This window comes from Peromyscus californicus, unplaced genomic scaffold (genome assembly GCF_007827085.1).
Source record: "Peromyscus californicus insignis strain IS unplaced genomic scaffold, ASM782708v3 Scaffold_1__1_contigs__length_55948999, whole genome shotgun sequence".
Taxonomy (NCBI): domain Eukaryota; kingdom Metazoa; phylum Chordata; class Mammalia; order Rodentia; family Cricetidae; genus Peromyscus; species Peromyscus californicus.
Genome location: NW_026294492.1, coordinates 33,661,408 through 33,804,975, shown reverse-complemented (window position 1 = coordinate 33,804,975; position 143,568 = coordinate 33,661,408). Strand labels below are relative to the sequence as shown.

At 49.1% G+C, this 143,568-nt stretch overlaps 1 protein-coding gene, 2 long non-coding RNA genes and 1 other non-coding gene across 7 annotated transcripts in view; 1 reads left to right on the top strand and 3 right to left on the bottom strand.

Annotated features, from left to right (window-relative positions):
- Positions 1-44,827: 44,827 nt before the first annotated feature.
- Positions 44,828-100,341, bottom strand: LOC128115581 (uncharacterized). 3 transcript variants are annotated; one of them, XR_008220213.1, is made up of 5 exons: positions 100,227-100,341; positions 98,622-98,772; positions 68,620-68,790; positions 68,318-68,419; positions 65,388-66,688 (listed from the first exon to the last, which is right to left on the bottom strand). It is a non-coding gene; the product is annotated as an uncharacterized LOC128115581 (long non-coding RNA). The 3 variants fall into 3 exon arrangements; XR_008220212.1 differs by lacking the exons at positions 65,388-66,688; positions 98,622-98,772 and adding an exon at positions 44,828-64,755; XR_008220211.1 differs by lacking the exon at positions 98,622-98,772.
- LOC128115582 (uncharacterized) lies at positions 98,786-108,134 on the top strand. 2 transcript variants are annotated; one of them, XR_008220215.1, is made up of 5 exons: positions 98,786-100,284; positions 100,648-100,746; positions 100,858-100,951; positions 104,556-104,682; positions 105,166-108,134. It is a non-coding gene; the product is annotated as an uncharacterized LOC128115582 (long non-coding RNA). The 2 variants fall into 2 exon arrangements; XR_008220214.1 differs by having other exon boundaries at positions 100,858-100,973.
- Positions 108,135-123,504: 15,370 nt separating this feature from the next.
- On the bottom strand, positions 123,505-123,597 carry Trnai-uau (transfer RNA isoleucine (anticodon UAU)). The gene is given in 2 exon segments: positions 123,505-123,540; positions 123,560-123,597. It is a non-coding gene; the product is annotated as a tRNA-Ile (tRNA).
- Positions 123,598-140,493: 16,896 nt separating this feature from the next.
- The window catches only part of LOC128115579 (uncharacterized protein C2orf16-like), a 4,657-nt gene continuing 1,582 nt past the window's right edge, over positions 140,494-143,568 (bottom strand). The window contains exon 2 of the mRNA XM_052746437.1: positions 140,494-143,568. This exon is cut by the window's right edge and continues 262 nt beyond it. The gene's annotated coding sequence lies outside the window, so the exon portion shown is untranslated.

Genomic DNA, 143,568 nt, shown 5'->3' with positions numbered 1-143,568 from the left:
CCCGGTTCCTGTCCCTGCCCTGCTGGGAAGCACATTTCTCGTAGGGTTAATTAACAGCCTTCACATAGCCACATTTAGCCACAAACACAAAGCCACACACATAAATAACGTCTAGGGCGGAAGGAGAAGGTGCAGATGGTTTCTGACTTTGCCATATAGTTTTGTGAACCGGCGTGAACCACGTCCTGTACAGAGCCAGGGCGGTGAGTCAGGGTCAGGGTCAGGCTTCGAGGTGGGCCAGGCCAGAGACACGGGTGTCTAACTCTGCTCTGTTGAATGTCTCAGAAGAGAATGCATTGCTTGGGGGGGAGTTGGGGGGAAGGGGGCTGGGGGAGAGGGAGTGGCAGATGGAAGAGAATGAGCCTGCTACCCTACCAGGAGCCAAAGAAACTAGCTGAATGAACCAAACAGGCCACTGGGCCCAGCTGTACGATATTGTTGAATATATCGTGGGGCTCTACCAGATTCAGACTTGGGCCCTGGGGTTCCACCCCAGCCCTGCAGAACGTGAGGCTAAGACACTCCTCATCTAGGGGAAAAGATTGCTAAAGAAGCCTGGAACATTCTAGAAAGGGCACCAAAGTGTTTGGCAGTGTAGTGTTCTGGTTCCTCTGTGGATAAGGTCCCGTATGGGGTCTCAGCCCCACCTGGGACTCGAACACTCCCTTTCCCACAGACAAGGCAACACACCTAAACGTTGTCCTGGGTGATGAAGGGAACGTGGGGCTCACGTTACAGAAGTCAGGACAACCGGAGGTGTCCGGATCCACAGAGAAAACCAGAGCCGCCATGCAAACACATTCCAGTCATCGGGAACAAGAAGACGAGAGGGGGTGGGAAAGCAAGCTCTGGGCAGCCAGCCTTCACACTCCACCTCTGTGTTCATCCACATTTGGCCTCTGAACCCCTAAGAGTGTCCCCGTTTGGAGAGTTCAGTCCTTACTCAGACCTCCTGGAATCCAGGATCGGGGACCTGAGTAGAGCAGGGTGGACCCCTGAGCCTGAGCGGAGTCCACCCCGCGAGAGGGCGCCCCCTGGTGGCAGGGATGGGCAGCCTCCGCATAATCTAGGCTTCCCAGGAAACAGATTAGGCACTCAGTCCGAGGACCATCTCCCTATGCCGAACTGGGTGTCTAGGGGTAAGGATTCAAAGAAAAATGGGGTCCGAATATCTAACAGCAGGACTCTGTATCCGGGGCAGCAGTTTTTCCTTGGGTAATTTTCCACAATTTGGCTTTTGCTCCACACACTGGCTTGCTCCGAGTTCAGACGGCGGCTGATGTCCCACAGAGGGTTACTCTGGGCCAGTCACCTGCCCAGTGACCCCTGATGTTTTGATTTCTGACACCCCTCCCCTTCACCTAGCTCCCTTTAGGCTATTTTATCTGAGCACCCGACCCACCTGAGGCATATGGTCAGTCTCTCTGGACCCCAGACCTCATCCCACCCCAACAGGGTCTACGACATCTCGTGGCTGCCAGGCTGGGGCCAACCTTTCTATTTTCTCAGAAGGATCAAAGCTTCTTCCCAGCTCTGCAGGGAGGAAGCAGTTCTGACTCGTGCAAATATCTGTAGTCCATTTGGGATTTTACTTTGGTGAGAAATAAATACACAGCCATCTGCAGATGATGGAAATATGACTTAAGTAACTTTTTTTGTTGGCGCTCTTGGGCCAGAGCCCAGATGGAAATAAGACTTTGTATCTCAGTCTCTCTTGCACGCTTTCGGAAAGAAAAAAAAAAAAAAAAAAAAGGAAAGAAAAAGCAGGGGGAGATGGGGAGCTGATAGAAACAGAAGTTCAAAATGGAAGTGTGCTATATTTCTTGGCCCAGGAAAGGAAAAATAAACACCAAACAGCGTCTCCATTCAAGTGTGCGTTATCTGGCTCATCCTGGCCAAGAACTCACTCCCCTCCCTCCTCTGACCGGGAATTACTGTGCCTCCGACAGCCCCCACACCCACCCTAGCCAGGGCAGGCAAACAATGGTCCGGCAAACCCCCGCTCCGCCAAGGCCTCTCCCTGCAGCCCCCAGAGGCCGTAAGATTGGGAAACACGGGCTATTTTTAATGTGTTATTTGTCTACCAACTGTGGCTCCATGGCCTGAGAAACAGTGTCGTCTGTGGGAGGTGGCATGGATTTTTTTTTTTATTTTATTTTTGATTTTTTTTTTTTAACTTGCTCAGACAAAGCCAATATTTTCGCAACTTTCAAGAACCGCCAACAGCACTGTGCTGTCCAAGGGTAAACTCTTCCCTGGCTGGTCCTTCTGCCCTACAGGGGATTCTCCCCGGGTGTGTCTGGGAAGCAGCCCCCTGCCGCAATGTGCTGGTCAGCACTGACCACAGGCCTCAGATCTGGGGCCTGGGAAAGGAGAGGCAGGGATGCAGAGGAGGGCAGGAGTCGGGGAACCCAGCGGCCAAGGGAGGCTCAGACCTGCTCTGGTGGCCTCAGTGTGACACATTTGGGTCCATGGGAGGTCATCCCTACAGGAAAGATCTGAGGTCACACACAGGGGCAATGGCTTTGTCCTCATGGGTGGAGTGGTGTATCTGGGGGGACTGAGATGGGTCTTCATAAATGCTCACGGGACCCCCGGGGCTGGAACAATAGGGCTAGTTTAACAGAAGCCTTTCTGTTTCTGGGCTTTCTTAGGGCTTCAGCTTGATAGGATCATGTACCATGGCTCCAGGAGCTTCCCCTAGTCCACCTGGATGGAGGATGAGATAAAGAAGGATGAAGGAGGATGGAGAAGCAGAGGCTTCGTAGGAGGTGAGGGAGGCAGGCAGGCATGGGAAACGATGGAGACCAGACGTCAGGCACGCTGAGTGAGAGGGGACTTCCTCCTGTGACAATCCTGCCCTGTTTAGGAGGTCAAGGCAGGGAGCCGGCTCAAGAAGACCAGCAGAGAGGGAATTTTCTCTCTCTCTTGGCAATGTGACTCACAAGCCAGGGCTGAGAGCTTGTAGGTCCTCCATCCACAGGTGCCTCCCTTCTCTCCAGCTGAGGGTGTGTGTGTGTGTGTGTGTGTGTGTGTGTGTGTGTGTGTGTGTGTGTGTAGACTTTGGAAGTTCCTGGCCTACACAGGGCTTCATCAATAGCAGCTCTGATGTGTGTGTGTGTGTGTGTGTGTGTGTGTGTGTGTGTGTGGTGCCGTCCCTAAGTGGTAGCTGTGATAGCCATCGCTGGCCAGGGTAGGTAGCCAAGAGGAGAGTGGGGTGGGGGGTGGGGCAGGCAGAGGAGCCTGGCAAGATGGGCTTCAGGAGGACAGTGCAGAGCTGGTGGAATCACGTGACTCAAACACACATGGCCTTTGAGACTGTCTTAATCCACCCACAGTACCACTGCTACACACTGCCCGAGGAGACCCTGAAGGCTGTACAGACCTCACCCTGCCCTGCACATATACTGATACCACCAGAGTCCCTAGTCTCCTGCTGTGTCCTAGGCTTTCCCACCTATAAGAAACTCGGGGATCACTCCAATCCCCCAACATACTTACAAGGACAGACGGGAAACACGGGTAGGTCTATCATCTTGGCTGCCCCAGAAGACCGTTTCAGCCAGGCGGTGGTGGCGGTGCACGCCTTTAATCCCAGCACTCGGGAGGCAGAGGCAGGTGGATCTCTGTGAGTTCGAGGCCATCCTGGGCTACTGAGTGAGTTCCAGGAAAGGCACCAAAGCTACACAGAGAAACCCTGTCTTGGGAAAAAAAAAAAAAAAAAAAAGAAACCAGTTTCTGGTGAGAGAGGGATCTTAGAAGCTATGGGAACTTCCACAGCATCACTGTGCAGGCCCTAGGAGGTCCCAGGTAAGGGAGGGGACGTAAGTCACCCTTCCCCACCAGCTACTCTCCACAGTGGCCAACCGGGGACCCAGGCCAGTCCTCCTCAGGAGTCATGGTGGAGACTTAAGGGTAAAATGGCAATTCCACCGAGTCTGTCTGATTCAAAAGGGATTTATTCTGGGTTAACTCACAATATGTATAAGGGAGTTGGTCGCAGGATCCAGGAGGGGTGGGACGTGGTCCAACACAGTTCTCTGGAGAACTCTGCCTTGGTCCTCAGAACCAACATCCAGCATCCAAGACCACGAGGTAGCCAAGAGAGGGGGCACTTATGCATCCCAGGTCTTAAGGAATCCCCCCTCGGCCACGCCCGGGGCGGGGGCGGGGGCAGGTACCTAGCAGTCACCTGCTGCCTACTGGGGTGGTGCTTCAGGGTAAGCACAGACAGCTACCCCTACATAAGGGTGTTACGTTTGAATCTGAACTCCCCTCCTGTGAGTTCATATGCTTTGAAGATCTGGTCCTCAGCTGGCCGGCGCTGTTCTGGGAGGTTGTAGAAACTTTGGGACTGTGGCAAAAGTGGGTTGCTGGGGTTGGGGGATGGGTGGGGCCTTGGTCGTATCCATTTTGGATGCTAGTCTAAGATCTCTGCTTCCTGGTGCAGACCCCACGTGAAGAGATCTAATATCTGCTTCCTGTGCCACGATGGGCTGAGACCGTGAACCCAGACAAGCATCTTCTGCCTAAAGTTTCTTCCTTCAGAGTCTTGTCACAGCGTCAAGACAAGTAACTCACACGAAGGAGAATGGATGGGCTGGAGAAATGGCTCAGTGGTTAAAAGCACTGACTGTTCTTCCAGAGGACCGGGGTTCAATTCCCAGCACCCACATGGCAGCTCACAATTGTCTCTAACTCCAAGACCAGACATCCTCATGCAGACATATTGCCAATACAAATGAAATAAAAGTAAATGAGTTATGAAAAAATAAACAAAGGAGAATGGAACCACTCAGACTGCTGAGAAAAAGCCCCAAGACCTGAACTGTAACCGGTCTCCCTGCAACTCTACAAATGTTGTGCCCCCTCCCCCAAACCCCCTCTCCCTAGAGCCTCAAGTCCCCATTCAGAAAAGGGTGTGATTGCTTCTAGCCGTCAGGCGTGAAACATTGGTGTATGTACTGGATCATTTAACCTCGTTCTGACTGGTTCTGCTTGTGGATGCTGAAATAGTGGGGTGGGGGTGGGGATGCTAACTGGCAGTGTGGAGTTGCTTTTGCTATTTCAGCCTCTAGCAGAACCCAAAGAAGGTACGCTGTCAAGTCACTCACTGTGGGTGGGAGGAAACATCTGGAACTTCAAGGAATAACCCATGGAGGCACCGTTTCCAGAATCAGCTGCATGTAGTCTGGATGAGGCTGACCACTCACCTGCCTGCACCTTGAGGAAAATGGCACCCCAGGCTTTGAGGTTGGGGCAGTGGTGGATGAGGTGGCCCACGTGGACCCTTCAGCACAGTGTCCGGCCTTAGCAAGTGCTCAGAGCAAGTCAGCATTCAAACAAGAATGAGGGGCTCTCGATGAACCGTTGGGGAGAAGTTCTGACATTCATGGAGAGGGAAAAAGCTTGAAGAAATGGTGTGTACCACACCCTCCCTTCTGGGCAGGAAGTAGAGAAATCTGACAGCATGGCTCTGTTGGTTCGAATTTCTATCAGCACATTGTGGAAGGATCTGTACGATCCTAAGCTAGCAAGTGGTGGTACCTTGTGGGACTGGGGAGGGCGAGGGAGGGTGGGGTGGGAGTGAGACTTTGACACTATACCTTTACGTATAGTTCAGATTCGCTATCCACGTGAGGGTATAGCCAGTTCCACCCCTGAATTCTACATTGGAAACAGTGTGCTAACATCTCCTCTGAGCACCTCCTCCTCCTCCTCTTCCTCCTCCTCCTCCTCCTCCTCTTCCTCTTCCTCCTCCTCCTCCTCCTCGAAATGAGTACGCAAGTATCCACATACATACTCACTCACTTCTCTGAGTTCCTATCAAGAATACTTAAACATGTGGACGAGTGCTACCACCTCATCTTAAGTATGCCTGGTAGGAACTCAGAGACGGGAGTCTTAGGATGTGGGATAGAGGAAACCCTTGGAAGACAAAGGCCCAGCAAAGGTAATGGGTGACCAGATGACACCCAGGATGTAGCAAGGGTCCCAGGCTCAGGGAAAAGAGACAGGGGGCCTATCTTGTGACTCTCTGTAACAATTCTGTTGTTCAGAAGGGGAAACTGAAGCTTAGAGTCTGGGGGCCTTGGACAGCCACCTAGTAAGTAACTGGACCCCAGGCCCAGGTACGATGACCCCACCTGACCACCACCCCATTCTACCTCCTTCCTTGGCGCAGGGCTGGCCACCTCTCTGTTCCCAGCAGCTAACTGGGAATGGCTGTGACTTGGCCCACACCTCCCCGCTGCTGATGCTGTTGCAGGCTGGCCACTCCAGGTTTCTACACTAATTAGATGCCTAGAGGCTGTGGGTAGACCCAGAGGGCTGGGCTTGGGAATCCCCCTGGACTCCACACCCCACAAACTCCAGGGGCACACAGCTGGAAGAATGAAAGGGCTTTTCATGGAATTCCAACAGGAAACCCACGAGAACATTCCTGCCCAGATGATTCCAACAGGAAAACCACGAGAACATTCCTGCTAGCGGGTTCCAGCTGGGAGCTGGAGGCCATATTCCCTGCAAAGGAGGCCGGCCAGTGGCAGAGGAGTTGGAGAGAGGGCTTATTCCATCCTCCAGGGCGATCCAAAGATTCCCTGACCTATGACCTCTCTGGAGTTTAGCCTCCTGTTAGGGGTGGGTTGTTTCAGAGCCAGAAAGCCCACTTGCCAGTCTTCTGTCTTTGCTCGCAGTTAGCTTCCCTGCCTTCCAGGCCGGTGCACATTCCCTTTGGATCCTTGCCTTTTAGTGACCCCATCTCTTCTCTGCCATGGGTCTTGCTAATAAGCATGAGGACATGGAGCCCGTGAATGACTTGCTCTTGAGGGCTGCCCAGATGGCTCAGTGGTAAAGTGCCTGCCATACAAGCATGATATCCTGAGTTTGGATCCCCAGTACCTGAGTAAAAGGCCAAATACATCTGTCTGAGTCTGTGGTCCCCGTGGTAGGGAGATGATAGTAGATCCCTGGGGCTCACTGGCCAGCCAGGCTAGCCGAATAGGTAAGCTCCAGTTCCAGCGAGAGACCCTGTCTCAAAAAAAATAATGTGGAGTGATTGAGGAAGGCACACAAATCTGATGCTGACCTCCAGTCTTACACACACACACACACACACACACACACACACACGCACACACACACACACACATGCACACGCTCACTGCACACGATCACGGCTTCACATACCCACAAAAGAACTTGCTTTTGAACTTCGTTGCCTCTTGAAACAAATGTCTTCAGCAGTCATGACCGAAGAAACACACCACACGCCTGTATCCTGGACTGCCATGGGGTCTCTGCCTGTGTCTGGCTGAAGGACACGCACAACCCTGGTCTCAGAAAATGTCCTCGGCAGTAGAGGAGCCTAGAGGTCTCTAACCAGGAAGTACCGTGACAGTAGGACTGTGCTGAGAGAGAAATGCCCTCTGGCTCCAGGAGTCATCAGAGCCGCTCACCTTAATGTCGGGATCCAGTCCCAACCAGGGTGGGCAAGAATAGACAAGGACACCTGGCCAGCACAGGTGTGCTAGAGGGGCCCGTGCTGGGAGTACAGAGGACTTGGGCTGGGAGTTGTGTGGGCCTCTGGGTGGTTGGGATTCCGGGTGGTGGAAATGTGATAAGCCCTTGATAAAGGCAGGGCAGGGTAGGGCACAGGTGTGAACCCAGGGGCACCAGAAGGAGCAGTGTTCTGAAACAGAGGCTGTGAAGGACAGGTGTGTTGGAAAGGCTGTGGGTGAAGTGGGTGTTTGTTCGTGCTCTGAGGTTCGGGAGCAAATCAAGGCAGCGGAGAGTGCTCACCAAGAGGGACACAGTCTTCCTTGGGGTGTCTCTGAGCTCGTGGGAGGGGCAGGGTGAAAGGAACCCAGGACATTTTCTTCTATAACCTCCCAGAATCCCACTCCCAGGTCACAGGCAAGCCATCAGGGCCACTCCAGGCTGGCGATGGCGAGGGACAGGCATGGTTGATGTGGTAAGGAATGCCGGTCACAAGAAGTCATCTGACAGGTCACCAACAGAGACTTGCAACAGGAATTTAGGGGACAGGACTAGGGAGAAGCCAAGACAATATAAGTCAAAAACAAAGTTAAGGATACATGCGGACCAAGCTGTGGGGACAAGAACTGTCACCAGAAAGAGGACCTGAGGGCCTTAATGGAGTAGATGGGAGAGAGGGGACTCCAGGTCATGACTGGCAGGTCTTAAGCGTGCCAGGGAAGCTAGTATGGGCTCCACAAGCCAGTCATTCACTGCCAGCAAGTTTGTGAGAAAGTTGTTAAAATGTTGGTAATGTCAGCCTTGGTGGTAACATCCACTGAGGAATTAGCAAATGTCACCCATTGTTGCCCAGGGTGCTACCTGAGAAGAAGACTCACACTCCTCGGCTGAGTAGCTCGGTACTGTTGTTTCTGTCTGCCCATGAATGGCCTCAGGAGACTCCTGGTGGCGCACATTTAGCCCTGGATGGGGGCAAATCAAAAACTAGTTGGATGTGCCTGGGTAAGACAAAGCCTTGCAGGGCGAGAGACCATCCTTAGCCGTTTCCTAGCGTCTTCCTGGATGTGTGATCTAAATTAAGGTCCTTATAGTCCAAGCTGGGTCTCTGCCACAGCCTTTCCTTCCTTCCTGCGGGCTCTCTGTAGTCCAGCCACAGGAAGCCCCTGCTGGAAGGCACTCTGTTCTTTGTTATTCCATCTGCCGGTCTGCCTCCATGCTTTCGGGCTAAAGCCCCACCCCCACCCCAAGGGGGGTGGGCTTCCCTGTTCTCTCTCTCCCATACTGAGAATCTTGCAGTGGCTTCCTTTCCTCTCCTGGTGTTCCAGACAGCAACCCCACCCCCCATCCCCGCCTGCCCGCTGCCCCCAGGTCATCAATTGTCTCATCCATAGTCATGCTCCGCCACTGCCTGGGATAATAACTTCTTTCATACCAAGACACCTCAGGCAAACCTCTCTAGATCTCATCTGTGCTCCAAGGATGCTGCCCTCTGACCAACTTCCATAGGTCTATGATGCTGCCCTCTGACCAACTCCATAGGTCTGGGATGCTGCCCTCTGACCAACTCCATAGGTCTGGGATGCTGCCCTCTGTCTGACCAACCCCCATGGTCCTGTAGCAGCCAGCACCCATGTGTCTTTCTGTAAGTAACAGAAACTCTAACTAACAAGAACTTGAACCACTGAAGAAGTTTCTGATTCCTTCTGAAGAAATCTTGAGGGAGGCAGATCTCTGTCGTGTTGAGCATGACTCTGAGAGGCCAGTGACTGGATAGTCTCTAAATCTTCTCCTCACAGCTGAACAATGGCTGCCACCCCTCCAGATGCCACACAGTAAGACTTCCCTCAAAGTGAGGATGTAGATTGGCGATGATGGAGGAGAAACCTCTCCTCCTATGCTCTTCTTCTCTGATCAGAGACTTGAAAACCAACAAACCAGAACACTGTCCCAGAAGCCCTCCGTCCCGTTCCCCATGACTCGGCGCTAACTTCAATGAGGTCATTCACCGCAATTTTGGAGAAGCACATTAATCCGATCCCAAGTCCGGTGCTCATCTGTAAAATGGGAGTTGATGATTCTTGTCCCTTGAGGCCGGATGAGGGGTTGAACAAGATGGCCTAGGTTGGATATTGCCGTGCTCAGTCCTCTTGGGCAGCTGATTGGTTCGCGAATGGACAGGTGACCTGATGGCACCAATCAGAGTCCTACTTAAGATGTGTGCGCTTTCCTCCTCTGGGAAAATGAACAATAAGGATCAAGAGGGCCTGAAACTTTGACTCAAGACTTGGTGCTTCTTTGCGCTTGCCCTGATGGAAAGCTGACTGCAGCCCTACAGGGTGAGTGCCACTCACAGGCAGCAGGAAACAAAGGCTAGACTCCACTCTCAACAAGGACACCGAGACCCTGCCTCAACAAAACATCAAAGCAAAATAAAACAAATAAATACGTAAACAACTCACTCCAGGAAGCAAGATTCCCAACTCTCCATTTAACCTCCTCTGATGGCATCCAGGAGTGTCCTCAAAACCCCACAGAGAAAAAGAAAGACCATTTACTCCACCTGAAATGATTGGACCCTCTCATAAGAACCCACAGGGCTCTGAAATCTCGCTTCATAATTTATATCAAGGAGAAATTAAATATATTAGCATTTAAAAATTGTTGTGAGCCAGGGAGAGGGTTCCACAAGGAAAAGTGTTTGTCCCACAGGCCTGACATCCTGAGCGGAGTCCCCAGGACCCATGTAAAAAGCAGGGTGTGATGGCTCACATCTGTAATCCCAGCACTACTACAGTGAGATGGGAGACAGGCAGACACAGACACACACACACACACACACACACACACACACGGGGTGGGGCAGGGGGTCATTGGATAGAAGCCCCTGTTCTGGAGCATTTTGCTCAGCAGTGGAAATGAGAAAGACCCCGTCTTAAACAAGATGGAAGAGGGCTAGACAGAGTCTCAAAAATTGTCCTCAGCCCTCCATTTACATGCAAGCATTCTCTCTCTGTTTGTCTTTGTCTCTCCTCTCTAAGTTTAAAAATAAGTGTTACATTTCTTAAAATTTCCAAGTTATGACATCTAGTAAAACTCTTATTTATCAAGATGATGGAAAGTTGCCGGGCAAAGATTATACATGGCATCAGGGTTTAGCGACAGTGGAAACAGACAACGGGCACTTAATTGTCAATCTACAGTTAGCCCGAGAGCTATCCATGAGATTCATACCGAGGGGCCTGGGCTACTTTGAGAGAGATGTGAACTGGGGACTTTCTTCAACGTTCCTGAGCCGTGGTACCCAGGCCCACCTCTTGAAGGCACAGGGTAGCCCTACTACTGTCTAGGATCTGGCCAGCTCAAGGTCTATGGGGACAGATTCCTGGTTCAACAGACTCTCCAGCACTTCTGTTCAGTCCCAAAGGTCTCAGAGCTCAGAAGGCCGTGCCTCTCCCATGGCCCTGTCCATAGACACCTGCTCACCCTCCAGTGGTTACAGCCATCCAAATCACAGGGGCCACCCCACCCTGACAACTTCTCCATTCAGCCGGAAACACAGACCAAAGACTTCCTTCCTTCCCTCCTCATGATAAGGAAAGTTCAAACCTCAAGAACTCAAAAGCCAAGAACGGCGAAGGAAACGCCATTTCCTCCTTCTTGCTGATAAGCTCCAACCCTGAGAAAGGGGACAAATGTGACCTAGCTCCTCACTGGGCTGTTCGTCAGTACAGTTATCCGGGGGTCAACGCTCCACCGCAAACATTTGCACATAGAGGATTGGGGAACAAGGGCTAGGGTCTAACTAGCTCACTGTTTTATTCCATTTTATTTTATTTATTCCATTTTATTTTATTCCTGAGCTTAGACTGTGAGTAGGAGGGCATAGTATGGTAGGTAGTTCAACAACTATTATGCTAAACTCTGTTCTAAAAGACATACTCGAACAATAACCCACCAGTCTCTTTGTCAATGGGGAAGCTGACCCTAGGTCTAGAGTTGTGTGAGCTCTGAATGGTGTAGGAGAGTGTGATTTCTTTGCTTGTTTGGTCTATTTCCTGTGCGTGCTAGCTTCATCCTGCCGGAGACTCCTTCCTTGGGTCTTGGACGTTGGTTCCAGAACCTCTGTGCTCTCCTAGTCCACATCAGAGTATTGGAGAAACAGACTCTTTGGAACCTGCAGCTTGAATCAGAAGCATGACTTTGCATTGTCTCTAATCTCAGAGCTAATCTCTCAGCAAAGGGAGAATGTTCTCAGGCTATCAGTACACGGAAGGTCAAAGCAGGATTCCAAGGTCAAGGCCAGCCTGGGCTACATTGTGAGTGTTCGTCTTAAAAGACAAATAGCTTCACTAAAGAGAGGGTCTCTAACAGCAGCACTCTGAGCAGGGATCGCGTCTATACACACACTGCTCCCCCTCCTCGTCGTGTTCAAACTGCTAGGATTTTAATGTCCTCTCCCGGGCACTTACTGAAATGTAACTGCCGCTGTGATGATACAAGAAGGGAGACCTTTAAGAAGTGAACAGGTCGTGGGACCCTACTGTTATGAATGGATTAATTCATTGAGGGAGTAGACTAGTTCTCCCTGCCTGGATAGTGGATTTATGATAACACAGAAGCTTGTTCTCTTCACGATAAACCACCTGACTGTGGCATTCTGTTCCAGCAGCAGGAACTAGACTAAGACAGACAGTCACTCACCCACCTCCACGGAGCCTTCAGGGACCCGGACACCCTCTGCCTGGGGACTGCCTTGTTCGCTGGAACTCTGGAGTCCCACACTTCCTCTAGTTTCACAGATAGAAAAAGGGAGAGCACATGAAAGATGGGAGGCAGGGGAGCTGATATACCTTGCTCCTGATCAATATTTTATTGCCAAGAACTCAATAACTACAAATAACTGAAGGTTGATCAAAAAAAAAATGTAAAAAGAAAAGAAAAGCAGGCAGGATTTGATATGTCTGTTGCCCTGTCAAATGGAGGGGATGTGGTCCCAGGATAGGCTAGGAGAAACTTCCGGGGCCCCCCAGATTTAGATTTCTCAAGTTGGATAATCTCCTCACCCGACAAGTGTGATTGTGGCGGTTCATCTTGCCTGTTTGCTTGAGATTCACCATGGAAACCAATCTCTGCATGTCGGCGAGGGCTGGTCTAGATTAATTGGGATGGGAAGACCGACCCTAATGTGGGTGGTACCATTTCATGGGCTGAGGTCGGAAACTGAAGGAAAAAGGAGCCGGCAAGCTGAGCCGCTGGGCATCTGTAGTCTTTGCTTCCTGATTGTGGATGCCGTGAGACCAGCCGCCTCAGACTCTTTCCTGCCACCACACTTCCCCACCACAGCCGACTGCACCCTCAAGCTGTGAGCCAGCAGGAACCCTTCCTCCCTTAAGTTCTTTCTCTCTGGGACATTTTATCACAGCGACAAGACAAGTAACGAATATAGTAACAAACGCACGCTACAAGCCTCCCCCCACCCCCACCCTCCAAATCCTCCTCCGGCTCCAGCCTCGGCCGCAACCCTACCCCTCCTCCATCGCTGCTTTTATCATCTCTGATGTCTGCTTTATAACTTCACACGCCCAGCTTTCTCCTCCGAGGCTCTGTTCTCTTTCACTCTTCCACAAACCAGGTCTGATTCCCCCTTCCTGGCTCACAGTCTTCCTGCTTAAGGGGGGAAGCGCCCAGAGGGCACGGTGGTTTGGGGGTTTTGGGGGTTGTTTTTTGCTTTTTCTGTGTTGAATTCAATATTGTATCCCAAGAATCTAGACATGTTTTCAGCACGTAAACACTCAATAAATACTTGCGGGGATGAATGAACGGATGAATGAGTTTCCAAGCTTCTCTACGATCGATCTTTAATTCAGGACAGAGTAGCGCTGCCCTCTGGTGCCAGAAACTTGAATTGCAAATACAAATTCCAGGGTGAGAAGATGCAAGACGCCAAGGGACCGACCAGTCTTGTCAGTGGAATCCTATGTCATGTTGCAAGCACCACCACCTGACTTTAAACATCTCAAAGACCCACAGGCTGTGACTTTTTTTCCTTGCCTGTGGTGTGTCCCTTTTCTGCAGACCACCAGGTGACACCTGGCCAACCCGGCCGGCTAGGAGTTTGCTCTTCTTGGATGCTGGTGTCCTGAGTTGAGGGGTTCCGCATTTCAGGGCAAATGTTCCAGGACTGTGGGGGCCTCTCCATGAAGGCTGGCTTTTATTTCTTCTCGAAGCCTCACCCCTGCCTGCTTGGGCTCAGCCTTCATCTCATCGTGTGGCTCAGGGCCCTCAGTACCACGACAACCAGGATTCTCCCCGGCCCCGACACATACCTGTTATATTTAACTACCTAATGGCTGATGTAAGCTGATCTCTGACTTTCTTTGGCTCTCCGTGGTCTACACCAGCAAGGTGTGATGGCCCAGCCCCTCTGTTCCATTGATCTAAGATTGCATGTGATTTAGAAGACATGTTGAGGCTCTAACTCCCAAAAGGTCAGAATATCTGGCGTTCCAGCTCTGGAGGAATGTCATTGAGATGCAGGCCAGGCCACCTTGTGACGCTGGAGCACTGACTGGCTGAGCACTTTAAGGAGCCCCTAGAGTCCTCCCTGTCTCCTCCTTCTCTCTGCCCCTTCTTTGTGTCTACTCCTACAGAGGCTTCTCTGTTGGGGTGCTCGGGGTCCCCTGCCCTGCTTCCCAGCCTCTCTCCCTTTGCACACGGTGCTGCTCCTCCAACCCCGGCTGCTGTCTCTGCTCACTCCTAGGCGTGCTCCTCCAACGGAACAATGGGCTCTGTTGTTCCTCTGTCGACTCAGCATGGACACCATTACTTTCCCAGGACTCCTCTGTGAACTCACAGATGCTGCGCGCTTAACTCCCAGAATGCCCTGGCTTGTCGGGCTCCATCTTGGAGCCTGTCAAAGGGACACTCAGGTGGAGAAGACAGACGTCGTCATTAAGCCTAAACACGGATGAGTTTTCTGTGAAAACTTAGCAGTCAAATTCACATGTGCTGGTAAGAACAACATAATGCTTATCAGAATTTGGCCAAGAAGTAAAATAATTTGTATAATGATTCGATATGAAAGTTACATGTTTATACATTGAGCTAAATAAAATAGATTGCTGAAATTAAGGTTTCTTGGGTTTATTTGCACTTTAAAAATGGGACGAATAGAAAATTCTATCTTACATATACGTTTCACTTTAACTTCTGTTGGATAGCACTGCTTTAACGTGTGCTTGGGTTGGATATGGTGGCATGCATGCGGCAGAGGCAGGCAGATTTCTGTGAGTTCAAGGCCAGGTTGGTCTACATAGTGAGACCCTATCTCAAAAAAAAAAAAAAAAAAAGGAAAAAAGTGTGTTTATAAGCAGGGCCTGGTCCCTCATACCGGTAATCCTAATACTGGGAAGGTAGATAAAGGAGGGTTGCCTTAAGTTCAAGGCTAGCCTAGGTTACAGGAGTAAGACTGTATCTTTAAGAGAGGGGTGGAGGGAGAATAAGCCAGGTGATAGTGGCGGCGCACACCTTTGATGTCAGCACTGGGAAGGCAGAGGTAGGCAAATCTCTGAATTTGAGGCCAGTCTGGTTAACAGTGAATTCCAGGACAGCCAGGGCTACACAGAGAAACCCTGTCTTGAAGGGAAAAAAAAAAGTGTCTGGGAACAGAAGATGTACATATTATCAAATAAAAGTTAAAGAAGGCCATTGGCTTTTTTTTTTTAATGCTACATTATGTCCAATACCCTAGACCAAAAATCAAAATGGAGTTGCTTGTACTGAAAGTCAAACCGAAATTGTTATCTGACCTTCCAAGAAACCAGGAGAGATGATAAATTTCCCAAACAAGTGGCATAAAAATGAAGTTTCCCTCTGCCTGAATTCTTATTTGGGAAAAAAAAAAAAAGACACCCCAGACGGCCCAGTTTCTATTGCTCTGTCTTGCTGTCCCCACCTTTCAGGATAAGAATCTTTGAAATCACCAATCACCCCTGGTGGGGTGGTACACAACTCTAATCCTGCACTGGGGATGCTGATGCAGGAGGCTCAAGGTGAGAAACCCTGTCTCAAGGTCAAAGAAGTGGCCGGTCTACATTGTGTTCTTGTCTTTGCTTTCTCCAGCCCTTCCCTGTTTGTGAGACATCTTCTTTATCTTATAGAATGAAGTGCTGTTGGTTCTAGGATGGACAATAAAGCAGTTAAGAGTTCTAAATTGTAATTTTGTCAAATGACACTTTATTTTTAATTTTTTTTTTTTTTTTGGTTTTTCGAGACAGGGTTTCTCTGTGTAGCTTTGCGCCTCTCCTGGAACTCACTTGGTAGCCCAGGCAGGCCTCGAACTCACAGAGATCCGCCTGGCTCTGCCTCCCGAGTGCTGGGATTAAAGGCGTGCGCCACCACCGCCCGGCGACACTTTATTTTTTTAATTTTGGTTTTTTGAGATAGGGTTTCTCTGTGTAGCTCTGGCTGTCCTGGAACTCACTCTGTAGATCAGGCAGGCTCGAACTCACAGAGATCCACCTGCCTCTGCCTCCCAAGTGCTGGGATTAAAGGCATGCGCCACCGCCGCTAGGCTTAAATGACACTTTATAAACTCATGAAACAATAGACAGTGTCACACAATGTTGAATGTGGATTGATTCTACATTATAGTTCAGTCACCAAGAGTCAAGAGCTCAAAAAGAGCTGTGGGTCCTCCAGGACAAGGAGGGAAGGGAAGACAGAGGAACCATGTTGTGTAGGGGGAGGATGTGGTTGGGGTAAGGTCAGGGAGGCCTGTCCTGGTGATGGACTCAATGTGCTAAGGGAGAAATAACTATGTCTGGCAAGATGCAAAAGTTTAGGGGGGGGGGGTCTCATGAGAATAACTTAGGGGAGTTATTGTTTCCACCCACATGTCCGGTCACACCCCCATCATTTTATCCTGTGGCTCAAAGCATAAAGGAGAAAGAGGAAGGCTCACAGGAAGTCCCTGAGGTGAATGCTGGGAATATGGATGCTATCTCCTTCCAGACCGAAGAGCTTTGGAACCCCCAGACCACAATGCAGATTCAAATCTAGGCCAAATGTTCCCCCTAGATTTATCTAGGATGAGGCTCCTGAACAAGCCACATTTTCTAGGAGTCCTGGGATTAAAGGTTCAGGCTCCATGGTTAGAATGCTCTGCTCTGGCTCTGGTCTCAAATGCTCTGCTTCCCTGCGCTAGTCTGGTTCCAGGCAGTTTCTTTGCGGCTGTTGACCTGGGTCCTGGGAGAAGTCACAGAGGGAAACACATGTTCCCGCTGAGATGAATTTTTTCCATCTGGACATTACTGCCTTGGGCGGAAAGCGGCCGTGGGGACTGAAAACACGAAGCTGCAGCTTGAAAGTGCTTGCGTTTGCATTTTGCAGAATTTCTGGTCTGGCAATCCTAGGTCAACAATGACTCTTCCTTAGAAGAGCTGGGACCTTTGTGGTCCTAGGGACTGGCAGCCCCGAGCTGGGGAGGGGCTGGGGTTGAGTCCAAGCTGGATGTTGAGTCAGTTTATGAAGGCCTAGCTGTGTTTTCCAGCCCAAACCAGGAGACTGCCCTAAGACTGGACCAAGAGGAATACAAAGCCGGCCAGGCCAGAGCAGGCCCTAAAGGGTCCATTCTAGCTAACCAAAACAGGTTAGCCTAGAAAATAGTGATTCTGGGCTAAAGAGATGGCTCAGAGGCTAAGAGCACTTGCTGCTCTTCCAGGGGACCTGAGTTCCTTTCCCAGAAGCTACAAAGGAGGATCACAACTCTTGGTTAACTCCAGTTCCAGGACTTCTGACACCGTCTTCTGGCTTCCTCTGGAACCTGCACACACAAGACAAATATTCACATAAAACATATACATAGATAAATAAAATAACAAATCTAAAAGAAGGAAGGGAGGGAGGAAGAAAGGAAAATACTGATGTCTGAGTCTCTGAAAGTCCCTTGCTTCTTTGTGGGAAGGTCTTGGACGACAAGGGCATTGTCACCAGGCTCTCAGTGACCATGCCTGTTTGATTCCAGAGGGAGGAAGTGGCACAGTAAACCCTTTATGAGAATCTACCTTGTACCCAACACTTAAATAGGTCCCCAGGCAGGAAGGAGAGGATGGTCCAAGACTCGGTTCATCTCAGAACAGAAAGACCTTTAAGAACCCACAGAAGGACTGGAGAGACTGTTCAGTGGCCAAGAGCACTGGCTGCTTTTCCAGAGGATCTGGGTTCAGTTCCCAGCACCCAGTTCACAATTGTCTCTAAGTCGAGTTTCAGGTGATTGGACACCCTCTTCAGGCCTCTGCAGATATCAGGCATGTATATGTACACAGACATATATGTAGGCAAAACACTCGTATGTATAAAATAGTAATAATAATAATAATTAAAAAAAAAACCCACAGAGGCCAAAATGCCTTTTCAAAGTAGACAGTGGTTCTTGTCCTGGTTAGTTTTTTATTGTTAACTTAAACACAACTCAGAATCACCTGGAATGAGTCAATCCCAGTTCAAGAATTGCCTCTATCAGATTGGCCCGTGGGCATGCTTGAGAGCATTTTCTTGGATGCTCATTCATGAATAATGTGGGAGAGACTAGCACACTGGTCAGTCCCATCCCTAGGCTGGTGGTCGTGGGCTGTATAAAAAGCTAGCTGAGCATGAGCCAGGGAACAAGCTAATAAGCAGCATCCCTCCGTGGTTCCTGCATCCAGGTCCTGGCTTGAGTTCTTGCTCTGACTTTCCTCCATGATGGACTGTGATCTGGAAGTATAAGCCAAATAAACCCTTTCCTCCCCAAGTTGCCTTTGGTTTGCATGCTTTATTTTTATTTTTTTTTTTATTTTATTTATTTACTGGTTTTTTGAGACAGGGTTTCTCTGTGCAGTTTTGGTGCCTGTCCTGGATCTCGTTCTATAGACCAGGCTGGCCTCGAACTCATAGAGATCCACCTGGCTCTGCCTCCCAAGTGCTGAGATTAAAGGCGTGCGCCACCACTGCCCCGCAGGTCGGCGTGCTTTATTACAGGAACAGAAAGGCAAACTAGCAACAACATCTCTGGACGTTCAATGCAGGCTTTGACCTCTGGACACAAGCAATTTAAAGACACAACCAAGACATGCATGGGAAGACAGGTGGAGGACTCACAGCGGCACTAAACCATGCTGCTATGCAAAGGCCGCGGGAGTCCCGAGCTGGGAAGACAGGAGGGACATGAGTGACCAGTATGGCTGGGACTAGGCAGGGAAGACCCTTTGGTTAAGGGGACTGAAGTAAACCATATGAGACCTGGAGTCAGAAAGAAGGAATGCGGGTATGGTATGTGACATGACAGTAATAAATTAAAAAAAAAATAAACATCCCTCATCCTGGCTACTCATGAGACTGAGGCAGGAGGACCAAAAGTTCAAGGCCACCTTTGGCTACAGAGCAAATTCAAGGCTAGCCTGGGCACCTTAATAAGACCTTGTTAAAAAATAAAATAAAATAAAAAAGGAGGAGGCATCGGCTGGGGAATATAACTAAGAAGTAAAGTGCTTGTCTAGCAATCCTGAGATCCTAGGCTCAATGTCCAGTGCCACAGAAAGAAAGAGAGGGAAGGAAGGAAGGAAGGAAGGAAGGAAGGAAGGAAGGAAGGAAGGCCGGCAAATGTCCCAACCTGTATTCTAAAATACTAAAATCTGATGTCTAAAATTCCCGCCACTCATTTTCATCTGGAAGGATTAAGATCTGTGTTTTTGTAGTTCCAGTTTTCAGAATGGAGCATTGCTTTTTGAGATAAAATGCGTGAGCCGGGCATAGGATACAAGATTTGGAAAAATCGCACAACAGGCAGATAAATAGGGGAGGAATCGAGACAAAACTCTACCCAGTGCCAAAATTTGGCAAAACGTAGCCAGTCCAACCAGCCACTGCTCATGTCAACAGGAATGTGACGATGGGAACATGGAGGAGAGAGGTTGGTTTGGCCTAGGTGTCAGGACGAATCTTGATCTCGTCGATCTCAGGAAAGTCCTGACACTTCCTCTTCAGCTCCCCTGAAGCCCAGCCTTCGGAACAGTTCTCCAAAGTCTACAGAGGAGCAAGGTCGTGCTTCCCAGGCTGTGGTCTGGCTGGCTCGGGCACCGGGGAGTTAGTGATCCCACTCTTCCTTCCAAAGACCTCATAAGAGAAAAGCCCTTGAGGATGTTTAAAGGTACCAGACTGGAGGCAAACTGCCTAATCCAGAATCTGGCTGGATCTATGGCCTCCATCACTCTGAAGCCTGGTTTCCTGATTCACAAAGTGGGACTGATGACATACATCTATGTCACAGTATGCTGTGAGGATCACACGCTATGACACGTGGAGTCCTTGGACCAGACAGACATGAGTCTTGATGAGTGTTCGTTCTTATATAATAGATTTGCTTTATTTTTAAATTTTGTGCATGTGCATGTTTGTGCGTGTGTGTGTGTGTGTGTGTGTGTGTGTGTGTGTGTGTGTGTGTGAGAGAGAGAGAGAGAGAGAGAGAGAGAGAGAGAGAGAGAGAGAGAGAGAGAGAGAGAGAGAGAGTTCCTGAGGAGGTCAGGGGTGTGAGCCTGGAGCTGGGGTTACAGGTGGTTGTGAGCTGCCCGAAGCCAGTGTTAACAACAAAACTGGAATCCTCTGCAAGGGTGAACATTTACCCTCTGAGCCTTCTCCCCAGCCCCTGAAAAAGGTATTCTTATCATTGCTAACTTTCTGCCACCAGCTGAAGAAACAGTTGTCTATCTCACAAGAACAATTTGAACAGCATTCCTCTATTCATGCAATAGTTCCTCAGGCCTATGCCAGGACTAGGATTTTCTAAGGAGTGTAAAACCACAAAGATAGCTTGGAGAACCTTCCCATAAGAATAAGGAGACATAGCCACGAGGGACTGCCACACAGTAAAGTGGACAAACATACGTGACACATCTCCAAGGTCAATATATAATGTATGATTAAATTCAGTCACAAGCAACTGACCAAGATGATGGCTTAATTAAGACTGAAGATTTCCCCCCCTCCTATAAATCTCAGGTAAACATTCAAGAGATGGTCATTAAGGGCTCATCCATGGTTAAGGGTCCAGGCCATTCACAATACACCGCTTCTCCCAAATCATCCAATGGGGTTTTAACTCCAGCCTTGCCATCCACAGCTCCTTCACCATCTTTATCATAGCCACACCCAATAAAGCATGTGCCAGGGACCATTCTAACTGCTTTTCACCTATTAACTCTTGTGCTCCTCATAAGAGTCCTACTGCATAGACATCCCTTGATCCCCGGACAACTGTGGCATTAAAGGATATCCAAATACCGGGAACCTAGGACTAAGGAAGGCTGGAAACAGATATTGGGGGCTAACCTATGGTCTTTGGTGTGGATGTCTTTAAACACACCCTCAAAATGTATTTATTTGTGTGGGGTGGGTGGGTGGGTGTGGGTGTGGGTATGGGTGTGCAGAGAATAACCTTGTAAAGCTGATTCTCTCCTTCCACTTGTATGTGAGTCCTGAGGTCTACCTCAGCTCACCAGGCATGCACAGAAAGTGTCTTTACCTACCGAGCCATCTTGCCAGCCCCTAAACACAGCCTTTCGCCAAAATTAGGGTACCTCAGGAATCATTCTGTATCACATGACTCCTGTTCCTGTGTCTGGAAAGGCTAGCGAGAGTGTTTGAACTAGAATTAGGAAGTGGGAGGCATAGGGCATGGGGCATGGGGCAGGGGTGGGGGTGGGGGGAGAGCATCTTTCCATACTGGACTGTAGCATGTACCCATAAGTTTCATGGGCAGTGAGTTTCAGCTAAGCCTACATCTGCAAAGTAAAAGCAGGATGCTTGGAATGAGAACACTGCCCAAGTAGTATTACTGGATGCTGAGGCCCATGTCCCAAGAGCCTGTTACATCCCTGGGCTTGGAAACTGTAAGGCTTGCCAGGGTACACGTGATGCAACCTCCTTGTATGATCCAGGGCATTTCTTACCATTATCCAGTTGCCTTCAAAGATTTTTACTATAAGAACCAGGTAGATATGGAAGGGCTGCTGGGGGGAAAATGCTATGGAAATGGGGATGAGGGAGAGACTGGTGCAGCTCAGGGAATTAGTGGAGGCATCATCTGGAACCTTCAGGCTGGCACATGAAGTGCCCGCCACATGCCAGCCTCCATCCCAAGTGCTTTCCACAATCTCACTTTCCCTGCACAACATCTGGTGGGCCAAGGCTACTGTTTCCCCATTTTACAGGTGGGTAAAACAAGGCACAAGGGCTGAGGAATGAACTAGCTCATAAACTTACAGAGAGGGATTAGTGAGAGCTGTGCCGGGTTAGTCTGGTGGTAGATACCATGCTCCTAACCAACCTTTGGGTTGGGTGTGTGATGTCTGGCTGGGCCTTGGACAAAGGGAAGGAATGGGATGGCCAGAGACAGCTGTGTCTAGAGCAGCGGTTCTCGACTTTCCTAATGCCGCGACCCTTTAATACAGTTCCTCAGGCTGTGCTGACCCCAACCAGAATACTGTTTTTGCTGCTTCTTCATAACCGAAATTTTGCTACGGCTGTGCATCATAATGCAAACATCTGATCCGTGACCCATGTAAAAGGGTCGCTCCACAACCCCCTCAGGGGGTCACAACCCATAGGTTGAGAAATGCTGGTCTAGAGTAACTGTAATGTGAGTTCTAAGAAGCGAGGGAGAACAAGCAGACTTGGGAGCCAGGTCCAGGGAGGGCCGTGGAGTGTTGGTGAGGCTCTGGAGCGCTTAAGGAGCCACTCAGAGTGTTGACATTGGGAAACAGCACACTCTGAGCCCAGCTTTTGGGATCAGCACTCAAGACCGCATGTTGCACCGCCTGGAAGGGGCTAATAGGAAGATCTTGCCATAAATGCCCCAATACTTGGATTTCACGGAGGACAGACAGGGGGAAAAAAATGGAGACGTGACCTCTGCGAGGTCAGGACCTGGACCCACCCGGTGGGTAAGAGATGAAGGAGCCAAAGGTAATTTCAAAGAGGCCTTTGGGCCTACTGGTGAGGCGGGGCTAGAAGAGTTGAGTTCAAGTTGGACAGCGCGGACTCGAGATTCCTGCGGAGCCGCCTGGTGGAGAAGCTTACAGAGGGATGATGGGGAAAAAAATCAGTACTTAACAGCCACAACTGGGAAGTCATACATAGGGAGACCTCGGAATCCCTGGGTGCAAATGACACCCTCAGGAGAAAGCCCGTTGAGCAGACCCATGAGGAGGTAACAAAATGAGTCTTGAGAGAGAGGGAGCAACCGGAGAAACGGTCCAGGCGTTCAGACTGGAGGCAGTTCACACAAGGAACTTGGGGCTACGCATGGTAGGGGTAAGAGGGCAGGAGACGACGCTGAGTGCTTGTGGCTTCTGTTGGGGCTGGCCCTAGCACCCCAACGGCCCCCTAAGCCGTCCTGTTGTCCCAGCGATGGCTTTAGTGCTGGGAATCTGCAAAGTCAAATGGTTTAGATTTATGATGGAAACTGGCCCTGGGGACTGGGGCAATTTACTGCTCACAAACGGATTCCGACTTGTCCATTAAAGCAGCCTCATTCCAGCCCAACACCCAGGCATGTTCACACCTCTGGTGAGGAGTCAGGCCTGCCCAGATGATTAGCCTCTGGGCTCGGCTCTCAGAGGAACGGCTGCTGCTCGCCGGCAGGAAGCATGACAGCCTTCAGAGCCAGGGTCACAACAGCCCGCACTGCCGCAGAGAGAGGCCAGGCCTGGCGACAGCACGTCTGCCCCGGCCTGCCCTGGACAGGGACTCTGAGCGGGCAGGCCCTGCCCCCTGGAGCGAATCATGGCCGGGTTGGGTAACAAAGGACTTTGATGCCAATTCCCAGCTCTGCCATTTAAGAAGCCTGTGGTTTGAACAGCCCGCCCTGGCCTGAGATCTTTTCCTCTTCTGTAAATGAGGAAGGATAATTCCCACTTTAAAAGGGTTCTGTGTGGGGGAATGAGGTATGAGTGGCGGGGCTAAGCTCAGGGTCTGGGGCCTGGTGCTCCCTCCAGAGACCAGATGAGTTCTTATGACCGACTGACCAGCACTCTGGCCTCTTCCCCAAACTGTGAGCTTAGGAGACTGTCTCCCCGGGTAGGGAGCATATGGTGAGGGGATGAGCACAGGACAGAGCAAGGAGAGAATTCTCTGTATCATTCCTCTACTCCTGACCCTTTGTCTCCTTTTTTGGAGGGATGGACTCCATGACAGGGATGAGGTTATATCCTGGAGGCTGCGAAGAAGAGAGACAAGAGAATTCCCTCCCTTGAGCTGCTGGCCTTGCGGGCTTGGGGGCTGCCATCATATTTTCCCAGGCTTGTGTGCATGTGGCTTAAGCTTCGCTCCCAACTCCTTGACCACGTGGTTTTCAGGAATCTATATAAATATGGAAATAATTGACCAGCTTTGAAACAATGCAGAATTCTTCATTCTGTTGCTTCATTTTTCACCCCCCTGGGCCACCCAACTCCTCTTGTCTGTACCCACCGCCATCCCCACGTACCATCTCTGGCACTCACACCGTCACAGTTATTATTTTCTTTGCTGCTACTTCTTACCTTAAAAATTGAGCACCAGGTACGCAGTGGTGGCGCACGCCTTTAATCCCAGCACTCAGGAGGCAGAAGCAGGCGGATCTCTGTGAGTTCGAGGCCAGACTGGTCTACAGAGCGAGTTCCGGGACAGTCAGGGCTGTTACACAGAGGAACCCTGTCTCAAAAAAAACAAAAAACATAGCCGGGCGGTGGTGGCGCACGCCTTTAATCCCAGCACTCGGGAGGCAGAGCCAGGCAGATCTCTGTGAGTTCGAGGCCAGCCTGGTCTCCAAAGCGAGTTCCAGGAAAGGCGCAAAGCTACACAGAGAAACCCTGTCTCGAAAAAAAAAAAAAAAAAAAAAAAAAAAAGCAAACAAAAAATTGAGCAAGGAGCTGGGAAAGAGAAACAGGTGGGGGAGGGGTGGGTTATAGGGTCTATGTATTCCCACCCTACACTCCATTTGCTGGGTTACCTCCCACCCCACTGATCACTGAGCAACATGAGAAGAAGTACCCAAGGGGGACATCTCCCACCTCCCAGGCCCTTAACCCTCATGTCCCATCCTCAGGCAGATGGGAGGTGGGGTTCCAATGCAGCCACTGAGGCAGGGAAAAAGTGCTCAGCTGTGTTCCAGGGTCCCCTCCTCCTTCTCTGACATACACCCCTGGAATAAGGATCATCAGCCAAAAAAAAAAAAAAAAAACGGTCAAAGCCCAAACCACTCATCAGCCACAAGGGAGACCCAGGTGGGTCATGGTGGGAGGGGCTTGTGATTGGCAGGAGACTTGGTTCCTCCCCTAGGAAGTTTTCATCCTGCGTGTTACCAGGGAGACGAGGTTGACAAGTATGAGTCACGCAGAGACAGAGTAAGACGTATGACTTTAAAATCGAAGATTCTGGAAGCACATCCTATGCGTGTAAGAGAGACCTGCAAATGGATTGCTCTGTTCCAGAAGGGAGGAAGCAGAGTGGTCAGCCCCCAGTAACAGTCAGAAGACTAGTCTCCATCAAGTGGCTAACCTTGACCGGCTGGGGCCAGGGTGGCCCCGCTCTGCTCACAGCTGTAGGGTTGGGCCTTGGGCAGGGGCTGGAGGGTGTGTGTGGGGGGGTGGTATGCTTGAATTTGTTTTTTCTCTGCAAGTCCATCTGGCTACTCAGCACGAGGCCAAGGCAGGCTTGCCCTCAGCCGACCGCTGCCCTTCCTTTTGGTGAAGCTCTGGCTGTTGCTCTTTCCAGTCCTGTCTTCTTTTCCTCACAGCCCACGGGCCCCTCTTGAGAGGTCCCTGTGGCCTCCATTTTGGTGGGGTGACTGAGCCAATGTTTAGTCAACAGAAACAACTTCTCAGAATGGATCTTTTCAACTCCCTGGTGTTTGTTTTGTTGGCTTTGGTTGGGAGTTTGTGGGAGTGGGGTGACCAGAAGGCTATTGTCTTTGATTCCCACCCACCCTCCCCCAACCATAATCCCCAGTGGGCGTTGAAATCCTGGGGCCTCAGGCCTCTCCTGCTATGAGAGCCGCTTCAAATTCAAGTAACTGTAATCAAATAGCTTCCTTATCTACCCGTGAACTCCTCCATGTGGTGGAGGCCCCAGGAAGCCCAGACTGAAGGAGAAATTAGGTACTGGGAATGTTGGGGGGCTGGTGGGTGTGAGTTTGCCCATATCTTGGTTGGAGGCAGGAAGGAAGATCCCTGGAAGAGAGAAGATGGTTCCACCATTACTGATCTTATAGTCAATTTCAGAAGCAGCTCCACACTCACCTCCAGGGACTCCAGAGGTTTTAGGGTCCCTGATGAAAAAGCTTGGGGCCCTTCCCAGTACCCCCATTCCCACCCTGTCCCCAACACCAAGGGCAGCTAAGAAGACTTGGCCCTATACACCTGATTGATCTCCTGGAGGCAGAGAGAAGGCCAGAGCCGCTAGTGCCCTCCCCAGACCCACGCTGCCCACCACAGCCCCACTCCACAGCCCTGCCAAGGCAGGGGAGGGAACCAAGACTCTGTCACCCAAGATAAAGGTTTCCGTCGGATTTTGTGGTTCAGCTGAAGCCGTGTTCTTAATTGTCCAAATAAACAGTTTTCAACCTGGAGGCCAGGATATGCCAAAACATGCCACTTTCATTTCTAGCACCAACTGGGTGCTGGGTGGGGGGTACACACCCATTTTTCCAAGTCACAGCTGGCTCTAGATGGTGCCCAACGGGCCATGGCAGCCAGCAGGAAGAGCTGGTGTCAGAACTCTACCACCTCAAGTTGTGTGAGACCTTTATTTTCAGTTCTACAGCCTAGTTCCGGTGACCCCACTGAACTGAACGATCCCCCGTTTCCACAACACCCCTGGGCCTTGGTTTCGGCACCTTTAAAGAGACGGTTTGATACATTACACTGTCTTCTCTCCCGTTTTTTGATTGTGAGCTTAGCCTGTCACAGATGAGCCATCTCTCCAGCCCACAGCTGCACTTCCCAAAGCACGCCCCCTTCAGCATCATTCGAGAACTTCCTGGAAATTCAAATCCTCAGGTCTCATTCCCACCAAATCAGAGCACCCCAGGTGATTCTCACGGACCAGTGTTAGGAGATATACAGATTTCTGTCCAGACTTGGCATTCCGTTTTGTTTTGCAGTGTTGGGGATTGAACCCGTGGCCTTGTGAACACTAGGTAAGTGCTCTACCCACAGCCCTAGCTCAGATAGTTAATGATATCCTGTACCTGTGATAACTATTGTACTCTTCAAAGAGGCTAACACCAGTGGAGCTTTCGGATGACCTGAACTCAGCCTGTCAGTCTGTTGTATTCTGGAATCTGCTCCGGGCTCAGGCTTCTGGTTTCTGTAAATGGTCTGGGATCTCACAGCTCAGGGGAACCTGGCCAGGCAGTCTGCAGGGCCTGCCACATGGCTACACTGGCAGGATCTTATCTCCATCCGTTCCCTAGGTCAGATCCTAGGGAATTTCTGAGATGGCAAATGTCTAAGAAGACCATGCTGGCTGTAAGGGTCCCGGGCATTATTGAAAGAATGATTTATTTAAAATTCATTTCCCTGCCACCAGCTTCTGCAAGAAGGTCCCCTGCAGAGACACCAGCTGTGAGGATGTGGCTTCTCCACAGGGAACTTCTGTGTGCAGGAGGGCTGCTGGGAATTCTGGAACACGTCTTCCTGGGTTAGAGCCAAACCCTGGGTCTAGCCACAGTGACATCCTCAGACTGTCCCAGCACAGCAGCCAGGGCCGTGTGGCTGGTGTTTAGGGTTTTGCTTTCTACAAAATACAGGCTCGCTTGTATGCTGGAGCTGCAGGACAGATCCAGGTGACGGAGGGCCACAAGGAAGCTGGGTCCGGGATCTGGCTCGCAAGAGAGACTACCGGAAGGGGCCAGAGCGGCTAAGGCCTATGAGGGCCTCCCGCCATTCTTCCAATGGCTGCAAGAGCTACTCTTGGTGGGATGAGAAGAGCTGCCCGAAGCAGACCCAGAGCCCCAGGACATGCTACGTTCCCCACCAAGCCAGAGAGCCATTAGAACAGCGGCAGGCTTATCTTCCCTGACAAAGGTGTCCCTGGAAATCTCAGTGACCTGAATGAAGGTGGCAGCGAGCTACTGATGCAGGATAGGGAAGGAAGAGGGTGAGCTGGGCTGACATCTGTCACAAATCACCGGGGAAAGGCTCACACAAAAGCTCGTTTTAGACCCAAGCCTTCAGGTCTGTTTTGGGAAAGTTGAATAATTGTGTAATCCTGCCCACCAGGAGAATTTTTTTTCCTGCCTGGTTCCAAGTGGGAGTGAGAAAGACTCAATACTTTCTTAAAGGGGAAAAGCCACCTTGGTTCGACGTCCTTTGGCTCACTAGGGGCTCAGGTTAAGAGCTATGGGCACTTGAAACTGGGGCAAGAAAGAGCAGAGGCAGTTTTGCCCCCTTAAGGGGAGCAGCAGGAACAACTCTCCCAGACTTCACTCCTGGGATCATGGTCTTGTCCTGGAGCAGCCAATGGGCTTGCAGAATCTGAGCAAGCGGCCTGTGCAGGATCCCCAGGAGACTCCCAAGACCTGGCCTGTCGCCTGTCCCATTCTCTGGGAATAGAATGAACCAGCCTGCCCTCTATAGGCTGCCAATTTCCCATTCAGATGACTTGGGTAGGGGTGAGGAGTGCACACACTTGGTCTATGAAGGGTCCTTGTTTGGGGTAGAGGCTTCTCAATGCAGTGGCCCAGCACACAAGCAAACGCGCGCGCACACACACACGCACACACACACACTCACACTGACCCCCATGGTGACTTCAGTCACTATACCTGCAACATAGAAACAGTTGCAGATGAAGTCCAGAAGCCCAGAGGTCCTACAGTTCACAGCTGGGGGAATGGGGTGTGACTGCTCTGGGACCGAGATGTCGTTATCTTTAATCCTCTATCATTTCATAGACGTGTTCACTTGGTCCGGTGGCAGGGGAGGAGGGAGATATAAAAATACATTTTACAAGTCATACTACAAAAGAAGAAATCTGACCACAGGGAGAAAAGAAACAACCGTCTAGATGTTCAAATCGGAACAGTCGGTCCCTCTCAGAGGAGTCTGCTACTGCGATCCCCCGGCAGTAGTCCCTTCCTGGTCCCTCATTTCCAAGAGGTATGGTAAATGGCAGGTAGATCCTAGGGCAATTTTCTGGACTGCTTTAGGCTAGCTTCTCCTTTCTCCCAGTCTCCTAAGTGATGGACCACCTCCTAATCCCCCCCCCCCCCCCCACTCATCCTTTGCAGCCCTGAGCGGCAACAGCCATGAGCTATCTCTTTAAGAGAGTGGCCTGACAGTTTGTTTACCAGATTTGTTTGGGTCTCAGTAGGAGGGAAGAAGAAAGGTAAAAGCTGATTGGGATGCTGGAAGGAAAGAGGTCGGGAGCGGGGAGATCAGAACACAGAAAAAGGGAGATTAAGAAAAGCTGGTCCAGAGGGAGAATTTCTTTTGGCAGCAAGGATTCCAGTTTCCCAAGGGACAGTTTCCATTGAGTAAGTTAATCAGCAAACGCGTAGGTTGGATCAGACACAATTCCCTGAGTCCAGCTGAAGGAGACCAGGGCTGTGCTGCCAGCGCCCTGATGCTTCAGGCTGAGGCAGCTTTGGAAGAGAGGGGCCTAGTGTAGCGTGATAACACTGGTCTTGGAAGGCAGCCAGGGTTACCCAGTCGTTGCATTGCAGGAGGAGATGAAAACTTCCCCCATGGGCTCTAGGCATGGGCTTCAGGGCATCCAAGCACCCTGGAATGGTTTGCCTTTTTTTGTAGTTGACACCTGTGAGAGCACAGGTCTGCAGGAGCCCTGTGTTCTTGGGACCCAGAAGATGTTTCGGGGGTGAGGTCATGCCCTACTCAAGCCCGCCATGTGAGGTGGGTTTCAGGATCCTCTCCTTTAGGTCCGCCAGTGAGTCTGTTCCCTGGCGGGGGGACAGGGGTGCTATGGCTGCTGATCAGACAGAGAAATGACAGAATGGGATCTGCCCTTCTGGAGGCCCTAACTGGTCTGGGCAGATCAAGGAAGAGGGGTGTTTGATGATGGCTTTACTAGAGTTCAGAGTCCAAAGACAGGGCTGTTGACACTGAGCTCACAACATAAGGAGTTCCACACCCAGCCCCCAGCACAACCCCCCCCCCCCCCCACTTGCTCAGTCCTTCCTGGATGGATGGCTCCACTGTAGACACGGATCTACCCACGCGGGCTCTGTGCAGGTAATCTTACGAGGGGTAGCAGGCCTGGATCAGGCTAAGGATGCTACTGTCCAGCTTGGCCCTGGGACAGGCAGAGGTAGCCAGGCCCTTGTTAGGGAACAAGGGAGCTAGGGTACTCTTGGAACTGTCTTGTCATGTTCCGGGGACCTGGGGAGCTTCCTGGCTCTCAAGCATCCCCTAGCAGAGGAGACCCCAGACTCTTGGTCTGGGTGTTAATATCTCCTGGTCACATCTCCCATTCCTCAAAGCCCCTTCCCCCTGGAGGAGGCTGCCTTGGTCTCCACTGCCACACCTCACTAGAGAAGCCCCCCATCTAGGGAGAAGTTTCAACTGTGCCATTCAGCATCATGCATCAGAAACTCTAGAACTCAAAAGGAAACACATGCTTGGTTTGGGGGCTAGGACCAAAGGACTGCTGCTGGATTTTGCCCATTTGGCAGGAAGCCTGGGCCACATACACACCCTCTGTCACTGGTCAAGTGTTTTTGTCAGGCACATGGGCTTGTACAAAAGGCCAATGGAAGAGCTGTCTGCCGGGCTGCAGCCGGGGAAGATGGGAAGATGGTAGCCAAGACCGACCAACCTCCCTGGTGAGCTCTCCACCCAATCCAAGTCAGAGGGAAGAGTTGACAGGGGACGGGGCGGTCAGAGGCAGGCCAAGGGCCTGTGGGTCACCGCCCCAGGAAGAGCAATGGCGAAGCGTCCCAGGCAGAGCCAGAGCCATGCCTAAAGACTCGCGCTCCAGAGGCTGAGGCGTGAGGATAAGGAGCTGAAGGCCAGGCCGACCTTGATGACATGGGAAGTTCGAAGCCAGTCTACTCAGGGAGACCCGGCTTCATTAAAACAAAAACAAAAAAAAGCAAAATAACACACCAACAAAGGAAAACCCCACCACGGTCAAACCCAAGTTCCAAGGGCTCCAGAAACCGTCCCACTGTGCTTGGCAGGAGGCAGGCTAAAAGTGTCCTTAGGTTCCCTCCTTCCTGCCTGATTTTCAAGGTGGTCCTGTTAGATTGTCCCTAGCTCCATAAACCAGCCTGTGAGTGTGTGTGTATATGAGTGTGTGTGTGTGTGTGTGTGTGTACATGCACACAGGAGGAGAGCAGGCTGGTGGGGGGCAGGGGGAGCATCCATTTGTCCAAACAGACCTCCTGAACGCTTTTAAGGGCCTGCAGTTAGATGAGTAAATATTTTTCCTTTCAGATGAAAGGGTGCAATCACACTCCTCCCCCTCCCCCCCGTTTTTTAATTACTTTAATTAGAAAAGATTGCCTTAATCTTTTACTTATCTGCACTATTGTGGGAACTGCCAGAAAATGAAGTGCAAGGAAAACAGGTGGAGTTTGACCTTTGCCCTAGGCATCTTGAATTTCTTCTCCACTGGTAATTAAGAAGAATCAGGGGAAGTTCCTTGCAGACTCTAGGAAACAAAAACACACAGAGAATGGTAGATACAGGGCACGCTTGCTACACACACACACACACACACACACACACACACACACACACACACCTCTCCTGCCCACATATGTGTCTGAATGGAAAGAAAAGGGGACTCTAATACAGCAAACTAGAATGTTCTAACTTTGAGGGCAGCGTTCCGGCTTGCAGCCTGAGGTGGTTTAATGAGTTTCCCAGGGTGGCCCAAAATGATTAATTAAGCAGACAGCCCCCTCCTGTCCACCCCACCCCACCCCCGCCAGCCCCCTCCCCAAACAACGGAAACCATAACGGTCTGTTTGGGGAGAGAACAACAGGCCCCCTGACTCCAGAGGCCGTTGAGGACGTGGTGTAAGAACAAGGAGCCCCAGATAAGGACAATAGCAACGGCCTGTAACAGCCACCAAGGTTCCTTCTGCCCCAGCCCTGGCTGAAAGGTCTTGATCTGGCCACTGGCTTCCCCATATCTCACTCTGTCCTGGTCCCAGAGCACTCTTGACAAGATGTTGGAGCAGGCAAGCTCGTCTCTGGTCCCCATCCCTCTCAGAGACCCTAGCTGTGACCATTCCTGGACTCACTGGTGGACACTAGGAAGAGGTTCTGGTGTCCACCTGGGGTGGACAGGCATGGACTATGCATGGCAGGGACACAGCCAAGGACTGGGGGATTCCACCCCTGTCTGTGTATTCACTCTTAGCGGCTGGGCCCAGCATTGACTGTTCAGTGTTATAGCAAAGGCATCACATGTTCCCACGGCAGAGGGGAACAGTAGTGTGAAGACAGGCTAGACACCAGGCCCGCTCTGGAATCCCCACAGCCTGCTCTGGGAGACCAGCTGGAAGGTAGGCAGTCCTGTGCTGAGGGAAGCTTGCTCCCTGGAGGCTTCTTTCCAGAGGCACCTCAGGGCTCTGCCTCTGCGATTTAGACAACGGGGCTGCTTCTCAGACCACTGTGGGTATGTCACTAGGAAGGTGCCTCAAGATTTCAGCTGGGGTGCAGAAGGCTGACTCCTCTTCCCCGCAGAGGCTCGGTGGTCCTTTCTAGACGGTTGAGCCTCCCTGAGACTGTAACACAAGCAGAAACACCCAGCTGGGAGCTGACTGCACTTTGGCTAGGGCCCTGTGAGTAGGCCTTGGGAAGGCCGCAGAGGCCTAGAGGGATGGGAGAGGCCAAGGTGAGGAGTGGGCGGAGCCACCAACCGTGTTTTCCTTTCTGACGCTTCCAGGTGCTTGGGAGGGATTTCCAGCTTGGCGTTCACCCCACTGTCTGTACTGTGTGTTTCTCCACAGGTGTTTGTCTACTCGAATGTTCCACCCATGTGTCTGATCATGCCTGCAGGCCTCTCTCTGTCTCTAAACTCATGCCCGTTCCTCCCAGAAACATGACTTCAGTCCCTGCTTTGTGTGAGCATTCTCACCTCAAAGCACTTACTAAAATAAACCTGCTCCCAACGCTTTAACAGCCGTCCCCCCCCTCCCCACCCCACCCCCTTTCTGTCCACAGCACAGGCACTAACACCAGCGGGTCTCCACGGTCAATTTAGGAAGCTTGGGAAAATATTGCTTATAATTGAAAGTCTAAAAGCGCCTCAATTAGGGCAGTGTTAGCCCTGCCAGGCCTGGTCCCAAATCCCACTCGGCAGCATTCCTGTCCTGGCTGGAAAAGGCCTTTGATTTGCACCAAATGTTCGGTGGCCAGGCTGGAACGGCGTCTTGGCTCTGTTGGCCTTGCCAGCTGCTCAGGGCACCTACTAGCCAGCATGAACCCTAAGGCCTGAGACCCAACCCAAGACATGGTCTTTGTCAGCGTAGGCCCCCACCTCCCAGGCTCGACCATGGTTCTCAGCGCCTCTTTTTGAAGGCCAGGCCTTCCCATCTTCAGGCAAGATGGGGGCCCGAGTCCACTCTAGCGTCCCTCCTTGGCCAGAGGCCAGGCCTACTGAGGAAGAGACGTAAGCAGTTCATGCTCCAAGGGAGGGTGGATTGGAGGGCGCAACAATCAGCACCCAGTTCTCCTTCTTACACCCACACCCGCCTCAGAGAATGCAGCAGGAGGTCTCCAGCTTGGAGCAGAAGGGCTGGCTGGGGCGGGAACGGGATGGGGTGAGGTGGGCATGGGTTCAGCACCTGACCTCGTACCCTCTGGGACTGCAAATGCACAGCTTAGCTAACGCCAAGCTTGGGTACTCTGTTCTGCCCTTGTGTTTGTGAGGGGAGGCTGCTGAGGGCAGAAACAGGGGGCAGAGGGTGCTGCCTCCTCCTGGAGTGAAGGCTCAAAGGGATGCTGGCACGGGTAGGTGGATAGAGAGGTTCTAAGTTAACCCCAGAGCAGTACTGTTCCTCCCAGTACACTGACATGCGCGCATGATCGCAGCACCCATGGACACACTTAGACACACACAAGAGAGTTCCCCCACCCTCTATTCTATCGTTGACTCAGAGTGATTCCATTCCCAGTCACAAAGGAGCTGCTTTAAGATGTACAGACCCTGCCACAAACACTCTTGGGCCCCTCTGGGTCTACCCCGTCTTTTGTAGGGTCTACCCCGTCTTTTGTAGGGTCTACCCCGTCTTTTGTAGTTCTCCAGCCCGGGTCCCCTCTAGTGCCTGGCTGAGTAGGGGAAGAATACTGCAGGCCACAGTTTGTCCTCAAACCCGCTGGTGACATCTGGACAAGTGGGACAGAGTTGGAGATGCCTCAGGGAGTTGGCCTAGGGGTTCATCCATCCCCGTGGACCTCTGAGGAAGGCTGAGGCAGAGCCAGGCCCCAGCAGCTGGGGAGCTGGGAGCGGCAGGGGAAGGGTTACAGGCAGGCGAACTAGAAAAAACAATTACTAACGGGAAAGGCAGTGCATTCCAGCCCTGCTTAGCTGGGCCGCCAGGGCCGTGGGTGGTTCTTGGATTATGCATTTCCTTGAAAACAAAAAAAGGCGAGTTCAGGGCAGTTCAGCTGTGCCCTGGATCTCACTCTGGACCTTTGTTTCCAACCCCCTCAGAGCTCCTCAGTGCCAGCACACACGCACACAGAGTCCCTCTGGCTCCACCAAGCATCCACTGGGACAGTGACAGCATTGGAGCCTCCGAAAGCCGGCAAGCGGAGTGGGAGAAGGGATACTGAAGAAAACCCAGGATGCAGAAGGGGCCAGGGGACCATGCGTGCAGGGGCCGACCAGCTTGGTCCGCAGTGAAGCTATGGAGACTATTTTTTTTTTTTGGTCCATTCTCTTCCCACAGCTATGTGGAGTCTCTCCTTTTGCCAGGCCCAAAGCTAACCCCTTGAGGGACTCACTGTCAGGGAACCCTAGTTTCTGTACTTTCCTTTGGTTACCATAAGGGACAAAGAGACTCCCTAAGCCTTCCTGACAAGCCTGACTTTACCCAAAACAACTTAAACTTTTTTTTTTTAAAGGGCCAGTGAGATGGCTTATCAGGAAATGGAGATTGCTGTGTAAACCTGGCAACCCGAGACCAATCTCTGGAACCCATGAGAAGAAGGTGGAGGAGAGATCCAGCAACACAGCTTTGTCCTCTGACTGACCACCATGAAATGTTGTGGCATGTGCACCTAGCCACACCCAAAAATAAATGAATGAAAAAACAACAACAACAATAACCCAAACTCACGACTGGGTTGTGTGTTACAAAGGGCCAGAAGCCTGGCAACAAGGCTTGCCAGAGAACGACACTGAATGGGACCACAGAAGAAGTCTTTAGGGCGCGGCTGATGGCAAGGGCTGGGAAGCATCCATTGCCTCCTTTGTCGGATGGACAAAGGCCCTCCCTCACAGAGAGCTAACCTTTTGAGAGGAAGTTAAAGAAGCGATGTAGCGGAAGAGTGTTCAGGGCTAATGCAGAGTGTGACCCTCCAGGTGTTGGGGATGTCAGGGACACCCTAGGCCTGGTCTAGAGAGGGGTTGGCCAGGATGGGTGGAGGCTGGGGGTGGGGGGGACAGGGGGACCAGCATATGCAAAGGCACAGAGGTAGTGAGAATGGAAATACCAGGCTTATAAGAAGTTCCCTGGGCCCGAATCAGTGGGTGGGGGCAGGGTAGGCCCAGAGAGGAGGCTAGAAGAAGCATGGGACCAGCTCACAGAAGTCAAGTTCTGCCTCAGAAGCCAGGGATACACAGGATAGGCAAGGCCTGCCAGGGCCTTGAGGGAAAGGCAGAGAGGCCTTGAGTTTTAGACAGCCTACTCTCCTGGAAAGAGCAGCAAAAGCTGGTGGGAAGGAAGACATGACCGAAGTCATTCAGGCATGGTGGTACAGGCCTGTAATCCCAGCTACCAGGGAGTCCCGGGCAGGAGTATCACACGTTCAAGACCCATGTGGGCTACAGAGTGAATTCAAGGCCAGTCTGAGCAACTTAGTTGAGAATCTGAATCAAAAAAAATAAATAAATAAATAAAAAGTGAGAGCCAGGAAGACAGCTTTGTTGGAAAAGCGCTTATGGCATAGGAATGAATTGCTGAGTTTAACCCCTGGGCACCCACGCCAAAGCTAGCCATGGTAATCCCATCCCTGGGGTTCTCTGGCCAGCCAGTCAAGACGGATGAGGAAGCTCCAGGTTCAGTGGCAGGCTGTAATCCAAAATACATAAGTAAATGAACAATAAGGCAAAGTTGGTGAAAATACCTGCTATTGATCTTTGGCTGCCACACACGCTTGCACACGTACACACATACACATATACATATAAATTTCAAAAATAAAAAGAGAGCTAGGGAAGTAGTTCAGTGGTAGAGCAGATGGCCTAGCATGCATGAGGCCCTGGATTCCACTTCTAGTATTAAAAAAAGAAAGAAAGAGAAAAGACTGGGTAAAGTTAGGGCCTGTGAGCCAGGCAGTGGTGGCTTTGATCCCAGCACTCGGGAGGCAGAGGCAGGCGGATGTCTGTGAGTTCAAGGCCAGCCTGGGCTACAGAGCGAGATCCAGGACAGCCAGGGCTACACAGAGAAACCCTGTCTCAAACAAACAAACAAACAAACAAACAAACAAACAAGTTAGGGATTGTGGGAAGGTGCAGGGACAGATTGTAGAGGGAATAGAGGAGGCTTAGGATGAACTCACTGAGGGAATGAGGACCGAGTCCACGTCAAGGATAGATCCTAGGATTATGATCCTTTCGACTCAGTGGCAAACGACAGACAGGAATCAAGAGGAAGAGGAGGATTCATCAGCTTTGGCTCCCCATCCCATTGGACGTTAGGGATGTGGTTTGGGAGAAGTCTGACACCAGACATCACTGTGCTGGGGAGAGGTGGGAAAAGGGGCAGGGCACGGAATGCACCCCTGCTAAATTTGAGCTTTGCGTGACCCCCAGACTCCCCCACCCCAACACGTCGCTGTGGGAGAACGCAATTAGCCCTTGCTGTCAGAAGTGGGGAGCTTGCACCAAGCTTCAGAGGGGATGGCTTTGTTTGGTATGTGGTGGTGTGGCTTAGATGTCAGAGCAGAGGCAGGGCTGGAGGGCCATCCCAGATCTGGAGAGGGCCAGACCCAGCCTCGGCTCAGAGACACATCCGGGAGCCCCTGGGAACAGGCTCGGGCACCCTAACCAAGCAGCCATGTGTACAGAGGTAGCTCTTTCTCCGGGGCTGTCATTCCAGGGTCTGTCTAGTCCAAGTCAGGCCCTTGTTTCCTTGCCATGGTAGGATCTCCAGAAGTGAGTGCTGACTGACAGGGAGAGGCGACCTGAGGTGGGCACCGTGCTTCCTGTCCCCTCCCTGTCATTGTGTGAAGAGGACACTTGTAAGTCCCTGACTGTTGTTTTCCTCTGCACTTATTATTTTTTTTAAATGCCACACGCCAGCTCGTGCAGGCAAAGGGGCCACGCACGGTCCCCAGGAATCACTCACCAACTCTCAGCCCTTCTCTGAGGCACCCGATAGCATTTTAGGTGTCCCCTTGTTTGCACGCCACCCAGATCCCAGAGAACACCCTGCCCCAGTCCATCTTTTACCAGTCCTCCTCATCCCATTCAGGTGTGAGGCTTGTCACCAGAATTCCCTGAAGAAAGTGCAGGGAGAGGGCTGTAAAGACTCTATAGAGTGAGCAGACGTGGCTGGTTTATCTCCCTTGAATCTCCTAATGTCTCCCCTAAGGCCAGTGGCCACCTACTAGTAGCCTGCTCTGTCACACAGGTCTGTGCTACCCAACATCCCCTTTGAGTCCTTGCCCAGTACACCCTCACCTCAGTTTCTCAGCATAGCCCCTCCCTTTGCTTCCCTCCTCAGACTGTGCCGTGACGGTGAAGCGCGGACAGAGACTCAAACCCGCCCATCTAGATAGAATCATCACACGCCAATTCTGAATGACAGAGGAGCACTTGAGGCATACCTAATGGGACAGCAGGGGAGCTGTGAGGCCCTTCGGGAGAGCTGTCTGGGGGCCTGGACTGCATTAGGTGACCCGGTGTTGAGAGAGAAATGGGCATTGCAAGTTTGGCATGTTCTTTGATGGACGGAGCAGAGGCTCAGAGGTCCAGGGAGAAGGGCAAATCCCAGCCCACCGTTGAGTTTAGCCAGGGAGATGGGGTAGCCAAGGACAGATCCAGGGCTGACTGAGATCTATGTTCCTCCCTTCCAGGACGGTCATCTCTCATCTTCTCCCTCTAGGCAGCTAACCCAGAGTTTTTCTGTCCTCAGGCCCAGGCCTCCAGGTGTGCCTCACCTCCTCCTCTGGGCTCCAGGGACAGAGTTCAAAAGGCAGAGTGCCCTGCTCCCAACCCAACTACCACCCCCACAAACCGCAAGACAGGAGCTCTTTGCCCAAAATGAAGTCTGAAGCCCCCCTGGCCGGCATCCCCACCAGACTGACTAGCAATCCCATGGACTCTGCCGCGTCTCCCAAGGCAAGATTTGGTGCTGGGACGGAGGACGGAGCGGATGCAGCAAACCAGAGTGGGTTTGGATTGAGTCACACCACGCTGGTGTGCGAGACAGTTCTCCTTGAGATTCCAGACACACCTTTGTTCCTCCTGCCTCGGGCTTCCGTAGAACTGGGATTTAAGGTGAAAACTGTGACTTCTGAACTCGGCTCTCAGAGCCTACCTGTCTTATGGGGAAAGCAGAGGCACGGCAGCAGACCCCTTTGTATACCCATGTACACAGTTGCTCCTCGGTGCCCCCATCCACGCACCCTAGAGGAGTTACCAGGCCTCTCCACACTCAAGCCTGCCGGCTCCCACGGACCTCCTCTGTAGACTCTTCAAGGTGACCTCTGTCTGGAGATGAGGACAATGTGCCTGTCTGTTTTTCAAATATTTGGAGCCTGCTAAAAGACCAACACATTTTTTAAAGTGTGTATAATTTGAGGGCAATTTGATCCATATGTTTCTGATTCCCTTGCACTCAAATCATCAAAATATTGATTTTTAAGAGCCATTTGATGTCTAAGGAACCTTTTTAATAAGCTTTTAAAGCTCTTTAAACCCGGAGCCTGGAGCCGGTGCCAGGGCCCCAGCTGTCCCAGGGCCAGAGCACGCCACCCCCCTCCCCCAGGTCAGAGACATTTGGACCTGAGTCTCCCTTCTCTTCTGCATGCCCAACCTCTGCCTGACCTCCCTGTCTCCCCTAGAACTACCCAGGGGCCCCAGTGACTTCCCTCCACCCCCGCCTTTCTCTTCATAGACTTCTCTCACGCTTCGTCAACGCAACTGTAGACACAGACCAAGAGGGACCGCCGTGGTATTTATTTACTTTTGAAACTACATAGCATTTTATTGTAGAATGTGCTAGGATGGATCCAACCAACCCTAGTGAGGGGTGTTCAGGCCATGTTCCATTGTATACCTCTGTGCGTGTTCCTGATTATGTCTTTTGGATACAATTCCTAGAAATAAAAACACTGGGTCAAAGAGGACACACCTTCATGTCTCTTTATCCACAGCATTTTTTCCCTTGAGAGACCGGTTTATACTTCCATGGATCTCCCAACCCCCTAGTAGACATTCAGTGTGTGTGTGTGTGTGTGTGTGTGGGTGTCTCCATATGCTTGGTTTCCTTTACGCTTTTCCTTAACCCACAATGTCTTCTTCCTCCTCTTCCCTTGTCCATCTGACTAACTCTGGCCCGCACCTCAGGGTGCGGTATGTGTTCAACAGTGCCGGTCTTCCTTCCCATTCATGTTATTTAGCGCCTGTCTTTCCTGCTAAGACCGCAGCTCCAAGAAGGCAGAGATGGGATTGATCTGCCTCCCAGAGCCTCTGGCAGGCCTCACATGCCGCCGATGGCCACGAATATTGCTGAATCAGGAGGAAGAGGAGCGAGCAGCCTGCGTCGATTAGGGATGGGCGCGAGTCGATCCTTGTCACCCTCAGAGGGCACACCTGTGCCCTTGAGGATAATCCAAAGGATACTGAGGTTCAAAAGGATAAGTCCTCTGAACGAGTCCTGAAGTTTAAAGATGACAGTGTCACTGTGGTACCCCTGTGTCCACGCTGGTGTGTGTGACTACTCTGGTGGGGACGTCCTATGGCCACCAATCACAGTCAGCCAAGCCATTCGCTGATGCTCGTGCCACTAGCTATGATTTGTTCTTTTGCCTTCAGATCTTGTCGCCTTAGGTCTTCAACCAGGGGACCCAGGGCCCAGAGACAGAAGCAATGTTCCTCCTCCCAGCACAGAAACCTTGAAGAGCCACGATTCCACAGGTGACGGGAAGGGCCTCCTCAGGGCTCTGCCTTAGGGAAACCCAACCCTGGACACACAGCCCTCCACTCCTGGCACAGCCTGGAGACTGGTGATAGTTACAGATCACAGATCCTCCAGAAGTGTCCCATAACCTGAAACCCCGGGAGGAAGAACAGCCCCCGGGCTCTAGATGGCTTGACTTCTTGAAGACCAGGAAGAGGTGGTGGCATCTCTGTTCTCTCCTCCAGGCCTGCTTCAAGTTAAACCTATTGACTTCAATCCCCAGATGACTAGTATCATGCAAGTCCAGGCTGGGGGATCTGGGCAGACAGCACCCTAAAAAGACCATCGTTGGAGCTCAGGGTGAGAAGTTGGCTGAGATGCTAGGCAGGAAGTGCTTTGAGAAACACAACACTTGACCCCTACGCACCCACCCAGTACACACCCGTTCCTCAACTTTAGTCACTTGTGACACTTCCTACCCTCACGGTTCATTATGGGAGGGACTCCACAGCTCTATCAGAATGGAACCGTTTCTGGTTATGTGTCTGCATGTATGTATGTATGCATGTGTTCATGTACGCTGGGTTGTGTGCACGTGTACATTTGTGTGCATGCAATGGCATTTAGAATTTAAGTTCCTGGAGTACAATAATCAGATAGTGTGTTTCTCCTGAGTTTCCCACAGTTCTTACACAGGCCTACAGCTGCTATTCAGTAAACACGTGAATGAACGAATGAATGAATAAATAATGAATGAATCACAAACCTTCATACCTCACCTCTGCCAGACTGTATTCTCTGAGAAGAGGGTTAGTCTGGACTCTGGGAGTTGTACCCCTGAAATGTCCCAGCTGTGTCTGACGTGGGTGGGTCTTATCACTCTGTTTCCCAGTGCTCATTATTATATGGAGAAGGGATCAGGTCAAATGAATTGTTTTCTTTTTCCCTTCGACTCTAGAGACAGGATGGTCGTGATTCCCTCACAAGGCCTGTTCCTCATTGCGGCCTGCTCAGTCCCTTCAGATGCAGAGCTCACCAGACTTCTGAAGTCCCCCATCCGTTTGTAGTGGGACCTTCTGCCCTCCTCCCTCCTAGGGCTCGGGGCTGTTTTGTCAAAATTCTCCAGGAACAGAGGAAAAGCACAGTGGCTTTGGCTAAAGCCTGGTGGGCAGGTCTCTGTGAGGACAGGGATTATGTTTGTCTCTGTTGATCTACCCTGCAGTCCAGGCTGTCTGGGAACGGGCTTCAAGTTCTCTGGGGTTGATCCTCCAGCATCTGTTTCCATTACCATCGCATTACCCGGGTGCCACGTTTAGCATCCCCTCTGGGGTACCTTTGCAAAGCAGAGCAGACCCAGAAAGAACAAAGCAAATGTTGGTCCAGGCCGATTCTAAGTAAATTAGCTTTTTCCTCCAACAGACCCAGTGTGCAAAGGAAAAGAGAGCCCTGTGACTCAGGCCGGGCCCCCCTACCAGACTGCTCCACACCAGGGCTGGAAGATCATTCTGAACAGTGGACGGGGAATCAGGCGAAAGCCGCCCAGCCTCCCTCCCTCCCAGCCCTGGAGCCTGTCAGGCTTTGACGGGCTGATGGTGATGGGTGCGTGGATTGATCTTCAGAGGATTATCTGGATTTAGAAGAGTTACTTAGGGGTCAATAAGTCTGAGAGTACCAAAGCTAATTCCCCACAGCAGAGGTGGGCGAGGGGACTCTGTTGGTGAGTGACCCTTCTCTCTTAGAACTGCTTGATGACCTGGGACACCCAATGACTCTCAACAGAGTCTTATTCTGGACTCCAAAATCAACTTTGGGCTTCTGGATACCATTTCTTTTGAACACCACAGTAGCAAGAATTCTGATCTTATGTAGAGAGTAGACAATGCCTTTTCAAGCAACTTATGTGATATTTGTACAGTATTTTTTAACCCCTTACATCCTAAAACAGAAGAAAGACTGTTTCCACATTCTGACAAAACAATATTTTATTTAAAAATATAAGTCAAGCTGGATATGGAGGTGCATAACCTTTAATCCATTGGAGGCAGAAGAAGGCAAATCTCTGTGAGTTTGAGGCCAGCCTGGTCTACACAATGAGTTCTAGGACAACCAGGCTTACACAGAGAGATCCTGTTTCAACACACACACACACACACACACACACACACACACACACACAGAGAGAGAGAGAGAGAGAGAGAGAGAGAGAGAGAGAGAGAGAGAGAGAGAGTGCATTCATCACCAATCAAAGGCTAGGAATTGATGAAAATGTTGGAAATAAGACTGGCCTGTAGGTTGAATACTTCGAAGTATTTGGGTATATCTGCTTCTAACAAGGCAGATCCTAGCATCCCGAGATGATAGCCTGAGAACTAGGTAGGCTGGGTACCAATTCATAGAGAGAGACAGACCTCTGGAGGGGAGTTTATCTTACTGCTCCAAGGTCGAGGGCAGGGCTTGGGGCCAGAGATACTGAAGCACATATGAAAGTTCCGCCAACCTTACTAGGGAATAGTTTGTTCTTTCTCCATTGCCTCGAACTTGGGAGGTGGGTGGGCGGAGGACACACTGAGCAGGCATCAGTGTCTTGTGGAGTGACCATGTCTGCAAAAGAAACAGATGAGTCACTGGAGCGGCAACCAGAGCTTTCCTAGTAGGAAACATGAAGCCGAATGGCTCTCTTATGATTTCAAACAAAAAAGCATCTTCAGCAAATCTGAAATAAACATGCAAACAAAAACAAAAATAAGAGAGCGTGGTCATGTCATAGCGGACAACTGTATGGAATGAAGTGGAGGTTTGCAGCTGGCCTTGAGGTCTTGACATCTGTCCATACCTCACCTTGGCTGTTTTGGCAAGGTGATGTCATTGTCGTCGTCATCATCACCATCATCGTCAGGTGAGGTGTGTTCTAGCGCAGGGTTCCATTAGCATCAGCCTCCAGGTCAATCCTGGCTCAGGTCCTCTTCAGTAAATAAGGCTCACTGGCCCGCAAGCATCAGGCCTATTTTCTTAGAACTGCATGTTGATACTTCACACCAGGGTGGCAGAGTTCAATGTTAGGAAGAGAGCATGCGGTCCACAATGCCTAAACTATTGAAAATCTGGCCCTTCACTGAAAAAGTCTGGTGACCCCGGGTCCAAGGTCTCTCCAGATGGACACTGTCAGTCCATCTGGACTTATTGAAAGTCCTCACAAAGGAAGTACTTGTAATTCTAGACTATTCTTTGTGGAACGGTGCTGGTTTGTGAGATGTGTAGAAGACTCATGTTGTAGGGCTGGGGAGACGGCTCCCTCAGTAAAACAACTGCTGTGTAAGCGCAAGGCTCTAAGTTCAGATCCCCAGAACCCATGTAAAAAGCCAAGCAAGGCAATGCATGCCTGTAATCCTGGTGCTGGGAAGGCAGAGGGTGGAGGGAAGGTAAAAACAAAACAAAACAAAACAAAAAAAACCCCACAGATTCCCCCAAAGTTCATTGGCCAGCCAGCCTAGCCCAGTCCATGATATTCAGGCTCAACGAGAGACCCTGTCTCAAGAAACAAAGGTAGGCAGTGATCTAGGAAAGACTGGCAACATCTACTTCAAGCCTCCCCATGCACAGGTGCACACAAGAATATACACAACTCAACACACGTACCCCACACATAGCACACGACACATACCGATAAACAGTCAAATAAATAAGAGAATATTACTGTGAGGACAACTCTATAGAGGGACGTGTGACCTCTGGTGAAGCTTCCCCTGAAGTTTCTTCCTCCCTCCTACTTCCTGGCCATCTCCACTCCAGTCCTCAGCAACATGGGTGTGTGTTCGCCTGTCTGTCTTCTGTGGTGGTTTGAATAGGAATGGCCCCCATAGGCTCATAGATTTGAATGCTTGGTCATTAGGGAGTGGCATTACTTAGAAGGATTAGGAGGCGTGGCCTTGTTGGAGGAAGTGTGTCACTAGGGGTGGGCTTTGAAGTTTCAGAAGCTCAAGCCAGTCCCATTGGCTCTCTCTCGTCTCTGTCTCTCTCTCCCTGCTGCCTGCAGATCTGAATCCAAAGGTAGAACTCTCAGCTACCTCTCTAGGTCCATGCCTACGTTCACTCTCCCATGCTCCCTACCATGATGACAGTGGATTAAACCTCTGAAACTGTAAGCCAGCTCCAGTTAAATGTTGTCCTTTATAGGAGTTGCTGTGGTCATGGTGTCTCTTCACAGCACTAGGACACTGATTAAGAGACCTCCCAAACCAGCTCTTAGGAGCTCAACGCCAGGATGGAGGAAAACTTGTAATATTTCCAGATGGTGATCTGCAGCTAAAGTGCATCTTCTGAAGACCACCAGATGAGCAGGACCTTTACTTGTCATTCTTTGTGACTGGCTTTGACCACAGCCTTAATTAATGGTCAGCGTGCCTCCTTCTATGGACAAACACAGATCACAAAACAGAAGCCAGACATGGCGACACACATTTGGATTCCTAGCACTCCGGAGGGTCCTCCTGAGGGCAGGAGGATTTAGAGTTGGAGGCCAGCCTGGACTGCACAGTAAGACCCTGTCCTAAAAAACAGAAACAAACAAACAAAAAAAAAGAAAGGAGAGAATGAAGTTGAATGAAGGTGAATCCCATGCAAACTGTGGCAAGCCCTTGCTCATTTGGAGAAAGCTGCCACGGCCGTCATCAAACTGACTTTTCCTGCTGCACTGTGCAGCGGGGAAAGAAGATTAAACTCACAATTCATTCTCCCTCCCTCCCTCCCTCCCTCCCTCTCTTCCTCTTTCCTTCCTGATACTGAAAATAAAGCCAAGGCTCCCACATGCTAGGCAAGCACTCTATCACTGAGATACATGTCTAGCATGATCAGTTTTTACTTAGCATCCTTTGGGGGGATTCTTCTCCCCCTCCTTCTTCCTTTTCTTCTTATTCTTCCTCTTCCCCCTCCTCCTCCTCCTCCTCCTCCTCCTCCTCCTTCCTCTTCCTTTTTCTCCTCCTCCTCCTTTTTCTTTCTTCCCATTCCTGAGGATGAAACTCAAGACCTCATAGACACCAGACAAGCACCCTACCACCGAGCTGTATCCCAACTCTCTTTTTACCTCTTGATTTGGAGGTAAGCTGAGACTGCCTGGAACTCACTCTGTAGACCTGTCAAACCTTACATTTGTGATGCTTCTGCCTCAGCCTCACAAGGAGCTGGAACTACAGGCCTGGGCCATCAGGCCTAACTTGAAACTGGCTATTTCTTTTCTGTTCTATTTTGCTTTTGGAGACAGGGTGTTGGTATGTAGCCCTGGCGGGCCTGAAACTCATTATACAGACCAGGCTACCCTTGATCCTGTGTTACTCCTCCTACCTCTGCCTACCGAACGCTAGGATCACGGGCAGGCAGGTGCTACCTCACCAGTGAGACTCATCATTTCTCAAGACAATGTTCCCAGCATGAAAATGACACACCAGTCACAGGGCATTCTGCTGTTGTGTCTGCTTGATTGACGGGCCTTGTTCTGCTTCCCCTCCCCCACCGCTGTCAGCTGTCAGTCATCGGGCCCAGCGGTGTGGAGGACTGATCTCTGCATACCTCTGGCCCAGACACTGTTCACACTCCCTGCCACTTAGTGAACCCTCATTGTGTCCTCATTATTGTTTCCACTTGCCGCGGGTAGAAGTTGACGTCCCTGCCCAGAGTGCTGTGGAAACTAGAAAGGATCAGAACCAAGGCCCACGCCTCCCCTGGGCTGACAACCCACGGCCTCTCTGCAGATGTGGCCCAGGATCATGGCAGCCCTCACTCCCAGGCCCCCTCCTTCTGTTTGGCCTTCAAGCAGCAAAGTGGCACATCCCCAGCGTTCTTAGATCCAGAAGCCACACCCCTTCACGGAGACCTCTGACCCTTTCTCTGCCTTCCTGGAGGTGGCAGTTCAAAGGTCAACAGTCCTGTGAAGGAAGTACAAGTGAAAACCAAGCCATGATGAGCTACCCTTTCACAACTACTAAACTGAGTGACTAAATAAAAGCACCGACAATACCAAGTGTCCACAGGAATCTGGAACAACTAGAGTCCTTACATACTGCTGGGACATAAGTTAGTGCAACTGCCTTAGAAACTTCCTACCTTATTTTACATTATTTATTTTTGTGTGCGCTGGTATTTTGCCCGCATATATATCAGATCTTGGAGTTACAGACAGTTGTGAGCTGCCATATGGGGGCTGGGAATTAAACCCGGGTCCTCTGGAAGAACAGTCAGCGCTCTTAACTGCTGAGCCATCTCTCCAGCCCCGAAACTTCTTACCTTTATCTACCAAAACTAAATAGATTCCTTCCCCGTTAGTGTTATTCCATTCCCAACACAAATATCTTACAAACGTTCATGGCAGCACCATTTGTCATAGCTAAGAACTAGAAAAAAATTCAAATGCCCATCAGAGTAAAATAGGGAAATTGCAACATATCCATAAAGTGAAACACTATACAACAATAAGAATGTAGGAACCACAACTCACACAAGGACATGGAAGAATCTCACCCACACAGTTTTGAACAGTTACAAGCAAGACTATAGCATATGGTTTCATTTGGGTAAAGCACCCGGCAGCCAAAACTGTTGTGTGCAAGGTAATGGTTCCCCTAGGCAGAGAGATACAAGGACTGGAAGGACTCAGGAAGGGGGCTTCTGGGGCTCTGGCAACATCCTGTTTCTTGAGCTGGATGTAAGATGCAAATTCGTTCCTTTTATGAAACTTAATTCAACTACATCTACTCTTATAGTTGGTGCATCATACTAAATGCATGCTATATTAAAAAAAAATAAAAGTTTCAAAAATACAGAGGCATGCGGCCAGCCATTTCTTTCCATCCCACCCCATCCTTACCCAGTAAAGTTCATTTTTAAGGGAAATGAGTTACAGATGCTGAGGGCTACATCTGCAATGCCTCCAAGAGGAGGTTAGCTCCCTCCCAGCATTCCCAGATCCAGAAATCACACCCTCTTCTCAGAGGCCTCTTGCCTATTTCTCTGTCTTAGGGGAGGTAGCAATGGAGAGATAAAACCATGTAACGACTGAGAATCCTCCAGAAGGGGCTCACTGGTCCCTGGGATGGTCTCCTACTATATGGATCATCTCTGGGTGTGCACACACTGCAACTCGCGTGTTGGACTTGGGCCGTGAAGATGATAGAATGTGAAACCACAGGACTTTAGCATCAAGCAGACCCACTGTTCATTTCCCACATCCGACTCCTTCCTACCCCTGCTTCCTTCCGTGGCCGGGCTGCTAGGAGTGTAGCGCCCCGGCCTCTCTTGTTTCTAGAGCGTGGTAGTCGACCCTTTGAAACGCTGACAATGGGGGAATAGAGCACATCGTGAGAGCACGAGAGTTCTTGGTGACATGGTTGCGACAAGCCTGGAATCCCGATCTCTAGAGAGTGAGAGGACTGGGTGGCCTCTGAGAAATGTGAGGATCTGTGAGTTAGGACTAAGGGAAGAGTTCCTTCCAGACCGTGGTACAGGGTCTGGGGGAGGGCAAGAGGTCAGATTGCGGTCATAGTGAGATGTTCCAGGGTGCTGTCCAATGTCATCTTCAACAAGTGGGTTTTGTTTGTTTGTTTGTTTGTTTTTTTCAGTCCCTGCAGGTCCCAAGATGCTTTACTGTCGGAGGACATTGTGGTGGACAGCACAGCAAATCCATCGTGGAGGAGCAGGTCGTCTACCGGCCAGTGAGGTTCAATATTGACCTTGAATTTTTCAAATCATAGCAAGCAAATTCCCAAGTCTGTATTTTGAAATCTGTTGATATTTCCAGGGCACTCCCACAGCACCTAGACGGCGATTGCCAGAGTGGCGTGGCACGTACCCAGCATCTTCCCTGCGTGTAAGACATGAGTGTACAGATGCAAGGGTGTGCCGTCAGCCTGCAGGGACCTTTCATTGTGAAGTGATTGACACGTGACAAATGATGAGTTTGAGTGGGACAAGTTGAAAGCCTAGAGCAGTGAAGGTCCAGAACAGCGGAGTCATCTTGGGGAACGAGATGTCCCCAAAGATGATGACAGTTTCTACCAGCAGAAGAATCAGAGATATTCTAACTCGGAGGGTGCACACAGAGGATGAATCAGAGCAGATGTGCTTTGCAACCTCATCTGGGAGGCAGGATACGAGGGCATCAGCCTGCATCTTTCACACTCGGGGAGATTCTGGCAAGAAACTCACGCTGTAGCGCAGGCATGATGGTTGACTGTTGAGGGGTCTGTGGGAGGAGAAGGTGACCCAGAGCAGCCTCTGGATGTTCGGAGAAGGAAGCCATACTCACTGGGCTTACTCCTGCCTTGTATGCCTTGCTGATGCCAATCCTGTCATGGAAGACCATTCCTTCTTTCCAGTATGCATTTCTCCCCTCTCTCATCTCTTAATAAAACCCTCTGCAAAATTGCTCTGCCTAATCCCCCCCCCCCCCAATTCTAGCCAAGACACAACCTATTTCTGACCAGTCAGGAGTACAAAGAATTTTATGGCGGGACTCTTGGAAAGGTCATGTTTTCTTGATAAAAGTACAGATTTGGCTGATGTAAACTGTTCTCCCTTCTCCCATTCTTCAGGCCTGGAACTCAAATGTGATGCCTGACAGTGATGAGGCCATTTATGGTCATGAGAACAAAGTCAAGGACAGCAGGAGTCTTAATTGTTAGTGACTCGTAAGAGCAGTTACATCTAACCAGATCACCTACGTCCAGGCTTCTACAACGTGAGCTTAATTAACCAAACATGACTTCCAAATCATTACATGGTAGCCCTGAATGCCTATTTCTTCTTGGCACAAGCACAGCTTGGCACAGCCATAAAACCCAAGGCAAGGCAGGTAGACAAAATTAACCAAAACAAACAGACAACACACAAACAAACAAAATCAAGAGCCAGTGATTTAAATAAGGAGATGGATGATGAGAAGTAACCAGAGGTCCAGAGACATGTCCATCCTAGGGCCTGCCTAGTTAGCTGTTCTCAGGGTCAGCAGGCACTCTGTAGTCCTCCAGGGTCAGCTTTTGTCTTCCTCCTTGCTCTCTTAGGAAGCACAGGATCCCAGGCAGGAGAGGATCCATGGCTCTTGTGGACCAGAGAAGGCAGGCAGGCAGGGGAGTCTCCTGTTCAAGGGAATTGCATGGGTTCATGGTCTAAAGCAGGAAAAGAAGACCTCTTGGACAGAAGGCAGGCATGGAGCACAGGCTGAAGTTTCTCAGGGTGCCAGAGTTTCTCAGAGAGGCAGTCCCAAGTCTGAAGGTCCAGGGGCCTGATCTTAAAGGAAGGGAGCTCCCTGTCCCTGTGACCCCCGGGTCTCTGCTCCTGAGATGAGTGGCATGGGCAGAATGAGGTCAGTGAGAAACAGACAGCTGATCAGGCCTGTGAGGTCGACTGAAGACAGGGCTCGTCCCGTCCAAGGTGAGGAAGCTTTCGGGGATCACTCTGTACTCCACACCCACATTAACAGCAACACACATTTGTATGTGTTTCCTGTTTGCAGAACTCTCTGGACAGAAGTGATAGTACCCAGGCAGTGGAGTAAACCCATAAAAGGTGTCAGGCCCAGACAGCACAGACAAAGGCATTCGCTCCAGAAGGCTGGGGCCTGCCGAGTCCTGTTTGGACCATTGGTTGCCAGTTCAGTGACATTCAGGAGGTTATTCCATTTACCTGTGCTTTCCACCAAGCTTTGCTGGCCAGATAACAGGATTCTCAGTTCTTCAACCTTACTCCTCTTTCTGGACAGTGAGGTGCTTAGAATATACCCCTTTGGGGTTCCTGGGATGACTCAGGGGAACTGGGAAGCCCAACCCCTCCGTTCTGTTTCAGAGAACAATTGAGGTCATCTCAGTGAATGCTGCTGACGCTTATGGAGGGCAAACTGTTCCCATCTCCAGACTATACCTGAAGGAAGCCTGGGCCCCTGCACAGGCTGCCACCCAGTACCTGGCCACCGCTGCCTCACTGAGTGGAAGTCCAGGCTGGGACCCAGGCCAGGCGCCTCCCCTACTCCCTGGAGGCAGGCGGCTGCTAATGGCTCTCCCCACAAGCTGGTTCATTAAAGATTTGTTCTGTGGAGTTGCAATCAAAATAAACAGACGGCCTGAAAGCCAGGGAACTAAAAACCAATTAAGAAGGAATAGAGATGGAAGGGGGGTTGGGGGGAAGAGGAAAAAGAGGCCTGGGCCTTCCAAAGACTCAGTTCCCATGGCAGCCAGCTTCCAAAATAGTCTGGGAATGAAAAATAATGAAAACCACCGGGGAGAGCAAAGCTGTCCTGGCAAGAGAGTCCCGACCTCGGGGTTGGCTAAATCTCCCAGCCCACAGCTCCCAGAGGGCACCTGGTGACCCGGTGACCTGCCCCACCCCCACTCCATCTCCGTCTTTTCCAAAGTTGTAAATAGCGCTGCCCCTCTGATGGACCCTCTGCCTAGGTGCTAATGCAAAGAAGCCATACTTAACATCCACCTTGTGGGTGGTAGGAGAAACCAGAGAGATGTGAGGGACTAGGGATGCGGCTGTCTGAACTCCGACGGTCAGGACACCAGGAGTGGAACAGGAAAGGGCCCTGGTCTGGCTGTGGAAGTGCCTGATTCAAAACTGAGATCTGAGGTCTGAGCAGGGGCTGGCCCAGAGGCAATCAGGAGTCCCCTCCAGGGGGGATCAGTGTAGCAAAGGCTCCCCGGAAGCAGGAAAGTGGGAAAGTTGGGGAGCAGGAGAAAGAAAACCTTGGTGGTCAGTCAAGCATGGTGGTGTAGGCTTGTAATCCCAACATGGCTTAGGAAAGAGGATAATGTGTTCCAGGCCAGCCTGGGCTACGCAGTGAGATCCTGTCTTAATACATACATAAATAAAAAGGCAAAACAATAATAATAACAACAATAAAAATCAAAACCACCAAACCAACAGTTTAGTGGGGCTAACAAAGATTGATCTGGCCATGCTTCCTGCCAAGCTTCACGCTTACTTAGCACTAAGAGGCCAGAGCTCCAGGAGGCAGAGAGTCAAGAGCCCCGCATTGACCTGTGGACCAGCTACATCCCTTTGTCCAGGGCCAGACACACAAAAAAGTGGGAGCACCAAGCATGACACCCACCACGAGATCAGCAGCCCCACCGAGGCCTGCTCCAGAGAGACCCAGCCTCCCAAGTAAGTGACAGAGCCAAGGGCGCCTACAGGAGCATCCGCTGTGCCCGTCTGGAGCAGCGGAGGATAGCAGAGGCGGTGTGAGGGTTGATGCACTCAGTTGATGGGAGCTGTTCCCTGGGGGCCACAGCCATTGTCCCCCAATTCAGTGTCCTCTGATGCCATTGAGCAGAACAAAGGGTGTATGGGCCAAAGCACCCTGGTCCTGGGAGTCCAGAAACAAACAGGCCACACTGGTCCTGTCCCCAGGTGGAACAGAACTACAGTAAGGTTGTTTTTGATTTTTACTTTCCAATTCATTAATTTCTAGGGAGAGAGATACCACAGTGCACACGTGGAGGTCAGGTTCTCTCCTTCCCACCACATGGGTCCGGGAATTGAACTCAGACCGTCGGGCTTGGTGGCAAGCACCTTTACTCAGTCAGTGAGAGGTCCCACAACTTCCAGACGGTGGGGCTGAGACAGACACACCTGACCACAAAAATCTGCTCTGTGTGGCCTCATGCTAACGACTCTTTGTCTGAGCCCCAGGCCCCCTTAGCAGCCAGTGAGTATAACAACACAGCCCCCGTGGGGTGTATCCACCAGCACCCAGGGCAGACGGAGCACCCACTCCTGCCCCTTCCCCGAGGCTTCAGCTCCCTTACCTGGAAGACTGGCCGGGGCCATCTTGGGTTAAGTGTACAGAACAGTGAAAACGGAAAGGGCTGAAGGTGTATTCACAAACATCCGGTTGGAGAACATGCTAGAAGCCACACACACACCCCGCTTCTAGCCCCTTTGTCCTGTGCTTTTGTCTCAGCCCTCCCCTCCCCTGCACAGTCTCTCCCTGGTGGCCGCACAGATGAAGGATGCTCTGGAGGCTTGCTGACTCACAGGAGGCCTGAGAAACTAAGACCACAGGGATGGTGGTGGGGATGACCAGGGGCTTTGGGGGAGGGGTGTCTTGTTTTGATTTCATTTTTTGTTTGTTTGTTTGTTTGTGGCAAGGCCTCACTCTGCATTTTAGGCTCCTCTGAGATTCACCCTGTAGCACAGGCTAGTCTCAAACTTGTAGCAATTCTCCTGCCTCAGCCTCTCAGCCTTCCAAGTGCCGTGCTTGTTAATATTCTGATCCTGCCCCTTGGCGCCACCCTATGTCCTGTTCTTAAGGGAAACTCAGCCCCTTCCCTTCTTCTCTTTAGCTTTTCTCCCACAGGTGTGCACCTCTCGAACCCCTTGCCTCTGTCTCTGTCTCTCTCTCTCCTTCTTCATCTCTCTACTATAATAAATCATTTCCACACGGATGCAGCGTCTGGGTTGTGTATCTCCACCTGCCGCCCCCACTGTCATGCCGGCATGGACTGGGCCGCCCGCCACCCCATTGCCGCTTTTGGGGGTCCCGCCACGTACAATTCCTACACCACTTATATGATTGAGCACCACGCCCAGCTCAGAAATCAAGACTATCATTCCTCTTGTGGCTGCCCCCGCCCCTTTTATAACTGAAGGAAATGTGGATCACAAGCAGAGGACTTAATCTGGAGTTCCCCGGGGTGCTCTTTTTCCAAGGCCATTGCTCCTGCCCTGTCCCCAATCACCAGCAGGATGACTTTCAGGCCTTGAGACCTGTCTAGAGCCAGTGTGAGGAACCATCTGGGACCTGAGTGCAGTCAAACTGTTAGGGCCATCCTGGAGTATGAAGAGAGTAAGCAGACATGTCAAACCATGGCCAGCTTTGTTAGTTGCCCAGGGCCACCCGGAATGAGTGGGCAAGGCACTCAACGGCAGTCCTGCTCAGGAGGAGGGGATTCTCACTGGGCAGTGAGCATGAGTGTAAAGTTGGATACTTCCCCGAACGTCCTCCATTCCTGCTTACCTCCCTAAGATTCGGGACAGGAAGAACGCTTGTCTTATCTCACAGGCCTTGGAGAGATTCCAAAGCTGACTGACAAGTGTTCAAAGCCTGTAAACCTCTCCTCGTTAGTCATTAACACACTCATTATTTGTTTGTGTTTCCAGGCAGCAGATCTGCTGTTCAGGTTAAACCTCTTCACTCTCTTCTCTCCTAGACAGAGCTCTTGATGGGAATCTTGTCTGTTCCCAGACCTAGAAGTGAATCCAAGCCCGGGGCGGAGCAATCCACATTTTGTCTTGGTGAGATTGCTGTTTACCTCTCAGGCAGGGTGTGGGCCCCGAGACCAGCCAAGCTAGGGGAAGCCGGTGTGGCAGGCGGGTTTCCTGCTCCCGCTAGGAAACGAACAGGCAGGTCAGATCGGTGGGCACAGGACACACATTGTGTGGCACACTCACTGTGGGCCTGGCGTGTGCTGGCCCTCACAGAAACAGACGTGGTAGCCCTGGGAAGGACTGGCGGCTTTCCTCCCTTTCTTTTTCTCCTTCTTACTCTTCTGCTCCCCCCCCTCTTTCCCTCCTGTCTCCCTTCCTTCTCCGCCTTTCATCTATCTTCTTATTTTTCTCCGGTCTCTCTCCCTCCACCTTCCTGCCCTTTCTATCTTTGACGCCAGGGCAGAGGCAGGAGAGGGAGAGTGTTGGCCTCCATGTACCTGTTTCCGTTAAGGAGGGAGGATCCCTGGGAGGTCAGGAGTACGGCTCGGCCATCTTAAAGGAACCAGGGAATGGAGAGGGACAGGCAGATCAGCAAGGGAGACCAGGTTGGACAACTGCAGAAATACTGGCCTAAGGGAAGTGGCCTGGCGACTCAGGGTACCAGTCTGACTGGGGGAGGCCCTTTCAGGAAGGCCTGTTTCCTGATATTCGGCCTCTGAACACAGCTAAACCTAATGCTAACAACCACTATGTCAGGATCAGGCACACAGGCCTGCTGTCAGGGAGCATCACACCACACAGCTGCAGGGAAATGGAGGTCTCCCTGATACCCAAGGGAAAACAAGGGACCTCGGTGCCACCACAGACACAGCTGGAGAAGGAGCGGATGACGGAAGGGTCCAGAGCAGCGCAGAGGAGAACCCGGTACCAGCAGACTTGGATTCTGACCAACAAGGAGTCCAAGTTCTGGGGGTTGGGATGGGGGAGTAAAAGCGTGTCCATCTCAGGGAAGTGGAGGCAGGAGGATCAGAGTTCAAAGTTCAAAGTCATCCTTAACTACATAGTGAATTTAAAGCCAGCCTAGGCCACATGAAATGTCATCTTTTTTTTTAAGGTAGAGGCAGATCCCTCTCCACCTGTCAGTCAGAAGAAAAGAAACACACACTCTCCATGAAAGTCTCACATGCCCCCAAGGATCCCAAACTCCAAGATCCTTCCAGGCCTCCTATATGAACTAAGGAGTGGGGCTTTTACCTAGGGTCCTGGGCAATTGTGGACACTTTCACTTGTGCCCAGTGTGAATATACTTGCTTCCTGGGGACAGATGACAGGTTGCCACTAAGTGGGCGAAATAGATGTGTCTGCCTAGGGAGGTACACACTGGCTCCTAACCCCATGTTCAGTTGATAGGTCCACAGATTGCTTCTGTCTGGACGTAGTTATACACTGACTCCTAACCCCACGTTCAGTTGATAGGCCCATGGATTGCTTCTGTCTGGACAGAATGTGCCTCCCTGCAGGGCTATAGATAATGGGGAGCCCATGAAACTGTCAGGCAAGCTGGTCTGGACAACCTAAGGCCAGGCCACAGTGAATTCCTGCTCGTCACAGAGCTTTTGGAGAAAGGCAGCTTTATTACTTTCAGGCAGATACAGTAATAGGGACCAGGTGTGAGCAAGAGAGGCACCATGAAAACTGCCTCAGAGACCAGCTAAGAACAAGCTACAAACTGCAAAGGCGTTGATGTGTGGATGGGTGTGCCTCCCAGGAGCTTTTCGGTGTCTTCTTTGAATATCTTCTTTTTAAAACTTATTTTCTGTATTCATTTTGTGTGTATGAGTATCTTTTGTACTTTCACAAAGAAAAGGCCAAATTCTCCACTGCCTCTGTCCAAACTATCACAAATCTCAGATGATCACTTCCCACAAAAATGCCTACCCGAAGCCTAGCATATGACACGTGCCTTTAATCCCAGCACTCAGTCAGAGGCAAGCAGATCTCTGTGAGTTTGAGGCTAGCCTGGTCTACATAGAGAGTTGCAGAACAGCCTGGGCTATGAAAAGAAACTTTGTCTCATTCTCCTACCCCATCCCCCCCTAAAATATCTGCCGGACTCAGCAGCCCTGAAGGAAGTTTGTGCTTCAGAGCAAGGAGAGGTTTACCGTAATTCCACACAGAAACAGCCTTGATCCCAGGTGAGTGGACGCCAGCATTGTGCCCTCAAACCCCAAGAACTGCGAGCTAAATAAATTTCTTCCCCAGACTTTAGAGATGTTGTTACAACAATGGGAAAGACTGATTAATTCGGCTCTGCATAGTGCAAAATGAATATATTAGAGCTTAATGGAGCTACATGGAAGACATTTTGGTCAACAACACAAAAATTGCAGAAACATAATTACAATGATACAATTAGTATGCATTTTGAAACACACAAAATGGCCTAGGTTTTTTGTTTGTTTACTTGCTTGCTTTAGTTTTTTTGAGACAGTTTCTCTGTGTAACAGCTCTGGCTGTCCTGGAACTCATAGAGATCCATCTGCCTCTGCCTCCTGAGTGCTGGGATTAAAGGTATGCACCAGTACCATCCAGGATACCTGTTGTTTTTGTAGAAAGTGACCTAGCGCATGAACATAAAAGATATCAATTGACTTGAGAACACTGTCTATGGGGACAGAGAGAGATATAAGAGGAAGAAGGTGGTCCTAACTGTACCTTTAGTACTTTACATTTACTTATTTTGTGTATACAGGGGTGGGAAATGTCTAAACAATCACTAGACTGACCAGAGACTTTCTATGACTGCATACTACAGGGGACATAGACTTCATACAATGACGTCAACAAAGTCAACTCAACAAACGGCAGCTCCAACCAATGAATTCTCCAAGAAGAGGCTGAACTGAGTTCCAGAGTCACTATGTTGTGCCACCTATCCCCAGAGACTGTTGAGAGACAGACTCTTGAAAGCAAAAAGGGCCTATGCGCCGGGCGGTGGTGGCGCACGCCTTTAATCCCAGCACTCGGGAGGCAGAGCCAGGCGGATCTCTGTGAGTTCGAGGCCAGCCTGGACTACCAAGTGAGTTCCAGGAAAGGCGCAAAGCTACACAGAGAAACCCTGTCTCGAAAAACCAAAAAAAAAAAGGGCCTATGCAAGGGGCTATCAACCGAGAATTCTATACCCAGCAAGACTGTCCTAAAAACAAACAAACAAACAAACAAAAAACCAAGATGCACTGTAGCTAGAGTTTTCCTGCCTGGCCCACAGTCAGGGCAAATCTCTCTCACCTGCCAAGTAAACACAGAGACTTATATTGGTTACAAACTGTATGGCCGTGGCAGGCTTCTTGCTAACTGTTCTTACAGCTTAAATTAATCCATTTCCATTAATCTATACCTTGCCACATGGCTCGTGGCTTACCGGCATCTGCACATGCTGTTTGTCATCGTGGCGGCTGGTGATGTCTCTCTGACTCAGCCTTCCACTTCCCAGCTCTATTCTCCTCCTTGTCCCGCCTACACTTCCTGCCTAGCCAATGGCCAATCAGTGTTTTATTTATTGACCAATCAGAGCAACACATTTGCCATACAGCACTTAAGATCCTCCCAGATAACCAAATAGAATAGATACCATGGTGACTATAACAGTCAATCTAGACAGAGATGTTCAAACTGAAGGTTTCAGATCTCCCTGTAACACTGTTTACAAGAGATTCATGAAAATACATGGCCCCCAGAGGGGTGAAGAAAAAAACGGTGAAATAGTTGTATCATGATAAGTGAAGGGAAGCCGGCACACTGCCTGGGTTCTTTCCTTGCGGCTGTGATAGAATATTCTGACAAAAGCAACTGAAAAGGAGTCAAGCTTCACTCTTAACTCACAGCTCAAGATACAGCCCACTGGGGTGGGGAAGTCAAGGCAACGGGAACTTGAAGCAGCTGTCACATCACTTCTACAGTCACGAAATAGCAATGAATACTTGGCTAGGCTCAGCTCACCCTCTCCATTTCATACGGTCCAACATCCCAATCTGGAATAATCCCCAACAGGCACACCCAAAGGCCCACTTCCAACGTGACCTTAGACTCTGTCAAGATGACAATTAGCACTGATCAGCACAAAGAGTGATACCAATATCAGATAAAACCTACTTCATGGTGAAAAGTGTATTTAAAAATGTAGAAGAATCATATGTAATGGAGCAAGGAAATTGACCATCTGTAACCCACATTTTTCTCCTGGACTATTTGTAAAACTTCACTGTGCACTATGTATAAATCAGAAAAACATTTAAATAATGTAGAAGAAAAGAAGTACTAGAAAAAAAAAGAGTACAGTGATTAGTGGACTAGAAAATGAGCATAACAAATATCAGCAAAACTAAAAAGCTAATTCTTCAAAAGATGGTGAAATAGAATCAGGCATCGTGGCTCATGCCCGTGATCCTGGGACTCATGAGGTTAAGGCAAGAAGATAAGTGATTTTAAGACCAGCCTGGCTACATGAGATCCTGTCATAAAAAAACAAACAAACAAAAACAGAAACAAAGTACACGAGTCTCTGGCAAGCAGGATCAATGTCAAAGGAGTAAAGGTACAAACGACGATTTGTAGAGCTTCACTGCTGTAGCAGCCCTGGTCCTTCGCCTTCAGAACTGTTTTGTGGAACTGGGAGTGGTAACACATTTCTGTGATTCCCAGCCTTCAGGAAGCTGAGGCAGAAACATGGTGAGTTCAAGGCCATCCTGAGCTACATAGGAAGACCCTATCCCTAAAAACTGCTAAAAAGAGAGTACCGGGAGCTGGGAAGATGGCTCCATGGGTAAAGATACTTACTGCCAAGTCTGACAACCTGAGTTTGAACCCCAGGATCCACGTAGTGAAAGGAGAGAACAGACTCCCATAAGTTGTATTCTGATACTCACATACATATAGTGGTGTACACGTGTGCATGCACACACACACACATACATACACATAAATAATGTGATTTTAAAGATTTTTTTGAACATCTTTTATGCAGAAATGGTCTTCTGTCTTGTTCATATCACTATTGCTTTGAACATTGTTTGCCGCAGTCAACCCTAATCCTAACCAGTGCTAGGGCCTAGGGCAGAACTGGACTGGGTCAGGCAGGATCGGAGACTATGGAGAGCGGTGGACAGAGCCTGGACCTGGGGTGGTCAGGCAAAGTGGTTATAGAGGGAACAGGTGAGGCCATCCTGTGACCAGGCTGAAGCAGCCCCTTGAACAGTCAGTGGAACAAGTGGCAACCATCGAATATGGCTGCCTGCCATGCTTGCTTTTAATGGCCTCCTAGCTTCCCTGTTGGCCTTTCCCATGATCCCTCTTAAAGGGCAGAACAATGGGCAGATCTGGCTCTTCTGGGAATATCACCAGTAGTGTGGGTGTTAGGTGTTCATCTGAAAATCCTGGAAAACCCAACTCAAACAAGCTTAAACAATAGAGGCAGTGTGTGTGTGTGCATTTAGCCCAGCTCACACTATGGTTCCAAAGACCCAAGATGTTGGCTGCACATGGTCCTATATTGCACCTCCCTCCGAGAGCTGCAGCTTCGATGGTGTGAGAAAAATGGCTTCAGCAGATCTGATTCCCCATCCTCCAACCAAACCACCTAAGACAAAAGAAATCTCCAAATGCCTCCCTTGCAAGTCTTGTGACTAGTACTTTCTCATTAGCCAACATCTGGTCATGGACCTGGATCCAAGCCAAGACTGAGTCCAGCCAATTGGGAACCACCCCTAGAGCTACCACTAAGTTGAGTGGCTTGGCTAAATTATTTGGCCTCACTCTCCTTACATATTAAAGAGGATGTTTCCAATGTCTCATGTGTGATGTGTTCAGACAATATAGATAAGATCAACATTTAGTCTCTTAACACAGTGCCCGGCATGCTCCGATTTAACCAACAGCAGCTTTGAGCACTGACGCTAAAGACTGGGCCTCTGTTCCCACTCCTGAAGTGAGAAAGTTGGGCCATGGCCGGAGATTTGAACCGAATGTTAATTAGGACACAAATCAGTCTGGGGCTGGCCCCTGAAAGATGGGAAATCAGCATAGAATGTGATCCTCAGTCTTTAAGTATAAACTTAGGCTGTGCATCTGTCATACAGGTAAGGCACAAGGGCCCAGGGGAGTCTCCAGTAGCCCCAAAGATGAAGAGTTATAAACAGCTCTGCTCAAACATGGCTTTCTTGTCGGGGAGGAAGCCCTCTCTACTTTGCGGCCTTCCAGGGGATCACGTTGGAGTCCCTGCCATAGGACCAGACCATAAAATGGCCACAAGCAAGTGAAGAAGAGCAGAAAGGCCGTAATGTCCCCTCTAGCTCAGTTTGTGGTCGGTGATGGGGGTCATATGCCCTGACAGGCCTTTACCCAGGGGGAAAAATCTTTCTAATAGCCCCGAAGAATGCCCTAATCTGACAACTTGTTTAGCAGATTATTGGGCCTGGCTTTGATCTTCACTAGGAATAATGAGTGTGGCTCTGGGGCCAATCAACAGTCACTAATTACAAGAATAGCCAGCAACAGGGGGCCTTCCCAGGAATGGGGCCCTCTGCTTGCAGAATTAGAGGGTGGGGGTGTTTATGAGTGAGTCAGATCCAGGGGGAAGCCATGGGGCTGCTGGGTCACCAGGACTAGCTCTGGGGTCACTCTGGGAAAGTCCTGTAAGCTGGGAAGCCACATGTGACACTTGATACCACCCAGGGGCTGGGCAGGGAGTAATGGACTCACTCACTCCCTGCAACAGTAACCAGATGGGTGAGAACATGGTCCTGATTCAGTACTAACAAGCAAGCATGTGGTACCAGGGGACAGGGAGCTGAAACCACCCTGACCTGCAGCTGGCCCATTTGTGGAAGACTTAACTGACTCTCAGCTCCCGTTTCTCCCCATTCTAAGGTCCCTGGGTATTGACAGAAGAGCAGGTACTAAGCCCCATAACTCATCACCCTTAAGAGTAGAGGGACCTGCCCTTGAGGTCCTACATTAGGGATGTAGTCAGGAAGACAGAGAGAAACAGGGCTGGTTGTCCCGAGTCACAGGGACCAGAAGCAGCGTGGGGGTAGGGACACTTGCTCTAGAAACAGTGTAGAAAGAACTGCATCCAGACTGGGAATGTAGCTCAATGGGTAGAGTCCTTGTGTTGCATGCGCAGTATCTTGGGTTTGATCTCAGTACTGCATGAAAACCAGACCCAGCAGTGCAAGAGTATAATCCTGGCACCGGGGAGGTACATATAGGAAGGTCAGTAATTCACTGTCTTCCTCAGCCACGTATCCTGAGCTACAGGAGACCGCTGGGCTAAGCCACGTGCACTCCTCTGAGCAGGGACTGTGTCTTCTGCTGAAGAAGGGGGTTGTTTTCAACACTGTGGTGACCACACATGATGTACTTTGTTTACGTGGAGTACCAAAATACAGAGATAAAATTATTAATACAGCTCAAAATTAGTGAAATGAAACTTTTAGCTTATTTTAACTTCAAAAAATAATGACCAGTCGGGCGGTGGTGGCGCACACCTTTAATCCCAGCACTCGGGAGGCAGAAGCAGGCAGATCTCTATAAGTTCGAGGCCAGCCTGGTCTATAGAGAGAGTTTCAGGACAGGCTCCAAAGCTACACAAAGAAACCCTGTCTTGAAAAAACAAAAACAAAAAACCAAACCAAACCAAAACATATTATACAACATTAAATATATACTTAGAGAAATAGAAACATCATTTTAGTTAACAGCATAAATCATTAGAATCTAACTTTTTAAAGGAATCATTTTAAGCCAGGTGGGGCGGCACACACCTCTAATCTCAGCAGCACTTGGGAGTGGGATCAAGAGCTCAAGGAAAACCTTGGCTACTTGGTGAGTGTTGGACTGGCGATGTGTGCGCTCACCCTTCTGAGCCATCCCTCATCCCCGAGTGTATCTTGGGTGTGTGTGCAAATCACGCCTGCTGTAAAAGCCTTCGCTGTCCAACATCATTGAGAGAACAGCAAAAGGAAGGGGTAAACTAACGTGCATGTCTTCTTTCCACACCACCACGGTGGGCGGACAGGCTACCTCCCTTAATAACTTAACGGAAAAATCTATTGGGATTTTTTTTTCTTTCTTTCTGGCAGGAGTGGTAGAGACTGAGGTTGGGGTTTTTTATTTATTTTTATTTATTTATTTTTTTCTGGCAGGAGTGGTAGAGTCCTGTTTTGGTTTAAACCTTCCATAACCTCATCCGACACCCGGACCCACCCTGCTGGTCATATACACTGAAACAGTCAGTGTTCTTTGAACTAGAACTGGACCCTGAGGGGGAGCTGGGCTGCATCAATTAGCATGTCCCTTCTCTTCCTAACAATTATAGAAATGTAAAAAAATAAAAATAAAAAAAAAGCTTTTGAAATAAGTGTCTTTGTTGTTCTAGTAAAATTTTACTGCAACTCATAAGACATAAGTTGCTTTGAGTTTAGAAATTTAGTTCTTTTTTACAATAATAATAATAATAATAATAATAATAATAATAATAATAATAATAAACTACTGGTGTGTGATCATTTAAAAACAAAGAGCCAACTGCCCAGTGCCCGAGAGGCAGAAGCAAAGGGGAATCTTTGTGAGTTGGAGGCAAGCCTGGTCTACAGAGAGAGTTTCAGGCTATCTAGGGCTGCATAGTGAGACCCTGCCTCAAAACAAACAAACAAACCAACAAATAAATAATTTACAGAGCTGCATGTGGAGGTGCATGTGGAGGTCCCACTACTCAAGAGGCTGAGACAGAAAAATTGCTCATGTACGAGAGTTTGGGGCCAACCTTAACAGCGTAGGAAGACCCAACTCAAGGTAAGACACAGAGAGAGAGAGAGAGAGAGAGAGAGAGAGACAGACAGACAGACAGACAGACTGACAGAGAGACACAGAGAGAGAAACAGAGACAGGGAGAGAGAGACAGACAGAGAGACTTCTTTTCTAGGATAGGACCTCTGTCAAGGAGGACTGTGATGGCGGAAAGCAGCCAAAGCAGGGGTCCTTGAACCAAGCATGGAAAAGAGGTCAGAGAGCCTGCTCCCCTTGACCCCCCACAAATACACAAATACTGGAAAACATGGGTGCTGGGTAGGGTGAGGATGCTGAACTCATTCAGGTCACTGGGGGAGGAGGGTGGCATAGGTCTACTAGGCAGAGCTGTGTGCCCAGGCCCTGTGTTGAGCTCTAGAATACATGGTGAGCTATGCCAACATGGCTTATGTTTTCATGAAGCTCACATTCTTATAGGAGTCGTGACGTTAAAGTAATACTCACTGATAGGAATGTCCGGTGGGCATAATGCTAAGGTGCTTTCCCCTCTGGGTGCTCTCCTGCATTGACACAAGCAGACCCATATCCAGATAGCTAAGGACCTTGGGATCCCAACTCACCAAAGTTCTACCTTCCGAAAGTTCTGCTGGGCTCTGCCTCCTCACTCAAGGCCTTGGGGAAATCTCAAGGCAACCTCCTCCATCCTCACAGACAAACGTCAACAGCACGGTCTTAGCCTTGTTTTTCTCCTGGAGCTGTGATAAAACTTAAAGGGGAAAAGTTTTAGTCTATTTCAACAGTTCAAGGGGAAGAAAAGGGCACTGAGAAACCCCTGAACTGGACCACTCCATGGGTAGAAAGAAAGGTTTATTGGAGGAACTTCAAGCTGCCATGGCGATCTCTTGGGGGCAAAGAGAACAGCAAACTGGTAGGGAAAACCTTGTCAGTTTTATGGGGAGCGGTTAACAGTGGGAGGAAGTGTGCAAGTGGGAACAGCTTGGGACCTATCGACTTCGATACGTGTTACAGGTCTGTGTTAATGGGGAACCAGATGCCCCATTGCTGGAGGTAGCAGGCTGCAGAAGCAGATAAAGGAAGTGGTGGCTCTTCCTGACAGACAGACACCAGCCTCACAATTTTCTGAGGAATGCTGATTTTATCCACCAGCAATCCTTCTGTTAAGAGTCCAGCCTGAGCTGAGACCAGACTGTGATTTAGGACATTGTCAATGGCACTGCCATTTTGGGGGGCGCACTTTGGAGAAGGTTAAGTTGAGGTAGCAGGAGCTCGAAGCAGTCGGCCACGTCTCATTCTCCGTCAGGAAGCAGAGAGCAAACGACTGTGTGTGCTCAGGTCTCTATCTCCATTTTACACAGTCCAGGATCCGCGCCCAGGGAATAGTCCCTTCCACAGTGAAAATGGCTCTTTCCACATCAATTAATATAATCAAGACAATCCCTCGCAGACTTTCTTTCTTAGAGGCTAATCTTAAACCAGATAATCCCTCACAGGTGTGCCCGAGGCTGGTCTCCTAGGTGACTGTAGATTCTGTCAGGTTGACAACTGATACTAACCATCACATTTGCCAAGATATATTCAAGCCTTTGGGGGCCTAAAACCACTACAAAGGAGAAAAAGAACACGAAAAGACAAATACCACAGCTAGGCTTGAAAGGTGGAGGTCCGTTTAAATTGCCTCTCCAGTTTTAGAAATCTCGTCAACTCATCCTTTTCGAAAGATGGCATACACCCAAGAAACAAACAAGGAAAATAGTAATTTCATAAATCAACTTGCCAACACACTCTTTGCAGTATTCTTTCCTACATTTTGGCTCCATCATCTCTTTGGCGGCTCGATCACATGCCCCCTGACCTTTTCTAGATGAGCAGAGCCATCCCTCCAACATAGACAAAATTTGTGTCTTATTGTTGGAGACTTAGAAACGCTTGTGTTGAATTCACAGGATGGGTCTTACGTCAGTCAATGTTTTGTAACAAAACCAGTGAACTGTGTAGTTTTGCTCTCAAGGTCTGAAGATGGGGGTGGAGCCTCAATGACCAAGGACAAAGGTTGGTTATGCCCGTTCAGGGAACAAACGCATCTTCACCCGCCTCTTGTCCTGTTCAGCCCTTAAAGGCTGAGTTTCTCACCATGTGGATGAGGGCAGATCCTTCCTCAGTCTACTGACAGTACCCATCTCTCTCAGAAACACTCAAATGTAGCAGACGATGGCTAACTTTGTATCAGCATTTGAGTAATGTTGGCATTACACCATAGTATTTAAGTTGTAAAAAATTAAGACTCAGGATAGTCACTACTTGAACCATTTACTCCCTGGATAAGGGATCGTTCTTAAGAAGAGATTGTTGCATTTTAGGTCTTTTGATCCACATTTCAGCCAACCAACTAACCAACCAGACCGCTGGAACTCCTCCCAACTAGCTAAGTGGGAGCATTAGCTGCAGGCTCTTGGCTTGGTGAGCCCATATCAATGCATTTTGCCTGATGAAACTCTATGACCCATGTGCCCCAATTGCTCAGATTTCTGCTTGATTAGAAAACATAAGCCGTTGTTCTGAAGTACATACAGCGTGTTCCCATCCCTGTGCATCACGTTGTGTACCCCGGCTTTATAGGGACTTGAATCTAGTTACAGGTCTAGAAGTATAGCAACTGTCTCAGAAGGGGTCATCCTTTCCTTAGGCAAGGAACCTTTGTCCCTACCACTTGGAGGAGGCCACTTCTGAGAAAGAGTCACATCTCATTCACAATCGGAAAGTGATGAGTAAATGAAAACATATGCTTAGCGCACTTTCTCCATTTTATCCAATGTCTCGTGGTGAGGAGCGAGGGATGGAGAAAAATTGGATCTTGAAACCATGGAGGCTCAGAAGTCTCTCGATCTGCCAGGTTCAAGCTGGAAAAACAAGAAAGCTGGTGACATCATTCAGTTCACGTCCAAGGACCTGGGGACCAGGAGCACTGAAGTCCCTCGGCAGGAGATGAATGCCTCCACTCAGAGACAGAGTAAATCTGCCCTCCCTCTGGACTTATACTCCATTCAGGCACTTAGCAGAACCATCCTCTGCCTGGATGAGGGCCATCTTCTAAGTGCCAATCACTCACGGTAGCACCCTCATGATACACCCCAAAGTATCTCAGCTGATGCATAAAATTATCCATGCCCATTTGGGTAAACGCGATCAGATTTTATAAATGACCTATAAGAGTAAAAGAACTTTTCTCAGACTAGCTCCTGGCTCTGCACATTTCCAATCTTGTTTCTCTGTCATTCCCCACATGCTTCCTGTACCAAGAACCATGGGACAGGCTCACACCACATCACCGAGAGTTTTCCAGGAAGCCATTCCTCTCCAGTAACTCTAAAAGAGTTAGAATGAAACCATACATGCATATATATCACCCCATTTGAAGTCTTTCTGTTTCTCACAGTCAGTGAATTGAATCCCCCAAATGCCCCCAGTTCCAGTACCATTTGACAGAAGGGTAAATGTTACGGAGGGGAAGCCAGAGTAAAAAGAAACAGTGTAAAAAAAAAAGCCCTTTAATGACTGTACTTGGAATAACACTTCTGCCAATTTTATAAAAACGCAAGGCCTTGTGAAAGCATTGCTGGGGGGGGGGTGCACCCCGAGCCTTAGAAGGAGGGGCGAGAGGCCGGCAACGGCTCTGCAGAGGGGCATAGTCCTTAGAGATGAAAGAGACCCGGCAAAGGGTAATTACTAAGGTGGGGACCTCAGAACGGCAGCCTCTGGCACAATTATCCTAACAAGTTAAATTAGCCCCAGATAAACCTGCACCTAATAACTCTGGGCTGCTTGCGCCTGGAGCTCCCATTTAGAAGCAGGACTTCAAAGCCCCAGGCCGGGTCACCAGAGGTGGTAATCCCCCCACACACACTTGTGGGTGCAAGGCCGATGCATGGGTGGAGGGCCTGAATATCACCTCTCCCAAAATCCCAGGACCCAAGAACACCCGCAGATTTGTTTACAAACACACATTTACCCATCCCTAAGCCCTTTGCAGCAAGCACCCATGTATGCATGCATACACCCTACAGATGCACACACACACCCACACACACACACACCTAAGCCCTTCACACTAAGCACGCACATATACATGAATACACCCTACAGATGCATGCATGCACACGCGCACGCGCACACACACACACACACACACACACACACACACACACACACCCCTAAGCCCTTCACACCAAGCACCCACGTATGCATGCATACACCCTACAGATGCATACACACACACACAACTCTTTTTTTTTTAAAGCAGAAAGTTATTTATGTGTATGTTGTGTCTACATTTCTGCATTTGTGTGCAAGTGCCCACAGAAGCCAGAGGAGAGCATCAGGTCCCATGGTTTTACAGGGTGACGGGTGGCTATGAGCTGCCTGATTGTGGGTACTAGGATCCAAACTTGGATCCTTTGGGAAAGCAGCAAGTGCTCCTAACTGGCAAGCCATTTCTCCACTCCGCACTCTACACTCTTAAGAGCAATTCCAAGACACAGAACCAGCTCTCCAAGGAGCTTCAGGAAATTCCCTCCGAGGGGAAGGAAGTGGTACAGGCAGAGAACAGAAGAATGCTGCTTTCTCCTGTTCCCTGGATGCAGGTTGGGAGCCATCGTGGGGAGCTAGCTTTCTTCTTTATATTTACACCAGTACTGAGCTCCACGGTTCTGCAGACTCCATATGCTTCTTCTGACTCTTCCTTTCATCCAGTTTGCGTGAATGGGATACAAATTCTCTGTCACCCATGCTAGAGACTTGGTCCCCAATGCAGCAGTGTTGGAAAGACGGTGGGACCTTCAAGAGAGAAGTAATTGGGTCGTGAGAACAGCCCCTTCAGAGGAAGCCTACCCCTAGAGAGTGGGCTGGTTCCTCATAGGAACCAACTAGTTATGAGGGCAGCACTCGCCACCATGCTCCTGCCCCCACTGTGTGACGCCGTCCGCCATGTTGTCACAGAACACTCTGACCGGATCGCAGCGTCTGAGCCTCCCAAACTGTAAGCGAAATAAAACCCCATTTCTTTATCATGCATCCCGCCTCAGGTCTTTTTGTGATAGTAACACAAAACAAACCAAGCTGGGGCTGGAGAGATGGTTCGGTGGTTATGAGCAGGGGTATTGTTCTTGTGGAGAACACAAGTTCAGTTTCCAGCATCCACATAGGGTCGATCACGGCACGTGTGACTCTAGCCAGTTCCTAGGGATCTATACGCTCTTCTGGACTCTGCAGACACCTGCCCCCACACATGCACACCGCCACACACTCACATATATTTGTGCACACAATTAAAAATGAAAATAAATCTTTTGTTTGTTTGTTTGTTTGGAGACAGGGTTTCTCTGTGTAGTTTTGGTGCCTGTCCTGGATCTCACTCTGTAGACCAGGCTGGTCTTGACCTCACAGAGATCTGCCTGGCTCTGCCTCCCGAGTGCTGGGATTAAAGGCGTGTGCTACTGGCGCCGCCCGGGGAAAATAAATCTTAAAAAAGGAAAAAACAGACTAAGGTATATCCTTTTTATTTTTTCATTACATTTATTTATATATACATATATATTATAAAGTGTGGGTAGGTTGTGTGTGTGTGTGTGTGTGTGTGTGTGTGTGTGTGTGTGTGTGTGCATCTCAGTGCACATGTGCAAGTCAGAAGGGAACTTTCAGGAGTTGGTTCTCTCCTTCCACCATATGGGTCCCAGGGATTGAAGCCAGGTCTAGTGTATCTCCCTGGACTGATGAAGATATATTCTAAGAAAAGACAACCCTGAGCCGGACAGTAGAAAAAGATGTTCAGTTAGCATCTACAAACTCTATATCATAACCATTATGGCCTGGACCTTACCAACTCCACAGGGTGCTGTCCAGAAGACTGGGGTGGGGCCTGCCCTCAGCCTCCACTCAGGATGAATGAGAACAGTGAGGCAGACATGGGGGAGGTGTGAAGCCGCTGACCACCCCGGGTCTTAGGCTAGTTACGGTCTCACTCTCCCTTGGCTTCTCTATTCCAGGGCAACACCAATTCTAAGACCTTCGTTAATGTGCAAAGGAGACTCCAAAAGTATCAGCTGGGAGTCAAGACCCTGGGTTCGAGATCTGGGGGGGTGAAGTTAGGAGCAATAATGGTCTGAGCATCTCTGACTTGGGGGCGTGGACTCAGCCTCCAGAGGGATCAGAGCTGGGAGCCCCAGACCATTTAGAGCTGACTGGACTGAACCAGGGCTTCAGGGCTCTTCCGCTCAGGAAAACCCTATTCTGTCCTGAGCCGGTGGAAGAAAGAAAACAGGAAACACATGTTCTTAAAAGGAGGCTGAGCACCCAGACTCAGAATGCCCTCCAGGGAGAGTCTGTGCCTTGTTCAGGGCCTTCTCACCCTACCTGGGGATCTACCCTGACCAGCCCCTGAGGGAGAGACACATTTGTCAAACTTACCCAAGAACAAAAACACTGGTAGGCAGGATATCTGTGTTCTTACCAACTCCTGTGCAACCTTGAGCAAGGAGCGCAGCCTCTCTGGGCTTGTGTCTCTTCTCTCTGAAAAAAAAAAATGGAGGCGACTGTTGTCTTCTCTGCTTCACCTGTCTCGCTGGCTTTGGAATGATAAAGTACCACACACGTAGAAACAAGTGGGAACGCCAAAGAGAGCCTTTCTTCCTGAGCTCCCCACCCCTTCCTGCAAGTTCTAAGTTCTAGGACGCCTCCTCTGATTGCCCCAGAGAAAAGGAGTGACTCACCCATGACAGCCCCCCTGGCATCCATCCTTTGCGTCTCCTCTCTCAGAGGCCTGATAGTCTCCTCATGGGGTGTCTGGTCATCTTGTTATAAACTCATGAGCACCCGACGTCCGGCAGCCTGGTTATTCTTCGAATTCTTCTTTTTGTCTGCAGGTGCATCAGAAGCCCTGGCTGGAGGTACAGGATCCGGGTGAGAGCGGGTCGTGACATGCCTGAACCCCACCCACGCCTCTTCCTTTGATCCAGCCCTGACTGATGGCGACTTTGGATTTGACCAGCACAGTTACTAGGCACAGATAACCAGGCCCAGGGGAGAGCAGCCTGAAGGGGTGCTATGATGTGTCTCTGAGCTGTCTGTGGCCCAGGCAAGGGCGCTCAGGAAGCCTTTCTGGACTCGCCTTCAGCTCCGATTTGTCCTGCCTATGCTACATCTAGGTAGATCCCAGGGTCTCTTAGGAGAAAGAAGGTTGGGACGTACTCAGGATGATTAAAGTTTCGAGACTCTGGTGTGTATACCAGCTCCTTGAGAGTGTCGACCTATGCCATTCATTTTCCCTCAGGAGCATCCATGGGTTCTCCTCTGTGCCACTGTGGGAAGTCCTCTTACAGTCCGGCCTAGGACCAATAAATAACTAGCAAGGAGCTTAAAGAAGAGCTAAGAGTGCCCGGGCAGTGGTGGCACACGCCTTTAATCCCAGCACTCAGGAGACAGAGGCAGGCAGATCTCTCTGAGTGTGAGGCCAGCCTGGTCTACAGAGGGAGTTCCAGGACAGCCAGGGCTACACAGAGAAACCCCGTCTCGAAACAAACAAACAAAAAGAGCTAAGAGGCCTGCTGGGGAGGAAGTGTGCCGGGCCCTGGGCTCAGCTCTGTGTGCAGAATGGAGAGGCCAAAAGCATGGAGGTGGAGCTGTGAGCGAAGTCTTCACTGAGGGAACATAACCTCATCCAGGCCAAGTGAGGTGAGTTGAGCATGTATCTCCTACCTCCCCTCTCCAGTTGGCCTACTGGATGCAGAAGACTCTGAGGCCATAAGTTCAGGAGCCTGGGCCCCCGAGTCGACACATGGATGGCCAGCCTCCTCCCCGCCAGGAGCCCCACCCACATCAGACAGTTTAGACAGTTGAGTGAGAATTAGCCTCTGTGGTGTTCAGCCAGGGAAATTTACGGATCTGTTTGTTTTATCAGCAAACATTACCATGAGGCCATTACTTTATGGGGGCAGGACTGCAAGAAGAAAATGGCCCAACGCTTCTAGTATCTTCTGGCCTACCTCCAACATAGGGTTTGGACTGTGGTCGGGTTCCCTCGACCAGCCTTGATGCCATAAGTGTGCTGTGTCAGAAACAGAGATGAATGCATGTGTGTCCTTCCAGGACGTCAGAATTTGTTGAATAATAAGAAATCCACAAGGTACAGCTGTTTCACTGGCAGCCCTCTAGCAAGTAGTCTCTCTTTCCTTGATAGCTCTGGCCAAGGCAAACACCGGCTCTTTTACTACAATCTTAACTGCTAATATTAACTCTCAGATCATACATCACGCACACACACAGAGTGAAGAGGAAAAAAAGGGGGGGGGGCATAGAAGAGTTCAAACGATTTCAAAAGGGACCAGAGAGGCATGGAAACAGCAAAAAGAGTCTCCATAGGCCTGGCAGTGGTGGCGCACGCCTTTCATACCAGCATTGGGGAGTTAGAGGTAGGCGGATCTCTGTGAGTTCGAGGCCAGCCTGGTCTACAGAGTGAGTTCCAGGACAGCCACAGCTGCAGAGGAACCCTGTCATGAAGAAATAACAACAACAAAACCAACCAACCAACCACCAAAAAAGAGTCTCCATAGGGGTAAGGATATGAACCAAGGTGGGAGGTCTGCTAGAGTCATGACTGGAATTTGAGCAGAGTTCCGGGAAAGGAGTCTAAATGCTGAGGCACTGCAGGACCATGGAGACCAGTGGGGCAAAGGGCAGGACCAGGTCAAGATAGATGGACAGACGGAAGACCCTGATAGACAAACAGGAAGACAGGCAGATGACAATTTAAGTAGGCTGCATCACCAGTGGGGACCACCCCAAACGGAAGCCCAGGGAACAGTTGGGGGTTCTGTCTTTCGGTCCTTTGACACACCTTCTGCACAAGCCGGGTGACCAGGCGACCAGCTGACGGGGGGAGAGGGGGCATTGCTATTGTTGTGTTAAGGGTCCTCCTCTTTTGGGGGTCCTTCAAGGGAGCTGCACCTTTTCCAATCTGGTTTTCTTGACATGATTTTAATATGCCATTTGCTCCTGCGGTTTCAATTTATTAGAGGGTGGCACCCAAGAACAAGTCATTCATCAGTCTCAATCATGTGATTGGCTCCAACAGATGGTGCCGCTCACGTGACTACCAAGGTACGGCATCATCCTCCATCCTCAAAACGGAGTCAAAAGCTGCACACGAAGTGGAGTTTCTTGGGCCAATGCCCAGTCTGAAAAGCACTGTTTTAGACAAGAGAGAGTAAGTTAGGGTGGGACACTGCCTGACCGTGTGTCATGGCGGGCCCCAGGAGGGGGAAGCTCTAGAAAGGAACACTGAGTGCATTTGTCCTTGTCTTACATGTCTTCCTGTTCCCATCCCAGTTCCAGCCCTCAACCCGGCCTGGCCATGCTGACTGTCTAGATTCCAGCTGTTAGCAGCATTGTCGTAGGGCCTCTCTGCTTTGGGGCTCCCTGGGATCCCCGTCCCTCTTCTTCCCTTTCCAGGGTCTTCCCCTTCCTCTCTCAGAGGCCAGTGAACTCTGTGGCAGTCCAATCTCTATGGTAGCCCTGCCTCTATGCTAGGCTTACAACGATGCCATCCCTCCATGCTAAAGGCGTTCCGTGTCTTGTCCATTGAACAAGGAGCAAGCTTGTGCTACAAGAGATGGGACCCCCAACCTGCCTCTGCACCTGCGTGTCATGATTCCCATTTTCCAGATAAGAAGACCCAGGTGTGGAGAGTTTACGTCACCTACTCAGGAACACATTCTAGGACCAGGCCTAGAATCCAAGAGTGAAGCTTGTACTCTGTATCACTACGTCTCATTGCCTGGAAACCACCAGATGTTCCATAGTAAAACCAATGTGGCAGATTGCTTCCCGTTGACCAAACAAAGCCTCCTAGAGGGGCCTCTGCAGTATTCTGAGGAGGCTTCCTGGAAAACGTAGCATCTGGGGATTGTCATATAATCTCACTGGCCTGGCTTACCGTTCAAGGTTCCCAGGAGTGTGTGTGGTATATGGGTATGTGTTCTTATATGTATGCATGTGTCCTACATAGGCCCAGCAAGGAAAGTACAGGGAGAGATTTGGAGTGCTTGTTAGCCAAGAGAAATGAGATATAAGCCACAAATATATGATATACATATCTGCATATATAAAAGACTTTTCTAGTAGCTACATTCAAAATAGAAGAAATATGAAAAAATAGATAAAAGAAAAATGATAAATTAACTCTAGTATCTTCTATTTGAGCCATTTTATAAGAAATGCTATCATTTTAACATGTAACCAAAGTAAAAAAAGAAAGAAAGAAAAGAAAGAAGAACATGTGATTTTTTTTTTTTTTGTCGCTGTACTGAACCAGCAAAGGCCACTGTACATTCTACATGAACAACACTGCTCAAGAAGACCAGCCACATCTCAAGAGCCACACGAGTGGCTTGTTGCCACTGTATTGCAAAGCACAGCTCCGGTCTGGGCAGCTGAGGTCAGCCTGACCCTGAGAATACGCTCCGGAAGTCTCAACATGGTGCCTCCCAATGCTCTGGAAAGCCCACACGGTCAGGCCTTGCTTAGCAAAGCACGCTTTAACTCCGTAAGTAGCAGGCAGGGAAATCCATGCTCCATAAACACAAACTGCTATGTGTTAAGATCCAGGGAAAGCGGCAGACAGTTTTAATCTGCTGCATGCCCAGCATGTGTTTGTACTTTTCTATTTACAGTAGGCCCTATGAGGAGGAGGCCTGTAAACAGCTCAGGGCGCGCCAAGTGGCCCGGCACTCCACACAGCTGTGCAGCCGAGGTCCCCAGACCCTCAGGTTACAAGCAAGCCCAGATTAAACCAGAAAGTTTTCATGACCAAGGAAATGTGAGGGGGAGGTGGGAACTGGAGCAAAGAGCCAGGCCAGGAAATTGTTGCCAGCTGCGGTATGCACACACCCAAGATGGTAGACGCCTTGAGTCTGCCCTACATCATCTGGGCTCCGAGAGTCTACACCTAGGAGAGGTACTCCAAAAACTCTAGCTTAGCCAGCTGACTGAGAATGGTCCACAGGAGGCTGGGTCATCGTCTTGATCAGGCACATAGGGACCCTGGCTCTGCAGGCCACCTAACTTTGAAAGCTTTGTACCGCCACCTTGAAATACTTCATTTTTGAGCTGTAGGCAAACGTTTTCATTTTGTACTGGGCCCTGCAAACTGTGGATCTGGTCAGGGGTAGAGGCTGATGCGGGCAACAATAAGCTCTTCCGGCCCAGGATTCCTGATGGGGAGGGGTTGGGTATGCTGAGGTTGCCCTCAAGTAACTCAGGAGAGCCAAGCCCTGGAGAACAGCACCGGGATGCTGTATATTTTCCAAAGTTCAGATCACAATGGTCTCTTTTCATTTAAAGAAAAATACCACAACCATTTCCTACCAAAGTTTAAGTCTTACACACACATGCACACAAACCCCACATATTTTTAACCACCAAAGAATGTGCTTTTTAAAGCTGTTTCCAGCCCTTCCTGAGGCTGAGAACCTTCTCTCTGCTTAAAGGGAGAGCCCTAGGTTCTAGAGAGGAGTCCGGTCGGCTTCAAAGCCACAGCCTACAAAGCTGGACAGGGAGAAATAATGAGCTGGTGTTGGTGGGACACCCCTAGATTTACCAAAGACTTACCGATCAGGGCAGGCATTTTATCCTCCTGGATGAAATCCACAATACCACCACTGTATCCTGCTCCTTCACCTATTAGAAATACCACCTCAGTCATTCTTCCGCCCACCTTAATTCTCCTCCTCTCTTTGGATGGGCTATCCTCACTGGCACACAAATGTGTCCCCAAACCTCCCATCCTAAAACAAAAATTTCCAGCAGGAAAAATATACCCGGCCGCTCCCTGCTTATTTCCCTGGAGAGCCAGCTTTCTGGAGAGAGTTATCTAAACTTGCTCTTTCCAGTTCCCTTTGCCTGGGTCCTTCTCTCTAGGTTGTGTGGGGTGTGTGGGGGTGTGCACCCGTGGGAGCATATAGAAGTCGGAGGTCAATCTCCTCCATATGTGTTTTTCCTCAGGACCCAACCGCCGCGTTTTTGAAACAGGGTCTCTTACGGGGACACCTGTGAGGGAGTGCTGCCAGAGTTCAGCTGAGAGGGGAGAAGCCACCCTGAATGTAGGTGGTACCTGTTCCAGGAGAACCTAGACTCAATCTAAAGGGAAAAAAAAAAAAAGCAGAAAGCAAGGTAAGCCTTAGTATTCAGGAGGGGGTGTGGCCACTGCCCCCCACCGCTGCCTCTCTGCCTTCCCCACCACGGTGGAGTCTCTTTGAACTGAGACCTAAAGCCCTTCCGCCCACAAGATGCTTCTCTCGGGCATTTTGTCTCAGTAACGACGGCTGATGCAATGCTTCTACCATTCCTGGATGATCTAAGGACCACGCGCTGTTTTAACTCTACTTGAGAACATCCACTAACACATGCTGTGCGTTTCAAATGTGTCAAATATCTGTTTCAGACCCTACAAGGAATCATCTTTGATATATATATATTCTTTGGACTAATACAAAGTCCAAAGGCCTTTCCTTTTTTTTTTATTTATTTATCTAGGGAGTGTGTGTGCACATGTGTGCACATTTATGGTACTGGGCATTAAACCCAGTACCTCACACATGGGAGGTAAACACTCTCTCTACCCCGAACTCCAGGCATCTTTTCTTTTTCTTGCCTGTGTTTCTTTTATTTTGGATATTATAGTTACATCATTTCTCCCTTCTCTTTCCTCCTCCTCTAACCCTTCCACAGACTCATCTTTGCTCTCTTTCAAATTCATGGCCATTCCCCTTTGTTAGTACATGCATACATGTGATACATCCGTCCTTGATTGACTGATTATTTATTTGTTTGTTTATTTATTTATTTATTTTGGTTTTTCGAGATAGGCTTTCTCTGTGTAGTTTTGGTGCCGGTGCTGGATCTCACTCTGTAGACCAGGCTGGCCTTGAACTCACAGAGACCCGCCTGGCTCTGCCTCCCGCGTGCTGGGATTAAGGGTGTGCGCCACTGCCGTCCAGTTATTTATTTAATTTTAGATAATATCTTGGTAAGTTGCCTAGCTAGTCTGAAACTCAAGATCCTCCCACCTTGCCATCCCAAGTTCTGGGACTGCAGGTGCCTGCCCCGCACCCACTTCACGGCTGCCTTTTCTATTATACTTCCCGCCTGCCTGCCTCTCCAAGATCGCATCTGAGTGCATTTCCCCTCTCCTGCAGACAGCTCTCTGTTGCAAGTCATCAGAGGATGAGATCGCCCCGGGCTTGTGTTTCTCAAAGCACCTCTCTTTTTCCTCCGTCTTTGCTTAGCTTCCACATAGTCGTAGCTGGAAGTCAATCACAGGCTTCGGGCCTTCATTCTGTGGACCTCTGGATTTAGCAGTCTCGCTGGAGAATTGGTCATCTATCAGTTGTGTCTTTCTTCTGCCTTTTAGGATGTTACCTTTGTGTTTGTTTTTCAGCCTGCACTCATTCTTCCCATAAAGGATAAGATGAAATATGGGAGGAAAGGAAGCGGCATGCTTCTGTGACCCCAGACCAGACCAAGGTGTCTTCTTCATGATGCTCAGAGGAAGCTCTGGAGATGGCACCATGTATCTGGCAGCCACCACAGCCACAAGAACCTGGACTCTTTCCCAAGGATGCTGTTGAATCTGATCACCGAACTACAGGATCCTAGCCCTGGGCTAAGGTAGAGGAAGACCGGAAGAAAGGAGTGGAGGCAGTCCTACCTGAGCTGTTGGCATCCAGAAATACTGAGAGCTACCTTGTGACTCATGGCCCTTGGCCAACGGCATGTGAGAGCACATGACAGATGCCATGTTCCAGCAGACACAGTAAGAGCCAGTGTCTCGATGAAACCTAACGTTCACAGCCAGATGAGCGGAGTCACAAGATCAGTACCACGAGAGCAGCGACCTTTGTTGTGTTCACTGCTGTGTCGCTGGCTCATAGACGAGCATCTGTCTGTCCTGTAGCAAACACTCAATACACATTTATCAAATTAATTGAATAGGATGAACCTTGGCTTCTGCCTCAGTGGGAGTCTCCCCCCCACCAAGGAAGTGATATATTTGCCCAGCTGGACATGCATCTCCATTCCCAAATAAAGACAACACCCTCTAGCTGCATGGTCAGCCTTCCTGGTGCCTCCTTCTCTACTGGCTCCTTACACAGGCTAAGAGACAAATCTATGGCCCCCCCCACTTCGCTTCATTCTTGGCCTGCATTTGAGAATCCAGCAGCAACACAGGCAGTCAGTGGTCCTCATGGTAACTGCTGCAAAACACGTTCTTTTTTTTTTTCTTTTTGTAAAAACAGGGAATACGGCTCAGTCGGTAATGTGCTTCCCACGCAAGCGTGAGGATCTGAGGCTGAGCCCCAGCACCCGTGAAAAAGCCAGGCGCAGTAGCCCATACCCATAAGCCAAGCCCTGAGGAAGTGGAGCTAAGCCAGGCCAGGCAGTCTAACTGAAGGTTAAATTCCAGGCTCAGTGAGAGACCCTGTCTAAAAAATGGAGTGGATGGAGGAGGAGGGGCTTGTGTTGTGGGTATTAGACAATGGGAGGAGAGACACTGGATATAGGTATGAAATTGTCAAACAATAAACAATACCATTAAAAAAATAAGGCGAGGAAGACACCGTATGTCAACCTCTGGTCCACATGGGCGCATACACACACGCACAAAGGGCAAGACATTGACGGAATACTCACTTGAGAAATCATACCTTCCTTGTCAGAACCTGGGGCTGCCAATCTAACTGCTCCTACGTCAGCGGTAGCAGAAAAAAAGCTTTGGGTGCTGCAGCCTTAGTTAGTAGAACGGACGCTGGTTGGGATATACACACACACACACACACACACACACACACACACACACACACACACACACTGTATTTGTCTCCAGACAAGCCTGTATGCAGTGTAGTGAGAGCTATGAAGAGATGCCTGCCAACTCTGTATTTAAAAGTCTAACCTTGGGACGCTGCCAACGGTGCACCTGAAACTTCCTGGGCCGAAGACCCCAGGAAGAAAGGATCGTGCTGGCACAGGACCATGTGGGACTCAGAGGCTTTAGAATAAGAGATGGGTCTTGTAAGCACAGCCTGAGAAGCCTGGAAGCCTGGATACCTCTCCACCCCCAAACATGGCTGAGGAGACACAGGCAAAACAGTGGGCTAGCTTATCTCAAGTGAAGACCTCAGGCTCACAATTACCATAACTATGGCTAGGGCAGAACCAGGCCTGTGCCTGTCTGGAGCAGTATGTGTGTGTCATAGGACCAATATACTGTGTGTTGTTCCCTCTCTAGACAAAGATAAACACGCACAGAAAACTGACCTGCGGGTCAGGAGAGAAAAGACTTAGGATTCTGAACTCTGTTTTGCAAATGGCCGGAAAGGTATTGGCTAGAACGGAAAACTGTCTCCATGAAGATTAGGATGCCTCTCTCTGGGTTTGTCCAGGGAAAGCCCCGGGGGCTCTCAGACCGTGGCAGCCCCTCCTGGTGGAGCTGGGCTTCTCTCCTCTCTGTCCTGCTTCCAGGGAAAATCAGGGTCCCACTCCTCGGGACACCCAGCCACAGTCATTCTCTTTGCAGCCAGTTGAACAGATGACACACAGCAGCCAATTCTCTCTCAAGGCCGTAGCAAGTCATTGATCCGCAAGAGCTCCAGCCGAAGCCAGTCCCTAGCCATATCCCATCCACCCCAGCAGGGCGACAGGGAGAAGTGGAGTCAGGCTTCAGCGTTTTATGAAATTGTTCTGACTTTCTTGTTGGTTTCTGCAAGAGGAAATACTCAGCCCTGATCCCAGGGGAAGCAGGAAGGAGCAAACTGCAGCCTGTTTCTGGGGTGCTCTGAGTCCCCCCAGGAGGAAGGGAGCACACAGTTTGAAGGGCCAGGCCCCCACTTCCTGGAATGGAGCAGACAAGCTGGCGAGCTGCTTTTTTTTGCAGACTGTGACCACTTCTCAATGACATTATTTCATTTGTCATACTCATTGGCAGCCTTCTTAGGTGACGTGGAAAGAGCATGGTCTTAGTTTAGCTTGCTGTAACAAACAAGCCAATCGTACCTCGGCGGGTGAGATGATGATAGCCCACCGTGTAAAAGCTCTTGCCACGAAAGCCTAGCAATTTCAGTTTGGTCACTGGAACCTGTATAAAGGTGGAACCAACTCCTCAAAGTTGACCTCTGACCCCCTCAAGCACCCCGTGGCACGCATGCACAGCTGCACATGTGCACACGCACAAACTCACACGATTAACAATGAAGTTTCGGGCCTGGAGAGATGATGGTTCAGTGGGTGAGAACAACTGCTGTCCTTCCAGAGGACCTGAGTTCAGTTCCCATCACCTACCTCAGGCCCTTCACAACTACCTGCAACTCAAGCTCCAGAGCATTTGATGCCTCTGGCCTCCTCTGGCACCTGCACACACGTGCAACACACACACACACACACACACACACACACACGTACACACACGCACATGCACACAGACACACACACACACGTATATAAAACTTAGAATAATAAAAATGAACTTTTTTAAAGTTTTCAACTTATCATATCTGGGAGGCTTAAGCAACATTTATTTCTACAGCTGGGAGCCAGAAGTCTGAGATCAGGGTGCTTGGCAGGGCTCTGGTGAGGGACCTCTTCCTGGTTGCATATTATTTACTTCCTGTTGTGTGCTTTTACAGTGGACACTCTGTTGTATCTCTTTACAAGGGTATGAAAGCTATTTGTATGGGTTCCGATTTCATAACCTAATCACACACACACACATCCAGTCACCTTCTAGTACCCTCCATTGGCTGTTCTTAATGCTTAACTTTTGTGTGGACCCCAACTTTCAGCCTATGTTATAAAAGAGGAAACCAAGACTCCGTAATGTTAGGTTAACTTACTGGAGAATGATACGGAGAGACTCCTAAAGTCAGCCCTCTGACTTCAAATCTCCAGCCCTCCCCATCCCTTCCGAGTTCTCCCAGGCTTTGCCCTTCCTGCACCTCTGTGCCAGGTTGTCTCTGCAATCCACACCACAGAAAATACCTAGCCCCGAGGAAAGGAACTCAGTCCCTGCCGATCTCTGTCGATGGCTGGTTGTGTGGTCTCAGACACATCCTTTGCTCTCTCGTTGAATCTCAGTTTCTTCATTTGATAGTGATAAATCGGTCCTGTCTTCCTATCTCTATCAGTTGATGGAGGGATCAAGTAAAGTGTATTTTAAAAAGGGAGGCAGAGGCAGATACAGAAAGATCATCGTGGGTTCAAGACCAGCCTGGCAGACAGCAAGGCTCAGTCAAGACTACACAGTGTGATCCCAGCTCAAAAGATAGATAGATAGATAGATGATAGATGATAGATGATAGATAGATAGATAGATAGATAGATAGATAGATAGATAGATAATAGACAGACAGACAGACAGACAGATGTCTTTGCGAAACAGTTCCTTCTTCCCACAGCACAGGAAGCCAGGCAAGGGAATGGCAGGCAGCCCCTCAGCTCTTCGTCCTGCAACTTCTGGCCATGGCTGGAAGCCACCAGGCCTGTCCATGGTGACAAGAAACACAGCTGCTTCTCGTTTGCCCCCCCCCCCCGCCCCGCCCCGGTCTAAGCCAAGACCGACTCTTCCGCCAGCCAGCCCACAGGGGTCTCAGGCGGGCTCTCGGGGCTACGGCTTCTAAGTGGATCTTGCCTCTCTTTCTCTAAGAGTGGAAAAGGCAAAGGAGAGGAGTGGATGCTCGGAAGCCCTGCGGGAAGAGAGGCATCACTGCTGGACACAGGCCGTTGTGCTCATAACTACTCCCTCCCCTGCCCGCAAGAAGGTTATCCACCCCTGCTCCAGACCCTGGGAACTTGGGATGACTCCTGGAGGAGGCACTCCCTTTCCTCACCGACCTGGCAGAGTGTTGTGTAACTGGCCTTGGCCAATGCCATGTTAGAACTCATGCACATGTCGAAAGAACCAATATTGTTCTGGTCTCCACCAGCCTTCTGCTGTCTTCCCCTCCACAAAGGACCCAGACAAAGGCTGACTTTCATCCTGGCTCCCAGAACGAAGACAGGGCGAGCCCAATTATGTACCATGAGTGAGAAACAAAATGCTGTATTTAAGACTCAGGCACATTTGTTACTGCAGCCTTAGCTAGCACATGCTGACTGGTGCTCTGTCTAGTTCCTCCTGTCTCAGAGTCGAGTCTCAATCACATGCTTGTAGCCCAAGATCTGAAATTCCTGCTCTGCTTCTATTTCCTGTGTGGAGGCTTCGTCTCTCCCATGGTCGCTTCTGGGCATCAGATGTCCAGTATATAAACTCTGCCCTGGGCTCCTCAGTAATCGGGCTCTCCTCTTCCATCGCAACCGTCCACCCTTTAGATTAAACTTCCAAGCACACTTGCGAGCACTTTCCCTCGCTTTCATGAATGGTCTACATGCCACTCACTCCCACAGATAGCCCAGGGCAGCTGGAGGAAGCCAAATTCAGACACTCCCTCTGCCCTCCCTGACAGAACCTTCACCTTCGTTCTGATGGGGTCCCACAGGTGCATGCAGGGCTGACCTTGAGGGGAATTCTTTCTTCCAACTCCCATAAGGTAAAGCAAGTCCTGTCAGCCAAACCAGTGCCTCTTGTCCCAACAGGGTCTGGGCCTTGGGGGAAAGAAACCAGCCCCTCTCAAGACAGACTTCCCTGCAGTCCTGGTCTTTGAAGGAGTCTCTAACTGCCTTCTTTGCCATTTTGTGTGAGTCGCCCCCACCTGAGGCATGATAAACTCTGCTCTCTCTCCTGCCACGCCTTGCCCCATTTCTCTGTCCACAGGGTGTGGATTTCCACACCTTTATCTCACAAATGAGCTGTGAGCATCAGCTTGGAGCCCAAGACACTGCCTCCCCTCTCCTTCCCACAGCGGGAAGTATGAAGGCTCATCCTCTGGGCTGCAAGAAAGCACGATTAAAAGATAGTATCAAAAAGAAATTCATTCTGGCCGGGTGATGGTGGCACACACCTTAAATCCCAGCACTCAGGAGGCAGAGCCAGGCGGATCTCTGTAAGTTCGAGGCCAGCCTGGTCTACAGAGTGAGATCCAGGACAGGTACCAAAACTACACAGAGAAACCCTGTCTTGGAAAAAAAGAGAAAGAGAGAGAGAGAACAAACGAAAGAAAAAGAAATTCTGATGGTAAATTCTATGTGTTTTCAATCGAAAGCCTTTAACTTTTAATTTCTTTTCTAATTTAATTTTTATTCATAATCATAAACTTAACTCTGCAATCAGCTGGACTTGGAGGAGAATGAGGAAAATATGGAATCCAACGAACTTCAGTGAGAGCAGAGATTATAGGGTACTGTGAGCAGATGGGGTGGGGGTGGTCTCCTGAGCGACAGAAGGAATGGTCTGATGGGTAAGATGTCTGCAAGTCAAAAGTCCACAAAATGTCCACAGTCGGCAATGGTGATCTTGCTGGCCTTGCCATTCCTGGACCAAAACTCTCCATGGCTTCTATGATCCTCACTCAGGTCCTCTTTCACCTTTCCCAAGACCACATATTTGCCATCCAGCCGCTCAGTCTCAGTGCAGATGAGAAACTGGGAACCGCTTGCGTTTGGTCCAGCATTTGCCACGGACAAGATACCAGGGCCCGTATGCTTCAGGATGAAGTTCTCATCCTCCAATTTCTCCCGGTAGATCGACCTGCCCGCCGCCAGTGCCATTATGGTGTGTGACGTCACCACCCTGGCACATGAATCCTGGAATAATTCTGTGAAAGGAGGAAGCTTATATCCAAATCCTTTCTCTCCGGTGCTCAGTGTGGAAGTTTTCTACTGTCTTTGGAACTTTGTCTGCAAATGTCTTGAAGGAGATGCGGCCCACGGGCTTGCCGCTGGCCGTGATGTCAAAGAACATGGTGGGGTTGACCATGGCTGTAGCAAGTGGTGACAGGGGATGGCGTCACCTGCAAAGCTACTTTAAAATTTTTTAATGAAAAATTATTTTCTGAAAAAACAAAAAAATGAGGTCAAAGCCAGGGATGGTGGCACACATCTGTGATTCTAGAACTTGAGAGGCTGAGACAGGAGGATTGCAAGTTCCAGGACACCCTGGGCTACAGAGTGAGACCTTTCCAGAAAGAGAGATTGAGAGAGCAAGGGATGGAGGGAAAAAAAGAGGGAGAGAGGAGGAGGGAGAGGAGGAAGAGGAGGAGGAAGAAGACATAATCATGTAAATAGATTTTTTTTTCCAATTCATTCCCCCATTACATCGCTGGTACAGAAGAGACATAAAGTGAGGTGAGGGCTCCGGTCAGAGTGTTACCAACAAGCCATGTCCTCCTAAACCGAAATACTTAAGCTAGACAATTACCAAGCGGTAGCAGAGTCAACTTTCTACCCAGCAAGCAAGAGGGGAGCAGTGAGTGTTGGGGAGCAGTGAGTGTTGGGGAGCAGTGAGTGGAGGGGAGCAGTGAGCTGGTGGGGAGCATCTATGCGGCTCCGTGTTCTCCCAGAAGTCCTTGGGCAGACAGCCTCGGCAGCCTTCCGCAGGCTTCCCAGCCTTCCATCTCGTGTCTTTGTTTCCCACTGATAACACAGATCCTCTGCGGACAGAAACACTTGGTCGTGTTTGTTTTTCCCTCTTCCTCCACCCCTAGCTTTCCAATTCTGTTCCAGATCACCAAGAAGAGAAGGCAGGAGCTCCAGCAAACGCATAAGCCTTGAAGTGAGTTTACCAGTGAATCACTGCAGTCCTTTTGGTGGTTTTGGGGGTGTGTGGGTGTATAAATTTTTTATATCAGTATGAGGATGGCCCAGTGAGCATGCAGAGGTTAGAGATTTGAAGTCACATACCAAGGGTTTACTCAGAATGTGTGTTTGCCCTCTGGGCTATCTCACTGGCTCTATTTAAGACAGGCTCTCGGGCTGGAGAGGTGGCTCAGAGGTTAAGAGCACTGCTTGCTCTTCCAAAGGTCCTGAGTTCAATTCCCAGCAACCACATGGTGGCTCACAACCATCTGTAATGAGATCTGGTGCCCTCTTCTGGCCTGCAAGTATACATGGGGGAAGAACACTGTATACATAATAAATAAATCTTTAAAAAAAAAAAAAAAGACAGGCTCTCATGTATCCCAGGCTGGCGTCGAACTCGCTATGTGGCCCTTGAATTTCCGATCCTCTGATCTCTACTTCTGGGTGGTGGGATTACAGATGCATCCCACCATAGCCAGTTTTATGGAGTCCTGGGGATCGAACTCGAGTCTGCTCCTGCTAGGCAAGCACTCCACCAGAATCACTATTGTTTTCTTCCGAGACAGGGTTTCGCTACCCAGCCTTGGCTGACCTAGGATTCAAGGCTGGCCTTGAACTGACAGAGATGGAGCTACCTCTGCCTTCCAAGTGCTGGGATTAAAGGCGTGCTCCACCAGCTCCCAGCTAAATCACTGTTTTAGTCCTGCATTGGCACTTTGCACTTCATAAGCATTTGGAACGACAAAGAACCTTACCTGTGAATTAACTCCTGAGAGTCTGGAAGTGATGAAGGCAGGACCTTCTACACATAGAGAATGTGAAGGAATGGCCTATTCTAGATGTTATTAGTAGCCATGACAGCCACCCGATCACTGTGTGATGTTTCAGAGTTCACAGGGGCGTCTCATAGGTACACGTTATCTTGGGTGACTTGTAAGTAACCTGCTCAAGTAGGCTGCTGTCGTTGCCCCATTTTACACGTGATGGAAACAGGCTAAGGGAATGCACGTGGCTGCCCAAAGGCACGTGATGAGAATTTGGACTTAAACTTAAATAGAGGGTTTTTGTTTTTGTTTTTCTTTTTCTTTTTAACTTCAAATGTAGCACTGGCCATCAAGCTTTGGCCCTTGATTCATTTAATTTCAAAATTAAAACATGAATTTTGATGATTCCCAACATAGTGCGTCCTTTTAGGATAGAATGCAAGTTGCCTTATAGTTGAAATTTTTCCAGAAGTCACACTTAAAAAGTAAAAGAAAAAAAATAATAAAAAAGTAAAAAAAAAAAAGGGTGAAATCAATTTTAACAACAATTTTATTTAACTCAAGCTTAAATTTCTACATGAAGTAATAAGAGATTTTATATTGTTCTTATCTTGTGTCCCCCTATCTTTAAAAGACTCTGTAGTCGGGTGTAGTGTACTCTCCAGTAAGCCCAGAATTTGGGAGGCTGAAATAGGGGGATCCTGAGCTTGAGGCAAGCAAGCCTGGGCTGCACATCCAGACCTAGTTGGAAAGAAAGAGAGAAAGAGAGAAAGAGAGGGAGGAGAAGGGAGGGCGGCCGGAGAAGGAGAGCAGAGAAAGCAGTGTGTAGTTGAGAGTTCCCAGCAGTGGTCACTTAGATGTGGCTGAAACCACTGACTAGGGTTAAGAAAGGGACCACAGATTTTATACACTCTGTTTTTGTTTTTGTTTTTTTCAGAGAGCTTAAAAAAAAAGGAGGTTAGGAGCAGAAAGGGACTCGAGATGTTTCTCAGTGACCGCACGCACGCAGAAAGTCCAGGCAGCAGATAGGGCACCACCACATAACAGGACACCTCTGAGCCAGCGAGAGGAGTCACTGATTCAAATAACTGTTTGAGGGCCCATTCTCCCCCTGTGGGCTCTCTCCAGTCATTTTCCAATTTAGACCAGGCCACTAGGACCACCGTGCCAATCAAGTGGAAACCAAGAGCTATCTTTGAAAGCTGAGTTGGCCTTAACGGAGTGGCTCCTGGCCCCGGCTGCTAGTCTACCAGTGTGACCTCTCTCGGCTCTAAGACCCCAGGAGAGACCTCGGCCCCCTGATCCCATCCCCCACCTCACCGCCCCCTCCGCCGCCCCCCGAGTTTGTTCCATTCAATGAACAGGAAAAAGAGAGGACTCCTCTACCTCGCAATAAAAATAAGTGGAGAAAGCTCCAAATAATAATATCAATAATAATCACGGCCACATGTGCATTGACCCTTTGGCACAACTCTACTCAGACTGTCCGCATTTCAGGTTATCAAAAGGCACGCGTGACTGGTGATGGGTGTATGGAGAGCTCAGTTCTGACGCTGAACATGAAATTTAAACTTGAACTTTGAAATTTCCGATCAAATTATTTTAAGAGTCTTTTTTGTACTGGGAGTTAAACCCAAGGCTTTGTAGGTGCCAAGCAAGTGCTGTGCCACTGAACTACCTTCCCCGGCCCACTTCATCTTCTAATAGGGGCTCACTAAGTTGCTCAGGCTGGCCTTCAACTCACTCTGTATCCCAGGCAGATCTTGCACACGCGAGCTTCCAGCCTCAGCCCCCCCAAGGAGCTGAGCCTTCCTCACCAACCCAGCTTCAGGTCTATACATTCTTGCAAAATAACAAACCCAGAACTGTCTCTAGGCCAACTACCACCCCCAGTTAAAAAAAAAACAAAAACCGACACTCAGCGCATCGCAAAGCACTACTGCCATCTGGTGGCCTCTCCGTCACAAGCAAGCTACCCCAAGAGGACCAGATCGGCTTCTAGGATTGTGTTGTTCAAAATGTGCTCTCTGAACACGGTGGGTCCAAGGGAGCTTATTAAAAATGGACACTGCTGAGCGCTATAGCGCCTGGGTCTCCATGACAGACTCCAAACACCCACACTTAAAGTGAATGTCCCAAGTGATCGTCATGCATGGTAAACTAGAGAGAACCATCAGTCTAAAGGACTCGTCCAACAGATGCAGGCTGAGAAAATTCAGAGGCCGCACATGTTGGAGGACTCACGCTCGCTAATGCTGAGCAGAGCGAAGATTGCTGTTCTCTGAGTCTGCTGGGCTCCGTGGAGTTGTTTTATGTAGAAATAACAGCCCGTGCACTGTACACACAAAGCTAAAAAGAATCTAAATGTCACCAGCTTGCTCTCCCTCTCGTATTCCCTCCCTCTCTCCCTCTCTCCTTCTCTCTGTCCACTCCACATCTGGATCCAGCCAGGTGAACTTCCTCATAGCCCTCCCACTTCACCTCTCTTCCCTGCCTCTGCAACTTTGAAAACGGTCCAGTCAGTCTGTAACAGCACTCTCCACCCCTCCAAAATATCCAGGCATCGCCTTTTCAGGAGGCTCTCTGAAGACACTTTTAGGCTAAACTAAGGACCCCCTTCTCAGCGCCCCACCACCAAAAAGCGCTATAAGTGCTATATGCAATTGTATTTACACACACACACACACACACACACACAACTGTAAACTTTTCTCAGGCAGAGCTGTGTCTCCACAACCTGGCCAAACCTCTAGCGCGTAGCTAGCATGCTTTGCTCAGTATTTACTGAGTGAATAAGTGTTTTCAAATGCAACCAGAAGTCTGTCTGATTTTTTTCAATGATAAAATAGTAAAACTGGGAGGGGTGCGGGGAAAGGGCAGGAACAGAGCAACCTGGGAATGTCCTCACCACCTCCCAGGAAAGGAGTGATTTCCCCAGAGGACAGAGGCCTGTCACATCTTGCCCAGCTAATCTGACAGAAGCCAGCTGCAGTGGTTGGTCTGCCCTGGGGAAGGCGTGCTGAGGCTGGGAACCACATGCCACTGTTTGCCCCTGGGGACAGGGGCACAGGGGGAGGGTAATTGACTTGTCTCCCAAATTTATTTATTAATTCCTAGCTGCACCATTTGATGTGGTTTCCAGGAGGCATGCCGTTGAAACCTGTTCACTGCCTTCACTGCCTACCCCCCACCCCACGCCGTGATGGCCCCTAGGGAGCCTGGTAAGCCTCAGAGCCAGCTCACCAGCAAGACTCCAGGCAGGCAGGGTCTAGACATGGTGCCCACCACACGGAAGAGTGGGGCTCCTGTGAAGGGCTCTGTAGCCTAGGTTGCAGATTTGGGTACTGATGAGAGTGGATAAACAGCTCAGGAGGATGCTCAGGAGGCCTGGATCTCCATGGGATGTCCCTGGGATCATCAGGAAAGGGAGGAATCAGTGGCTTCATGAAGCCTAGGCAGGAAGACCCAATGAGCTGGGCGTGTTGGAACAGATCTATTATCCCAGCGTTGGGAGGTAGAAACAGGAGGATCAGGAGTTCAAGATCATTCTTTTTTTTTTTTTTCTTCTTTTTTTTATATTTTTTTTAAGATTTATTTATTTATATGTATACAGAAGAAGGTGCCAGATCTCATTGTAGATGGTTGTGAGCCACCCTGTGGGTGCTGGGAATTGAACTCGGGGTCCTCTGGAAGAGCATTCAGTGCTCTTAACCTCTGAGCCATCTCTCCAGCCCCTCAAGATTATTCTTGACTACAGAACATGTTCAAGGTCGGTCTGGGCTACAGGAGACCCTATCTCAATCATGTGCTTGTAAGCACACACACACACACACACACACACACACACACACACACACACACACACCAAGAAGGGAGCCGAGGCTATAACTCCATTGACAGAGTGTTCTCTAGCATCCACTGAGCCCTGGGTTCAGTTCCCAGCACTGCATACACTGAGCATAGTGGCCAACCTGGGCTACACAAGGCTTTGTCACAGGGAGGATAGGAAGGTATGGTAGGAAGTGAGGGGTCCTGGCTTGCCCGTTTGTATGGCTCACCTGACCACAGGCATTGTGGGTCATTCCAAGTGAGCAACAATGTTTATCATCGTGCCGGGCAGATGCCACGAGTCCGCGCCCTGCTTCGTGCTCCCCAAATTTCTGCCTGTTTCCTACAATTAGTATAAATAGGTTTTGTAATCGGGGAAACAAAACGACCTAGACACGAGCATGCATCTAAACGTGTATCCTGCACACAGCCTTGTGGCGACCACACTTGGACAAGCAGGGCCGTGGTGGCCTGCATGCATGCTGTGTGGACACCACTGAAGGTGGCTGGCAAGGACTTTGCTCCTCAGCTTCCCCATTTTCTAGTCGTCCCCCCACCCCGACCTTCCCTACAGAAACTAGTTTTTCTCATTTTTCCTTTGAAGACTGTTCCCCCTCCACCCAGTTCTGTTCCCTGATTCTCTCTCCTCCTCTAAAGACTCAAATGTACTCAGCCCACAGCAGGACCTGCCGTTCAGTTCCCTGAACCAGTAATGCAACCCTGGAAGTCTCTCTTCCCCTCTTTATCCCTACACACACAGTCACAAGCATACACACAGCACATGCGCACCAGACTCTGTGAGACCCTCTTGGAAAAGTCTTGTCTACTACCATCCCAACATATGTCGGCTCGTGGGTACACCAGGGCCAGACCAAGGACTCCTTTCTCTGTGTGTCCTTTACCTTTGTCATGGACTCTGACCTAGGCCAGGAGGGACCAGCAAGGTCCTTGTCTCAAGAACAAGGCTTAACGGAATGCCCCACACCTCAACAGTCAATTCAAATATTTGAAGCAGTATTTTTAAAACCCCAAATTAACTTCAAATATCCAGGATGAATGAAATGTCAAAACCTTTAAATAAAGAAAAGCTCCCCCGTGACTGATGTCTTGTGTGCCTCAGGCACAACTGAGTTTGGCTTAGCATGCTCTCCAGAATGAACCCATCTGGAACAGAAAGGCATTCCTCAGCAGGATTCAGAATGTAAGACTAATGTGGCTCTGAGCCCTGCGTCCAGCGAGTCTGTGCCTGTCTTTCCGTACAATGACACTATGACGTGAGGAGCTCAGGGTCCTCAGCAGCCCGAGGGACACAGCCCTGAATTCGCCAGGACTCAGAAGGTCGGCTGTGTGGCTAGTTCAGAGTCAGGCACTCCGGCCTCCGCAGGACCTGGTCCAAGAGGCAGAGGCAAACACGTGATGTGTGGACAAGGGGACTGAGAGACGGGCTGAGGAGGCTGAGGAGCCAGGAGTTGAGCGGGTCGCTGTGGATTTTTTCCTCCTAGCAGCGTTCAGACCTGTTCAGGCAGGTCAGCCTGCCTACCCACTTGAGGTCACGTCAGATGCCACCTCCATGACCTCCTCAGGCAAACAGATGCCTCAAGGAAGACACCTGGCCCCTGAGCCCTGTAGACCAAGCAGACCAGTATTCCAGAGAACTCTGGCCAAGGGACCCTCACAGCCTGGCCTACATGACTTGCCAGGACTCCTGAGTGTAGGAGTAGGGATCCTGCCTTATATATTTCAGTCTCAGGATCCCGCTTGCTCAGCTCCTTGGAATCTTATCAGGACGTTATGAAATATACCAGGGAGGTTCTCCTTTGCCTAGAAGAGACCACTTCCCTGGCCCAGGAGACTCGGAAATTCCAGGCCAATGTCATCTCCAAGGCAGGATCTTTCCTCACACTAGCAGAAGAACTGAGCTCAGAATGGCTAGGAGAGACGCTGTAATGCAACCTGCAAATACCAGGGGTACCCGAGGAGGAGCAAAATGCAACCATGGCCCCAGTTCTGATGGTGAAACCCCCAGCCTACACTCGTGTGTGTGTGTGTGTGTGTGTGTGTGTGTGTGTGTGTGTGTGTGTACATGTGCATGTGTATGGAAGGGACTGGCAACAGGTCCAGCCTATAGCAATCTGCTAAAGAGGCCCAGGCAGGCTGACCTCACGTGATACAGGTCTCTGGCAGGTTTCAGTGGGGTATGTTGTCAATCAGAAATTCTCTTTGTCCTGGGAGCCTGAGCTGCGATCACATTTACATTGACTCACTCAACACACGTGGGTCTTCCACTACGTGCCAGGCCTGAGGCTGAGGCTGCCCCCCCCCCGAGGCTAGATGCACCCCCAAGCACACTGTCCACACACCCAAACTGAGCAGTCTTTTTCAGCCCTCACCAGGACTGAATGGAATAGCCTTTGTGGTTGTGTGCAGCTGGTCCACACGGACATCCACACACCACAGTCATGAGCTCTCTTCCTTTCTGACTGACACCCACTGCCAGTAACAGACTCGGGATTTTGGTACCAATAGGTGAAATACCCAACGGCTCACTGCAGAGGCCACACACCCTGGCCAGAGCCAGGAGGACTGGCTGAAGTCTGAGCTGCCTTAGGGCCCTGTCTCTGCCTCTCGGGCCCTGCTGGTCCACTGGGCTGTAAGGAAGGAGTGATATCAGGCTGACACAGGATTCACAGGTCAGGGGACTCCACACAGAACCAAAATCTGAAAAAAAAAAAAAAAAAAAGACCCGAAGGCATCACAGTTCTACCACATTGTTTCTCAAGCCGAGGCCCCGCGCACAGCCCAGGCTTCCTCACTGGAAACACCAGCCCTGCCTCGCCTGCAATGTGGCCTATCACGAAGCCAAGCTGTCTTCTGGGGAACCCCGTGGGCACACAAACACACACACACACACACACACACACACACACACGCACGCACGCACGCACGCACGCACCCACGCACGCACGCACGCACGCACGCACGCACGCACGCATGCTTTCATCAGGTTAGCCCTTGCTAAGAGTGTTCAGGTGCTCCCCACCACCTACGAATGAACTCTGACCAGCATTCCAGATCCTTCTGAGGAGGACTGGAGGTGATTTTCTTGGCCCGTCTTCCTCTTATCTCTCCAGAAGCCTCCCACCCAAGCCAGTGTGCACACCCATTCTATCTAGACTGTGCCTGTTTACACCTGTGCACATTTTGCAAAGCCTTTCTGCATCTCCCCCTACGACCTCCAACCCCTGTCCCTCCTACCCCTCCCTCCCTGCAGTGCCCAACTAAAAGCTACCAAAGCTCATCCAAGGAGCCTTTTAGGATGGCCACAGCTGGGCACTGCCCTCTTTACCTATGCTCTTTACCTACACACACACACACACACACACACACACACACACACACACACACACACACATCTTCTCCTACTGGGGAACTGCCTCTTGCCTGCTAGAGCCCCAGCTAACCTCAGAGTTGAGGTTGGGGGCCGGGCCATGCATCTCCTCTTTGCGACTTGTTTCCCTGCAGCGCAGGGCTGGGCACGCTGGCACAGATGCTGTCACCCACTTAGCCCCTATCAGCCTCAGGGGTGGATGTGTTGTCTCCCTCCGGAAGGGTGTGACCCCAGCCCCCCTCCCGTTGAAGGCATCAGCCTCTGGCTGGGTGGCTCTAAGGCCCTAAGTCAGGCTGGGGCCTGCTCAGCTGGGCGGGAACCGCACACATTCCTTCGGAATTAAACAAGGTCCCGCTGGCTCCAGGCTCCTCAGGATGAAGATCATCCGGTTTGCTTTTAGAGTAGCATTTCTGCTTCCCCGGGCTGTGAGCCCATGTGGTTCCAAAAGAAAGTTCTTCAGTCTCCCGGGGCAGTGACCTCAATAGCCACAGGGAAGGGTGAAAGGTCACATCTGTGATCCTTTGGAAGCCTGGGTCAAGGCCAGAGCCTCTGCCCTCTGCCACCTCCTGCCTCATGTCCCCTCCTGTCATATATCTGCCACACTTACACACATATGCACACATGTACAGTGGCATGAATACACAGACACATGCACAACCACACAGATATGCATAGGCCATTGTGTACACACAAGATATTCCTATAAACACACAAAGTCGTTCCCACACAGATGTGTAAGAATAGATGTGTGCATAGAAACAAATACACACTGGCATATATATATACACACAGGCAAACACAAACCCTATCACAGTAGTTGAAGGAATGTGCCCGTGACAAGGGCCACAAACGCCACCGTGTCATGACCGACCTATATCGCTACTGAGACCACATAACCCCTTTCATTAAACTTAGTCCACGAAACTAAGATAAACATGTGACCCTGCTTAGATTTAGTCCCTGTGACTAACCGCAGTAACACGGCCTACTCCAAACCAGTCTGGAGCCCCGGACGGTCATATAAGCCTCTGTGGCCCCCAAAACACGGTTCTTTCAAACCAGTTTACTCCCTTCACCAGAGATGAGCAAACACACCAAGAGAATGTTTTTCTGCCATCTGCAGGAAATCGGCCACAAGAAATACACAAATTGGCCCGCTCTTGGGTCCAACGAAAGTACAAAAACATAAAGATTTTCAAAGGATAAAAGTGTCCATGATGGGAAGACCGGGCAGATGGCCCAGTCGGTAGTGTTTGCTCTGCAAGCTTGAGGACCTGAATCCGGCACACCTGTAACCTCAGGGCTCCCCAGCAGAGGCAGGAGGATGCCCGGGGGTTTGCTGACCAGCTAGTTCAGTCAGATAAGGGTGCTCTGGGTTTGTTAAGAGACCTTGTCTCAAAAAATAAGGTGGAGTCTGATTGAGAAAGATATCCAATAGTGACCTCTGGTTTCCATGCACAGGCACATTCACACACACAACACACACAAACACACACACACACCACACACACACACACACACACACACACACACACACACACACACACCCAGAGGTATACACAAACACACAAATGCCATGATGTAAATAATACCTCTTAGCTGTGGTGCAATCCTGTGGCCACCCTACATATGATCCACCCCCATGACCCCCATATCATGGGCTGAACTGGACACCCTCAAACTCCTGTGTTGAGGCCCTAGCCCCCAGCACCTGTGACTACAACCATATTTGGAGATGAGGCAACAGCCGGGGCACTTTAAGATGGGATTGCTAGGGTGGGCCCTCACCCAGTCTGGCTGGTGTCCATATAAGGAGAAAATATTAGAACACGCAGAGAGACCAGGGGCTCGGCGTAGAGGGGCCTCCCCGTGTGAAAAGGTGTCGAGCCAAGCAGGGAGGCTAGGGAAGTCTCTGACCCTGACAGCTTGATCTTGAACTTCCAGCTTCCAGTGTTGTGAGAGAATACATTTCTATAGTCCAAGCAACTTGCGTTGATGGCACTACTGATGGGAAGGCGGGTGTGTGTGTGTGTGTGTGTGTGTGTGTGTGTGTGTGTGTGTGTGTGTGTGTGACCATGCCCGGGAAGCCATCATGCAGCACCTGGAGCTCTGAGTGCAGGGGCTGAAGGGCTCTGGGGCTCGCTCTCTCTCTCTCTCTCTCTCTCTCTCTCTCTCTCTCTCTCTCTCTCTCTCTCTCTGCCTTTGTCCATCACAGGAATAAAGTTCTAAGCCCCTCAGCACAAGCTGCTCCTGGTTCAAAGGTCACCTTGCAGCACACTGGAGGCCGCTGGGCGAGGCCGGAGGGGTCAGCACAGAGAGCAGGTAGGCCTCTTAAGCCTGGGCCGGCTCACGGACTGGCACTGAGCCCAGCGTCTCTCTCTGTGCCGAGGAAGGGCTTGGCAAAGCCTTCTTGTCAGAACCCCACGTCCACCCAGGGCCGGCTCAAATTAGTCTGCTCCGCGGCACTCAGCTGGTTGCAATTGCAGCCCCCTCATGCTAGGATTTCACTCTTGACACTGATTTATGGGAAACACAAGGGCTGCCTAAAAAATCACTTGAATTCCTGCTCAGTGAAGCAATGGTTCAGCGAGGCGGAGGGAACGAGCCCGGCCCTGCCACCCCACAGGGGTGGGGAGATGAAGGGGGGAGTGTCCCCACTGCGGGGACTACGCCCAGTGATCAGAGCCACTCGGGTGGGCCATCCTCCCCACCCCCAGCCCCTCAGGGGCCGCCAGGGCTCTTTGGAAAAATGACCTGTTCCTGCAATCAGTTTCTCAGCGGCCCTGAAAATAAACGAGCCAGAGGTACACATGTCAACAGGCATGAATCTCACCCACATGTGGGGAGAAAAAGCTAATTGCCGAACACACGCTACAATGTCACAGTTTATACGAGATTTCAAAGTGTGCAAAACAACCCTGGAAACGCCTTTTAAAGACTTACACATGAGGAGGGAACAAGAGAGGATCATGGGAGGGGAATGTGATCAAAATACATTATGTATGTGTACGAAGCTGTCGTGACGAAACCCATTATTAGGGATAATTAATATATTCTAATAATTTTGTTTTGTTTTTGTTTTTCAAGACAGGGTTTCTTTATTTTATTTTATTTTTTTTTTTGGTTTTTCGAGACAGGGTTTCTCTGTGTAGCTTTGCGCCTTTCCCGGAACTCGCTTTGTAGCCCAGGCTGGCCTCGAACTCACAGAGATCCTCCTGCCTCTGCCTCCCAAGTGCCGGGATTAAAGGCGTGCGCCACCCAACGCCTGACATATTCTAATAATTTTTTTAAACTGTCGTGTAAGTCAGGCAACAGCTGCATGTTCCTGTTATCACAGCACTTAGACTGGGAAGGCAGAAGAAGCAGGAGTTTAAGGCTAGCCTCGGCTCTATAACAGATCTGAGGCCAGCCTGAGCTACAAGAGACCTGCCTCAAAAATAACAGCAGCCCAAGCTTGCATGTACTTTTAGAAAACAATACAGAAATTCAAGAAAGCGAGAAACTCCCAATGCAAGCCAGTGGTTACTTTGGCAGGTGGGGGTAGCAGGCAGAAAGGGATGGGTATTTGGGAGCTGCACATAGTGGCCCTGGTTGGATTGCTTAACCCTATTTCTGAAACTGGTTCACAGCTCCACAGGTATTCATTATATCTCACACACACACACACACACACACACACACACACACACACACACACACACACACGTTGGTTACTCTGTTTTTGTTGTTGTTTTTATATTTAACCTTGTTTGGGTCTGCATTTAGAGATGAAGCAATGTTTCCAGCCTCAGAGACAGGCATGGCAGCACATGCCTGCGATCCCAGCAGGAGGCTTGCTGTAGGTTCAAGGCCAGCCTGGGCTACATAGCAAGACCATGCTCTGAAGAAGAAGGAAAAGGAAGGGGGAGAGGAAGAGGAGGAAGATTATTTTTTTACAGTTTCCCATCTCAGATCCCCAGGTCCAAAGTCCCCTTCGAGCAGCATCCCAAGTGGCTCGGTGACATTAGGAGCAGCACCATGGAGAGAATAAACATCCAGCCAAGCCTCAGAGCCTCACTGTATTCCTACTGCACCGAGGGATGAGGGTAGGGGGTAGGTCCGCAAGCCTCAGCGAGGACTCCCAAGAATGGGGTGGCAGGAAGCCTTCCTTGGGCTCAAATCTGGAGAGTGAACAGACTGGAGGCTCCTGCCTGAGGCCCCAGAGCTCTGCAGTCACCTCATAGCCCTGTTCTCCCAGACTGCTTAACCCTCACAGGCCCTAGGACCCTCCTGCACACCACTCCAGGAAAACCGTGCTCCTGCATGGCGGTGCTGGCCAGTCGGGCAGGCCTGGACCACAGCTGCAGCTGTACACCCCGGTTAGAGTGTGGCCACCCCCTGGTTCTTCCTCATTTCCTCCAGGAACTGAGTCTGGCCCTGGATCCCACTGCTCCTGCCTCCCAGCAGAATTAGCAGCCTAGTTTGTTACGGTTGAGTGTCTCTCCAGCACCCAGCTTGTCTGGTTGTTATCTGGGTGCATGGCTAACTTCTGGAAGCTAAAATCGCGTCTTATTTATTCATTCCACAAGCATGATAAGTACCTCTGATGTGCTATATGCCTCACAAGACACTGGGGATTCAGTGATGAGTAACAGTGCTCTGTCTTACTCAGAAGCTGAATTATGGAGTTAGGACAACAGAAGGCTAGATCATCTGCAGAGAGTTTGGAGACTGGGTGCAGGCCAACGATCATCTAGTCAGAGTCATCTACGCACAAGGGAAACAAGACACAGGGGTGACATCACTTCAGAAGGTCACATGTTAATAAGGTACAGAGCCAGGATGACCCCAGAAACCACAGGGACCTGAGACCAAGTTGAATGTCCGGCCTGAGCATGGTAGCTACTGCCAGGCTGGCCTTGGAAAGCCGTTCTCAGAATACCTGCTGGTGGCCAAGTCAGGCCTCTGGGAGGTATGTGCCCCCTCTATCTGGAGGCCACACACTGGAGGTAAGCTGGGGTCACATTCACAGGGCCAAATCTCAAGCCAAAATCTGCACTCCCCCTCTTTCCGATGAGGGGTAGGGGGTCAAATCTGAAAAAATGAGGATCGCCTCCTCACAGGCAGTGACTTTTGGGACACACACTCCCACCCTGAGAAGCATGAGGCCTCCTCTGTTGCAGAGACCATAACCCTGGAATCTGACCTTAACTTACCCTCCCCCTACACCCCCATCACGTCACTCCCAACCAGTGATTCTCAACCCATGGGTCTCGACCCCTTTGAGGGCAGTCACAAATCAGATCTCCCGCATATGAGATATTTACGTTACGATTCATAATGGTAGCAAAATTACAGTTATGAAGTAGCAACGGAAATAATTTTATGGTTGGGGCGGCGGGGGGGTGTCACCACAACATGAGGAACTGTATTACAGGGTGGCAGCGTGAGGAAGGTTGAGAACCACTGCTCCCAACATCAATATGAGGCAAGGCTCCCTGACAGAGCTCCTTACTGTCTGCTCTCTGGCCCCGGGATCCCCAGAGGCCAGGCCTAGATGGAACTCCCCAGAACCTGCTAAGGGAAATAATAGGGTCCTGGGCCCCTCTCTGTCCAAAGAGCAGAGCAGCCTGGGTGGCATCTGACTCAGGAAATGGGCTGTATTTTCAGCTTTTCTGCACCAAGTGCTCACTTTCAAAGCTCCCACTCAAGGATCCCTAAAGGAGCGCCGGGCCCCGAGTGCACAGCACAGTCCAGTGCACATCTCAGATGACAGCCCAGCCCCATTTCACAATAGCGCAGCGACAGCCCAGCCCCAACCCGTCCGAGACTGTTTTGCTTGGCCCGCAGTATGTTTGACATGAATCGGGTGGCCAACATTGTAACTCTAGGAGAGGTCACATAAAAATCCAGGTTTGAAAGGAGAAGAACGGCTTCCCTGAACCTGCTCCCTCGCCCTCCAAGGAAGAAGCCCCAGTGCCCACTGCTCCTCATTGTCACCCCCTCCCCACCTTGCCCACCCACGGAGGGCTATTTATCTCCTACCAGCTGCCCCGATGACTCTCCTTCCGGCACATTACTTTCCAAGGCCACAGGGGGCTTCAGAATTTGTGAATTCACATTTTAGGGTCTGAGGACGATTTTGTCTGTGGAAAGCGTGGCTCCGCGGCCTGTGAATTCTGCAGGTTCACTCCCTCCCCCCACGAGTGAGGAGGGGAGAGCAGCAGATAGGAAGGCCAGCTTGGTTGGCCATGCTGGCTTTGGTGCAGAACGCCAGCAGAGGCCCTGAGCCGGACCGTGAAAGAGCGGCCCTGAGTAAGACGTGGAGGGAAGTCATGAACCTGGGGAGGGTTGTGGGCTGGAGTCTGAGCCTCAGCATGGAGGGTCGACTTTTTCTCTTTAGATTCTAAAGTGGGTCCATTCCTACAGCACAACATTGCCCTTCAGCCTTCCTTTCCCTACTCCAGACTCAAAGCTCCCCTCAGCCCTGTACATAGAAAGCAGAGGAACCACCAAGGCCTAGGCCAGGTCCCAAAGACCTTGACACAGATGGCCTGAGAGGCTCCCTCCCCACAGAACGCACAGAAAAACACAGTCATCTACGTCTCTGTGTTCACACAAGTATCTGTGGACTTAACGTTTGTCCGCCATCATACAATTAACAAACTCTCCTTGGAGACAAACCCAAGATGGAGATCATTGAAACCATTGTCCTGCCAACTGGGGCAGAACAGTCCTGATTTGGCGTGAGAAAGGCTAGAAGAAGGTATCTCTTCTCCCCAGAGGAGTACCAAGCTCCACCCGGCTTTGACGTCACCATCCTAATCCACTATTACTACTCCTACTAGGCCATTTTGAAACGACAAGAAAGAATCTGCCGTGGGATGGGCCTTTGCACACTGTGGGCCCCAAGTACCTGGTGGTGGGGGGAGGGTTCCCTAGAAGTGGGAGGGTTCTACATGGAGCCACTGCCCAGCCCAGTTTGGTTCGCTGACTGGCTTGTGTTAGAGTGACAGCCGATGGAGGCCCCCAGGCTCTTGTCCAGGCCGACGTGGGGTCCCTCTTTGTATCAGTGACTCAGACACACTCAGCTGACTCCTAACATCACCCTCCCTCACCAGCTCTTTTCCTTTCCCCCTAAAATTTGGCTCTGTAGCGGGAGACAGCTTCTTTCTCACTGCCCGCCCCCCCCAACAAGCCCTCAGAGCACCCTTTTCCCACAAGAGGTGGGCTGCCAATACTGAAGGAAAACAGTGGGAACAGTCAGATGAAGCTATGGAGAAGAGAGCCCTGCGTCTGCGTAGGCAGTCTGCCTTCACATTTTTATAGTTACGGTCCCGGACCGGCCAGGGCTAATGCTCTTTTTGCCCTGAAGCCAAGCATCCTCCCTTTTAACCCTTGCTCCCATCCTCCGCAGCCTCCCTTCAGCTACCTCCTCCAGGCCCTTTAACTGCCAGCAACCTACTTTCCCGACGTTGATTTATGGTGACTGGAGGGATAGCAGAGTTAGAGCTAGCCCCCACCCGCAACACCATTTTAAAACCACCCAACATTCTGGGCAGAACTTTTCTCGTGAAAGGCAAATACAGACCTACACAGTCCCCCATGGAGCTGCAGACAGACACACACCTCCTCATAGCCAGAGATAACAGTGAGGGGCAAGCCCTCCTGAGACCCACTGCCCACCCTAACATGCTCTCTCCCATTCTGGGCACTCGGGCACACATCCCACCAGCCTGCCCTGCACCGTGAGCCATTTGGGCCTTCTTTTGAGGAAAAACACTCGGCTCCCAAGAAGGTTTCTGACAGGGCCATTTTTTTTTTTCTTCCAGAGCCGCTGGATAAATTGCTTTTGTGCAAAAATAAACACAAGCGAACTGCATTAGCCGAGCGAGTGACACATTAGTTACAGATGCAGGGCCTGTCAGAACATTGAGGGAACAGCTTTTATTGGGGAAAGGCTGAGAGACTCATAAATAACCAGTTGGCAATCTCACATAAACATTTGTGCGTTCACATAAACACCGCCTACCACAAACGGGGCCTGGCTGCCAGCAGGGCTTGGAAGAGCCCTTTCTGCCCGTCCTCAGAGAATAACGACGACGACGAGGCTGGAGGTGGCGAAGGGTCACAAGCCCCCTTTCTCCCAGAGTTCTCTGCTTCTTGGACCCGCACCCTGGGCTCTGTGGGGTGGAGGGAGAGATCCAAGTTCTAAATCCTAAGTGTCTGCCAGAGAAAGAGGGTCAATGCCCAGCTCCAGTGGAACAGCTGGTCCCTTTTCCTCCCTCCACAGAGAGCTCGCATTAGCCAGCCCAGAAAGGAGAGAATAGGCTATGCTGTTGCACTGGGGGCTGGCCCGCTGAGTAAAGCCAAGTGAAGGATTTGAAAAGAGCGTGGAAATCCTTCTCAATACAACCCCAGTGGTTCCCATCAGAATCGCTGGGAAAATGGGATGAAGCCAGTATCCCCCCTCAGCACCAAGGACGAAGGCTACAAAGGGTGGTACCAGCCTCACCCCGTCCCAAGCCACAGGGCGCCTAGGCTTCCTCCCATTGGCTCTTGAGAATGTCCTTAGGTTGGCCCTGGACTCCCTTTCTTTCCTCTGAGACCAACACTTCAGACCACATCTGTTTGAGGCTCCAAAATAAGGGCAAGGCTGGCCGTGTGGACTGACCAACCAGTCCGTTCTCGCTGCTTTCCCTTCATGCCAACTCCACCCCTTTCCCAGCAAATGCCCCTTGGAAAGGCTCCGGTGCCCTTGTTTGCACTGAGGTGAATGGAGTCTTGCTACGGGGCTATGTGGGCATCGTTTGATCCCATCTCCCTCCCAGACGGGCGAAGTGTGAGCGTGTAAGAGTCAATGCAAGCACATAGCCCTGAACTCCTTGTCAAGTTTTAGAATTGGCTAAAGGGGGAAAGGAAAATGCTGGGTCTTCTGCCCCCCACCCTTGCATTTGGGATTCCTTCAGGAAAGAGAGTAATAAGGACAAAACAGAGCTCCCACGGGCCTCAAGATATCTCACAGCGAAGACTGGCCCCAGCTAAAGTGCCATCTTCTTTCCTCAGCTCCACATCAACTGGTCACTGCTTCCTGCCACACCGAAGGACCAAAAACACTGAGACTGAGTACCTTTCTGTTTTATCCATCATGTTCCTTCATCTACTCCCATGTTTTTTTCAGTCTACCTTCCCTCTCTGTCCCCCATGCACCTCGGGGGTCCAGTCCATCTGAATTAAATCGCCATCTGGGTCCTACTTTTATCCTTTTTCTTTTGAGAGCCTTTCTCCTTCTGCAGGCCCACATCCAACCCATCTGTCCAGACACCTTGAAAACTGCCTTCCAGAGTCTTCTCTCTGTCTCTTTGTCTCTGTGTGTCTCTCTGTGTATGTCTCTGTGTGTCTCTGTGTGTCTCTCTCTGTCTTCCTGTCTCTCTATCTCTCTCTTGTCTCCCTCTCAACCCTGAGAGAACCCTTGAGTGTCTTACTGTTAACTTTCCCTCTCGTTCTGGGTTGTTGGTGCAGAGCGAGTATTCCCTCGTACGCCCCGCCCCCAAGGCTCAAGCTCTCAGATCTGAGGCATCCCTCTTTGAGGTTCCCCTTCCTCCAAAACACTCCTCCAGCGCCCAGGATGTAGTACCTGTGCTGAATCAGTGAAGGGAGACGGTGATACAGTCTGGAGTCCCGGCTCTGACACGGTGGGATGAGGTGACGGGGTGGGAGGGAGGGAGATGGCGGCCGTGATGGAAACTGGCCCGTAACCTTCCCCTAGGCAGTCTCCTTTAGGCTCTCATTTAGTAGCTGAATAACTCTGCTTTGGAAGAAAAATTAAGATGCCAGGCAGGTACCAACAGCCAAGCACCACAGCTCTATTGACTAAGGCCCCGCCATCTAGGCTCTTTCTTCCTGTGAACAAATGGAATGTTTTATGGGAAGATAGAAAGAACAGTCCTAGATGGCAATGTGGAAGGTTCTTTGGCCAAGACAGCCCTCAGGAGAGAACACAGTGCAGCAATAATTTATTGCATTCGATATTTTCACTTCCAACCTTATTTTTATAGACATTATTTCATAGGCTCCAGCTTAAACACAGATGGAAAAGATTCTGGCTTTGTAATAAGAGATGGATTATGGTGGGCCCACCCCGCTGCTCTGTGCCTGTGAGTAAACGCACATGATCACGGCCTTAGGTGGGGCTGGGAGATGCCTTTATTGTGTGTGTAGATTTCGATCTAACAATTCGACACTCATCTCTTCTTCCTCATGGCCAGGCCCTCTGGATGCTTCCGGGGGAAAATGTGATGACCATGTCGGTGGGCAAGAAGAAAGTATGGCTGAAAAGAAGGAAGGAGGGGGGAACGCACGGTATTGTCTACATGACTATGCTGTATGCATTGCCTTGCTCTTTGGGTGTGTGTGTGTCAGGATCTGGTGTAGTTGGAAAATAGCGTCTAAATCTCTCTAATGTTGCGGGAGGTGCTCTCCCTCCATGCTGGGGCACAGAGTTTCATCTCAATGAACGTCTTTAAAATCAGGGTGGAGGAGCTGGGGAGACGGCACAGTTGGGAAAGTGAATGCCTTGCAAGTCCAAGGATTGGGCTTCAGTACAAAAGCTGTGCTTGGTAGTGTGGACGCAGAGACAGGAGGATGCCTGGGACATGGCATGCTCTCCAGCTGGCCTAGCCTACTTGGCCTGTTCCAGGTCAATGAGAAGCCTGAAGAAAGAAAGAAAGAAAGAAAGAAAGAAAGAAAGAAAGAAAGAAAGAAAGAAAGGAAGGAAGGAAGGAAGGAAGGAAGGAAGGAAGGAAGGAAGGAAGGAAGGAAGGAAAAAAGAGAGGGGGAAGGGAGGGAGGGGGAGGGAGGGAGGGGAGGGAGGGAGGATGGAAGGAAAAGAATAAATAAATGATGGATGGTACCTGATGAATGAAATCTAAGGTTTCTGTATATCCCCTGCCACATAAACACATACACACACAGGCATGCTCACACACAGCAACATGATTGAACCTGCGATTTTTAGAGCCTGGTGTGGCAAGCTTTGTTGAACCATCCTTATTTCGGGAAAAGAGAAAAGGAACACAAGAGGAGACCGAAAGGGGGACATACTTGAAGGGAAAAAAGTAAGAGGGACGTAGGAAGGTGGAAGGAGAATTGCTCAGACCAGAGCCAGCAGGAAGACCCCGAAGGAGATGACCTAGCCCGGCAGGAGTGTCTTGGCCCACGGCATGGCCCACACACATCCACAAACTCCATGAGTGCAAGCTGAGGCCAGCTTGGCTGCTGGCAGGCAGCAGGCCGAATAGAGACCAGGCAGGCAGCTTGCACACATGCCTTAGCGGCAACGCCCCTCTTCCCTCCCTCGGGGGAGTTGTCATCAGACTTGATGAAGCTTTGGAGTATATGTATCAGGAAACACTAGGGACTCAGGCTCAGGGGGCGGGGCAGAGGCAAGAACAGCCCCCACTCAGCTTCGAGGGTCAGTGGAAAGGGAACAGAGGGAGGGCAGACTCAGGGAGGAAACCCACTTCTGAGGACCCTGTCCTTGTGGAGGAACTGCTATGTGGAGTGAAATAGCCCGCAGAGGCTGAGAGGCCATTCCTGAGTGGGTCTATCCATGAGGCCCTCTTGGCAGAGCTCTGTGGGAGATGGCTGCCGGTGGCCTAGCAGAGCTGTTTCTTCGGTCTGTAGACACTTCTATATTGCAAAGTCACAGTGGTAAAATTCTTAGGACCCATCCTTGGGGTATCCTTAAGGTTCGACATACCAGCAGAGGTAAGAATCCGTGCAGAGGAAGCCTCCTACCCTCTTCGACTTGGTATGTCAATCATTCGTGTCTGCTCTCCTGAAGCGGAAGTCCCGCCAGCACCGAGGGAGCCGTGAAGGACTGGAAGTTTTGAAACAGGAGTAAACAAGGAATCTGCTTCAGGTAGCAGAGAGCTTCAGGAAGGCGGTACCCACCACCTGACCTATTTGAGGAGTCTGGCCCATGGGCCCAGGAGCTTATGAGATACAGAAGACTTGCTACTTCCCAGATCCCTTATTTGGAGGAATTGCATCCCTCTACACATGTATACACTTTAGGACTGGTGGGGTTACCTGTCAATCAAAAGGCTCCTCAACAAGCACTCTTGAAAACCAATTTGAGCCCTAGCTTTCTGACCTCCCAGTCCTGAGAATCTATATATGCCCTTTTAACACAAGCCTATTTGAATTATTCTTTGGTCACTCAGAGCTAAAAAAAAAAAAAAAAAAAAAGAAAGTCCCAACTAGTACACACGGGTAATAAGTGAAATATGCTTCTCCTAGACATGGCCAAGCCACAGCCCATGGGCCACATGTGCCGCAGCATAGCTATGAATGTGGACCAAGACAAAATCATAACCTTACATAAAACATCATGAGATATTTGGTGCTTTTTTGTGTGTGTGACTCAACTGTGTGGTTCTCGGGTGTGAATTTTGTAGACAGTGCTGTGTTGCAATGTCAAAGGGTTGCCCATGCTTGCAAGTTTAAGCCAAAGAACTAAATCAGAATAAAAATGCATTTCCCCAGGAGCAGAGGCCCATAGACGTCCGGGAAAGAAGCAGAGAGACTTGGACAAAGGGCTGGAAGCAACAGGCAGAAGAAGCCCCATTCTGCTCCTAGAGGTGGAAGGACCCATATTTCACACATAGGTGCACACATGCACACACACATACACATACAAGCACACTTGTATCATAAAAGCACATTGATCCTTATCTTCCTTGGAATCCGGCACTCAACCTCAGCACACAAGGTCTCCAGCTTTAAGCATCCATTCTCATGACTGACACTTTTAAGTCCTTGAGTCAGCAGGAGACTGAGTCTGCATGTTATGTGAACCATGAATTAAGCTGTCTCCCACATTAGCAATGGTAGGACAGACTGAAGGGTGGAAGTGGGTAAAAGAAAAAAACATGGATTTATCAGTCAAGTCCTCTCTCACAAATAGAGAGTGTGACAGCGGTATTCCCTGGTAGTGGTGAAACACACATTTTCTTCCATAGGAACTGGCAGATCAACCCAGTGTTTGTTACATTTGCAAATCACAGGCGTGGAACATTTTCCGGGATACATAATTTATGATTCACCTACATTTGCACATACGCATCTCAAGATACAAACACATGACACGTGGGACTGACTCTTTACATTGGCAACTAACCAGACATGGAGCCACACCACAGTGGCGAATGATTTATTATTATAAAAATGTTTACTAAGGTATCACTAAAATTTCAAAACTCAAGCTCAAAGTCAGCCTCACTTAAACATTTTTTTTTTTTTTTTTTTTTTTTTTTGGTTTTTCGAGACAGGGTTTCTCTGTGTAGCTTTGCGCCTTTCCTGGTACTCGCTTTGGAGACCAGGCTGGCCTCGAACTCACAGAGATCCGCCTGCCTCTGCCTCCCGAGTGCTGGGATTAAAGGCGTGCGCCACCACCGCCCGGCCCACTTAAACATTTTTATTGAGCTTTATATGTGCTTGACGAAACTCACCAGTTTGAAACTGTCGTAGATAAATGTTGTGGTTTGAATGTAGGATGTCCTCCACGGGCTCACATGTGTGACCCTTGGTCCTCAGCTAATGGGGTTGTCTTGGAAGGTTGTGGAAACTTCAGGAGGTGGATCCTTGATCAAGTGGGTCACTGTGGGCAGGTACTGATGTTCTGTGGCCCAGTCCCATCTCCTGTCTGCTCTTTGCCTCCTGACTGTTAATGCCTGGTGGCCAGTCATGGTGTCACATTCCTGTCACGGTGCCTCACCAGCCATGATGGGTTCTATATAACCCACCTGTAACCCTGAGCCAAGATAAACCTTTGCTCCTGATGTCACCGTTACCAGGCATTTTGTCACGGGAGCAAGGAAAACAGAGAATGCAGTCATTCAGAAGGTTTTTAAAGACAACATTATTCATTACACTTATTTGTTTGTCTGTTTATTTATTTTAGGTTTGTATATGTGCATTCACACCACAGCACAAAGAGAACTTGCAGGAGTCAGTTCTCTCCTTCCAACTTATGGCTTCTAGGGATTGAACTCAGGTCCTCAAGCTCGGTGGTAAACTGCCTTTACTTGGTGAGTCATCTCAGCGGCTCTGAAGACATTTTTAAAGTTTACACAAGAAGGGGTGGGTAGATGGTTCACTAGGGAAATGCCTGCAGACCTGACTCCCATCACCAAGCATCCAGGTGTAGCACAGCTGTGAGCACCTGGAATCCCAGCACTAGGGAGGAGACGACAGGACTTCGTGTAATTTGATGATCAACCAGTCTAACCAAATTAGTAAGCTCCAGGTTCAAGGAGAGACTCTGTCTCAAAAAATAACGTGGGACTGAGAAAGACACCCCACAAGGCCCTCATACACACATGCACACACCCATGCAAGTAGACGCATACGCACATTTTTACATGAGAAGCAATCTTAAATTTGGATCTTTTACAGTTTACCCTGCAGTTTTAAAATTAAAATAGGGTGGCGTTCCTGGGCTGATTCGCCATCTCTGTATAATCAACCCCAAACCTTAGTGGCTCTCAATGAGTTATTTTGCTCTTTCATAGTTCTGCCAGTTGACGGTGAGAGGTGGTTGCTTGGTGATGTGAATTTCTCATGCAATCAAGAGGCAGCAGGGCCTGAAGCCTGAAGCCAAATGTAGCTTTGACGGTATAGTGCATCCAAGACGGCAGCATCTACATCCTCTTTCCTCTGCCTCAGATGGAATGGATGGAGCACATGGGATATGCTTAAGCATAATTTTTATTGTCATGTGGCCTTTCTTATGGCTGTCTTGACTCTCACTGAGGAATCAAACTCCTAACATGATGATTAGCCTACCCCGCAGGAGTATTGTTTGTTTGTTTGTTTTCTTAGGCAGGGTTTCTTTGTGTAACCACCCTGGCTGTCCCGGAACTCACTCTGTAGACCAGACTGGCCTCAACCTCACAGAGATCCGTCTGCCTCTGCCTCCCAAGTGCTGGAATTAAAGGAGTACGTCGCCACCACTCAGCCCACGCTGAGTGTTCTAAGACCCCAGGTAGAAACCAAAAGCCTTTTATGACCTATACTCAGAAGGCATGTAGCATCATGGTCACTGCTTCTGTGGGTTCAAAGTAAGTCACAGGGACAACCCAGATTTAAAGGAGTGGACCACCCAAGTGGCTAATAGCAAGAAGTAACTCATTGCTGGGGGCGGGGTTGAGGGGGTTGTCTTTGCAGACCAATTACCCATGTCTGATCCCAATGAATCACCTTCCTCTAATGTGCAAATCCACCTGCCCACCAAGAACCCCCAAGGTCATTAAACAGTCTCGGACTCAAGTTCCAAAACCAAGACTTAAGCATCTAAGTGGGGTATAGGTGCACACGCGACCCTTCAGGCATGGTTCTTCTTGGTCCTAAGGTTTGTGAGCTAAGTAAGAGACAAGTTATTTTCCCACATTCAACACCCAACAGTGGGGCCGGCAGGCACAGTGGAAACGTAGTGGGTGTTCGTCTCCCAAAGAGAAGAGCAGGCCTGCAACCCAGCTACACACACGACACCAACTCCTTCATTAGGTCTACTTTCTCTCTTCCAGAAGTGTTTTCCTGGTTCCAAACCCTTCATTATTGTGCTGGTTAGCTTTTCGTCAACCTGACCCAGGCTGGCGTCATCTCTGCAGATGGAATCTCCACGTAGGAATTGCCTCCATCAGACTGGCCCATAGACAAGCCTGCAGGCACTTTCTTGACTAATAGTTGACCTGGAAAGGCCCAGCCCACTGTGGGCAGTGCCACCCCCCCCAGGGAACGTGGTCCTGGATTGTAAGGAAACAGGCTGAGCAAGCCACGGGGACGGGACGAGCATTCCTCCAAGGTCCCTGCTTCATTTCACATCAGGGTCCTGCCTTGCTTGAGTTCCTACCCTGGCTTTCCTCGGTGATGGACTGGACTGGACTCAAGGTGTCTATGCCAAGTAAATCCTCTCTTCTCCAAGCTGCTTTGGGGAAGAGAGCAAACTAGGACAATTGTCCTCCCTTTTCATAAGAAATCACTAATCGCTGCCTCCAAGAGGCTTCTTTATTTGAGCTATATGTCTTTCGGTCCAACTTGTAGAATTATTTTTAAAACTGCGGGCTTCCCTTTTTTCCCCCTCAATTTTAACTATGTGTAAATGTGTGGAGGGGCATCTGCCCACGAGTGCAGTACCATGGAGGCCAGAAGAGAGTAGACGATGCCCCGCATCTGGAGAAACCAGAGGCCATGAGATGCCCAATGTGAGTGATGGGAAAGGAACTCGGATCCTCTACAAGACCATAAACACTCTTAACCTCCGAGCCATCTCTCTAGCTCCTGTAAGCGTTTATATATCACATTCTAACTTCCTCCATTAGGCAAAAGCCACAACCATTTATTTATTTACTTTAGGGCTTATCTTGACTTAAGCCACCAGGAAGGGGCCCGTTGAAGTCCTTAGAAGCCATGCTGTCCAGTAGAGCTAAGACAGTATCTGCAAGGTCTTCAGAAGCCTTGCTGTCTACCCATGAGGCCTCCAAGACATGCCCTTGAGTGTTACTGAGGCATTACTGAAGGATTTACAGCCACACCCTTGGCTTCCTCTGCATCTCAGCCCACAATTTACTGGCAGCACCCCGACTTGTGCCTTTGCCCTGAAGCCTGTTCTTCTGTTGAGAGCCTTCAGCTGGAGCAGCATGACTACCTCCTTATATTTCCTCAGTTCTGCTCCAAAGTGGAACAGCGCCTTCCTTAGTTCACGGTCATGACTCTTCCGCTCGACAAAGTCAGCTCGGAGAAGCTCCAGGGCCCTTTCACTGCGTCGCTTGGAAATTGCTTTAGACAGGATGCTCTCTCCTGCCATGTCAGTGAAGGCCATGGCCTCACATCGGCCAGTGATGATCTCAGGCGTCCTTTGCTCAGATTTCCTCCTGGGTCCCAGGACTCCAACCATGTTCTCCTCAACGTTCCTCAGCTTCTGCTTTCTGAAGACCCCAAAGCAAAGGCCGCAGGTTTCCGTCCTCTCTCTCTCCATTCACCACATCCAGTCTAGAGGTACTGGCCTTCCCAAGAATGCCCCAGAGAACACTTCATTGTTTCAGTCCTGTGTACTCCTTCCCCAGTGAGTGAGTCTGAGCTGGCCTGTGACTCATGCTAACAAATGGAATGTGCTGGAAATAAGTTGCTTAAGTTTGGAAGCGCTCTTTCAGAATACTGCCAGCTCCCCCCTTTCCCTTTCCTAAGCACTCACTTCTGGGAGTCGTGAGCACCTTGCAAGACTTCCAGCTACCTCACTGGAGAAGCCAGTTGCTCCATTACAGAGAGGTCCACAGACATCCTGGGGAGAGGGAAAAGGCCAGTGCTGCCTGCCTTCAGTCCAGCCAGCCTCCTATGATCCCAGACACCCTTCCCTAACCACGATCGCCTGAGACTCCCAAGCAAGAACAGTGGCAGATGCCCTCCCTGATAAGCCCACTGGGCTCCCAGCACCACAAGAGATAAATAGTGATGGTTATTCTGGTTTTGTTTCAAATTCCAATTTTTTTCTTTGTTATTTAATCGCTTTGAAAGATTTTTTTAAAATTGTGTGTGTGTGTGTGTGTGTGTGTGTGTGTGTGTGTGTGTGTGTATCTTCACATGGGTGTGCACATGTAAGTGTGAGTGCCCTAGGAGGCCAGAAGAGGGCATCAGATTCCCTGGAGATGGAGTTCTGGAGGCTTGTGAGCTGCTTATGTGGGTGCTGGAAACCAAACTCAGATTTTCCATAGATGCTCTCAACCACGCAGCCATCTCTCCAGCCTCTCATTTTTAAAACTAGCATGCAAAGTTACAGGCTTCCTTAAGACATCTTACACCCTTCATTTGGGTTGACCCTCCCCATCACTGCATGGAGGTTGTTTTAAACTACCAAGTTGGGGAACAGCTTGCTATGCAGAAACTCATAATCCAAACAGCCTCAAATATAGCTTTGTCTTAGTGTTTGTGCTTCAGTTCCTTCCTATCACTAGAATGCAAATTATGAGTTCCTACCCTACAAAAACATGATTAGCAATTTTACTAGCACTGAAGGAAACTGGAGTTAGAAAAGTACTATGTGCTAATTTATAAATTATATGTATAAAATACACATATTATTGTATACATATTATATAATAATAAGTTATATATAATTATGTATATATATTATGACTTGTCCAAATATCACTGCCCATAATCACAACCTTTATATTCTTAGTAACTAAATCCTGCCATCTTCTGTATCTTACATATGTTCTATATCTTACATATGTTCTATATCTTACATATGTTCTATATCTTACATATGTTCTATATCTTACATATGTTCATTCATCTAAAACCCATCACTTGGGCTGGAGAGATGGCTCAGCTGTTAAAGGCTAGGCTCACAACCAAAAAATAAAACTCATCACTTTATATGTCTTTTCAATTATGCCATTTTGATTTCATCTCTTTCTTTATGGCTTTTATTACATTTTTTTCTTATTTTTATTTTTGCCTTTATTTATTTAAAGACATGGCCTCACTGTGTAGCTCTGGCTGGACAGGAACTCACTCATTAGACCAGGCTGGCCTTGAACTCATAGAGATCTGCCTGCCTCTGCCTCTGAGAGCCAGGATCAAAGGTGTGCACCACCACATGTGGCTTCTTTTCCATTTTTAACTTATTAGCTATTATTTGGGGTATATATACCAAGGCAGTCAGAGGGCAACTTTCCAGACTCGGTTCTGTCCTCACACTGTGGGTCCTTGGGTTGGAATTTAAGTCATCAGACCACTGAGCCATCTCCCTGACTTTCTATCTATCTATCTATCTATCTATCTATCTATCTATCTATCTATCTATCTATCTATCCATCCATCCATCCATCCATCCATCCATCCATCCATCCACCCACCCACCCATCCATCCATCCATCCCATTTATCTATCTATCTATCTATCTATCTATCTATCCATCCATCCATCCATCCATCCATCCACCCACCCACCCACCCATTTATCTATCATCTATCTATCTATCTATCTATCTATCTATCTATCTATCTATCTATGTATCCATCCATCCATCCATCCATCCATCCATCTATTTATTTGAGACAGGGGTGGGGAGGAATGTCACTGTACAGCCTACATTGCCCTTAAACTCACAGAGTCCCGCCATTCTCGGCCTCCTGAGTGCTGATCTATGAACGTGAGCCGCCATCCCTGGCTCACGTCATGTGAAATCAGTTAACTTGATTTATAACATCTAAGTATGGAGACATAAGGATTGCGTTTCCCTTAAACTGATGACATGAGTGTCCAAAGGGCTTCGACAGACAGAAGAGAAGCTGAGCACTCGCTGAGGCCAGAGGGAGCACTGGGTTGCCCAGAGGAGACCAGGGAGGGACCTCAATGAAGTGGCATGCTGAACCCATCTACTTTCTCAGGCAGCCGCTACTCCACTGGCCAAGTCTGAATGGCCTGGGCCATGGTAAGGGAACACAGCAGAGCTAAGCAAGTCCAAGGCTGCCCCAAAGCCTGAATTGCACCAGAGGACCTCAGGTCTTCTGAAGCCCCCAGGTCTAGAGCCAGGCCCCAGTGCAAGCTGGGAGCCTCCACATGGTGAAGCCCAGTGGGAACGGGTGGAGATCCAGGCTCCCCACGCATTTATTTGTACAGTCTGGGGTGTGTTTCCTCTCCCTCACAGCCTCCAAGACTCGTTTCTGAGAAACTCTAGTCTTCTCTTAACAAAATGGAGGTGGGAAGAACCTGTCCCTCCCTTGGTGAGGAGAGGAATGGGGGGGGGGTGAGGGAGCTGAACTGAAGGGATGGTAGCAATGGCTGCCTCTCTGAGGCCAGAAAAGCCAAGGTGTGTCCACAACCAGGAGCACATGTGTGTCTTAGACCCTCAGGGCTACACAGATAGATAATCTGGACCCCAAGACAAGTGCTTCCTTCCAGCATGGGGGGGGGGTCACTGTAGATGGCACACTGGTGAACAGCTGGGACAGTGACCAAGCCTCATGACAAGGACCAGGCTTGCAGCAAAGGTGTTCTCTTCCCCCACCTAACATGGGGCTTCAGACAAAGACTTTAATTCCTTTGTGCCTCCATTTCCCATTGGCTAAAATAAGGAGGAAGTAGGGCGTGTGGAGAGGGAGAAAGGAGGAGGAGATGGCGGATAGGGCCTTGTCAACTGTTGTTAGGTTTCAATGGGAAACCCAGGTAAAGGTCTAAGGACAGAGGCTGGCACCAGGAAAGTTCACGGGAGCAATAGAAAGGATAGTTGGGGGCGGGGGCACCGCGCAAGGCAGAGGTGGGGGGGACTCTCGGTGACCTACAGGCCGTGAGGTTCTGAGGTTCCAGTCCAGAAGTGCTTCCTGTGTCCCACCAAGCCATGTCTCGGTTTGTTCCGGAAGCGTGTTGAACAAGGCTGTAATCCCAACACTCCAGAGGCTGAGGTGGGATGACTCTATGCCGCAGAGCAGCCTGGGATACATAAGAAGATCCTCAATATCCAAAATAAACATGCTTAAGAAGCCTCCATCTTCCCTGCCATGGAACCTTGTTCTCTAACACAACGACCCTGGCTCAGGTTTAAGCCCTGAGACTGGAGGCTACAGGGTGACTTGGGTACATCCCTTCCCAGAGAGACTCCACTCTGATGCCATACTCAGCAGAGCCAGCCCTGACTGGCCTTGATTGTGTGGGGCTCCCCAGCTTGCACTGCCACGGGAGCCTTCCTCTAGTGAGGGTTCACTCCCACATCCCTTCTCAAACCCATGACCACTTAGCCGGGGGCCATGATGAGACTTCAAAGGAAGTCCACAGCTGCCAGGCTAGCTGGCCTTCCTGGTCGCTCTCGTTGTAGACAGACCTCTCTCCCAACCCTCTGGAAGCTCAAGGAACTTGAAAGCCTCCAGCTAGGGGATACTCGGCCCTGATAGGAAGGTAAGGAAGATGAGCTAGCTTGAGGAACGCATGGAAAAATGAAGCTGATCACCCGCTACCTCTCCAGCAGGCAGAGGATGCAGTGGGGAAGAGGTCAGTGGCCCTGAGATCCTCCAAGGCCAAAGTCTAACATAACTACCTGAAGTCTGAGACCTGGCCTCTGCCCAAAGCCCCACGAGAGAACAGACACCTGTGTACAACTCTGTGCTTAAGCCTATTACAAAACCGTGAGTGCCTATGAGTAAGACAGCAGAAGAGAGACACTGGCTACATCTGCTGCCTCCGAAACCAGACAGCCTGGACTTGAATCACAAGTTTACCAATTATTAACTCTGTGTCCACTCACCCATCTGTTAAGTGTGGCAAATAATAATCATTAACTCGTGACACTGTTGTCAAGATTAAGCCACTTAATCTCTTTATAGTGTTATATAATAATGTTTACAGGGGTAATAAGTTCCCGATAGATATTAGGTGTAATTATTACATGGGCCTGTGTATCTCCACATCCCCGGGTATGGAATCAGGTGTACATATTGGTTATCTTAGTTAGAGTTACTATTGCTGTGATGAAACACTATGACCAAAGAACCTTGGGGAGGATAGGATTTATTCAGCTTATGCTTCTACATCATCAGTGGAAGTCAGGGCAGGAACTCATGCAGGGCAGGAACCTGGAGGCAGGAGCTGATGCAGAGGCTGTGGAGGGGTGCTGCTTACTGGCATGCTCCTCATGGCTTGCTCAGCCTGCTTTCTTATAGAACCCAGGACCACCAGCCCAGGGATGGCACCACCCACCATGGGCTGGGTCCTTCCCCATCAGTCACTAATTAAGAAAATGCCCTACAGACTTGCCTACAGCCCGATCTTATGGAGACATTTTCTCAGTTGAGGCTCCCTCCTCTCTGATGACTCTAGCTTGTGTCAAGTTGACATAAAACTGGCCATTGGTGTGTTTTGATGATGAATGGTGAACGCATCTGGATATCTGTGTTTCTGGGAGTGTCTGTATAGTCAATGATAATAAAAAGTGCTGGCACTGTTGTGTGTTGCATGGAACAGACACTGGGAATTCTATAGGCATTTACACAGACACACACATATTCACAAGGGTATGAATGACTGAGCACACATTTGGCTACAGAGCACCCACAAACAGCCACCTGCTTTAGCCCTACCCAGAGTGACCCCCTTCCAGTGGGCTGTGGGAGACAACATCTCACAGTATGAGTTACCTGTCCCTCAGCACCAAGGCAAAGTAATGGGCTGTAACTGCCATCGAGCCTTTTCCCAGACCCTCAGTTGGCTGAACTGCCCGTATCGTCTCTCATCCAATAGGAAAGGACATGGACATAAGGAGCCTGAACCAGAGTCCACCAATCGCATCCTTTCATCTAACGATCACATGACCTGCCTCTGCCAGGGAGGATTCCTGATCAGCTAGGCCATCTTTTCACAGTGGATGTCTCCACAACTCCCTCCCCATCTGAGTGGGCTCTGACCCACACTGAATGCATCCTCCCTGGGGTGGGGGGCAGATCTTAAATCAGCAAGGAAGTGGGGATCCCCCCCCCACTCCCCTGTGGATGGAGCCTCCAGTATACCTGTTGTTTCTGTGGTTCTGCTATCCAGAGTGCTAGCATTTTGAGCATACCGGAGACTGAGATTTTATGAGTGCGCTTCTTTCTCTCTTTTGCCCTGATGAGGACCCCACGGCCCTCATCCTCACTGGCCTGAGACATCCATCCCTGCATAGGACTGGGATTTGTTATAGAAAAGAGAGATGCTGCAATATTTGACACCAAGTTAAAAAACAGTCCGTTACACAGCCTGTTCTCTGGAGAGCATATTTTCTGGATTCCTGCCTCTGTCTCCTTGGGTGTGACCGTGAAGTTTTATGTAATAGATGCCCAGGCCAGAGAAGAAAGCATTTGGCCCTCTCCTGTCTATGGAGATGGGGGATGGTGGAAGGGAATAGGAGGGAGAGAGCCAGATGATCACATCTGGCCTACTGGGTCCTCTCTGGAGACGGTCCATGTTCCTGACCTCTCTTGGAACTCTGGGAAAAAAAAAAAGCATCAGCCTCCCAGCTGCTCCAAACCACCCTGGCCTCTGCCTGTGACCACAGGGCTCCAGAGCAGGGCAGAGGAGCCTCAGAAATGCCACTTTCACAAGCCAGCTTCAACCCCCACAAGGCCTGACTGCCGAACTGAGGACACAGCAATCCGGCAAGGGAACTCCACAGGCAACAAGGGACCCGGGTTCAGTGGGGTTCCGGCCATCCCAGGAGGGAATGGATCACGGGTTATGTAAACTCAGGGGTGAGAGCAGTGCTGGCTGGGAAATCGGCCTTCACCACACCCCCCCCCAACCCCCAACTCCTTCCTCTTGCCAGATGCCACTCAGTTGTCCCTGTCTGTCCACACATCCTAACACCATGTCAGTGAGAAAAAGCGTGGAGAGTAACCCGAGAGCTAAGCGCTTTTATGTAAGAGAGTTAAGAGTGCTCCATGGGACAGGCTAAATTGTCAGGTCCCATGACGTTGAAATCACATTGAACATTTAATTGTTTTTCTCACTAATCATTATGGAGGGGTTGGGAGAAAGGCCAGTTTGGTTATAAATTAATAAATAAGGAAGTTCTTTTCTTTTTTTTTTTTCTCTGCACTGAGGAGCCGAAGTGTGGATTAAATTTCCAGCCCTACTACATACACAGAAATAAAGGATCTCCCACTGGTCTGTCCAACGGAAGATGAGGTCCTGGCCTTCTAGACCCCAAACTACCTCCTCCCAGATGGATAAGATATGGTGGTGGCAGAAAAGGACATGGCCACCCTTCACCCTGAGTACTCAAGCATGGGTCCTCCTGTGTTCGCACACCAGGGACCACCCCCCTAAGCTGATCTGTGTGGATTTTGTTGTTGCTTTGTTTTTGAGAAGCAGAACAGGGTTTTCACTCTCTTTCCAAGTCCTTTTCTTCCTGGACACTTAGCACCCCTCCTTCTCTTGATCCCTTCTGGTCCAGGGACTCGGGAACGTGGAGTGCAACTCAGTAAAGATCTTTTCTCAAGTCCTGCGCATGGTCTTGTGAGGAGGGCAATGCTGCCCCCTGCTGGCTCCAGGATGAGAAGCAGCCCACAGGGGCAACCTGGTTCCTTCCATTTCCCTGGGAGACAGCATCTTACAGTTGAAGGAGCCATATTCCCTTTCCCAAAACATGACTGCTAGATTTTGTGCAGGTGAGAACGGGGACACTGGCCGCTAGAGTAGATTTCATATAGTGACTTTTAGACTTTATTATGTTTCCTAGGCAACTACATGTGGATATGGCATGGGATGTTCTTTATTCCTTTGGTCTAGGCACCTTTGTTAATTCTGGTGTCAATGATCACCTTGGGGTCTCCACAACAAACCTCCAGAACTCTTTGGAAGGCAGGGTCCCTTGCATAGGTGTATTCAGAAATGCACTGGACAGTCACGCTGATAGCAGAATTGTTCTTTTTCTTGTCACCATTTATAAAATGTTTAGCGTGTGTGTGTGTGTGTGTGTGTGTGTGTGTGTGTGTGTGTGTGTGTGTGTGTGTGTGTTTCTGCCTCTGGAGTGCTGGGATTAAAGGCGTGCGCCACCACCGCCCGGCTGGCCTTGAACTTTTAAGATATGTATTTACTTTTTTGAGGGGAGGGATGCAAACACGCCACAACACACTCGTGAAGGTCAGAGGGACAAACTTCGGGAGTCAGTTTTCTTCTTCTTCTTCTTCTTCTTCTTCTTCTTCTTCTTCTTCTTCTTCTTCTTCTTCTTCAAGATTTTTATTATTTATTATGTATACAGTGTTCTGTCTGCACACCAGACGAGGGCATCAGATCTCATGTTAGATGGTTGTGAGCCACCATGTGGTTGCTGGGAATTGAACTCAGGATCTCTGGAAGAGCAGTCAGTGCTCTTAACCTCTGAGCCATCTCTCCAGCCTCAGTTCTCTTCTTTCACCATGTGGGCCCCTGGGATCAAACTCAGTCTTGGCAGCAGGCACCTTTACCTGCTGAGCCATCTCTCTGGCCCCTGACCTTGAACTTCTGATCTTTCTGCCTCCACCTGAGTACAAGTGAGCTTACAAGTGCACACCACCATGCCCAGTTCTATGCGGTGCTGGCCATCAAAGGACTCTACCAACCCAACTACATCCCTGGCCCTGTGTGTTTATATATTAAATGCAAACACAAGAACAAACCGCACCAAAGATACCTATTTTAAATACTGAATTTTGAATCTGTCATTGCATTGCCTACTGAATGAAAAGTTACATTTTAAGGGACTGGAGAGATGGCCCAGAAGTTAAGGGCACTGGCTGCTCTTGCACAAGGCCCAGGTTCAGTTTCCAACACCCACATGGTGGCTCACAACCATCTGTGACTCCAGTTCCAGGGGACCCAACACTCTCTTCTCTGACTTCTGCAGGCACTGTTCACACATGGTACACATACATACATGCAACCCAAACATTCACACACACACACACAAAAATAACCACATCTTTTTAAAATGGCATTTTAAATATGAAAATCAAAATATTTAAATTGATTTTTATGCGACCAGTTGGTGAATTAAAAAATATTTCTTATTTACTTACTTTTGCTTTTTGCAACAGGGTCTCGTTCTCTCAGCACCCCAAGTCCTGAGATTATGGGTATGAGCCACCACCAGGCCCGGATACAGAATGAAAATTCCATGTGGGGGGAGGGGCAAAAATGTCCAAAGGGGACTTTCGATGTCAGCGCTCAGTCTAGAGACTTAGAGAAAGGCAGAACTATAAAATCGAGCAAATGTCCTTAGCGGCGCCTGCCCTCTGCCACCCTTCCTAAAGTCCCCTGTCCTGTTCTTCATCTCTCTTTCCCATCACCACTTGCTCTTCAGGGAGCTTTGATACCCTCTTCCAGGCTAAGTGGCCGAGGATGCCGTGGGCGGGGTGGGGGGTGGGGGTGGGGGTGGGGGGGTCCTATTCTAGGAAGAAAGCTGTGGCTTTTGCCTTCAGATATACCTAGACCTACACGCCCATCCTCCAGCACCAGGCACTCAAAGCTAGGGCCTTGCATAGAGCGCCGTGCTCTAACACTAAGCTTCCTACCCAACTTTGTATTCTGACTTCAGATCACAGGCCAAGTGTATCGGGAAGCCGCTCAAGCTCGCTAGAAGATGTAGTATGGGCTGTGAAAAAGGCTTCAAGCTTTGTTGACGGGAAGCTGGTTTTGATGAGACTCTAGAAGGGCTAAGTCCCAGCCTGAGTCCATGGTCATCAGATATAAAACAGATGGTAAGGTAAATGGATATTTCCCCAAATGGTAGGTGCAGTGAGAACACACACGGGGACCATTTCGAGTGGTCCACGGAGATATCCTATGGTCGGCAGATGGAGACACGGGAAGAAAATCTGGGCGTCGTCTTATTTGCTAATTGGGTCCTCAGAATTTGGGACTCTCCTGTACAAATCCGGGTCTTCTTTCCCAAGCCTTTGATTGGCTAACATAGTCTGTGGGAGCAACTCTCTGCTTTTCCTGGTGTTGTTTTGGAGAATGCTGGGAGATGGTCTGAGTCCACGTTAAAGCTACCGAGGGAGCCCAGGTGGCCCTGCAGGCTGAGGATGAAATCCCAATCAATAATTAGCTGGTGCCCAGGCGCCATTGAAAAGAAAGCCTTCTGGGGCAGGGACGCAGCGCCACCGTGTGGTAGAAGACCGTCTGTCCAGCCAGGCACCGCTTTTCCAAAGGCCCGACAGAACTTACTAGTTCTCTGTGGACCCATCGGAGGGCTCCCTAGATCCCAGGAAAGTGATGAACACCTACCCGACTAAAGCTAGTGTTCTGTGCCAGGCAGACTTCGTCATTCCCAGCTCCCCTCTTAGATGTCTGAGCACGGGCAGGCAGCTCTACAACCTTATGGAGCCTTGGTGTGCTTTCTCTAGAATGGGGATAGCAAAAGAATTAAAAGAGACTGATGGTAGTGGTTGGCTGTGTGCAATTGTTCAAGGAGGGGTGGCTGGTGATGGTGCCTGTTGCACAATCATGACGACCGGAGATCAGATCCCAGCATCCACATAACAAGCTCACAGTCTACACAAACTTCTAATTCATCCCAAAAGGGATCTAAGGTCCTCTTCTGGTCTCCACACACTCACAGGCACAGGCATCCCCCTACACACACACACACACACACACACACACACACACACACACACACACGCGCGCGCGCGCGCGCGCGCGCGCGCGCGCGCACACGCACAAATGCAGATGCACAAATAAAAATAATTAAAAAAAAAAAAGGAACTGGAGTTTCCCCTCCCTCCTTCTGGGCTGGTCTAGGAAATCTAAGAGCGCGCAAAGGCAGGCCTGAGGGAAGCCCAAATCCAAAGCCTAAGATGAGAGACTCCCCTACCTCAGCTCCCACAGAAAAACATTTTGCTAGTTCTCCCTGGAACCCCTTCAGCTTAGAACGGCAGGCCAACCTGGTCTGCAGGGCTCGGGAGATTTCTCAGAACCGGTCGCCCAGTCCTTACCTCTCCTCCAAGTCTAGCTCCTGGGCTTCCTGAGTCTAGGTGACAATCTCTAGCAGCCTGGGGACCTGCGTGGCCCCACACACACTCCCCAGGCAGGTCTCATGTGTCCCTGCAGTTTGTGAAGCACCACACGGTCCTCCTCAGTGGCGGTCCTCCCTGGAGCCCAGCGTAAGCCATACGCTTCAAGTAGACAGTAAGGCCCGTGGTTCGAGGCCCAGCACACCCCGGTGCTGAGATCTTGGGAAGACTCCTGAACATGAGAACTGGGCATTAGTTCCTCACTTAGCTTTAGAGTTTGTGCCCATGGGTTGTTTCTATATTCTCCCTTCGGTCATTCATTGTGTGTTGTGTACTTGTGATGGGTGATGTTGCTCTGTATGCTGTGAATATGTGTTGCTCTGGTTGGTTGATAAATAAAACGCTGATTGGCCAGTAGCCAGGCAGGAAGTATAGGCGGGTTAAGACAAGGAGAATTCTGGGAGAGGAAGGCTGAATCAGGAGACACCAGCCTGCTGTCCTGTCTTGAAAAACCAAAAAAAAAAAAAAAAAAGAGTCAATGTCAAGGTCTGTCAAGATGCAAGATGGTGGGTAAAGCACTCGGCACCAAGAAGGACAACTCGAGTTCAACCCCTGGGACTCATATGGTAGGAGGGAACACGCTCCCAAAAGTGGTTCTCTGACCTCTACATGTGTGCCATGGCATGTACACACACACACACACACACACACAGAGGCGCACGCACAACACACTAAATAAACAAAAAAAAAGTAAGATATGAGATATGAATTAAGTAAGAGTCTAAGCTGGGTGGCGGTGGCGCATGCCTTTAATCCCAGCACTCAGGAGGCAGAGCCAGGCGGGTCTCTGTGAGTTCGAGGCCAGCCTGGTCTACAGAGCGAGATCCAGGACAGGCTCGAAAACTACACAAAGAAACCCTGTCTCAGAGAAGCCAAAAAAAAAAAAAAAAAAAAGCTTAATAAGTGAATAAAATCAAAAATAGAAAGTGGGCCTGTCGTTTAATTACAGCACGGCTTGGGTTTCCATGGCCATGCTCCCGTGGTGGGAAAGAGGTGTAACGATGCTGCAGACAGCCGTGGACACACGGAGGTTAACTCTGCCATTTCTCTACTTTGGGGCAAATTTAAATCTTCCTGCGGCAGAGACTCGGGCTCTGGTTTTATGCTGTTGCTTTTAGGTGGGCTTGTCCATACAGATGGCAGCCCTCTGGCTGTATTTTGACCCTACTGAGAGTTCAACAGGAGCATCCCATCCCTCCACCAACACACAGGCCAGTTGCTCAGGGGCCAGAGGGAGCCAAAGGAGTAAACCAAGTCAGTGAGAGTCTATGGCAGCTAGCCTCCAGCTCTGCGTGGAGACTTAAGACATGTCAGGGGGTATGGTTGGCATCAAAGGCTACAGAGACATCCTAAGAGAGCGAGGAGCCAATGCAGTCATGGAGGACATGAGGGCACCGGGTGGCTTTCCAATTTTTCATTAAAAGTTAGAACGCAGGGTCTTTCGGGAAGATCATCCATTTCTGTGAATTTTGCCCAACATGGACGTAAATTGTCTTTTAAAACGTAAACATTTTGTAAGCTGGCTCCAGCAAGCCATATGAAGCCTGTCTCCAGGCTAGATTTGCTCCACAGGTTGCCGTGAGGCTCCCTGACATTACACCACGTGGTGGTGACCATCAGTAACTGGCATTCTTAGCAGCTGCTGTCACAGCTGAGGTCCTGCACAGCCGAAATCTCAGATCTACGCGGAATCAGCAGTGGAGCCAGGCAACCACACACACGGAGCATCCGAACTGGGGGGCAGGCATTCGACAATCTCCACTAAAGCCCATCTTTTGTCATTTGTCAGGAACAGGTGTCCCTAGAGTGATTATAATACTCTGCCTCCGGATTCTACCAAACTGCACTCCTATGGGGTGCCCCTCACAGCACTGATGAGCCCATCTTCATCCCAGACATCCACAAAGCTGGTGTCAGCCTGGGGCACGTCGGGTTTCTCTCCTGCTGGGAGTGGTTCAGCTATGGTGTCCCCTCCCTTACAGTTTGTGTGCCTCAGATTCAGCCACCTCCCTCCATGACGTCACCATACATTGTCCACTGGGTCTGGTGATAACTGTGCTAGGGTATTTTGAGGTTTTTAAAGCTTTTTCTCATAGATTTTTTTTTTTGCGGGGGGGGGGGGGGTTTCGAGACAGGGTTTCTCTGTGTCGTTTTGGTGCCTGTCCTGGATCTCGCTCTGTAGACCAGGCTGGCCTCGAACTCACAGAGACCCGCCTGGCTCTGCCTCCCGAGTGCTGGGATTAAAGGCGTGCGCCACCACCGCCCGCCGATAATTTTTATTTGGTTAAAAATATTATGCGTATGGGAGGGGTACATTATGCGTATGGGGGTGTGCGCATGTGCATGTACGTGTCACAGTGCTCATACGGACGTTAGAGGGAGACTTTGGGGAGTCGGTCCTCAGATTCAGGGATCAAACTCGGGTTATCAGACTCCAATGCCAAGGGTTTCTCCTCACTGAACCACCTTACCTGCCTGCCCTCGCCTGATTTCACTGCTGGCCCAGCCCTGAAACCTCTATTAACACCTCTGTAACATTAGTTGGACTACACATTTTCCAATCTGTTGAGGTGTTTTTTTTTTTCTTTGTTTGCCCAACAATAATTTCCTAGTTTGGATTCTACATTACACCAATTTCACTTCCTATCTGACCAGAAAACAGTTTGCAAAGCCACTGGCCAGATCAACTATTAGCAGGGAGGAGGAGGTACAGAAGCATATGTAAGAAGAATGTTTGCTGTGGAGCAAATATTCCTCAGCATTGAAACGTCCCTTCCTGGAGGGAGGAGGGAGGCTTGTGAGACCCAGGAAGTGAACAAAACTGAGAAGGCTCAGGAAGCTTCCAGAACCTATAAGATTCCCAAGGCCCTCTCCAAGATAATATGAGCAGTAACAACTGTTGAGGGGAGGGGACTGACTGAGAGAGCTCCCTGAAGGTCTTACAGAGTCCCGGAGCTACAGCTCTTCGGAGCCTTCATTCAGGCTGAGGCGGGCTTTTCCATGATACAGATCCACACTCCCTCACCTCCACTCCTGTGAGTAACTGGATAAACCCGTTGGGCTGTTGTTGGATTTTGGTGGAATTGTTTCGTCTGTTAGTGCCAGAAGGGGGAGCAGACCCATTCTTACCTCCCCAGGAAAAGTCACACACTGTTCTGGTCCCAAGAGTTGTTAGAAAAATGGAATGTCACCTTAAAAGAAAGTTCTAGGGCTTATGAATCAGAGCTGGGGTTTTGTACGGGACTTCTTCCGTGCAGCTGGACAAAGGAATCTTCCAATGGCTTGTGTCTGTTCACAGACATCTTCTGTCACTGTGACAAAATACAAGTGAAAACCAGCCCACTGGAGGAAATGCCTATTTCGGCTCATGGTTTCAAAGGTTTCTGCTCATGACTAGCTGGATGCTTTGCTTTCCGAAGGTGGCAAGTCAAAATATCTTCAGGTGGAAGCATGTGATAGAGGTGGGTGCTTAGCTCATGGTGGCTGGGAAACAGAGGGGAAAGCATGGGGACAAGGTAAGTCCAGAGGGGCATACCACTAATGATCCATTTCCTCAGCTGGATCTCACCGTCTAACATCTCCCCTGCTTCCCAATAGTCCAATGAGGAACTCACCAATGGACTAAGAGGTCTGAGACCTCCTCACCCTGTCACTTCCTCCCAATCCCATCAGTTTGCACGTAGCTTTGGGGAGTTGGTTTAAAACCAAGAGATACCAGTGAGTAATTGCTGAGGGTTAGAAACTTACACTTGGCAAATCTGATCACTTTTAATGGCCTGCATGTTTTAAAATCAATTCTCTTTTGAAAAGAGATTTTTCCAGCAAATTTTGTTTTGGAAATGCTGGGTTTTGTTTGTTTTGGTTGGGTTGGTTTTTTTGTTTGTTTTGTTTTGTTTTTTGTTTTGTTTTTTTCCGAGACAGGGTTTCTCTGTGTAGCTTTGCACCTTTCCTGGCACTTGCTTTGTAGACCAGGCTGGCCTCGAACTCATAGAGATCCGCCTGTCTCTGCCTCCCGAGTGCTGGGATTCAAGGCCTCTCCACCACCAGTGCCCGGCTTGCTTTTGTTTTTTAAACCTCTTTTTTGGCAATGAAGATAATCTGTACAATGGGATATTGTTTACTAATCAAAGAAACACAGTGAGGGCTTGGGGGCTTGTGAGATGACTTAGCTGGTAAAAGCATTTCCATGCAAACCCGAGGAGCTGAGTTTCACGCTCAGAACCCACATAAACGTGGAACTGACTGTCCCAAGCGGTCATCTAACCTCCAGGTGCGGTTGGTGTCACGGATCTCAGGTATATGTTGTTGTTGTTGTTGTTGTTTTTAAATATGCACTTCTAATTGTGTGTGTGTGTTTCCTTGCTCTTGTGTCCTGGTGTCCAAGCAGCAGGTCCCCCTAAAGCTGAGTTACAGGAGGGTACAAGCTGCCTCATATGGCTGCTGAGAACTGGACTCCCAGTTCTCTGCAAGAGCAGGGCCCACTTTTAACCACTAAGTCATTTCTCCAGCCCGGTTGTTCGTTTAAATAAGCAAACTTTTTATTTTACTTTTCACAGAACTCCTATTTGTTTCCAGGCTCGGGCCGGATTTCTAAAGCGAAGCCTCCATCCTGCTGAACAAGAGTCCCTGAGCCGATGGTATGGGAGGGTGTGGCACTGAGCACGAGGATTAGGTGAGGTGAGGGGCTCCCTGGCATCCCTGTATGCTGGATCCCGGGCGAGGGTGGCTGCTAGCTGAGAAGACAGGAGGCCTCCTCTGATGATTCGTGAGTGATACAGGGCGTTAGGAAGGGGGGGAATGGAAATTTCCCACTCACTTGTCCCCCAACTGTAAATGTAAAAAGGGGAGGGTGGGGTGCCTTGAATCCGGGGCCTTGGGGGAGGTCTGCAGGCAGGGTGTCTAATGCCAGGGGATGGGGCAGGTCCCACGCTCGTGGTCCATGTGGTCCTGGAGAGCCACCCGGAAGCAGTGGACTGGATCCGGGTTCGGGCTCGGGCAGCGCCTCCTCCGCGCCCGCAGGAAGCCGCCGGGCATCAGGAGCGCCCCAGACCGGCGTGCATCCCTGGTTTTGGATGCGGCTCACACACCCGCCTAAAGACCGGGAAGGGTAGTCGGCGGCCGTGAGAGTTCCATGGCTGGTTGGATACTACTCAGTGGCTGCAAAGCAGCTCCGAAAACTGAGGCACAGCTCCTCGGCGAGCTGTTTTCCGCTCAGGCTGAGACAGGAAGCGAGGAGACTAAAGGGGGAGCCCTACCTACCTCCTCCTCCTCCTCCTCCTCCCCGTACAAGTACAAAATTAACCGCCAAGCTTAGCTCCAAAAGGGTCGTGCTCCAGGTGAGGCTCGAACTCACAACCTCGGCATCGCTCTGCATGTACTGCCATATAAGTACCGCGCGCTAACCGATTGCGCCACTGGAGCTCCGCTCTGCCGGCCTCGCGAAGGCTCTATCAGGCCCGGGGAGGCGTCGATGGAGCATGCGCAGCCGCCGCCCACGGGCGCCGCTCGGGTTGCCAGCCTCCTCCAACTTCGGGCCGGGACCCAACGGCTCCGAGCCGGCGTCTGGGGACCGAAGGGTCCGGGGGAGACTCGGCGAGTGTCCCCCTAGGGGCCGCGGGGACGGGTTGGCACGGCCGAGCCTGCGGGGGTGGGGGGGGGAGCGGCGGCATCCTCCGCGGGGCTTCGCCCCCGGCGGCCCAGCCCCCCAGCTCGCGCGGAGCCGGCTGGCAGGAGCCGGCCGAGCGACCCCGCGGCTGCCGTCCCCGGGAAGCGAACCCGGATCCCCGGCCCGCCCTTCCGATGGCGCGAGGGCGAGCGGGCCAGCCGGGACTAACCCGGCGGCTCAGCCCGAGGGGCCTCGGGGTCCACGCTGCAGGTGTCTGCTTTCCTGTATCATCTTACAACGAAGGTTCCAGCGTTTAAAAACCAAAAGAGCTAGGAATCTCGGAATATCCGTTTCTTTCTGGAAATCAGAAAATCGGAACACTGGGCCTAGCCCTGATGATGACTTACCGGGCCATGGGCACTCCGTGAGTCCCCTCTCCTCCTGACAGATTTTTAAAGACACCGTGCTTTATGAAAGTACCAGGGGAGAGACTGGCGAGACCGCTCGCTCGGAGGTGAAGGGGAGTGCTCTTGCAGAGAAGACGGGTTCGGTTCCCACACACAACCTGCGGCTCGCACCCCCTCCTTAACTCCCAGTTCCAAACGCACACCTACACTTAGTTGAAAAATTAAGTATTTGAAAAGGAAGAAAAAAAAATTGCAGGAAGGCTACTTGGGAAGGAGACACGTGGTGGGGTGGGGGATAGGAGAGGGTAAAGGAGAGTAAGTATGCAAAGTACCTGATAGGCTTTAATCGGTGTCATGAAACCCATCACTTCAGACAATGAGTAGATGCTAATAAAGTGTAAAAAACATTTTTTTAACTGCAGAAATGGGGTAACAATGAATAGAACCTGTACTGGGTCTATTATATTCATTGTATTCCTGTTGATTCATTTTTTCCTTCTTATTGCAAGAAAAAAAATAGTTGAGGGTTTTTTGTTTGACCCAGGCATTTTGCATACCTCACCTAATAACCGTGGAGTATTCCCAGAAGGCTAGCAATCCTTTCCAAAGTCTACCCCCTCCACTCCCACCCTGGGTCAGACTTTCACTCACGTTGCCACCTAAACTCCTGCCAACATGTTGGTCACTCTGTTTGGTGACCTCTACTCTCACAAGATAGAAAAAGCCAGAAGAGCAAACAGCGGATTGATCAGGACACTAGATGTGATGGAGGGGTGGACACATGAGCAAGTGATGGGGTAGAGTTAAGGCCGTTACTGTGGCCATCTGGGTGGTCACAGGTTTGGGGTGACATGTTAAACAGTAGCTTGGTACCCAACTCAAAGCCTTGGCATTTGAGAGGAAGAGGTATTGGCGGTCAGGCTGACAATGTGGATGTAATCAGATTCTTCACAAGACAGGACTGATGAAGGTGTTCTCAGAAAGCTGAAAGGCCAGTCAGATGTGGTTGGCACTCAGGTGAGGCAGGAGGATTGATGTGAATTCAAGGTCAGCTGCACCACTGTTCCATGCCGGCTTGAGCTACAGCGTGAAACCATGTTTCAAAGCAAAACAAAATTTTTAAAAAGCTGGTTGTGGTGACACACGCCTTTAATCTGAGCATTCCAGAGACACAGGGAGGTGAATCTCTGAGTTCGAGGCCAGCCTGATCTAGGCCAGCCAGGGCTACACAGAGAAACCCTGTCTCAAAACAAACAACAAATGAACAAAAGACAGTGGAATGTCCTGTGTCCATGTGCGGACTGGATTGTCTACAGAGAAAAGAGCCAGATGAGCCTCCCCAGATGGCTTTAAAATTCAGGAGACATAAACCAGACAGGGATGGCCAGCACCCTGCAGATCCATCAGGCCTCAGGCATGTAAGATGTGAAGCATATTGCAGCGTGCCAGCATCTGGGCTCCTGGGAGGAAGGGTGGGGAAGTCCAGGGTAAAATGAGGACAGCTTCAACTCTGAAGAAAGTTGGAAATGGGTGGGAAAGTAAATGCATGTAGGGTAGGAATGATTTGTTTCTCCATGCTGTAAAAGGTGCATAGTTCCTGGTAAAAGTTGTGAAGGTGCTTACAACATCTTCCCATGTCAACTAACATTTGGGGAATCTGCCCCTGTGTGGTGGTTTGAGTAAGAATGGCCCCCATTGGCTATCTATTTTATTTGAACACTTAGTAATCAGAGTGTGGCACTACTTGAGAAGGATTAGGAGGTGTGGCTTTATTGGAGTAGGTGTGGCCTTGTTGGAAGAAGTATGTCACTGCAGGTAGGCTTTGAGGTTTCAAAAGCCCATGCCAAACTCAGAGTCTTTCTCTGCTACGGATCATGATGTAGCTCTCAGCTACTGCTCCAGGACCTGCCTGTACACCACCATGTTCCCCCTCCCCCATGATGATAATGGACTAAACCTCTGAAACTGTAAGCCAGCCCCCAATTAAATGCTTTCTTTTCTAAGAACTTCCTTGGGCATGGTGTCTCTTCACAGCAATAGAACACTGACTGAGACACCCTGAGTCTCAGGCAGAGCCACCTGGTAAATCATGAACGGTAGAATCACTGCTGAGAATCCAGCTTCCTTTTGGTCCCCCAGTCCCCGTTGTCTACCTGCTGTTTTATTAGCTCAGCTGATAGTGGGGTTCAGCTACTGTGTATACATATGTGTACAGAGAGTGGGGACCCCCCACTGTGTGCAGGGGAAGATGGTAGGTACCTCATGAAGGGAACAGGAATAGCTTGGGTCCCAAAGACTCTCAGGGAGGAGCCTAGAAGGGGTGCTACTGAGATGGGAGGAGAGAGGGAGCCAGGACCACGGGAGAAACCTTCTGGACCCTGCCGACTGCCTACCCTCCTCAGGCTGCCTCCAGAGAGCAGGGAACGAGGAGTCTCACCCATAGATGTCACTGGTCTTTATACATCTTAAGGGGGCTCACGTCTCTTGCACCTGCCTCGTCTCTAAATCCAGAAATCTTGACTGGAGGATATTTTCTCCACATAACTCTTCCCAGCACACTGACGTTAACTTTCTAAGACATGGTCTCACCACATAACCCGGGCTGGCCATACACTCTGGATCCTCCCGCCTCTGCCTTCAGAGTGCAGGTTCTATTAGCCTATGCCACCAACCTCACTACCTTGAAGTCATCTGAGTCATTATGTAAGTTGTGTAATAAAGCAGTGATTTTTTAGAATAAAATAATAAAATTTCTTCTAGGTGCATGGGTAGTTAAAGTCTGTGATGCCTGTAATGTAGAAAGTCTCAATCTTTCCCATATACCGAATAACAAAATGTTTAATTATGTAAGGGAAGGGAAGGCTTGCTGTGCTAACAGATAAGTTTTAAAATAACATTTCATCTTGGCATAGGGATGAATGTACTGTACATTAAAATGTATGAAATGCAATGACTCGTAGCACCAGAAATAGACAAAAACTGTCTCCTAAATGAATGTTTGGAATTTATGCCTTTTGCATTGAAAAAAAATTTTTACTTCCATGTTTTTGTGTATAGATGATAAGATGAACTAAAAGGGTTCCAATTGCTGCATGCATGTGCCATCCTGCAAATTGCAAGAGCAGGCTATGACTGTCTTTATTCCAGACAAAGAAAGGTCAAGCAGTATGTGATGGCCACTCTATTTTCCCTTCATGGCTTTGATTTCTGCTATACAAGAGGCATTGTGATGAGCCACACAAACATTTTGATTAACAGAATGTAATTTGTGAGTCTGGTGAATGAAGATCATCTGGATTCAAATTCATGTAACTACCATTTGACGGTCCTCATTTGCTGTATTTCATCAAACTTTTTGTATTTCTTATTTTTAGCCGGTGTTGCATTATGGTTATGTATTAAACATAAATGTTGCTGTACAGAAGCCAAATCCTAAACGAGGAGCCCCAGAGCAGCTGGTGTTTAGGTCTGGGTGCTTCTGTGGGTACTGGTCACAAGCATCCAGGAGCTTCCAAATGGATTCTGTCATAATTGGAAGGTCTTCAAAATACTTTAGAGTTTTGGTTTTTGTTGGTTAGTTGGTTGGTTGCTTTCTTGAGATAGGGTCTTATGTTGCCCAGGCTGGCCTCAAACTCACTGTGTAGTAGAGGTTGGTCTTAAACTCCTGGTCCCCCTGCCTCTACCTCCCAAGTGCTGGGATTACAGACATACACCCCAGCATCTGGCTTTTAAGCATTCTTTAAATATTACTGTTTCTTGGAACTGGAGGGATGGCTCAAAGATTAAGAGCATTTGCTCTCTTCCAGAAGACCCAAGCCCTTATGTTGGGGAACTCATAACCCCCTGTAACTCCAGCTAGAGAGGAACTGATGCTCTCTTCTGGCATCCATGTATACTCACACACATGTGGCATATAGCACAGAGACACACATATGGTCACATAAATAAAATAAATTTAAAAAAGAACGGGCCACTTAAAGAAATGCTACTCTTCTTAAAAGAAAATGAAAAGATGCCGTAGCCACCTGTAACAGGGCAAACCATCTTGAAGTCTCTCTAGTGCTCTTGTGTTGGTTGGTGTCTAAGAGCTCTACCCACATGGTTCCTGAGCCGCCCCCCCCCCCAACACCACGTGAGTAAATGAGTCTTTTGTTTTCTTAAGAAGAGACAGATGGAGAGTCCAAGGCTCGTGTTCTAGGAAAGCTTCACGTAGGTGTGAGCAGATTACAGAATGGAGGAGATGTGAAATGAAGGAACATGGGCCTGTGGTGGTTTGAAAGAAAATGGCCCTTATAGGTCCATAGGGAGTGGCACTATTAGGAGGTGTGGCCTTGTTGGAGGAAGTGCGTCACTGGTGGGCTTTGTGGTCTTAGATGCTCAAGCCAGGCACAGTGTCTCTCTGTCTGTCTCTCTCTCTCATGTGTGTGTGTGTGTGTGTGTGTGTGTGTGTGTAAAACTCATTCGTTTTAGAGAAGTCCATTAACCTGCACCTCAGGTTTCCCACCTGTAAAGCATTGACAGTTGTTAGACTGTCAAATGGACACACTGGACAAGGTTCTTTAGAAACCTTCCGCTACTGCATGGAAGAATGTTATTAATTTGCACCAGCTTGTTAGTTGTTGGGAAATTCATTCAGGGAACATGGAATTCCTTAAATGGTTTCATATTTTAGCTGAGTATGAAATCTGTGTGATATGAAATAACAGACCACTTCTCTGAGCCTGTTTCTTCATCTAAAAGCCAGGCTGTCAACAGTGACTTCTAAGTGTCCGGGGATCCAGTGACACCTACCATCTATGGGGAAGGTGCCTGCATCGGGAGAAAGACACTGGCTGTATTTAGGGCAAGTTCTTCGTCGGTCCTCATTCTTCTGATGGTATTTCTGTTTCTGTGAATTTTCCTCTGTGATACCCAGTTCAGTGTGTGTACACCCAGGGCCCAGCAGCTTCTGTCACTTTTCTTTCTGAGAGGAGAGCATAAAATGGGCCAGCAGAGCAGGGGAAGACTGCAGGCTGACATGTGATCAAGCCATGGCCCAGGTCATCTGACTCCTCTGACCCCAGAGGCATTTGGGCCCCGGAGCTCTCTTTCTGGCCTGGGTGTTGTTCTGCACATCCAGGCTCCCAGCCTTCCAGAGGGCGCTGTGCCTGAAGGGCAAGAGCAATGACCCTCTCCTCTTCTTCAAGAGCAAAGCAGAGGCTGTGGAGACATAGGCTATTCGAAGAGGACCCTCAAGAGTGCCCATGGAGGGCTGGGAAGCTAGGGACAGGAAAGGGTGGGGAAGAGAGGGTGTAGTGGGTGGAGCTTAGAGACACAGGGTTAATCATCTCCATGGCTCAGAGAAGACCTTGCCAGCTGGAAGCAAAGTTATTGTCACCAGAGGAGTTTGTGTGACTGCAGAGGCAGGTAGGACAGAGTGTCCACAGTGTGGGACCATGCCAGGCACAAAATATCAGCATATGATCGAGACCCCTGAGCCTGGCGAATGGGAGGTGAGGCCCTTTCTCGATTTCAGCCTTCTACCCTGATTCCTAGAATAGTTTTAAATTTGGACTGGCCTCAGCCCTAGGCTTCTGCTCCCTGCCTCTTTCTTTTTTTGGCTTTTGAGACAGAGTCTAGCCCAGGCTGGCCTCAAACTTGCTACCTATCTGAGGAAAGCCTTGAACTCCTGATCCTCCTCCTACCACTTTCCAAATGCTGGGATTGAAGGCACATACCCGTCATAGGTATCCTTTTCCTTGTCTTCCCTTGTGATCTTCCATCCCTAATAGACTTAGAGCATCACATGAAGACTAAGTTCTTGGTATAGGTGTGTGTGTGTGTGTGTGTGTGTGTGTGTGTGTGTGTGTGTGTGTGTGTGCCCTTCTCCACCCAATCCACCATCCTCCATTTCTTCCCTTTCCCCCTCATTTCCCCCCCTTTTTCATGTATTTATGTATATGGTGGAGGGATTTATTCCATGGGGAGATGTATGGAGGTCAGAGGACAACTTTTGGGAACCAGTCTGTCCTTTCACCATGTGAGTCCCAGGGATCAAACTCAGATCATCAGGCTTGGCGGCAATCCCCTTACCCACTGAGCCCTCTCACTGCCTCCCTCCTACCCTCCGTTTCTTCCTGCCATTCCTGTCCACGCTCTACAGCGAGTGTACAGCGAGGCCGTTCTGACCACCATGTTGCAAGTGACTGGGAAAGTCCAGGAAGTCTTGAAGCTGCTGCTCTCCACCTGCTTCTCATCCAAACACTTTTGTTCCCTATAACGTCCTCTTTCTTGGGTCTCTATTTCTCATTTTAAAATCTCAACTCCTTATTATCTTGGTCTTCCCTTTGGATATTTATTATCTTGGTCATCATAATAGTTATAATTACTAGATGAGTCATACATTATCATCAGTAGTACATTTTCTAATTTTGTTTTTTGGTTTTTTAAGACAAGGTTTCTCTGTGTAGCCCTGGCTGTCCTGGAACTCATTCTGTAGACCAAACTGGCCTCGAACGCACAGAGATCTGCCTGCCTCTGCCTCCCAAGTGCTCGGATTAAAGGCACGAACCACCACTGCCCAGCATACATTTTCTTTAAAAAATTTATTATTTTTAACGTGCATGGTTGTTTTGCCTGCATGTATGTCTGTGTACTACCTGAGTACCTGATGTCCATGGAGAGCAGAAAAAGGTGTTGGATCATCAGGAACTGGAGTTGCAGATGGTTGTGAGCTGCCGTGTGGGTGTGGACAATCAAATCAGGCTCCTCTGGAAGGGCAGCCAGTGTCTCAATCGCTGAGCCACCTCTCCAGGCCCAGCCATGCACTTCCACACTCGGTACCTTCACAGAAACCTGTGAAGTTGGTATTCTTGTTCTTGTTTTTGTTTTTTGTTTTGTTTTTTAATTTTCTCTTTCCAGACCAGAAAACAAAGAAATGGGGATCCCAGTAGCTTGCTTGAATGTACCCAGCTAATAATTGCTGGATGCTTCTGCTTTGAGTATTTATTTTTATTTAACTGACAAGGCTGCTCCCAAGTCCCTGCTGGAATAAGTAAGAATTTTAATGAATAGTTTAGGCAGGGAGGAGAGCCAGGAGAATTTCTTTCTCCAAATTGTTTTTTGCTGCCTCACACGGCCAAGGTTCTACTCAATTTTATGATCAGGAGAATAAGTAGTTCTAAGTCTTCATTACTGACCAAGGGGGGGGGGGGGGTATGCTTCTCCCCTGAGCTGAGCCCTGGTGACCTGGGCTTTTCTCCTTCCTCAGGAGCCTGATAGAAGCCTGGTCGTGTTGAGTGGGGGAGGAACCTCTGGCCGGATGACATTCCTCATGTCCCTGAGTATGCTAATTCCGTTTTCTCCCTTCCTTCTGGGGATGTCACCCGGAACCACAAAGCACTCCAGAGGTAAATTCTCTCAATAGACACATTCTCTCCCCACCTCCTTTCCAAAAGCTGGAGCCCAGGATAGAGTCTGATTTCTCTGACCCCATTAGAACGCCACCCTCCTCTTGTCAATCCCCGCCATCTCACGCATTGCTAACCGATCATCCCCAAGTTGCATCCTTAAGTGGGAGATTACAAATAAGTTGGGGTTAACTATTGGTCTAAAAGACCATTCTGCATCCTCGGTCCTCTAGAAGTTGAGAATCCGTGTTATATCCTCTTTATCATTCCCTCTTCATACCCTCTCCTTTTTTAACCAGTCTCTTTTAACCAGTCAATGAAAGGTTTAGGACAAAAGCCTCTTTCCACATACCTCATTGCAGGAGGTGACAGGTAAGTTACCTTGACCTGTGCATGTGGCCCGAAGGTTTTTTTTGTTTTTTTTTTTTTTTAGTAACTGAATTTGACTTTAGTCAAAGATTGTATTGAACCTCCTTCTCCACCATTCCACATTGCCTTCTATCTGGCCCTTCAGCCTTTTATTGCCTACCTGGCCTTGTAGGTATTTGACTTAAAAAAAAAACAAAAAACAAAAAACAACTCTGTGGTGTATCTGTCTTGGTCCCTGCTAAACAGAAGGTGTCCATTCAATGATAGCTCCCCTCCATTCCGTTCTTTCAGTGTGCCCTTTCCTAATAAACTATAGGTTTCTGCTTCTTAGCCAGTGCCACCAACCTGACTGAGTGTGCACCCTTAGGTCTGTCGTGGCCTCTTGGGAACGAACAGAAGATAGCGCCCTTCATGGGATCGAGGAGCTGAAGAAGGTCTGTGTTTTCCGATACTACTCAACTAGAGACACCCGTAGGTCCCTTTTCATAGGGCTAGAAAAGTGCCAACCCCAGTCAAGGCCTGGCCCCTCCTCTGGCCCTGATTTTCTCACATGGTAGATTTGTACCCTGGTGACCTCCCTATCACCCTAACTCAGTCCTCCTCCAGGAGACCGCCCTGCTCCCTATCACCCTAACTCAGTCCTCCTCGAGGGGACCGCCCTGCTCCCGGGCACCCTAACTCACACCTCCTCCAGGAGACCGCCCTGCTCCCGGGCACCCTAACTCAGTCCTCCTCCAGGAGACCGCTCTGATCCCTATCACCCTAACTCAGTCCTCCTCCAGGAGACCGCCCTGCTCCTGGGCACCCTAACTCACACCTCGTCCATTCCAGGTGGCTGCTGGGAAGAAGAGAGTGATTGTCATAGGTATTTCTGTGGGACTCTCAGTAAGTGTCAGGGCAGGCTGATGGGGCCATTTGACAAGAGGAAGGGGATGAAGGCGGTGGGACTAGAATGGCATGGAAGGTAGATTGATGAGCTGGGTGCTAGGAAAGAGAAAACTTACACAAGGAATTTTAATTTTCACCAACTTTGATCTATTTTTTCATGGATATGAAAGGGGGGGCAATTCCATCTCAGAATAACTGTGTATTGATTCATCAACAGCCAAGATGGACAGACTAGTCCAGGGGTCAACAAGCTATGCCGGCAGTCCGTGTGGCCAGCTGCCTGAATTTGTGGACCGTTTTACTGGCACACAGCCTTCATGTTTACTTAGACTTCGTGTCCTCGTTTGTGTTAGGCTTACGTAGTTTGTGGGAGCCCGTTTTCAGGTTCCTCGTGGCTTTACCCAACAGATCTGCATAGAGAGGATGACTAGGACCACGGGCCTGAGTGCTGGTGTCTGAGATGGTCTGCACGTGGCTGTGCTTGGGGGAGGTATTTTGCTCTACCCCTTGGTGTTTCTATAAATACCCTAGGGCAGAGATAGTCAGGGCCCACTGGAATAGGTTCCAGGCCCTCCCGAGGCTATCCTGTATTTTCTGTTTATATCCCCACTCTAAATCCTTCTATGTAATATTTCCTGCTGCTCACTCAAGAAAACTCTGGGGAACTGTGGGGTTGATGGGTAGTTACCCTGCAGAATGGCACCATGAACAGGGATGAAAGACAAAGGAACAGGGACTAAAGACAAAGGAAAATAATAGTAATATTAAGATTTATGCCGTTTTTGGTGAAAGTGTTGAGTTAGGTCCTGCCAGTGGAAAAGGGTCATAGCCAGTGTTGAAATGAAATATAAATATTAAATAGGGTGGGTGGTGGGGCTGGAGAGATGGATCAGTGGTTAAGAGCACTGACTGCTCTTCCAGAGATCCTGAGTTCAATTCCCAGCAACCACATGGTGGCTCACAACCACCTATAATGAGATCTGGTACCCTCTTCTGGCCCGCAAGGACACATGCAGACAGAATACTGTATACATAATAAATAAATCTTTTAAAAAAATAAAAGAATAAATAGGGCAGGGGGTTTTATCCTCGAGAGAAAAGGAAAAACGGACTGGAAGAATGTCCGATGTTGCAGTGCAAAAATCTCCTCTATAAAGATTTCTATCTTCTATCTCTTTCTCAATTTCTATCTGTGAAAAAATAATTATTTAAGATAAGTTAGGCAACCAGACAGAAAAACTCTTCAGTCTAACTTTGGGGATCTAAACAAAGCTTCTGATGCTTCAGCTCAGCTGCCGCTAAAAGGCTTGGCTTTTTTGCTTTACCCATGCAAACAATTTACTGCAGATTTGGTGTGTGTCGGGGGGAAGCCCCTATCTCCAGAGCCACAGCTTGAGGTGTCTGAAGCTCTGCATCTGGGCTGGGGGGGGGGAGGAATAAGCAAAATGAGAATAAGATCTATCAGTGGGAGAAATTCTCTCTGAAGGAGCTATGGAAAAGCTCTGTTGTAAATGCTTTTGTTTTTCACTGACTGGCTGCGAAAAAACACAAGCCCAGAGGAAAGTGGGTAAAAGGAATGTCCGCCTCAATGCTTGTTAACAAGACAGGTGCAGTTCTGATCCGGGGCCCGTGTCAGATGAAGGAGAAGCACCTGTTAAGGCCAGCTCTGGGAGAACAGAAATCTCCCAATGTCCCGTAACTGAAAACATAGAACACTTGGTTCAAGCCTCCCAGGTGAAAACTTTGAAAGCAAGCCCAGTAAAAGAGAGCAGAAATCTCCCAATCTCCCGTAGTTGAAAACGCAAAAGCTTGGTTCAAACCTCCCAGTTTCAAAAACTTTGAAAGCAAGCCCAGTAAAAGAGAACTAGAAGTTGACTCCCAGACCCAAAAAGAACTATGGGAAATGAAGTCCATATGCTAGCTCATAACAATGAGCTGATGAAGAGAAATGCATTCTGGGAAAGGTGGTTTTTCAGCTGAAGATGGTGATACTGTCCAAAAACTGTTTTTTCAGCACAGAATGAAGTTTCTTTTCAAAGCAAAGAAAGTTTAATCTTGCAAACTCAGATCAGACAAAAAGCTTGCCTCTCAGGAGATGATTTAAAACGCTAATATCATTTGTCAACAAGCCACTTAAAAACCTCTTAAGAAAGCAAGGGAAAGCAGTCCATACACTGAACATTGTTTTAGAAGAAACGTATGAGAAATTAAAGTTCTTTCCCTCTTGAACAAACAGCCTGCAATGAATGATTCCTTTGCAAATCTAATTAAAGGAACAAGGAAACAGGCATTCAAAAAACTGCTTTATAGATGGGAAACAAACTTCAGAAAATCTAGCTGTCTTAAAAAATACAAGTGCTTCACCTGAAAGTTCCTTAAAAGAAATCAATGCTAAATAATAACACCAGGGGTTAAAGCTAATGAAATGAAAATACTAAATCATGAAAATACTCTTCCTCAGAGTAAGCTAATGAAGGATATGTTTCATGAAAGAACATCTTATGTTCTTGAATCTTGCTAAGAAATATTGGGCTAATAAAAAAACTCTGAGTGTGAAATGCAGCTAAATCAATTTTCCTGATATTGAGGTTCTGTCTTACAGTCTGGGGATAGTAAGAGAATAAAGAGGCCTCTAGACTGCTGAGGAGTTTGAGACAATTGTAACTAAGTTTCAGCAATGTCTCCAGACCTGCTGAAAGCTGCAGGTCTGGAACCCAACTCCAATTTAGACAACTATCTTCTCCTGTTGGGAAATTGGCTGTTGAGTTGCCAGCTAAGCAATCAGAAACAGGATATTCCTTACTGTAGCTAGAGTTTTCCTGCCTGGCCCACAGTCAGTACAAATCTCTCTCACCTGCCAGTCCCACAGCAACTCAGACCCAACCAAATAAACACAGAGACTTATATTGGTTACAAACTGTATGGCCATGGCAGGCTTCTTGCTAACTGTTCTTACAGCTTAAATTAATCTATTTCCATTAATCTATACCTTGCCACAAGGCTCGTGGCTTACCGCATCTTTACATGCTGTTTGTCATCACCTTACAAAAGTTTTTCTTCTCTTTTCTTTCTTTTTGGGTTTGCTGTAAACTGAGATAGCTCTTAATAGAGTTTTTATAGAAGATCTGTGTAGGGAAAAGGGGCTGGCTAAAGAAACCCACCCTGACCCTGGAGCCCAGAACTGGGGAAAGATGGCTCTGATAAGGCCAGTGAAAGAAACACAGTTAGGCTCAGATCAGAGCCATCTCTGCCACTGGCCAAGTGACTTGTGAAACCAACCAGTCACAGAGCAGGACAGTAGAATCCTGACTCTGAGGCCCAGGACCAGGGAAAGAAACATCGCCTGGGTTTGGAACCTGAGCTAGAGAAAGTAACACTTTATCCCTAAACCCAGAACCAAGGAAACATGCCCTGACTCTAAAACCAATACCAAAGAAACATTCTTGGTCCCTAGAATCAGAGCCAGTGAAATAAATGTGCCCTGGCCTTAGAATAATTGTCAAAAAGCTAAGTAAGGCCAGTGAAAGAAACACAGTTTGGCTCAAATCAGCCATCTCTGTCACTAGCCCACAATCCCTGGGCAGAAAAAATGAACCAATCACTGGTTGACTCTGCCCCCAAGACATCCTATATAAACTGCCCTGCCTCAGTTGTGAGCTGTTCTCTCTACCCTGGTAGAGGCAGCTACTCTCTTGGACTCCTTCTTCCCAAATAAATCTTTCTAAAAAGAGTTTTGGGTGTGAACATCTTCATGTACTGGCGTAGAGAAGACCCTTGCTGAGACATCCCTCAGTGGATAGAGCAAGGAGGAACTGAACAGAAGACCCTCGCTGAGGTGTCCCTCAGTGGACAGAGCAAGGAAGAGATGAACAGAAGACCCTTGCTGGGATGTCCCTCAGTGGACAGAGCAAGGAGGAGCTGAAAGAGCTGAAAAAGTAACACTTTCCTCCTGAGTCAAAGGAGATTGCTACATTTTTGCAATTTCTTAGGTCAGAGAAGCAGAGCTCTGCTAGGAAGCCCCCGGGGTGAGCAAAGCTCAGCTGTAGTGACTCTCCAGGAGAGGATCAGGATTTCTATATCCTGCAGGGACATCATCCCCCATCACACCAGGTATAGCCCAACTCCCAAACAGTCAGGATACCCTTCCCTGGCAGAGATCCTGGCAGCTCCAGGCCTGACTTTCCCAAAGAGACAGGATAACCTTCCCTGCTGAAGCAGTTCAAGGCGTGACTCTACTGAGCAGTCAGAAAATTTCCCTTTAAGGGTTGGGCTGTTTCTTTGCAGCTTCAGCTGTCAGAGCTGTCCTAAGCAGCTCCAGGTGTCTGGGACACATCCAGGGCAGAGCTGCTCTGAGCAGCTTGAGGTATCTGGGATACCATGCCCTCCAGAGTTGGGCTGCCTCTTGGCAGCTCCAGCCGTCAGAGCTGTCCTAAACAGCTCAAGTTGTTGCCTGACTCCCAGGTAGTCAGGACATCTCTCCCCAGAGTTGCAAAACTCACACTCTGTGGACCAAACCCACAGAGTTGCAACAAATTTACTTTTAATTTGGAATGCATAAAGTACTGTTTAGCAACAGAACTCACTAACTCCCAGAGTTAAGCCATTAAAGAAATAGTTCCTCATTTCAAAAGAACTCTCAGAACTATCAAAGTTGATTATAAGCTCTGAACTTTAGCATACTTCCTGCCTAGTTAAGAGAATCTTTCTAATAGAGAGATAGTGGTAATAAGAGTAAGAAGTAGAAAATTACTCTGTCTTGTTGGAAGATAATGTAGTTGTTAAGAAATCTTTAGGTGTTTGCTAAGTTAGATATATACCTAAAGAATATAAGCTTATAAGAAGATCTAAGGTACTCCTATAATAAGCTTGTAAGAAGTAAAGATGAAGTTTCAATAAGCAGTATATAAGTTGGTAAAATAGATCTATAGAATTTCTTTAATAATATAAGCTTGCAAGAAGTATCTCAGCTAGTCCTAAGACATGCAGTTATAAGCTTGTAAAAAGTAAAGATGCTAGTTGTAAATGTAAGTTTAAATAAGAATATAAAATATAAGCAAATAAGAAATATATTTGCTAAAGTAGTTTTATAGAGTTTCCTTAAGAAGCATAAATAAGCCGGGCGGTGGTGGCGCACGCCTTTAATCCCAGCACTCGGGAGGCAGAGCCAGGCGGATCTCTGTGAGTTCGAGGCCAGCCTGGTCTCCAAAGCGAGTTCCAGGAAAGGCGCAAAGCTACACAGAGAAACCCTGTCTCGAAAAACCAAAAAAAAAAAAAAAAAAAAAAGTATAAATAAGTATATATTGATATATGTGAGTTTGTAAAAAGTGTAAATGTTGAGTGTGAGTTTATGCTTAAGCATATGTCATATGTGAGTTTGTGAAAAAGTGTAAATGTTGAGTGTGAGTCTATGCTTAATGTATATGATGAAAGAAACAGATGCAGAAGTCCTAGCAAACTGCAATCTATCAGTCTGAGTGGTTTCAAAAGCTCCAGAAGCTGCTAAGAAGTTAAGAATGGTGGATGCCAGAACCAGCACAAGGCATCCGCAGCTAAGACCCATTGGAAAGTCAATGCAACACAGAAAAACCTGAGCTAGCAGCAAAAACAGAACAGTTTAAAATGTTACTGTAACTAAATATGTCTCTGGCTTGAGAATGAAAGCTGCAGAGATGCTTGTTTGAACTAAAATTAACTGCAAAAAGTTTTGGTTGTAAAACATCTCTTTATATTTGAAAGTGAAAGTCTGATACCAGAATTTACTTTTTCTTGAACTTTTTGAACTTAAAAAAAATGAGATAAAACAACAAAAAGGTTTTTGTCATGGATTTCTTCATATTTGAAAGACTAGTACTGAATTTATTATTTGGATTTTGGGACTTAAGAAATGAAATGAATAATAGTGATTTCATTGCAATGGGACAATTTTGAATTTACTTATAGTGATGATCTAGGAACTGTTTTCTGGAATTATTTGTGTTAAAAATGGAACTGTTTAAATAAAGAAATTTATTGTTTCTACCTAGAGTCAAAATGCAGTTTTGTGTATGCATATATGCTTTATTAACTGATGATTCACAAATTGTTGTGTGTTAAAAATGGAATTACTTATGGAACTGGTTTTGTGTTACAAATGGAACTGTTTAAATGGAAAAGTATGGGTTTTCTAACTAGGCTTGAGATTTTGTTTAAAAAAATTATAAGTAAAGGGAGAAGTAATATTTCTTAGTCTATTTAATAAAAAATTTTTCTTGTTATTTGAGTGGATTAATGTCATGTTTTGTTAGTAAGAAATGCAAATGGCTATACTAAGATTAATTTAAAGTATAAAGAGTTTTATTAAGAAACTGCTTTTGGATGTTTTGCTAAAAGTTTTCAAAGTGTTAATGGTTAGATTGAGAATATTGCTTTTCAATATGGGTTTGTAAGAATTGTGTAAGTTTGAGTTTTTCAAACTAGGTTTGAGATTTTGTTTAAAAATTATAAAGAAAAGGAGGAGTTATGAGTGAATTAAGGTTGAATGTATGTTTGCAAAAATTATGTTAACCTATTGATATTAATGCACCCTGATTTGAAGTTAAGGAAATATTGAAGTATGATGTGAAAACATCAGTTTTTTCTATGTTGTTAGCAAGAAAATTCAAATGGTTCTATTAAGAGTTAAAGTTGTAAGACTGAGAAAATTTTAACTATATAAACACCATTTATGTTAATTCAGATGGTTCTGTTAAGAGTTTTCTTTGAGATGTAAGATTAAGAGATTGTAACTATGTATAGCAATATTCATGTTAACCTCTTAATGGTAATGAATGAAATAAGGGATTCTTGAACTTTGCAATTACGTTAAAAATATTTGGATTAGAAAGGGCTGGATGCAGCTAAATACTGCTGTAGTCACCTTGGAACCAATCCAAAAAGAAAATGCCGTCTTTATCATCCTCTACTCCCATACTGGAAGGTCTAACAGCTATGAAGATTGCTGTGAACCCTTAATGAGTAATTTTTTATATATTAAGAAAGAGGAACCTGTGGGAAGATTGGGACTGGAAATCTCTTGGAGTAGTTGGACTCTTGGAAGCTGGAGGACAGATTTTAGCTTTCCTTCTTGATGGTGATGTAGTGCTCTTCCATGTATCTGCTCTGTTTCTTCCATGATACTTTGAGACCTGAGGTCTTTTCCCAGTTCTCAATCTAAAACCAAGATGCAACCGAATGTCACCATGGCCTTCAGGGGTGCTTAAAAGGTGCATCTGTGGGTACACAAGAAGATATGGACCAAAAGCAGACTGTAACTTATGTCAGCAATTAAATCCTGAACATCAGCCACAATGCAAGCACATGGGATATTTCAGGACAAGTCCTGATGAGAAAGGTGGAGGGACATTGTGGGGTACTTGACTCTCTAAGAGTTTTGCTGCTATTTTTAGCTGTAGATCTTTTAGGAGATGGAGCTGTTCTGAGATATCCCTCTCGGCCTGAGAAAGACAACTTGCCTTGAGGGAGTGGTGAGAGTCAAAAGTCCTTGTCGGTGAATCACTCTGTGAGTCTTTATTCTGGTCACTGGAAACAGGGTCTTCCCTATTGTAAAGTATCTTGAGAAAAGACTCTGGCTTCACTAAGGCAGGAAACTGGGCCCTTGTACACAAGACAGACACATGCTGAGTGACTTCCTGGAATATATCACCAAGTTTTGAGTTTGTTTTCTTTATTCCCAATCTAGTACCAGAGTATTGCTGTAATATGGAAGATGTGGATCCACGTGTCCACATCTTTAAGGGCATTCTTTTCTTGTGACCATGGCATAAAATATGTCTCTGAATATAGTTTCTGACCACTGAAGTCTGTGAAATCATCCTAGGACCCCTCTCTAGTAGGCTCTGGGAAAATGCCATCCGTTCAGCTGGAACCCCAAATAAAATCTGAATAGACTGACAGATATCCATCATGGCTCCTTCTGTTAAAAATGGCTGAGAACAAAGCTTCCTTTCCATAGTGGTTCCCAGAACATTTCCCAGCATCAGCATATTGGAGAGATACTTCCTAAGGAGTCGCTGCCTATGGACATGACTTTGGCAGACACTCTGTTGTCTACCCAGGAAAGAACAGACAGGATGTCTTCGAGCCTCTAGTCCTGCCTGAAACTCCAAGGGTACTAATCTCAGTGGATATGGAGAGTAGTCCTGGAGTGAATCCCCAAATTCCTCCATTTGTTTCTTTTCAGTTGCTTCCTTGGATAGGACATCCACTTCCCAGATGTCAGGATATAGCGTTCCCACAGTGTTCCCGAAGGAAGTATCAGAGGGAAGAACCAAGGGAAGGGCTGATGAACAAAATATAATGGTGTCTGTATAGGACTCTGGAGATGGTAAAATACCAACAGCAAAGTTCTTCATAGCCAAGGCTCTTGATATCCCTGGCATTCCAGAACCCTGAAGGGGCCCTAACTCAGTTGTTTTGACAGAACTTGAAATAAATGGAATTGAAGGGCTGTGTATGAACCTAGAGAATTCTCTGCTTGTGACTTTTCTGATGTTATCATTTCTGAGTCTCTTATCGTCACACACACCCATCTGTGATTGAAACCCTCAATTTCCATTACTTTAGGAGATTCTGTTTTGATGCCTAGACATTTTTCAGCCTGAAGTCTTTGCTCATGAGATAATACTGGAGGTTTCTCAAGTTTTTGCTGTAAGATTAATTCTGCAAAATTCTCTTGAATATATGCCCTTGGAGTTCATTCCGTAGGTTTTACCATGTCTTGAAGATGTGGTCTTGGGAGAAAATTCAAGCCATTCATTAGTTTTACTTTAGTGCTTGATTTTGTGGCAACTCCTATTGGTTCTAGAGCTTGGGGACTGGAGCCAGCTCTTCAGATTTTACAATCAGAAGCAGGGGTTTGGGAATCATTATAGTCTTTATAACCTGAAAGCACAACAACTCTGTTGTTTCTAAAATTTGATGTGCTGACACTGCGATCAATTTCTTAGATTGCACATTTTGTAGCCAAAGACTTGAAGCAAATTCTGCCAATATCACTCCATGCAGTTTGGGAGTCAAATCAGCATGTTTTGACCCTTGAGAGATTAGCTCTGGTATCATCACAGACTCTATAGCTTGAAGTGGCAGTCCAGAGATAACTTCCACAGATTTGGAAACAATGGGGAGAGCAACTGACTGAGCAACTTGAAGCGGTGTCTTTGCGATTCTGTCACTTGACCTAGTGGCTTTGGACTGACCATTATAAAGTTTATCATTTGGTCCAGTGATTCTATTGGAGTTAATGTTTAAAGTTCCCATGCTTACATTCGGGGCTTTGTTAGCCTACCTGCTACCTCCCCTGGCTGCGATGACTCAAAAGTGACCTCCTCAGAGTCTACATCTCCCACATCTTGACTGGCTTGCTGGGTTGACAAATCTAAGGATTCTTCTATTTGCAGCCATGGCTTAGAGGTCAAACTTACAGATTTAGGAATCTGAGGTTCTTGCCCTGGTGTTATCCCTGAAGCAGAATCTGGAACGTGATAGGATGGCCTTGGTGGTGATGCTACAGAGTGTTCCCTTTGGGAAATTTTCTAAGAGCTCACCACCACAGGTCCTAAGTCTTGAGGACACGGCCTTGGAGATTTCTCTACATGTCCAGTCTATTTACCGGCTTTGAAGTCACTCTAAGAAATTCTTTCCCTGGTCTTACCTCACAAGTTAGCATCCTTACTTCTGCAACATGATTCTTGAGGTCAAGGGTCATGTTATCAGATCCTGTGGCTTATTTTGTTGGTAACTCCTTGAAATCTTTAAATTGAGGCCACAAACAAGAAAGCAACTCCACAGAGTTTCTGGGCTCTAGTAGCTTTTCTGTGGGGTTAGTTCTGAGGATTTCAAATCTTGATCACTTAGTGTTCTCTTCAAAAGGTTGTCAGGTTCCATTCTCTCTTGGACCTGAAATCTGGCTCCTACTTGAGAACAGTTCTTAGACTCTGGACAGGAGATTTCATCACTGTAGTTTTTCTTTGCTCTGCTGTTGACATTTTGAATTATACTCAAAGGTTGGATGTTGAAGCAACTTGAATAGTGGCATCTCTTTCAGAAGCCATGGTCTCCAATTGCAAAGGTCTGGGTTGGAGAGAGCTCACTTGTTTTGACTGTTGAGTTTGTCTACACTGGTCACCTGTTCCCTGCAATCTGTCCTCTTACTTAGGCTTCACACCTGTTGACCTTTGCTGGGCAACTGGTGTGCTGGCCCCTTTGCTATCTCCTGCTAAACAATAACCCTTGGCTTTTTGTTTGGGGTGCAAGTATTTGCTTGACCACAAATTGCCTGGCCTTGTCCTGTCCTCAGGCTTCTGCCCAGTAAAAGCTACATTTCTATGTGTTATTTGGAATGCCTGCCTTAGGCCCTGGAAAAGCAGCTGGATGAACTTGGGCTGGATTTCTTAGGTTGTGTCTTTGAAGAAACAGTGCTTGTTTGAATGGTTTCAATACTCTTGCTTCTTGACACATCATTCTAAAAGGACTCTCTTCTGGGGTTCCACTATTTTTGTAGAGCTTTGTGTTTTGTGTTTTAAGCCCCTTGGTGGTTTTCTTCATTGGATATTTGAAGCTAAAGGTCTTTTTGAGGCTTGATTTTGCCCATTTTTCTTCCTGATTACTTTCAAAGCCACTCTTGGATACAGAGTGAACCTGACGGAATTCATGGTGCTCAGAGTCTTCTGCATGTCTTGCCGACCACACCATGGCTTCC